The sequence below is a fragment of the Apodemus sylvaticus genome, chromosome 15, assembly GCF_947179515.1.
Source record: "Apodemus sylvaticus chromosome 15, mApoSyl1.1, whole genome shotgun sequence".
NCBI classification, from domain to species: Eukaryota; Metazoa; Chordata; class Mammalia; order Rodentia; family Muridae; genus Apodemus; species Apodemus sylvaticus.
In genome coordinates, this window is record NC_067486.1 from 58,819,364 (window position 1) to 58,963,542 (window position 144,179).

Here is a 144,179-nt window from a genome sequence, read left to right on the forward strand (position 1 = left end):
TCTGTGTTTCAAATATTGGAAAAATTATTACACATAATTACCTTGCCATTTCTAGAGCATACTTTGAACTTGAAAGAAGGGTTTTCTTTGTTCCTTCCCATGTCAGATCTCGTATTTCAACAATAAAATTCAAGCAGGTTTCAGTAGATATAAGCAATGAAGACAATTGTAAAGGTGTGAAAAATTATCACATTTGTGTTAGCTAGTAACCCTGAGACTCAAGCCCAGGCCCCCTGATAGCCTGGCATGACTTTACTCTCTTTACACTCCTTCATTCCCCTGTTAGAAGAATTGACTGACATGGCATGGCTTCTGTGGGTGTTACTGTAAGCTTAAATCTTGACCAAGGCTACAGTCAATCAGAAAATGTATGATAAGCTATCTTCATAGGTTGTAACCAAATGACCATGTGGACATAGTATGCATCTTTCCTCAAAGACCTGACTATAAAGGGGAAATGGTATAAAGTTTCATTTTTAAAGAGGCTCTCAATAACCATCTTCAATCACATCATGTGTCTTCCCATGATCCTACTGACCCCTAACTAGGAAGGACAAACATTGCTCCTAGATGAAAATGGACAACAACCAACACACCAAGAGGCTGTTCTTTGCTTTTAGGGACTACTTGTGGGTCAAAAGTACCCACAGTCTAGTCTTTGGACCAGAAAAATCTCTATCTATGAGTTTCTATCTTACAACTTTCAGGCAAAGTTCACCAGTCTTTGTGTTTTATTTCATTTTCCCTCTCTAGGTCACTGACGGATTGTAGCTTCTACTGCTTCCTAGTTAATTCCCTGTCCCTCCATGCCCCACCACCAAATGAATTCTTCTGACATGTGATGGCTAATTCTCATTGTCAACCTGGAAAGAAGAGCCTCAACTAAGTCAGGATGGCCTGTGGGCTTGTCTGTGGAGGACATTTTCTTGGTTTCTAGTTGATGTAGGAAGGAACACAGCCCAAGAGTGTGTGTTGTTATCTCAGGTGGGGATGATGTGTATAAGAAATGTAAACCTGGCTTCAAGGTAAGCCTTGGAGAAAGCCATTAGGCGATATTTCTCCATGGTCTTTACTTTAAGCTCTTGTCTTGAGTTCTTGGCTTGGTTTCACTTGTACCAGTAATTTGCAACCAGTAAGATTTTAAATAAACCCTTCCTCTCCACATTGCTTTTTCTGCCATCGTGTTTATTCCATCAGTAGAAAAGCAAACAAGGCCAATACCTTCTCTACAAGTCCCCTCCCATTCTCAAGCATGATTTCAATTAAGTTTAAAATATATAGAGATTTCAGATCTGTGGAAGGAACAGATGCGAAAGAAAAGCCCTCAGGCCCCAAGTGTTCTTGTCAATAAGATCTGGAGACTGTCAGAAAGAAAAGAAAAATGCCTATGAGAAACAGATTGTTCTCTTCTCCCCCTTAACCTGTGATTCAAAATATGAGAAAATGGGTTACATTTAATAGCAGAAGAAATTTCCCTAGTCACTGATGAGGTAGATTTTGGAATGGAGTTTGCAGTTAAAATTCAACAGAACTGTTTGGGGAGAGGAATAGTAGGGAGGAGGGAACAACAATCTTTGTTTTGTTGTCTTTATTAGTAAGAGGAAAGAGGGTGTTTGCATCTGAGTGTGTATTTACCGGTATGGCAGGTATGTGCTACATCTGATATACAGAGAGGGGAATGGATAGTGTTGACTTCAACACACACACAGGGCAAGCAAATTACTGAGTGATGTGGAGATCCCTGTCAACAGATGTTTGCTTGCTGCCATCAGCATCTTTGTGGTCTCTGTTTCTGAAAGGGTTTTAGAATTTTGCAGTAAATCTTTCTCCTTTCATTGCTCCAAGTTCTAAAGAGGCGTCCTTCTCCCCCTCGTGCTTGCCAGAGATCGTGCTTCAGCTTCTAAATCAGCCCAGGCTGTTCCTGACCGTGGAGAAAGCTAGAGTTTTGGAACGGTGCATTGCAATTTGCCTTTCGCTGTTTCTGGTGTGATGCCTCTGGTTTCCAAGACATTGGTTCAATAAACTGTGAACCGGAGTTCCCAGAAAAAGAAAAAAGCATCACCTATGTGCAAGATTGACAGATTAGTTCTTTGTGATTGTGGAGAGAAGCTATATAGCCAAAGTCAAATTATCTGAATCTATATTTAGATTCCTAATGGTAAGTCTATTCCTTGACCACTTCTTTGTGCTACTTAATATCCTTGTGATTAGCAAGAGAACACTTAAGAATGGGGCAACCTGAATCTATATATTTGGGTAACTCCTATGTAGATAGAGTAAATGATCCCTCCTCTCTGAGGTGAGAACTAGGTTCTATTTTGGAAAAACAAAGATTGATCATAAAGTATAAAATACACCAAGGCAATATGACATTTCTAGAGTTGTTTAAAAAGACAATGCCGTTCTTTCCACCTACCAAGAACATGAGAATTTCAGAGAAGAGATTTTGAATCTACTAAACAACAGCTACAGTCCAGACAAGTCGAATTGGATGCAGTCAAACAGGCCAGGAATACGCCGTGACTTGCTGGGAAGTGCAAAATTAGTAATTTGCAAATTTTGCAGGTTATCGCTGAGATCTGATGCCTTGTTCAAGTAAAGTGCTTTAAAATGCACAAGTTTAATGGGTTCACAGTCCACTGCACTTCCTGACATTGCCTGTTGACACATCCTAGTATATTTTAATGCTTTTTCACACTTGACATGGCACTACTATACAGTAATTAACTCCCCATAAGTACATTTAGTAATGATTGCTGTTTAAACTGATTAACCATTGATTTGTTAGCATCAATTCAGTGACAATTCAGCTTCTGCAATTAAACAAGCCAAACACAATTATGACAGTCTTAACCTACACCATTTAATTTCCTGTAGAAGATTAAGAACACAATCAGACAAAATGCTTACCAATGGTCACTGTAAAACATCTTTTAATAATGTGACTTTTACATAATGTGCATACTCAATTTCTCAGAAGAATGAAAACTCCAGATTCATATGAACAGTGCTCTATTCACAAAGTGTCAGTAATGATGCAGAAATAAATTGTAAAATAAATCTGGAGAGTGTATCTCAGGATGTTTTCCTGTGGCTAACTAAATCAGATGAATATGTACTCTTTTAAATGTATGTATAATTTTTAAGATAGAAAATAAAGTAATTATTCTGGCAGGAGGCCTCTCATAATGTCTACTCTTCACTCTCTAATTTCTCCTGAACCTCTTACTGTCTTTGTGGTTCTACATATTGCGTGACAGTATTCCAACTATCTTTTCTGACATTTGGAAACCATCTATTTGATTTGTCCAAATTCTCATCTTTCATATTTTAACCTATGCCCCTTTTATGAGGATCTGTTTGACTAATATTGTTTTTAAAAAAAATCAGACAAATCTAGTTCCTGATTGCCTCTGCTCCATCTTTCTATAAGATAACTACTTTGAGCTTTGCTCATGGTTTAGCCTTTGTAATCCATTCACTCCTCATGTATTCTGGAGTAAATAATTCAGACACGATTCCTTTCTGCTGCCACGGAGAATCTGACACATTGTGTGCTATGTAGCTCTAGGGACCCCATTCACAGTAATCACAAAGATACAGTGAGTCTTGGCAATCTGCTGTGTTTCATCCCAACAAATGGTCACTTGAGTAAACAATGGGCACATATCTATCAGTTGGAAATATAACAAGCCATATGAAATGACACAAAAAGTGTCCGTGGTGAAGGAAAGAAATGTTTACTCTATCTATAGTTGCTTGAGTCAAGGGATGTTGTTTTCATCTTTGTTTTCAAATGTTTGATTGGTTTGCTGCAAGGGAGGCTGAGGTGAAAGCCACCAGAGAGCCGAGCTACAGAGTGCTCCATGGATGACTCCGAGCCGAGCTACAGAGTGCTCCATGGATGACTCTTCCTCTTGACTCAGGTGGTGTGGCAACAGGAATTTTTCAAAGTCAATCCTTCCTGTTGCAGTTGTTACTGTTATTCAAGCGTCTTTCCAGGCTGCAGCTCAGCATGGCTGACGACCTTATGCCTGCCTCATTTGTTTCCTTCCTGTAAAGCATTGCAATTTAATTTTTCATTTCAAATGCTCTTGATTTAAATAAAACCTGAGAAAGCACTTGGAACTTGCCCGTTCCGTCTAACATGATATGGATCTGTCTCCTTGCGGTCTCCTGATGCCAGGATCACCCACCAGAATGCTCTGTGTTTATCTTTTGTGGTGAACTTTACCTTTGGTTTCTCCAATGATCTTCAAGGCTGACATGTCTGTTCTTTACTTATCTCTCAGAAAATTAATCATTTGTATTGCTAATCATTCGTATGTAGATTATATTTGAGAATACCTGATATATGTCTAATATAAATTATATAATATATATTTATATATAGATGAGAATATCACACACACACACACACACACACACACACACACACATTTCCAATCCTATATACTTCCAGTGCCACCCTAAACATAATTAATGGGATATGCTGCATTTTATGCAGATTTCATATGATATGCTCAAACATTACCTTAGCCAAGAGCAGTTTCTTCTTTCACTCTCTTTGTCTTTTGATATATAACTAACTGCTCTCCTCTTATAAAAGACTGAACTTTTCAGTCTATTTTATTTCCTCTTATTTATTACTGCTGAACCCCAAATCCATCTGTAATCAAACACTTGCTTCTGACTAATTGTAAGTTGCTTTCATGCTTGGCATTATTCTTCACATTTGTACCATGTTCTGGATTCATAGTAAGATAAAAAGCACAGGAAGCATTGGTGAGCAGATGCTGGGTGCCAGACAGGGGCAGCTGCTTTCTAAAATGTGAAATGATTCCCTAGGATTCCTTCTTTTCCCAGTGTTCTGCAACTCAGTCTTTAGATTCATAATACACATGGCATGGTGATGCAGCCCTTGCTTCTTTCCCCTAGGAGAACTCCTCAGTGACTCACTCAAGGGCACCCAACAACCCGCTCCCTTTCCTTTCATCATTCACTTTATTCCATTCAACCTGAACATTGGTCCACTGTGCTATACATGTAAAATGACCAAAATCTTGTCTACCCTTATGTCTACACTGCTTTGCAAAGCAAATCTCTATTTCCTCTAGTTGAAATGTGTCATCCATGTTTCCCCCTGCTCATGGGTTAATATCAGGCATGCCAAAGCCAGGAACTTGTACAGGAGTTTTACAATAGGACCGAACATACTTATTTTTACTGGAGTCTTTTTCTTGTATGTATGTGCACTGTGCATGCTTACTCATGTGTGCCCCAGTGAATGCAAAAGCCATAGGACATCGGTGGATGTTGCTTTTCAGCAGACATCCACCTTGTCTTTGAGACAAGGTCTCTTACCGGCTTGGACCTCATGAGTGGGTAACTAGCAAGTTCCAGGGATCTAAATGTTTCTCTCTCTCTCCTGCTGGTATTACAAATGTATCACTGAACTTGCCGTTTTTACATGTGTTCTGGGGATCAACCTCAGGTCTTCATGCTTGCAGCAAGCCCTTTAATGACCATTTCATCTTTCTAGCCCCTGCCACCCTTAGTGTTTGAAGAGCTCTGTGCTTGTCAGCCCAAGTTGGAATTATGCAACATTGTTCTAGCTGAGAATGGAAAAGCATCGAGGGCTACTAATTAGATACCATCCTGATTTTCAGGTGCAGAAAACTATCACCTGAGCAATCATGTGTGAGATGCTACAAAAGCAGCCTGTACCAGCCAACTAGTGACTCAGCTGGCCACAAACAATGATGGAAATTAAGGAGCTGGTGAAAACCACCAATTTCCATGTGGTTTGATATGTAGGAAAAGTTAATTGGTGTCTAAGGTCTAGTTGCCTGTCCTTTGTACCTTTGACAAATTGATAGTTCTCCCACTATACTTTTATGTCTTTGGCTGGCATCTTATGGTATATAATGTTGATATCAGTAACTGGTGGAATTGTTACAAATTTATCATAAAATACAGTGAAATCACTTCTCATTATACATATATACCAAGCATCAGGCACTTAATCTTATACTGTTTTATTAATATCTTTCTTGTTTGTTGTATCCAAAGAAGCAAAATATCTAATGTAACTACTCAGAGTTTGGATCTCATCAGAATTTATTAGTACTCTATAGATGAAGCAGTAACACTATTTTTCATTAAAGGATAAATCCGTTTATAATTAAACTTTTAAAATGCAAAGAAATGTCCATAGTTTCTCTCATGGGATACACACATACTCAACTATGAGGTAAGTCTGCGGATACAACCCCCTCTTTCCTCTCCTCCAGAACTTCCTTTGCAGAGAGATATACAAAGAAAGCTGGAGAAAGAATAAGAATCCAACTTACCATGGACTTATTTTTCTGTTCTTTTATAATATGTAGTAGGACAAAAGAGGTTTCTCTTATTTATCATTCAGCTTTATGTCAAATGCACATCCTGATATGTACAGAATACACAATGAAGCAAAGATTTTCCTCCTGCAGGATCATTAACTTAGAAATTCCCAGCTCTTATTTTTCTGAGTGCCTATAGCATTTTTTACTTCATTGCTGCATTAAAGTAATTTTTGCATTTAATATAGAATAAAGGGAAAACTGCCTCACAATGCTCTAACCACAGGTACGTGGGTGAACAGTTGTCTACAGATTATAGCTTCGAAAAGGATTCAAAGGAAAGCTGAGAATGGCAAAACAACTTAATTTGGAATGGTAATGAGCTTTGGAAGGAGCAGGCCTCACTGAGGATCTTGTAGTTCCTTTCCTACTATAGAGCTGATGCCCCAGTACAAATTCTGCTCCTTCAATTAAAGAGGAGTTATATTCCAATCAAAAAAGACTCTGGGATTCTTTGAGGATAGATATTTTTCTTTTATAAAAATAAAGCACACCGTATATATTACTGTTAAGGGAAAACATTTGCATATTATTAATATAATCTATTATATTATTTCTATCTACCTTTAAACTTTAATTTCACAAAATATGAATCTAGAAAATAAGGAATTTGAACTTTAAGAAGGAAAATATGAGACTAGGAGCATTGGCTGCTCTTCCAGAGGTCTTGAAGTTAACTCTCAGCATTCAAATGGCAACTCACACTGTCTATAAGGGAATTTCATGCCCTCTTCTGCTGTCTAGCATACATGTAGACAAAGCATGCATACACATAAAATACATTTAAAAAAGATATGTTTAAAAGTGAGGTTGTCTTTTAATAATAAAAAAGAAAAGAAAAATATTTTAAATGCAAATTTGGATACAGAAAATGTGGTATATATACACAATGGAGTACTATTCAGCAATTAAAAACAATGAATTCACGAATTTTTTTAGGCAAATAATGGAACTGGAAAATATCATCCTAAGTGAGGTAACACTATCATAAAAGAATACACATGGAATGCAATTATTGATAAGTGGATATTAATTAGCCCTGAAACTCTGAATACTGAAGATACAATTAGCATATCAAATGATTCCCATGAAGAAGGAAGAAGAGGGCCCTAATCCTGGAAAGGCTTGATCCAGCATTGTAGGGAGTACCAGGACAGAGAAAAGGGAGGGGCAAAGATAGGAGAATGGATGGAGAGAAGAGGACTTATGGGACACATGGGGGGGGGGGACTGGTAAAGGGGAAAGCTTTTGGATTGTAAACAAAGAATATAGAAAATAAAAATATAAGAAAAGAAAATTTGGATGTTAAATTTGTAAACAAAAACCAAACTAAAATATGAGACATAAAATTTTTGAACTTCAACTTATGTATATTAGTTCTCTACATTTTTTATTTGTCTCTAAATGTATAGATAATTTCATGTTACATATAAAAGATTGATATGGTATGAACTGTTATGTATATTATATATTGTTGTGTGGACTTATTTGGTACAAATTTCATATTTTCCTCCTCGATTTTATTTGAAGTTTTCAAAATGTTACCAAAAAGAACCCTCTTCTGTTCAGTGCAGGTAGAAAACCTTGAGCTGTCAGCAATTCTTGATCATCATCCTTCTTCGTGACTCCCCTTCAAGTGCTCATAATAAGATTTTCCTGAACTCTTTCCTGGGACTATCGTTTGAATCATTTCAATAGCCATTATGTCTCCTTTCTTCTCTTGCAATCCCTGCTGTTCTATGTTGTCAGTACTGCAACCTCTAATCTTTCTGACAGCTAATGTGTATGGGGTCACAAATACTAAATCAATGCAATAGGAAAGACAACATGTTTTTCACCTCTACATATCTATGAAGAACCAAATTCACAATGTTGAACTAATATAAAATTGTGTCAACATCAGAAACTTGGGAGCCGAGGAATAGCTCAGTCAGTGAAGTGTTCAACAAATAAACTGAAGTATCTATGTTTAGGTATCCAGCCCCACATAAAGAGCCAAGCTTGCTACAATTCTAATTCTGGGAAAGTGAACATAGGCAGATTCTTTGGACTTGAGGGCCGAACAGCCTAGTACACTCAGTAAGATCCAGGTCAATGAGAGATGCTCTCTCAAAAGAAAAGGTAAATGAAAGTCCTGGTGAAAAAATCTTTGTGGTATTGGGTATCTATATGCTCATCCGTATACAAGCATATGCATCTGAAAATCCATGTGCACACAGAATAATAATGACTTACACATACCCAACACACACACACACACACACACACACACACATTCACCAAAAAATTTTCCAATGCTAATGAAAGGTTATTATAAGAACTCAATAGAAAGTAGAAAATAATTTTGCCAACTTATAGAAATATATTAAACATAGCAAAATATTTACCTAGAAAGAGTACGAATGGTCAAATGAGTTTTGTATAAGGTAAGTATACTTTCTTACAATAAGACACTATTTTAACAAGTCAAGAAAGAAAGGAAAGGAGAAAGTGCTTGTTGAACATGAATAGCCACAGAAGCTCATACATCTGGATGCTTAGTCACCAGAGGCTGGAATTTGTTGAAAGGTTTGGAAGAGAATCACCGCGGGTATGCTTGGAGGTTTCAGAAGCTCATGTCAGACCAGCAAGTCTCTCCTGCTTCCTGTGGATCAGTATGTATAATTCTAAGCTACTGCTTCAGTACAGTGTCTGGAGAAACTGTATTGTGTTGAATCTGTTGATTGTTTTTGGCAAAATTAACATTTTTCCTATAATAATTCTACCAGTCCAAAAGAATGTGAGATATTTCCATCTTCTCCTATTTTCTTCAATGAATGTGAGATATTTCCATCTTCTCCTATTCTCACCACCATGATAATTACGGGCTAGCCTCTGACACTGAAGGCAGGTTCCTAATTAAGTGCTTTGTTTTATATGAGTTTGTCATGTTCATGGTGTTTATTCACAGAAACAGAATAAAGATAGAAAGGAAAGGAAAGAGAAAGAGATGGCAAGAGATAAGTACTTAAGAGAAGGTAGAATTGAAACTATATTAATTCAACTCTAATTCTACAACTCCAGAGTGTTTCTGGCAGTGCTGTCTTGTGTAGTATGACATGACTTCACTTGTAGCCTTAGTTATGAATGGACAGCAGGCAACGTTGTGTGGTCCCACCAGGGAGTATCTGAAAATATGTCTCATCTCAGAAACCAGAATTTTTTATGATAAGAATTGTGGCACATAGAGTTCTGTGCTCTTATAGAAAATGGAGGTTGAAGTATAGAAAACAAGTTTTAATATTTTATACCGTCTTTAATATTTATAAGTATCTGAATATCAAAGATGCAAAATTATGATGTATTAGAACATTTGATTTTAAAGTTTGTTATTTGAGTTAGTATAAAGAATCATAAAATATTTGGTTCTGTCATTTTATTTTGAGTATTTGTGTAAAGAATTCTCATATTTGATGATTATAAAATTAATGCTGATCAAGTCTGAAAAGCACTAAATTTTGATCATCTTAATAGATGCTTATTATATACATTATAAAGAAATGACAAATGGACTGAGAAAGAAATTTAGCAAACAACAAATAACAGCCACAAAAATATTTTTGGGCTGAAAGATATGTATGAGAGTAACTTTAATTCATTGAAGAAAATAGGAGAAGATGGAAATATCTCACATTCTTTTGGACTGGTAGAATTATTATAGGAAAAATGTTAATTTTGCCAAAAACAATCAACAGATTCAACACAATCCCCATCAAAATTCTTACATAATTCTTTATAGACCTTGAATAAACAATATTTCACTCCTTATGAAAAAACAAACAAACAAACAAAAACAAGATAGAGAAAGAGATCCTGCACAATAAAAGAACTCCTGGACATATATCACTCTCCCCATTTTCAAGATCTACTACAGAGCAATAGTAAAAAAAAAAAAAAACAAAAAACAAAACAAACAAAAAAAAACACATGGTATTGACAAAAAAACAGACAAGTGGATCAACTTAATTGAAGGTCCAGCTATAAGTTCACACATTTATGAATCCTGATTTTTTATATTTTACTAAAAAGCTGAAAGTATACAATTGAATAAGAAGACTGCATGTACCAGAATGCAAATTGATGTCCAAGTGCATCAAAGATCTCACCATAAAACCAGATACACTGAACCTAATAGGACAGAAAGTAGGGACTAGGCTTTGGCACAGGCACTACTTCCCAAGCAGAATATGAGTAACATAGGCACTAAGATAGATATTAATAAACGGGATTTCCTAAAACTGAAAAGCTTCTGTAAGGCAGCTACACCATCAATAGGGCAAACCATCAGCCTATAGAATGGCAAAAGACTTTTGCCAACTCACCATCTGATAGATGGCTAAGAACTCAAGAAATTAGACGCCAACAAGCTAGATAGTCTAATTAAAAATGGGTCACAGATCTAAACTGAGAATTCTCAACAGGGGAATTTTAAATGTCTGAGAAACACTTATAGAAATGTTTAACATCCTTAACCACCAGGGAAATACAACGAGGATGTGGAGTAAGAGGGAATACTCCTGGGTTGTTGGTGGAAGTGAAAACATGTATACCTCCTTGGAAAATCAATATAGTGGTTTCTCAGAAAATTGAAAATTGATCTACCTCAAGACCCAGCTATACCACTCTAGGACATATTCCTAAATGATGAATAATCCTACCACAAGGACACTTGCTTAATTGTGTTCATAGAAGCTTTATTTGGGCTAACCATTAGCTGAAACAACCTAGATGTCCTTCAATTGAAGAATGGATAAAGAATATGTAGTACATGTAAACAATGGAGTATTACTCAGCTGTTAAAAAACGTCATGTCTTGAAAATTGCAAGTAAATGGAAGGAACTAGAAGATACCATTCTGAGTGAGGTACCCCAGAGAGATAAACATTGCATGCTTTCATTTATAAGAGGATATTAGCTGTAATATAAAGGATAGTCATGCTAAAATCAATCCATAGACCCAGAAAGGGTAAGTAACAAGAAGAGCTCAAGGGTGGGGTGTAGTGAGTTCTGTCTAATGTTGCATGTGTTGTGTTAGTTGTGTCCCTAAAACTTCTCACATGAGTGTTGACACTTAACACTCAGTGACCCTACACCCATTTGGTTCTGACTGGTAAATAAAGATGCTGACGGCCAGTGGCTGGGCAGGGCAGAGGTGGGACTTTCAGGAGTCCAGGGCTAGGGACAGAGAGAAAAGAGAAAAAGGAGTTCTGCCTTGCTGGAAGAAGAAAGACAGATGCTACGACTGAGAAGGTGCAGGACAGAGAGCATACCCGCCATGCAGGAACTGGGGGAGAGCGGCCCCAAGAAGGCTGCCTGAGCGAGCATGGGACAGCAAAGATAAAATATAGAAGTTAGTAACTAATAAATAAGGAATCTTGGAGGGAGGGGGATTAGCAACATGGAGGTTAGGGAGTGACTTAGCTACTGAGCTGTTTTAGGCAAATCAAAATATAAAGGCTGTGTTTGTGTTGTGTGTGTGTGTGTGTGTGTGTGTGTGTGTGTGTGTGTGTATTTCATTCGGGAACCCAGAAGACTGGGGCATGTAGTAATGAATGTCATTGCCTCTGTTGGAATCAATTTGATTGCACTGAGTACTGCTACAATGGGACATATGTATATTCCTGGGAAGGCGAAATAGAATAGATTTTGTTGGTGGACTGAGGGTAGGTGGGGCTGGGAACAGGAGGGAACAGGTCAGGGGAGATGGAAGCAGAGAGTCAAGGGAGAGAAAGCTGGAGTTGCAAGGCATTTAGATGACAAGGTAAAAACACAGTGCAATGAAAAATCCCAGTAGTCTATGAGGGTGAACCTAGTGAAAACTCCTAGTAATGGAGGACAAGGAACCTGAACAGGCCATTTTGTATAACAAGGCCAGGCTTTCAGTAGAGGAACTAGGACACCAACCTAGCCAAAAAATTTTTAACCTACAATTAATTCTGCCTGTAAGGAGTGCTGGGGTAATGGGGATGCAGAACTTATGGCAGTAGCCAAACATTTACTGGTCTAACTTAAGACCCATGCATGCTATGAGAGGGAACTCAGGCCTGACAATTGCCTAGGGGTGGGTAGGTATTTGGAATGACTTAGACACCTGGGAGAGAGCCAGACATGACTGGTTAAAAAAGTAAAAAGAAAAAGTTTTTTTTCTTTTATTTTATGTGAAAGTATATGATCAAACTCATATCATTAGTATGAAATGTGTCTTAATCTTTATTTAATAGATGGTAAAATCTATTAAAATGCTGTCAAATTAAATCTCTTTACAGTTTCTTATCAACAAGTAAAGAGAAGAAATTGAATAAGCTCTGCATTACCAAAGGATTTGTACTATACACATACAGAGATTGTATGACTAACATTGTTAAAACATAGGAATCAAAATTGTACTCAAACTGTTCAACATCGTACAAAAAATGTACTGAAAATTCATATCTTGGAGCAAATGCAGAAACCAGTACGGACAGAGGAAGCATGGTGGGATATGAGGGAGTACGAGAGAGTCCTGATGGTAGGATAGAAATGTTGTCAAGGTAGAAACGGGAAAATCTGACGCTTGCTCGGTTTGGGTTTAACAGGAAGAGGGCAAGGAGATCAGTACAGGAGAGCAAGGGGAAGGGGTAAGCAACACTATGTATGTTTCAACTATCATAAAGTATCATATTATTCCATATGTGACTAAACATACATACAAAGCATATCCATGTGTATGTGTACATAGGTATATGTTTTAAATAATGTTTGTTACTCAGAGTGATAGTGCTCTCCCAAAGAACCACAGCCTATCTAATAAAACACCCAGGACCAGGACTGAGAAACCTCCTTTCAGGTTGCTGTGTAGGGGAGCTCACATAACAGCAGGGACATTATTCCTGGCAGGATAAAAATAGCCAACTCCCATGGCTAGTGAGGTCATCAGTCATAGAGGACGACCTTCCAGTATCTCATTACCATACCAGTATAATGTATACTTAGTGAACATATACCAGTAAAAGCACACTTAGCTAAATTCTAAGTACTTATCCCTATACCCATGTACAAATGTATCTTTGCCAAACAAGCTAAGCATTGCAGAAGATAGAGACTACCACAGAAAGCCACAAGTGATCAAAACACAGGGAACATGGATTGTGGAATGCTTAGCCCCAGCTGCCCTACAACAGAACCCCTACATCTACACCTACCACTCAGGGGAGAGTGGAAAGATTGTATGAGTCATGGGACCAGGAAGTCAGCTGAATGATGATGTCTTTAGAAATGTGAGACAAGGTATACACATGAAAAGACAAAAATATGGTTGCTTAAACAATCACAACACCAATATTTATGTTAACATTGAAGAAGAAGAAGAAGAAGAAGAAGAAGAAGAAGAAGAAGAAGAAGAAGAAGAAGAAGAAGAAGAAGAAGAAGAAGAAGAAGAAGAAGAAGAAAGAGAGAGAGAGAGAGAGAGAGAGAGAGAGAGAGAGAGAGAGAGAGAGAATACAAATTAGTATTTACAAAGGTTAGCCACCAAATGGTCAGACCTGAAAACATACATACAAGAAGTCTGAATAGATTCACCATGCTGCATTTATGTATTTGTGTATTTATTTATATGCACATATACTAAATATTTTCTTAAAATAGGTCACTAGCTTGACAAAGAATGAGGAGAGAAACAATGTATATTTTACATTAAAATAAATTTTTTTTGTCTTTTTTTTTATTTGATATAATTTATTTACATTTCAAATGATTTCCCCTTTTCTAGCCCCCCCCACTCCCCGAAAGTCCCGTAAGCCCCCTTCTCTTCCCCTGTCCTCCCTCCCACCCCTTCCCAGTTCCCCGTTCTGGTTTTGCCAAATACTGTTTCACTGAGTCTTTCCAGAACCAGGGACCACTCCTGCTTTCTTCTTGTATCTCATTTGATGTGTGGATTATGTTTTGGGTATTCCAGTTTTCTAGGTTAATAACCACTTATTAGTGAGTGCATACCATGATTCACCTTTTGAGTCTGGGTTACCTCACTTAGTATGATGTTCTCTAGCTCCATCCATTTGCCTAAGAATTTCATGAATTCATTGTTTCTAATGGCTGAATAGTACTCCATTGTGTAGATATACCACATTTTTTGTATCCACTCTTCTGTTGAGGGATACCTGGGTTCTTTCCAGCATCTGGCAATTATAAATAGGGCTGCTATGAACATAGTAGAGCATGTATCCTTATTACATGGTGGGGAATCCTCTGGGTATATGCCCAGGAGTGGTATAGCAGGATCTTCTGGAAGTGAGGTGCCCAGTTTTCGGAGGAACCGCCAGACTGCTTTCCAGAGTGGTTGTACCAATTTGCAACCCCACCAGCAGTGGAGGAGTGTTCCTCTTTCTCCGCACCCTCTCCAACACCTGCTGTCTCCTGAATTTTTAATCTTAGCCATTCTGACTGGTGTAAGATGAAATCTTAGGGTTGTTTTGATTTGCATTTCCCTAATGACTAATGAAGTGGAGCATTTTTTAAGATGCTTCTCCGCCATCCGAAGTTCTTCAGGTGAGAATTCTTTGTTTAACTCTGTACCCCATTTTTTAATAGGGTTGTTCGGTTTTCTGGAGTCTAACTTCTTGAGTTCTTTATATATATTGGATATTAGCCCTCTATCTGATGTAGGATTGGTGAAGATCTTTTCCCAATTTGTTGGTTGCCGATCTGTCCTCTTGACGGTGTCCTTTGCATTACAGAAACTCTGTAACCTTATGAGGTCCCATTTGTCAATTCTTGCTCTTAGAGCATACGCTATTGGTGTTCTGTTCAGAAACTTTCTCCCTGTACCGATGTCCTCAAGGGTCTTCCCCAGTTTCTTTTCTATTAGCTTCAGAGTGTCTGGCTTTATGTGGAGGTCCTTGATCCATTTGGATTTGAGCTTAGTACAAGGAGACAAGGATGGATCAATTCGCATTCTTCTGCATGCTGACCTCCAGTTGAACCAGCACCATTTGTTGAAAAGGCTATCTTTTTTCCATTGGATGTTTTCAGCCTCTTTGTCGAGGATCAAGTGGCCATAGGTGTGTCGGTTCATTTCTGGATCTTCAATCCTGTTCCATTGATCCTCCTGCCTGTCACTGTACCAATACCATGCAGTTTTTAACACTATTGCTCTGTAGTATTGCTTGAGGTCAGGGATACTGATTCCCCCAGATTTTCTTTTGTTGCTGATAATAGTTTTAGCTATCCTGGGTTTTTTGTTGTTCCAGATGAATTTGATAATTGCTCTTTCTAACTCTGTGAAGAATTGAGTTGGGATTTTGATGGGTATTGCATTGAATCTGTATAGTGCTTTAGGCAAAATGGCCATTTTAACTATATTGATTCTACCGATCCATGAGCATGGGAGGTTTTCCCATTTTTTGAGGTCTTCTTCCATTTCCTTCTTCAGAGTCTTGAAGTTCTTGCCATACAGATCTTTCGCATGTTTGGTAAGAGTCACCCCAAGATACTTTATACTGTTTGTGGCTATTGTGAAGGGGGTCATTTCCCTAATTTCTTTCTCAGCCTGCTTATCCTTTGAGTATAGGAAGGCCACTGATTTGCTTGAGTTGATTTTGTAACCTGCCACTTTGCTGAAGTTGTTTATCAGCTGTAGGAGCTCTCTAGTGGAGTTCTTTGGGTCACTTAGGTAGACGATCATGTCGTCTGCAAATAATGATAGTTTGACTTCCTCCTTTCCAATTTGTATCCCTTTGACCTCCTTATGTTGTCGAATTGCCCGAGCTAGTACCTCAAGTACAATATTGAAAAGATAAGGAGAAAGGGGGCAGCCTTGTCTGGTCCCTGATTTCAGTGGGATTGCTTCAAGTTTCTCTCCGTTTAGTTTGATGCTGGCTACCGGTTTGCTGTATATTGCTTTTACTATGTTTAGGTATGGGCCTTGAATTCCTGTTCTCTCCAAGACTTTAAGCATGAAAGGATGCTGAATTTTGTCAAATGCTTTTTCAGCATCCAATGAAATGACCATGTGGTTTTGTTCTTTGAGTTTGTTTATGTAGTGGATTGTATTGATGGATTTCCGTATATTGAACCAACCCTGCATTCCCGGGATAAAGCCTACTTGATCATGGTGGATGATCGTTTTGATGTGTTCTTGGATTCGGTTGGCAAGAATTTTGTTGAGTATTTTTGCATCGATGTTCATAAGGGAAATTGGTCTGAAGTTCTCTTTCTTTGTTGGATCTTTGTGTGGCTTTGGTATCAGCGTAATTGTGGCTTCATAGAAGGAATTGGGTAGTGTTCCTTCTGTTTCTATTTTGTGGAATAGTTTGAAGAGTATTGGTGTTAACTCTTCTTTGAAGGTCTGGTAGAATTCTGCACTGAAACCATCTGGTCCTGTGCTTTTTTTGGTTGGAAGACTTTCTATGACTCCTTCTATTTCTTTAGGCTTTATGGGACTGTTTAGATGGTCTAGTTGGTCCTGATTTAATTTTGGTATTTGGTATCTGTCAAGGAAATTGTCCATTTCCTCCAGATTCTCCAGTTGTGTTGAGTACAGGCTCTTGTAGTAGGATCTGATGATTTTTTGGATTTCCTCAGTTTCCGTTGTTATGTCTCCCTTTTCATTTCTAAGTTTGTTAATTTGGATACTTTCTCTGTGCCCTTTGGTCAGTCTGGCTAAGGGTTTATCTATCTTGTTGATTTTCTCAAAGAACCAGCTCCTAGTTTTGTTGATTTTTTGTATGGTTCTCTTAAAACTTTTTACACCATCCATAATTGGAAATAACCTAAAACCCAACAAGACAATGACTAGATGAACGAATTAAAACAATAAAATGCAATACAACTATAAAAATTGACCAATAATTTATAGAAGAAAGATGACCCTCATTAACATATATTGAGAGACACATGTCTGACTCATACAGGCACAGAAAGTAGCACATAGTGCAGTTTACATAGTGTCCAGTTTACAAACTGGAAAAATGGTGAAATCAAAAGAAAAAGTGCTTGAGAAATCCCATGGTGTGACAAAAGAGCACATGTGTGCTTGTGCCTGGTTGTTCTATGGATGTATATAAATATTTAATTGTCAAGGCACTCAAGAGTTGCTTACTTAATACTAGTATGTTGTATTATTAAGTTTTTATAAGTTATGCTGGAAAACAGAGTGAAGTAGGTCATATAAGTTCCATTATGAAGTTAACATGTGCAGATGACTTTAAACAGCATTCGACTTTCTTTTCCTTGCTTCATTGCGTTGTTTTGATGTGTTACTTAGAGACCCCACCGCATACAAGCTCTCTCTTTCTTTCTGTTCCAGCCACAATGCCTTCCTTTCGCATACCAGGCATAGGCCTGGGACATCCTTTATGAATTTTATCTTTTTACTCTCTTTCCCAGAAAGCCTTTCCCTACCTATACCATCATAAATATGTGCCCGCCATAATTACACACACACACACACACACACACACACACACACACACACACACACATTACGTTCTGCCCTAAAGATGTATTATAATGAAATCTTTCCACCTGACCCTATTAAAAAAATAACCCTGTGGGATTAGGGAGATATCTCAGTTGGGAACAAGCTTGCCTTACAAGCACAAGTACTGGATTCATCCCTTAGAACTCATTAAAAGAAAGTGGGCATGGTGGCACTCTTTTTAATCCTAACGCTGGAGGTAGGGATGGGTGGATCCTTGAGGCTCACTATCCAGCCAGCTTAGTGAATCATAGTTAACATCACACAGCTTGTCTCAAAACAAACAACAAACAAACACACCTGAAAATGCCCAAGGAACTGAAGTTGCCCTTTATCTCTGCATATGTGGACACATAAGTGAATGCATAGACTTCTACCCTTAGGAATACGCACCCATATGAACACATATACCCTTAAAAAGGAATGCACACACTTTCACTCAGGCTTAGACCCCTACCATGTCACAATGGAGCCCTACATCCCTCTGAATTGCTTTGTTCATCTCCAGGGATATCATATTTAACTTGAAAATTTATCTCTCTCTCTTTAAAAAACAAATATTACCTCCAAATACAGTGAGTGTTTTTAGGGCAGGACTTTTAAATTTATAATTCTTATTTTGCAATGACTATATCAATAATGTAATTTGATAGGATATTTATGCCCTTCTAATATCCTTGTGTTGAAATCACTATGCCTAAATGTTCAAACAGGGCAATGCCATGGAAGCCAGTTTACCAAAAGAGAGAGCCCTCGGGAATCCTTAGAAAAAGACACACAGAACTTCCCCCTGCTTCTGCCACATCTGGACAACTCAGAGAACCCTTACCTCTAAAGCAAGGTGGAACTCAGCCACCCACCAGGTTTCCTAAAACCTTGACTTTAGAGGATTTTTTTTACCTCTAAAATCTTATGATATGGTTGGTATTGATTACAAGCTACTTAGTCCAAAATTATTGTTGTAACAGTCCAACCCAAGTTATGGATATAGCAAATTCTTGATAAACACTTATTGAATGAGCATCATGTAAATACAATTATTTTATTTTTTATATTATTATACAAATAATAATGTAGAAAGTTAATAATATGATAGTGAAGTCTACAAAAATATGTAACTCATGTCGTGGTCACAAATATGTTTAAGTAAACTAAGCCATATAGTTTGTCCAGTTATTCTAGTTGGCAAAGCACATTGCTTCACTGTTTCTGTGTATCTGACAGTATTATTAAGACTCTTGACTTTGTCTAAATAAGTGGAGAAATAGTAAAATAGGGGCTCCTAAAAGGAGATATTTTGTGTTCTAATTCAGGATTTCCTTCTGTTGGTAAAATGATACCATAATAATGATCACATTAGCGAAATAAATTCTTTTGGCTCCATACTGGAAGTAGAGGTAGGACTATGCTATAAATAAGTGAGCATTATTTTAATAATCTAAATTCAGTTATAACCATAAGACAAGAGATTATTCTATTTACTTTATAACTATTTAAGCAGTGCTCTCTTTTTACCTATATGAAATTCATTCAGAGCAAAATGGAGAGCTGGACAAAGATAGAACATGAGAAGGCTCTCAAGGACTTGATACACATGGAAGCAGTATTACATGCTAATCATAGATGGACACAAAAGCAGTCCTTGAGAAAAGGGGTGAAGAACGTTTCTAAAATATTTTCTAGACCTGTAAAAATATTTTAGCAATGTAATTCTTTCTGACCCTTCTAAGTTACTCATCCACAGGAAAAAAAGAGCTAGCCCAGAAACTTTAATTGGTAGATTCAGAAACCTCGTAGATACTTTAGGAGGCAGATGTCATCACGGGAATACTATGTCAAGCAATTCAAAGTCGAGGAACATTTACCTTGTAGGAATATGTGTGCTGCAATGTGATGTGCAAAAAGGTGATGCTGTGGTACATTTTCACTCTACTATCAGAGAAATGTTGGGTTAAGACTGAAAGCTATGACTGCTTAAGGAAGCATCATTACTGTAAATTATTCTGCCCAATAGGACTTCAGCAGGTAGGACTCATTCTTCACCAGCTTTCCCAGGCCATTGAACCAAATGTGTTGACTCCCACTTCTATCTTTAATATTCAAGAGCAGTGATGACTCATTAAATGCTCTTAGGTACTAAACAGAAATAATTGTGATAACATACATACAAATATACAAGTAAGTTTAAAGCACATAGAGAGGGGAGACATATGTTTTTAAAAGAAGAGTAATAATACTCTGCACAGCAGACCCTGTCAGCTCGAAGTCAGCTGTCTCACTTGATGAGCATAAAGATGAACCTCTGGCTACTTAGGATTTGGCTATGGAGAGTCTTGAAAATACAATATTTTTTTTCTCGAATTGCTGTTGATGAGTTTATAATTAATCTATTTTGTCTAGAGATATAGATTAATTCTGAATTCCATCACACCATATAATTTGCATTGTAAAGTTTGATAGGAAAAAAAATCTAGTTAGTCTAATCATGGTAAACATGTCAAGAAGACATTCTGTGTTTCTGGAAAAATGGCTGATGTTAAAAATGTCAAGAAGACATGCTGTGGTCCTGGAAAGATGGCTCAATAGATCAACATCCTGATCTTGTGGAGAAGCTGAATATGATTCCCAGAATCCATTAAAGACAGGTTATAAATGTCTGTAACTCTACCTGCAGATCTGACGCCCTCTTCTGGTCTTTGTGGGCACCTGAAGTCAAGTGAATGTATCCTTATATAAACATATGCATATATACATGATTAAAAATAACACAAACATTAAAAAATAAGGACAGGTTTGGGACATTTTCCAATGTGACATAAGTCTTCTAAGAAAATCACATTCTGTATGAGCCTTTGTCCTCGGGCACAGTTCTATTAAATTCTTTATACAGGAATCATACTTATTCACTCAGTAAGAGACAAGTACTAGTTAAGTGTTCTGGTGAGGATCTTTTGCTTTGTCAGAATCACTGAACTGACAAGTGCCTCCTGGCTTACGAAGCTTTGAGAAGGGGTTGACTTAGGGATGTAGGAAGCACTGGATATCTGCTACAGTCTACAACTGCCATTGTAAATAAAAGAAAGTAGAACTGCCAGTCTAAGAGAAGGGAATGGGGAGATGTGGAATGTGAATGTTGACTTCATAGGCTTCTAAGTCTTAAGGGTAGGTGTCACTGGGAAAAGAAGAGCGATCTGGGGGAACTAGCAAGAAAAGCTGAAAGTGAGTACAAGGAGATGTCATGTTTAATATAAAGTCAATAAAATGATACTGAGGTCACGGGGAGGTGAAGTGCAGAGATGTCCCGTAGTCATGTGATACAGTTTAGTGTGTGCTGGAAGCACCAAGGACTGCAGTTTACTGAACTGGGTGAAGGGAAGCCTTAAGGACAAACGACTGGAGAGCCTGGGTCACAAGCCACCTCTGTATAATTACCTGGAAATTTTCAAGTCTGTTCAGTGCTTTCAGCATATCCATGTTAGGATTGCAACAGCATGAAAAACCAGTAACAATACTACTTTTAAAAATTATATATATTATATATGTGCATTTAATTAATTAATTTATTTCTAACATTAATACCTAAAATCCTTCTGGTCGTATAAATTTAGCTGAGCTAGAGTGATTGCTTAGCAAGTATGAGATACTGGATTTGACCCCCACCATTACAGCAAAACTCAAACAGCAAAGAGGAATTGCTTCATAGATCACCTTTCTCCTTTATTTAGGCCATTATTACAGAATACAGAATGAATAGTCTTCAGGACTCGCCAACATCAAGCTGGTTAAAAACACGAGGTCACAATTCACATATCAAATGACTCCCAAGACAAAGGAAGGAGAGTTCCCTGGTCCTAGAAAGGCTTGATCCAGCATTGTAGGGGAGTACTAGGACAGAGAAGTAGGAGGGGGTAGAGAAGAGAATGGGCAGAGGGAAGAGGGCTTATGGGACTTTTTGGGAGAGGGGAAACAGGAAAAGGAAAAATCATTTGGAATGTAAGCAAAGAATATAGAAAAATTGAGGTATTCCTATAACTAGTGCATACATGTGCATTTGATAATCAGGAAATACCTGTCATTTCAGATATAGGCTAAAGAAGATGTTTTGTAATAGAGCAAACTGTTTTATAGTAATAATTGAAATAACTTGTTTCATAGTCTTGTAGGACATATTAAATCATCTGAACAGGAAAAAAAGCAAACAAAAAACAAAGCAGGACAGTCTCTGCCGGTTGAGGAAATGTCAAATACTAGCAGTGGATCTAAAGATCTCAGAAGTCAATCCCGCTCCATTTGACTCTGTCATTTGAGAGTTCTACATACGTTCTCTGAGACAGAAAGGAAAGATTATCTGTCATGTAGAATACAAATCATGCTTACTCAGGAATGCTGTCTTAATAGTAAATCAGTAGAAATTACTGCCTCCAAGAAGATATTACTCATTTTCAACAAGCTATCAATTTCGGGCAAGAACGTATTTATCTTATTAATATGTACAGTACAGATGTAATTCACCTTACTGAAGTGTTTATGTGCTGCCCTCCAAAAACTGGGTGCTCATCACTTCCTTTTCTGATTCAACCATTGTTTTCTTGATCTTTATTCGACAGGTCTCTAAGTCCATCCTTCCTCCCTTTTAAATCAACCAAGCTTGCGTTTGCACAGCCCAGCTTGCTTCCACAACCAAAACCTTGGCCTGTTTGGCCTAAATATCTGGCTTTAGCCTATATTTTTAGATGAAAAACAATTAAAGTTTATGTCTCTGTTCTCCTGTGGTAGGAAACCTCAGGATATAATAAATACATGTAGACTCCACCTACAGGCACAATTATAACTGTGTTAATCTTCTGTAGAAAGGTTTTTCTTGTAGAGCCTAGAAAGAAAGAATGGAGTCATTTTTTTTAAAACAGGACACATTGGGATCTATACATATCTTAAAGGAAGGAGAGGTCAATTATAAGTGTGGGGAATACAATATTTTTTGAAGTGTGCTGAGACACACTTCATTTGAATGTGAAGCTATATTTAATATTAATTTCATTTGAATGTGAAGCTATAGTTGATATCCATCATAAGTGAAAATTTAATTATATTTCACAACTGAACCATTTTCATCCAGAAGAGTCTCCCTGCCCCAATACCCCACAGTAGAGTACTTGCTGTACATAATTCAGTCCCTTCAGAGACAGTATACACCTTCAAAACATTAGTTTTGTTTTGGTGGAGATGTCCACGTTTTAACATTGGGACATGATGTTCTTTGAAAAGTTGAGAACCATGTAATCAAGTTGCTAAAATATTACAAAATGAATCCCCAAAATCTTATAAGGTTTTATTATGTAAGTTTATAATTTGGGGTTTTATTTATAGACCTCTTTAGCAGTATGCAGCTTGGGGATCCCAGAATAATCCCTCTCCATAGGTTAAGAAAAAAGGCAGTAAGAGAAATGGGAAATAATGCTAGGTGGTTGTTTTCTATTTTTTTCTTTTTTTCATTTTTTGGATTTGTTTTTGTTTTTGTTTTTGTTTTGTTTTGTTTTTCTGAGACAGGGTTTCTCTCTAAGGCCCTGTCTGTCCTGGAACTCACTCTGTAGACCAGGCTGGCCTCAAACTCAGAAATCCACCTTCCTCTGCCTCCCAGAGTGCTGGGATTACAGGCATGCGGCCCAGCTTAATAATGCTAGTTTTACACAATCATCTATATGCCATCCCCAGGTATGAACTTCTCACTCATTCATTCACTTGTTTTTCTTTCAGTGATTACGAAGATATCATATATATCATATGTCTAACACATAGTTTGGGAATGAGAGTTGGAAACTTTTTCCCTACTAGAGCTAAATCAAAGAAGATTGTCTCATTCCAGGGTGAAGGTGCATGTGGGCACTCACAGTGTCACATATGAGATCTAATAAATGATCGTCACTATGAGATATAGAGAATATATCGATATTATCAGTGTGTATTAAAAATTTCAAATCTTAGAACAAGAAAACACTCCTAAAGGGTGGCTTTCACGAGTCATCAGCCCCAGAAGCGTGGGCACTCAGTGAGGTACCTCCCAAAACTAAGGTCAAACCTATACATCTATGTCCCTGTAAGTAATCTCATGAAACACGCTGGTTCACCAAGCTGGACTTGGATGTAATGGATGATCTAGACTCTTGTTGTCCTGGCAGCAATAAAGAGCTGCTTTTTTAGTACAAGGAGACAAGGATGGATCAATTCGCATTCTTCTGCATGCTGACCTCCAGTTGAACCAGCACCATTTGTTGAAAAGGCTATCTTTTTTCCATTGGATGTTTTCAGCCTCTTTGTCGAGGATCAAGTGGCCATAGGTGTGTCGGTTCATTTCTGGATCTTCAATCCTGTTCCATTGATCCTCCTGCCTGTCACTGTACCAATACCATGCAGTTTTTAACACTATTGCTCTGTAGTATTGCTTGAGGTCAGGGATACTGATTCCCCCAGATTTTCTTTTGTTGCTGAGAATAGTTTTAGCTATCCTGGGTTTTTTGTTGTTCCAGATGAATTTGGTAATTGCTCTTTCTAACTCTGTGAAGAATTGAGTTGGGATTTTGATGGGTATTGCATTGAATCTGTATATTGCTTTTGGCAAAATGGCCATTTTAACTATATTGATTCTACCGATCCATGAGCATGGGAGGTTTTCCCATTTTTTGAGGTCTTCTTCCATTTCCTTCTTCAGAGTCTTGAAGTTCTTGTCATACAGATCTTTCACATGTTTGGTAAGAGTCACCCCAAGGTACTTTATACTGTTTGTGGCTATTGTGAAGGGGGTCATTTCCCTAATTTCTTTCTCAGCCGGCTTATCCTTTGAGTATAGGAAGGCCACTGATTTGCTTGAGTTGGTTTTATAACCTGCCACTTTGCTGAAGTTGTTTATCAGCTGTAGGAGCTCTCTAGTGGAGTTTTTTGGGTCACTTAGGTAGACTATCATGTCATCTGCAAATAATGATAGTTTGACATCTTCCTTCCCAATTTGTATCCCTTTGACCTCCTTATGTTGTCAAATTGCCTGAGCTAGTACCTCAAGTACAATATTGAAAAGATAAGGAGAAAGGGGGCAGCCTTGTCTGGTCCCTGATTTTAGTGGGATTGCTTCAAGTTTCTCTCCATTTAGTTTGATGCTGGCTATCGGTTTGCTGTATATTGCTTTTACTATGTTTAGGTATGGGCCTTGAATTCCTGTTCTCTCCAAGACTTTAAGCATGAAAGGATGCTGAATTTTGTCAAATGCTTTTTCAGCATCCAATGAAATGACCATGTGGTTTTGTTCTTTGAGTTTGTTTATGTAGTGGATTGCATTGATGGATTTCCGTATATTGAACCAACCCTGCATTCCCGGGATAAAGCCTACTCGATCATGGTGGATGAACGTTTTGATGTGTTCTTGGATTCGGTTGGCAAGAATTTTATTGAGTATTTTTGCATCGATGTTCATAAGGGAAATTGGTCTGAAGTTCTCTTTCTTTGTTGGATCTTTGTGTGGCTTTGGTATCAGCGTAATTGTGGCTTCATAGAAGGAATTGGGTAGTGTTCCTTCTGTTTCTATTTTGTGGAATAGTTTGAAGAGTATTGGTGTTAACTCTTCTTTGAAGGTCTGATAGAATTCTGCACTGAAACCATCTGGTCCTGTGTTTTTTTTTGGTTGGAAGACTTTCTATGACTCCTTCTATTTCTTTAGGCATTATGGGACTGTTTAGATGGTCTAGTTGGTCCTGATTTAATTTTGGTATTTGGTATCTGTGAAGGAAATTGTCCAGTTCCCCCAGATTCTCCAGTTGTGTTGAGTACAGTCTCTTGTAGTAGGATCTGATGATTTTTTGGATTTCCTCAGTTTCCGTTGTTATATCTCCCTTTTCATTTCTAAGTTTGTTAATTTGAATACTTTCTCTGTGCCCTTTGGTCAGTCTGGCTAAGGGTTTATCTATCTTGTTGATTTTCTCAAAGAACCAGCTCCTGGTTTTGTTGATTTTTTGTATGGTTCTCTTTGTTTCTACTTGATTGATTTCGGCCCTGAGTTTGATGATTTCCTGCCTTCTACTCCTCCTGGGTGAAATAGCTTCTTTTTGTTCCAGGGCTTTCAGGTGTGTCATGAAGCTGGTAATGTATGCTCTCTCCATTTTCTTTTTGGAGGCACTCAGGGCTATGAGTTTTCCTCTTAGCACTGCTTTCATGGTGTCCCATAGATTTGGGTATGTTGTGTTTTCATTTTCATTGTGTTCTAAAAAGTCTTTAATTTCTTTCTTTATTTATTCCTTGACCAAGGTATCATTGAGTAGAATATTGTTCAGTTTCCACGTGTATGTGGGTTTTCTGTTGTTTTTGTTGCTATTGAAGACCACTTTTACTCCATAGTGATCTGAAAGGAGGCATGGGATTAGTTCTATCTTCTTATATTTGTTGAGGTCTGTCTTGTGACCAATTATATGGTCGATTTTGGAGAAGGTACCATGAGGTGCTGAGAAAAAGTTATATTCTTTTGTTTTAGGATCGAATGTTGTATATATATCTGTTAAATCTAATTGGTCCAAAGCTTCAATTAGTTTCATTGTGTCCCTGTTTAGTTTCTGTTTTCCTGATCGGTCCATTGAGGAAAGTGCAGTGTTGAAGTTACCCACAATTATTGTGTTAGGTGCAATGTGTGCTTTGAGTTTTAATAAAGTTTCTTTTACGAAAGAGGGTGCCCTTGCATTTGGAGCATAGATGTTCAGGATTGAGAGTTCTTCTTGTTGTATTTTTCCTTTGACCAGCATCCTTGTCTCCTTGTACTAAGCTCAAATCCAAAGGGATCAAGGACCTCCACATAAAGCCAGACACTCTGAAGCTAATAGAAAAGAAACTGGGGAAGACCCTTGAGGACATCGGTACAGGGAGAAAGTTTCTGAACAGAACACCAATAGTGTATGCTCTAAGAGCAAGAATTGACAAATGGGACCTCATAAAATTACAAAGTTTCTGTAAGGCAAAGGACACCATCAAGAGGAAAAATGGGCAACCAACAAATTGGGAAAAGATCTTCACCAATCCTACATCAGATAGAGGGCTAATATCCAATATATATAAAGAACTCAAGAAGTTATACTCCAGAAAACCAAACAACCCTATTAAAAATGGGGTACAGAGTTAAACAAAGAATTCTCACCTGAAGAACTTCGGATGGTGGAGAAGCATCTTAAAAAATGCTCAACTTCATTAGTCATTAGCGAAATGCAAATCAAAACAACCCTGAGATTCCATCTTACACCAGTCAGAATGGCTAAGATTAAAAATTCAGGAGACAGCAGGTGTTGGAGAGGGTGTGGAGAAAGAGGAACACTCCTCCACTGCTGGTGGGGTTGCAAATTGGTACAACCACTGTGGAAATCAGTCTGGCGGTTCCTCCGAAACCTGGGCACCTCACTTCCAGAAGATCCTGCTATACCACTCCTGGGCATATACCCAGAGGATTCCCCACCATGTAATAAGGATACATGCTCTACTATGTTCATAGCAGCCCTATTTATAATTGCCAGATGCTGGAAAGAACCCAGGTATCCCTCAACAGAAGAGTGGATGCAAAAAATGTGGTATATCTACACAATGGAGTACTATTCAGCCATTAGAAACAATGAATTCATGAAATTCTTAGGCAAATGGATGGAGCTAGAGAACATCATACTAAGTGAGGTAACCCAGACTCAAAAGGTGAATCATGGTATGCACTCACTATTAAGTGGATATTAACCTAGAAAACTGGAATACCCAAAACATAATCCACACATCAAATGAGGTACAAGAAGAAAGGAGGAGTGGCCCCTGGTTCTGGAAAGACTCAGTGAAGCAGTATAGGGCAAAACCAGAACGGGGAAGTGGGAAGGGGTGGGTGGGAGGACAGGGGAAGAGAAGGGGGCTTACGGGACTTTCGGGGAGTGGGGGGCTAGAAAAGGGGAAATAATTTGAAATGTAAATAAATTATATCGAATAAAAAAAATTTAAAAAAAAGAGCTGCTTTTTTGGGACCCACAGGAAAATTCAAGGCAAGTGCTTGGAACTGAGTTACAGAAGAGCTGGGGTAAATCAGTAGGTGAGTATTTCTAAAGTACACATGAGGTTGAAGCTGACTGAAGGAAGATGACAAGTGGGACTTGCATTAAACAATAGGTGATTAAGTGGTTACCCTAAGGCTGTCCTGGAATGGGCCATGCTAATTCTATCCTCAAAATCTACCCCCGGCTGTACTGGCTCTACCAGTACTTATAGAAGGCTATGCCATTTTGCTGCTGTTTTTTGTTTTGTTTTACTTCTTTTATTTTTGATATTATATAATTTCCCTCTTCCTTTTTCTCCTCCTAAACCCTTACATATATGACTATATGTATTTGCATATGCATGTACATTCTCAAATGTAACCTATTTAATCCTTATACGATTACTTGTATGTAGCTTTCATGACTAGCCATTTGGTATTGGAAAAACAGCTGATATGGTCTTCCCCAGGGAGGACCGTTTCTCCTGCTCTCAGCATTCCTATTTACTTGTAGTTCTTTGTGCAGGTGTGAGGCCTTGTGATCTTCTCTGTATATTTTAGCTAGTTTGTGTGTGTGTGTGTATGTGTGTGTGTGTATTAGTGTGTGTATGTTTTCCTTTGTGACTGTGTGACTGGATGTCTGTGAATGTGTGTGTATCTGTGTGTGCATGTGTCTATGTGTGTATATGTGTCTCTTCAACTGTTTGTGTATGAATGTGTGTGCTTCCCTGTGTCTGTCAGTGTCTATGTGTTTGTCTGTTTGTTCACGCAATTACATTTTTTGTGTGTGTTTGAGTTTCTGTGTCTCTTTTTGCATGTGAAAATGTGTGTGTATGTCTGTCTATGTGAGTGTGGTGTGTGTGTATATATATTTTTTGTGTGTACATATGCTGATGCATTGTCGGGATTAAAGCATCAGAACAACTCTTGGTAAATTATGTTTGTTATTTTTATTAAGTTATTCACTAGATGTAGATAGACCTCTGTGTCTCTGGGACTACTGAATGTCAGAGAATATCCAAAGGGACTGGAAGAACCTATCATATGCTTCTGACCTCTACTCATGTGTTAAGGCATGCACATGCCAATGCAAACACACACAATACATGAATAAAGAAACATAAAATCAATTAATTCCTGGCACTATCTTTTTAAAAATGAATCTTGATAAAACTTCATCAGTGCTTCTTTTCTTTTCATCCTGATTTCCTTCTAGTCTCATCAGGTCATCCATTATTTTACAGTCATCCCAAAGAGCCAAGAGAAGGAAGGAGGAATATCTAGAAGGACTGGAGAATGAAAAGTAGGATAAGAAAACAAATATTTGCCATAGCTGAGATTTCCAGATCATCTATTCTCAAATATAATAAATATTTTTATCTTATCTAGTCAGTTGTGAACTATTCAGCATATAAGCTATTCAGTCCTATAAATGTCATTGCTTTTATCCCTGACAGAAACCCTCTAAACTTAGTTCATGCTATCACCATTCTATGAACCATAAAGGGAAGACTTAAAGTGATAATATCTCTATCTAATGTTGTCCAACAAGCAACTTAAAGACAGGGATTATCTCAGATGTATGATCTGAGTAGTTATGCAAGCTAGGCATGGTGACACATGCCTATGGTCCTAGATCTTTAGAACACTGTAGCAGCGTTATCACAAGTTCAAGGTTTACCTAAACTGTAGAAAGAATCTGAAGGCTAGCCTAGGCAAATAAATAAATAAATAAATAAATAATCAAAGAGAACAAGGATGAAAGAGAGGAAGGAAGAAAAGATAAGGAGGAAGGGAAGAAAAGAGGGAGTGAGGAAAGGAGGGAGGAAGAACAAAAGGAAGGAGAAGGAAGAATAAGTGGCCAACTATGTGTGGAGTAGACAAATGTGCCAGATGTAATCTGAGAGTCAGAAGGACATGCACATACTCCTAGGATAGATGGTAATATCATCATTAGGAGAAGCTGTCTCAAATGGAAATTGCAAAGATGCACCTCAGTGATGAAGTGTCAGAAAAGGAAGGGTTGAGCCAGAAACCAGATGCTGAGGAGTGTCTAGCCAAAGGTGTGATACAAGGTAAGTTTTATTTTAAGGTGTATGACTCAGAATTTGTCCTAGAAAAAGCTTTATTTCCAAATCACACATAATTCTACATTCTCTTCATACCAATCAGAACATTGGATAAATCCAAAACTAGCCTTTTGTTGTGTCTATCAAGAACTTTAAGTGCCCGTTTTGGAGTTTGCTTTGTGTCTTAGTGAACCAAAATATAGTTCCAGAGAAATACAATGATACTATTTGTAGCGTTCTCTATGAATCCTGATAATTATTTCTCAAAATTTATATTCCACAGATGTCTCCTATTCATAGATCATTCACAGAGTCCATGATGTCCTTTAAGACTGTCTTTAAGTCCTTCTCAGCATCAGAAGACAGCATCAGAAATGGAGCTATCCAAAGGAGCCCTTTGTGGAAGGAAAATGCTAGTCCTTGAAGGGAGGGGCATGTGCTTAACACACCACTCTGGTTGGTAGTCAGTAAGGATATCTTTTGGTGTGCAATGAACCAGTCTTTGTGTTTGTGATCATACAGATTCTAATGTTGCTTAAATCATCTATTGTTCAGAAGGTGATTATGTCATACAACCAGTAAAACAAATCAATAAATGAAGCAATAGCGACAGCAGCATTGCTACCTAAATCTTGCAGAGTAGTTATATTGGCCAGGAACTTTCATAGTAGGCTTCTCTTGTCCATAATATGCTTTCTAAGATAACATCCTCATATATGCTAACTTTCTACACACATATAGCTATAAAAAGGCTTACTTTATAAATCAGGTACATAAAATATTAATAATGATAATGAAAAATAAAATCAAATAATTATAACAATACGCTGCAATGAAAATATGAATGTGACTCCTCTGTTTCCCAAAGTATCTCACTGGAATGTGATGACTCAGCCTACAATTTCTGTGTTGAGATGAGGCAAAGTGAACAGCACAGCCTTAGACTAAGTGACTAATAATGCATCAGGGGGAGGGTGGACCTGTTTCAGGTGATATTTGATCATGGAACCACCAAAATGTCAATTATTTCATTTATTATGTGAATAATCTAGGTGGTTAAATAACTGAAGCTACGCCTTATTTTCTCAAGACTTTCAGGAATGATAATGTGGTTGATTTGCTGCCTCTTTCCTTTTAACATATCAAAGTAATGCCATAGGAGTCACTTCACAGACTACACGAGGAGTTAAAAACTGTGGTGTATTTAAAAATTGTATTTCACTATCAGGACCTAAAACACGCAATTTGAGACACATCTACAAACTTTAGTAATTCCATTGCTGTTTCCCATTCTATCTTTCCCTCCTCCATAGAGGACACACAAATATTTCCAATTACTTGTTTGTTAATAGATTTTTTGTAGCATTCAATGTGTTTCCTCATTTCCATGTTGAACACATTAGGACATCCTTCTCCACCAGAGGGTCCGCCCATGTGCACGAGTTTTCTACACTGTCATTCCATACCCGGAAAGCCTTATTCACAACTCACTTCAGCCATTTTTCCAACAAGTGTGAATGTCTGGATTCTGACTTTATCTCATCTACTGCATACTTGAGTGCTACTGTCTTAGTTGAGCAATAGGGAATCATTTCCAGTACCACACTCTGTCTTAGTTAAGGTCTTCCTTAACTGTTGAAAAATATGTGATCAAATATCAGGTTGATGTATATGTCCTCATATAGATAATGCCCACCAAAGCAAAGAAACACTGTAGAAATTGGAGGTGAAAATAAAACATCAACACTTCCATTCCCACTGCAGACATACTCATGATTTTGAGGTGCTTTGTCATTCATGGATAAGGTCCTTGGAGAAAACAATTCCATAAAGAGTATAGCTGCTGCTCAAACACATTTTTTTTTTATTTTTGCCTATGGCAAAAAACACAGGCAGATAATTAGTGTTCTTGTCTTTAGAATGTATGTAAACTTCTCTATGTACAGCATGTCTGTCTTCATACATTGCTGCGTTATCACATGGCTATAGGTTGAGTCTTTCCTTCCATGCTTTCGCCTCAAATTGTAGCTCAATAGCACAGTGCATGCCTAATATAGCTTGCGTTTTGCTGACTAATTCATACTTTAATTTTTTGTAAATACTTCCAGGCATTGTTTTTCCAAAAGAACAATTATGTAGTAACTGAAGATTTATTATATATACTATCCTTTCCTTTTAATCAATTTCCTTATTTATGACAGAAAAAAATCATAACAATTTCTTGAAAATAGCAGGCACAGCCTCTCCAATTATCTCTGTATTTCAGAGTCCAAAACTGTCCAAGGGTGTCTGTCGTCATCCTTATCCTGCAGTAAGTGGCTTGGCTTCAGTTCTTTTAAGGGCTTATTTGTTGAAGCCTATATGCTTTCTGGGACAATATATCACTGTCAGTAGAACATGGTTTCTGTTCATGTCTTCCACCTACAACTCAGTGTTTCTTTCATCCTAACTAAACACTTATTGTGTTTTGCGTCTGTGGCTCTAATACTTTGAGGTATAACAACAAAGCTATTATGCTTTTTTTCTTTAGAAGTTCATGGATTGAAGTCTTTTGTTTTTGTTTTAGTTGTTTTTTTTTTAAAGTGTGGGTCTTAGACACCCATGTATGTAATATTTTCTTTTTCCTTTTAACTTAAGGAAAGCATCCCACTTTTCCTTATTGGTACATCCAAATTGCCACCATCACTAGCTTTATACTCTGGGTCTTTTGTGGGGGTAAATTGACAAGTCTAGAAACCCAGTGTACAACACTGGTTGAATTGAAACTCACACTGTAAATCAGGCTTATCTTGAACTCACAGAGATCAACCTGTCTGTGATTCTCAGTCTTGATTCTGGGATTAAAAACATATGCCTCTGTGCCTTGTTTGGGTATATATTGTTTAGGAGGGATTATGAACCATTAATACCAATCTCATGACTTGATAGTTGAGGCAGCTACTAGAGACCAACGGGGCAACACATGCATCATGATTTGTTAGGGAAAAGCAGATCTCACTTGCTAAGCACAACAGAATGGAGATGCAGAAGATTTCAGCATGCAAATCAGAATGGCATGCAATTTAAAGTGCATGAATTGTTTATTTCTAAAGTTTTTTCATCAATATTTTTTCACCAAGGTTGATAATAGGAAGCTCAGACAGTAATTATGACATTTCATAAGGGGTCTTCTGTGTATGTTTTATATCAATCGACAAATAGAGTAGAGATTACTATATAGAGGTACAAAAATAAAAATTCAGATACAAGCCATAGATAATTCAAACACATTATATATATATATATATATATATATATATATGTGTGTGTGTGTGTGTGTGTGTGTGTGTATGTATGTATCTATGTTCAACTTGTTCAATTCTCAGGCAAAAGTCAAAGAAATCTAAAGCTACGAGACTACAGGATTGGTTATATTTGTGTCTATAACCATGTGATTAACCTTATTGAAGAACTAGGACACACATTTTAGCATTTTCCTAATGTAGAAGAAGAATATGAATCAGTTCAATTTAGAGACTGGCATTCGCACATAAAGTCTGAGATCATAAAATTCAAAATCTCCTCTTAACCAAAAATGAATCTTAAGGGAAGTTATTATTAGCAAAGAGATATTAGGCTTAAATTCATCACATTATGCAGAAAGGATACTTAGAAGGATATAAAAATTAGGAAAAATTGTAATAAATCAGGTTTGTGAATAGGAAGTAAATTGCTACAAGCAATTTTCAAGTAGGAAGAATGTTCTGGCAGCTAAATGAAATACTTTATTGGTGTTTCACCCATTCATCAGCCAATATCTCCATCACCTGCATTCCCGACTTCCAAAGGCACTGTACACAAACATTGTTTAATTTACATTCAGCTAGGAAAACATATCCCTTGGATTCAGACAAAAGGTTCCAATGTTCATGCTTAGCTCAGGAAGAAATGAGACAACAATTGCATGCTGTATTGGCAAGGTCTCTTTGCAACCTCAATTCAAATTCATTTATGCCAAAAGCTGTCTTTCATTTCCCCACACACAACAGAACAGGTTTTCACCTTCCAGATCTACTCTGACATGTCTGGGGGTTAGATGCTTACATCATGCCTGAGAAAATCCTGATAAAATTCTTACCACCAGTTTAAGATCAGGGTTGTTTTTTTTTTTTTTTTTTTTGACCCACTCTATAATCTATACATGCCTATCCTCAGGTTGATGCTAGAAATACCTGTAGCTCAGAGCCTTATTTAGCTGTCTTCTGATAGGTCTACCAATAACCGACAAATACAGAGGTGGGTGCTTCCGGCCAACCATTGGACTGAGCACAAGGTCCCCAATGGAGGATTTAGAGAAGGACCCAAGGAGCTGTCAGCCCCATAGGAGGAACAATATTCTGAACCAACCAGTACACTCAGAGCTCCCAGGGACTAAACTAAAAACCAAAAAGAATATACATGGAGGGACCGATGGCTCCAGCTGTATATGTAGCAGAGGATGGCCTTGTTGGACATCAAAGGGAGAAGAGGCCCTTTGCCCTCAGAAAGCTCGGTGCCACAGTATAGGGGAATACCAGGACAGGGTAGCGGGAGTGGGTGAGTTGGTGAGCAGGGGGAAGGGAAGGCTGGGATAAAGTGTTTTCGGAAGGGAAAACAGAAAGGGGATAACATTTAAGAAAATTGTTAATAAAAAAAGAAATACTTGTAGCCCAATAGCTTTTGAACACAAAATATCATAATACTAAAATGAGGTTCAAATATGAGTGTGTGTGTATATATGTATATATACATGTATATATACTCATATGTACATAGATACATTTACATATATGTCATTTCTGTTGCTTATAACAAAACTATAAAAAGAGAAACACTTCTATAAGTAAGGGCATAATAGAAATATATTAATATAAATTGGCAAAGCACATGGGTAATCTTACCAACTTGTTTCTCACTTCAAAGCCAAAAGGGGGAATTATATTCACTCTCATGTATATCTATATAAGTATATGATATAATTTACTTACAGATGTGTTATATAAACTCTCATACACATTAATATGATAGATAAGAGTCTTTGTCTAATTCATTAAAAAAGAATTTGGTGCGTAGGTAGAAATTTCTGAAAAATTTGGTGGAAGTAATTATTCTGTGACTGTAATTTTCCATTTTAAAGAATGACTTTTATAAGAAAACATGTCTTAAAATTTGACCTGAAAAGATATCACCATTCCAGAGTGATATTTTTAGGCATTATATATTATTTGGAGGAAAGGAGATCTTCAGTGCTTGAATTTACAATGGTATCTTGTCTTTATACATGTATAATAATTCAAGAATTGTAGAATGTTACCTGAATTCAAGGACTTCAGGGTTGGGCTGACAGCTGTCATTTCCAGTTCTTTCAACCCGAGCCCTATTTGAATGTCCAAATGCAGCTTTAGTCTTTCCACATTCTAATTTTCCATTTGTAACTGGGAATTTAAAGTTTTTAACCTCGTTTGGGTGCATTTAAGAAAATTCAGTGGTATTATACCGCATTAATTATTATTTGTATAGTGATCTATTATTCTGAAAGAGTGTAGTTAAGGACATGCAAAATGCTAGTTCATTTATGTATCAGGAATCAGCCTGAAATACAACAAAGAGGGCATATATAAACAGAATCAAAGAATAAACAGAATCAAAGAATCTAAGACATAAAGCTTTTGCCTCAACACAACAATACTGTGGGGGTTTTATCCTGTTTTTAAAGTTTATCCTGTAAAGTTTGCTTTAGCAGATACACATATATGAAATGTCAAGCATATTAAGTCAACATTTTCAGAGATAGATACATGTCGGCTTTCTCTTTTCTTCACAGAAAGATGGGATTATGCTGAGCGGCAGGCTCAAGCTCCCTGCCTCCCAGAATGGGTACTTGTAATTAAAAGCTTAACTCACCTTATCCTTCCAGTTTCCCAGGCGAAAAGTCAAAGCCTGCATTTAATTGCATATATATGTGTGCATGTTTCTAAAACCAAAGCTCCAAAGGCGGCTGGGGCTTGGAAGGCACAAGGGCAATACACAGACTGGTATTTGACACAGAATCAGAAATAAAGGAAAACAGAGACAGAAAAGATGAGACAATAGAAATATGACATTTCATCCCCCTTCCGCTTGTTCTTAACTAGAATAGGGAGGAATTTCTGTTTAGCATTTCTTGTTGATAAGCAGAAAAAATAAACCAACCCAAGAATGCTGAATTTACCTGCAGCTATGCAATAAGCATATTCCCATTCTGATCATGCATTTAATCATAGTTCTGCAAAAATCTGGGGTTAAACATGCATCAGAATTATTAAGCATGCCCAGTGGAGTGTCTTTGGTGACTGGAGGTCAGATTGATTATATTCATGGATCAAGACCCTGATCGGCCTACAGGAAAGGCAGTGTTCATCACCCAAGAATCAAGGCAGAGGCCAAGCCAAAAATAATTTTTGTTATATGGATAGAAAACAAAGAATTATTTCTTTATTATTTTTATTATTTGCTTTATTATTTATTATTTATATTTGCTTTATTTACAGTTCAAATGGTATCCCCTTTCTGCATTACCCCTCAGAAACCCCCTATTCCATGCTCCCTACCCCTGCTTCCCCCAGTTTCTTGACTTGTATTCCACTATTCTGGGAAGAGTACCTAGGGTGACAATGTGGAAACCCAGTGCTAATGATTGTCACATGACTGATGAAAATATAGAGAAAAAGCTGGTCTCTCTGAGCATGACATGCAGAACCCATAACCAACACTGGGAAACAGAATTTTTTCAAGTAGACACAGAAACCTTGGCATGAAAATGGCCTGTAATAAACCTGTGAAAGCCAGAGTAGAATTGATAACATCCAGAATTCAGAGCAATCTAGAATTGCCATATAAGTAAGTTGCACAGGAAATTCTAAGAAAACAAGTAGTTGATAATGAATGGATCCTCCTGTACAGAGGGAGGAATTTAATCACTAAATGAGAGGTGGCAAGAGTGTAACAATCACTTTTTTTTTCTTTTTGAGATTAATGATACTAATCTGCTCTCTGGTTCTGAAAAGTGCAAAAATACAGGGAGATAGAGGCTGAAGGTAGACAGGCTTGGGTACTGAGATCACCAGAAGCCATCCAATCAAATTTTTATAAACTGAAACTGAGTGTGTAACAAAGTTATCATTTATATATCTAGATAACCAAGTCAAACCAACATAACAACAGCAACACAACAAATTAAATCACTTTGGTCATCACTATGTGTATGGCTGTGGAATTTTCTATGGTATGGAGCTGGAAAAATTTTCGTTCAAGAGAATGAATGCTTAAAAAAAATATAGAATCAGAACCCCCCTTCCCCAAGCTCCCAGGGACTAAACCACCAACCAAAGAGTACACATGGAGGGACCCATGACTCCAGCTGTATATGTATTAGAGGTTTGCCTTATCTACCATCAATGGGAAGGGGAGCCCTTGGTCCTGTGGAGGCTTGACACCCCAGTGTAGGGGAATACTAGGGTAGGGCAGTAGTAGTGGATGGGTGGGGTGGAGCACCCTCATAGAAGCAGGAGGAGGGGAAACTGGAAAAGGAGATAACATTTGAAATGTAAATAAATAAAATCTCCAATAAAATGTATGGAAATTGGAAAACAGAGGGACAGGCGTCATTAAAATGGATATGCCAGTGTAGACAGTAGAGAAAAAAAAAATCTATACAAGTAGCAAAATGGGAACAGAGAAAATATCCTTCCAAGATGGAAATTTCAATATCCTGTTTTGCCTTTCTGAAGTCGTGACCTCATCCACATGTCACAAAATTGCTGAATTAAGAAACCCTTTTCCATCTCAAATTCACAACACTTTCACAAACATCTACCATGCCCAAACTTCTGTTCACATAAGTGCCAATAATTTCAACTATGTATTTGTTTGTAAGACAATGAAATTTCCCTTAACAGGATGGCTCCTTCCTTCCTTCCTTCCTTCTTTTCTTCCACCCTCCCTCTCTTCCTCCCTCCCTGTGTCCCTCCTTCCTTTCCCTTCTCTTCCTTTATTCCTTCCAGACGCCCTGTACTTAACATGCCACTTTTATTCAGTAGACAAGGAAACACATATATAATTCAAGAAAATGAGCCACAGACAGAATGAAGACGAAATAAATGAGGCATATATTTCTTTTATTGATTCTTCAATCACACAAAGAAGATGAGAGTGAATTTTTTACTTATCTCTAGAATTATGTATCATGGAAGGAGGAGCATATATTGTAAGCTTCAATGTGTATCTGGCTTATTTATTTGGTAGGGTTACAAAGGCAAACTTTTATTAGGTTTAAGAGCGAGAGAGTTGGGGAAAATGGTGTATTGAATTACTAAGTGGTACTAGAGTATCTGTATCATTTTACGGACTATAAAGCATCTTACTAAAATGTCAAGAACCAAAATACTCATTAATCCCATTTATTAGATTTACCTGGTATTACATAAAACCATTTTGTCTTATGATATCAACTCTTGTTTTAGATCCAACATCCAACTCCAGGTTTCAATATTATCTCAGAATAGTATCTTTTATTTTATTCTGTACTCTTGTGCTTGGCTAAGAACTACCAAATCTTGCCTGTGAGTGGATTGCCCAGCCTCTCTCAGAGACTCTCTACTGCAAAGGGACATGTTATCCCCTCCACTTTCAGAGAACATAAGGGCACAGGTTTTTTGATTCATGATTGTTTAGCCAGCGTCTCCTAGCAACTGATTTAAGATACACAGAGAGACTTTTTCATGTTATAGAGCCTTGGAGAACATAATATAATCTAGAACTTTACATTTTTTCTTTCAGTAACCCCCCCCCAAAAGAAAAGAAACAGTAGCATATATTGTACAAGGACCAAAAGAACCAGAACAGGGATGGAAGGTCTTCTTCACCTAAGAGCTCAAGGGGTTTGTTGCTTTTTGTTGGTTGTGTCATGACCTCTGTGTTAAATATAAATGTATTGTGTTTTCTCCAATATTAGTATAGCACCAGGACATTGAATGATAGGTGATATCTAGAAAGATGTTATCTAAAGCTAGTTATAATACTTTTAGTTCTTTCTTTTTCTATACTGTACAAAATCTAAGCCAATTTAAATATGATCTAGGTGTTAACTATCTTGTAAGATCAAAAAAGATTCAAGAAAGATAAGTATTTTTAACAATGTGACAATAACTTTAGAGTATAGATTACAGTGTTAAAACTATATTTAAAGCTTGTCTCTATTATTAGTAGGCATATTACAGAAGGCTAGTTTCTCAGGCCACAATCAGTATCTTAAAAAGCACAACTCTCATGATTATTGTTGAAATGGCAGAATTGCTAATGAGAAAATCCATAGGGGACATAGTGCTTTCTATAAACACAGGGATACTTATAACTCATGATCATCCATTCTCAAAATGTCTTACTAGAGCTATCTATTAAGATCTTGCTATTACTTTCAAAAGAAAATGTAACATTTATAAGTAAGTTGTGGAACAGATTTCTGGACATACTAACATAACAAGAGGTCAACTAGTAAATATTATTGTCTTTTAGTACAGTCCATAGATTTTTAAACAAAAAAATCTGTACTGTATGTATGATAAAATATTGCCATGCTATAATTTGAATGTGTCACTGAGGTAGCATGTTACAGAAGCATTCTCCCCCCTAATAATAATGTTCAATGATAGATGGTCAGTTCTTGAGGGTATGTAGAAGGGTTCAGTGTCATCATTTTAATGATGTGCTCATTGTTGCAACAGTAGGTTTTTTTACAAAAGATATTGATCCCATACCTCTATCCTGTCTTACCCTCTCTTTTACCCTCTGTATTAAACACATTTTCTATGAGATAACATGGGAAGAAGACACACACCAAGTGCCATCCCTCCAATAGTACATTCCTCAGCCTCTAGAACGGTATGAAATTAATTTGCTTTCTTTATAAACTACCTAGTCTTAGATATACATTTATAGAAACATAGAATAAGTTAAGATGCTCTGTGAAGACAAAACTGCAAATGACATGTGTTGGACCATCAAGGGGGTGCATATAACATTTGTTTTCCTTGCCTTCTCTCTAAATACTGGGTATGATATATATTCTACCTACATCACAGGATGCTTACAAACACTAAATGAAGGTAAAGCATTTTTCCAACACCTTACATCAAACAGTGTCTGTTTATTGCAATAATCACTATGATAGTTGAAGGAGAACTATTTCCCCAAAGCTCAGACATTTGAATGTTGGTTCCTAGTTAGTGGTACTCTTTGGAGCCTTGATGGAGGAACTATGTCATTTGGGGAAGGCTTTGAGATTATACAGCTTCAACCTGTTCCCAGTTGACTCATTCTGTGCCATGAATATGGTTGAAGATGTTATCTCTCAGCCATTCTCCTCTGCCAAGATAGGCTTCATCTAGAACTATTAGCTAAAATAAGCTCCTTCTTCTGAAATATGTTTCTGCTTATGGCATATTATCAGGGTAATACAAAAGTAATGAACACAGTCATTTATATCTCCCTATCACATCTATCCATTTGTCTATCTATTATCTATCTATCTATCTATCTATCTATCTATCTATCTATCTATCCTATGTTTTTACTTATTTTGGCTTTTTGAGAGAGGGCTTCTCTGTGTAGCCTTGGGTCTATTAGGTCTTAACTCATTGATATCCACCCATCTCTGCCACAAGTGCTGGGCTTAAAGGTGTGAGCTACCTACCTCCTTCAGGCATTTTTATTTTGATCAGCTCTTCATACTTGATAAAATAAAGTTAAAGGAGAATACTTTATCTAGTATCTAGATGTCAGAAGTTCCAGTTTATAGATCTATGGAGTCTTTGTTTTTGGGTCTATCTTGAAGGTGGAATCTCATGATAGAGAATGCACAGTATAGCAAAAATGCTTATAATTTATAGGCAAGGTAAAAACAGAATGAAAATGGCCAGATACCCAATCTACTATTTAAGGCCATGCCTTCCTACCTTAGCATTGTCTTTGAATCAGTACATAACTTTTAAAATGTTTAACACATTCCACACTGCCATTACTAATATTTCAATATATAAAGCTTTAGGAAGTAGTTCAGAAACATACACACATATATGCACATATACCTGTCTGCCCACAGTCCAGTGATGTTTCTCAAATTTCAAAGAAAATATGACACAATTTCTGAAAGGCCAATCTGCTAAAAGCCATTATTACTCTAGATAATTACAACTAGAGATACAATAAAATTATACACCAGAGTATAATCGGATTGATAGATTTAATTTTTAAGAAGCTTTCCCTATTGCTTCTCAGCCTTTTGGCTAAGATCAAGTGTAGAAGCTTTCTCTACAGGGCATGATGGCACACAACTTTAATCCCAGTATTATAGAGGCAGAGGCAGGACAATCTCTCTGAGTTAGAGGTCACCCTAATTTATCTACATAGCAAGGTCCAGGTCAGTCAATGCTATATTCTGTGATCTTATATTAAGAAACAAACAAACAAAAAATAGAAAAGAAACTTTACACATTGTTAGAAAAGCTGCCAGTAAACACAATAGTAAATAATAAGGAAATTTTAAGGAAATGGTTAGAGAAACTGATAATCTTGGGCACTATGGCTTAAATAGTTAACCCATCAAAGTCACATTTTAGAAGCTCAACACTCAATAGGATCACATAACTCTAATCTTTTCCTATAATGTGAAGACTCTACAATGTGATCGCTCTGATGAACCAGAAACATGAGTTCACCACTTCTTTGATCCAAAATATGGAAAAAATAAACTTTTTCTGTTAGAAGCTATGAAGTTCACAAAAACTTTATTAGCACTCAGAGTAAGAAAACATGCATGTGTTCACTTATTATCTAGCCCTATCTTTATTGCCATACAAGTAGGAATATAACACATTAACTGAATAAAAAGAGTAAAACTCTCACATGACCCTATTTTCTTTTATATTAAAAATCAAAATGCTGAAAAAAATATACACTTCATATTACTAAGGGTGAATAGGGTGGTTTAAAGACATTCTTTTACTTTTTTTCTATACATAGCCTGTATCAGTTTAAGATATGCTTATTGCTTTATACACTACTAAATTTGCTGTTTTGTTAATACAGAAAGTGACAGAAATTTAATTCAATACAATTGTTATCTGTCTAAAAACCCTAGCAGAGGTGAATTCATCTGGTTACCAAAGGAAAGAAAGTGGATTGAATAAGTGGATCGTTCACAGCAGTTTTCAAAGAAAATAGAATGAAGAAAGGACTGAGGAAATCTCCCAGTAGGGCTGCTAGAAATAATCCTTTCATAAAGCCACGAACTGGGTACTCAAATAGAGTAATCTAGATTGACTAATGGATGGCCCAGGGCATGCACATTATAGGCAACATTGCTTCTTTCTTCCCTGATTATTTACGTAAATACTCCCAAGAAAATCCTCTCTGTCTCTCTATCTCATTCTCTGTTTCTCTCTGTTTCTGTTTCTGTCTCTTTCCCTCTCCCTCCCCTCCCTCCTGTGTGTGTGTGTGTGTGTGTGTGTGTGTGTGTGTGTGTGTGTGTGCGTGTGTGTGTTTGTCTGTCTTTCTGTTTGCCTGTCTCTTCCCTTCCTCTGGCTCTCTATGTCTTTTCACATGGTGTCACTCTGCAGGCCAAAGGGCTCAAACTTCAAAGAGTTTTGCTGCCTCAGATTATCCAGTGCTATGGTTATAGGTATGAGTCTCCATGTTCACCTCTCCTGATATTTTACACAGAAGTAAAGATTGGTAGTAAAAATTTGTAGAGATATTTTCTACATAAACATAGATTAGTAATTTTCTCCAAAACTTGAGCTTCAGTGCACATTTTGATAATGTACAGGGCGAGGAATAGGGAAAGAAACCACATGCATAAAGTCTGGAGAATATGCCAGCCTCTTCCGTGCAAAGTACTTACCCTTAAAATCTACAATTACTGTCAAACAGCTTTTTCCTTTCTCTTTCCTTCCATTTGTTCTTTCTCTTCCTCTTGTCTTTATTTTTTTCCTTAATTTCTTTTCCTTTCCTATATTTTTATTGAGGTCAATATTCAAGATTATCTGAATCATATTTAGCCCATCTTAGTGTCTGATATTAGGGCCATATGATGATAAAATCCAGACACTTTATTTCATTGATTCAATGATTTTTATCTTCAACAGTTTGACTGTATGCCAGTCACCATGCTAGGTATAGGTACCAAACGCGACTATGTTATATTTGTCTTTAGAAATCTCCCAAACAAGTGGCAAAGTGACAGGAGCAAAATAAAACATTTGGAGTGGTCTCTTTATGAGTTTCATCATAGAGATTCCCAGTAATTCAGGTGCAGTAGCATTGGTCCTATTATCTCTTGTTAGTTTTCTATTTCTGTTCATCTTGGCCAGACAGAATGAACCAGGTGACTTACTTATAGAAGAAGGAGGTTATTAGGGGTTACAGTTTCAGGGGATTAGAGTCCCATAATGTGGAGGTAGGCAGGCATAGTACTAGAGCAGTAGTTGAGATTACATATTTATCCATGGATAGGAGGGGGAGGGAGTTAACTGATAATGTTACAGTCTTTTTAAATCTCAACTTACCAGTAACACCCCTCCTCCAACAAATCCATATCTTATAATCCTCTTCAAGTGGTTCTGCCAACTGTGAACCAAAGCATTCAAATCTATAGCCTATGTGAGTCCATTCTCATTGAAACCATGACATCATACATCAATTGTGATGTTATTAATTTCTGATTTTAGTCAGGAAAGTGTGTTTGTGAAATCACAGACTTAGTCCTGAGATGAGAAAATCTAAATTGCAACCCTTATATTCTGTGTTTTTCCTGGCTCATATTTTGTTGCTGTCTATTTGTAAGTAACACATGAATTGATAAGTATATGAAATCTATATTATCTAAAGTTTTATATTTACATATTCAAATTAGTTTATGCCAGATTGTTTATTAATATTTTATTTATTATTAGGTTATTAGGATAGATATGTGTCTGTGAGTATACGTGTGTGTGTGTTTGTGTTTGTGTCAGTTTGAATGTGCTTGTGCACACACGTGTTCCATGGTGTGCATGTAAGGTAAGAGCACAACTTTTGAGAACTGGTTGATCCTTCCACATTAATGTTGGTTTCAGAGATTGAGCTCATCTAGTAAGGTTTTCAGGACAAGCTCTTTCCCTGCTGAGCTACCCCTCTAGTCCCATAATTATTTTTTTTAAGATAGATTTTGGTATAAGTTAACATGTGTTCCTTTAAGTGTAAAACTTTAATGACATGTGAGGGAAAAGGGTTTAGTTTGAAAAATAAAAATAAAAAGTCCAAGGAATATCTTTTAAATAAAAAACAAGCCTTCATTTGGCAATTAAAATATGTATATGATTTTCATTTAGGGGGTATAATTGTTTGCATTATAGTGAATTGTAGGTTAATCAGACTATGCCTTCATTCATGATCATGCTGCTTGCAATTCACAATATTACATAAATAATGCCACAGTCAAGTATGGACGGCATCCTGAAGCAGTAGAGTAAGATGAACAATTGGACATGAGGGTCACATCTAACAGCCTTTTATCTTGGGGACAATGCATTTCTTTCAGTGGTTTCATTGTTTTTTATTTATTATTCTAGAGTCTCTGAGCAGAGGATGTCAGATCTCCACACTGGAGAAGAACATCTTTCCCACACACGTATAAAGGGACAAGTAAATGGAGATGAGGAAGGAAACAAAAGCCTAGAGGTTCTCACCACTTACTCCTACAAGAGCTAAGGTAGAGAGACAAAATATAAATGAGGGGAGGTGAGTGCATGGAGCCCCAGCTCCTGAAGTTACAGAGTTCTGCATACTTGTCTGTCATGTTAGCCAGAGGTCTCCAGTGTGAACACTCTGGAGTGAATATTAATGACCCAAAACCCAAGTCTATTTTCTTTCATTTTCCTTTTAAATTGTGAATTCATTATCACCTTGGGTGGACTTGATACCTGTCAGTGAATGCACAATGTAGCCAAAGTACAAATTAAAATTAAAACGATGCCTTTGAAGAGCTCATCAATAATATGGTCCAATATGTGGTCTCTTAGAAATGGCATCTAAAATCATATTACAGTATTTTACATCCTCCTTAAATGTACCATGTACTAGGACTTGTCTTTGCCTTCTTACCATGCACAATGTTAAGTATGAAAACTCTATAGAAACCACTAATGGATTCAGGAAAGACCAGAAAGGGCAGAAGACTTTCTCAGAAGCTATAGATAAACTCTTCACTTATTAAGAGTATTTCCAAAACTTAAACATTAGTGTGATGTCTCTAACTGCTTGGTGTCAATGCACTGTCAAGATGACTGTTACTGCTTGATAGCTTTCTAATTTGCAGTTTTCTAGGGCTATTTGGGAATTGGAATGCTTTTTAAAATTATGTAGCCATCTCCCCATAACAAATGACTTCTAATTACCTGCAAGGTGTGTGTATGGTCTGAACATGGAAAATGTGCAGTTTGGTGCTTGCAGGCAGGATACAGGAACATTCTCCAAGAATGACTACCACACTCCAAGCCAAGATTTTTTTTTTAATCAGGCTTGTGACTTTCTGAGTTCTAGCCATCTATAATGCTGAAAAGTTTTTAAAAGCAGAGAGGGAAAGGGGGGTGCATGCTGCTGGATGATTTATTAGAATTGTTATGCTAGGATGGCACAAAACAGCCCATAAATATTCTTCTTAATGTTTTACTTTATATGACAGCCTTCGAGTGATATATTGTCTGACAATTTGCAAGATGGCTATATAAACACATTTTTTTTGCTGCAGTTAAGTATATGACAGTGTCTCTGAAGGCTAATATATGAAGTCTGGGTATGTTCTAGTGTACATAGTTTTGATAATAGAGATTTCTATATCTCAAAAATCTTTCTGGACTTTGCACAGTGGATTTCTTCTTGGCACTGGAGAAGTGAAAAAATAAGTTCAGAAAAACAGTCTGCTATACTATTCTATACATGACCATTCTTACTGGAGAAACTCAAGCATCAATGCTTTTCTGAATAAAAAAAAAAATCAACAGCACTAAAACCTCATCACTCATTCCCTAATATATCCAAAGTTCTAATAATGCCTTTCAAACTGGATCTTTAAAATAAGATATGTATTAAATTATGCTTCATAAGGCAGCAGTCAATGATAATAAAAGTCTAGTAACTTTGTGTAATTACTCCCAGGGACCTTTGAAAAAGATGCAAGTATTATAGCACAAAGCAAAGCTGTTTAACATGATTCTGAAACATACCCATATCTGGTAGTCATCACACTTTGGAGGACACTGTGCCAGGAAGAAGGCTACAAAGGAGGAAGCTAATTGGAAAATGCCGGCATCAATGTTGTTGGGAATATTACAAGAGAAGCTGAGATAGCACTAGGGAAAATGTCTAAGTCCAATTGTCAGGAGGAGCACAGGAAATCCCCATAGCTTGGACATGCTATCTAAAATTCATGGTTTAAAGGAGGAAAAAAAAAAAGAGCCAGGAATAGCAGGGATCACTGTGGCTCCAGAACTGAATGACAAGACTGGGTCGCATGGTCATGACATTCTTCTGAAGTTTCAGCAGGCAGCAGCTAGTAGCCTACCTTAAGGGGCAAAAAAGTTGTGGGTCCCAGAGAAAGAAATCAGAAGAAGGGTCAGAGCCCTACACAACAACTAGGCTTGGGTTAAAGTTGTATGAAATGAGCCCAAGAAGTCAGGAAAATCAGTAGCATGAAAAAAAAAAAAAAAAAAAAAAAAAAAAAGAGCAGAAGGATGGGGGAGGGGAGAGTCATTAGAGAAAGGAAGCTCATCCTGCTGCTGATGCAGTCCTTGGGAGAAAAGGGACACCTGGCATAGGGCTACAGACTCATTTTGTTATTCCTGCTGGTGGAAATTAGTTTCTAATATACCACCAGGCCTGAATCTTAATGATTCAGGAATTAGACAGAGCAGAGCAATCTGTTGGGAGCTCTTCAGTAGCCGCAGCTGGGAGTACAGTGGCAGAGGTTTCAAAGACGACCATACATAGCAGGGATATTCTTATTTTAAGAAATTTAAAATAAATGGGAGAATCCATTTAAAGGGACATAGCCGATGCCTCAAGAATGCATAAAGCTTAACCATTTGGAGGAAGAATGTCTGTCTGTGCAGAATGACTTTTTATTAAACATATAAAGCGCATGTGCTCCAATTATTCTACAGGGAAAAACTCTTATTGAACCTGATCTTATTAAATCTGATGTTAAAGAAAATATCTCCTAGCACAAGATTTGTACCAGGTCTGAATTCTGCTTTTAATATGAGAGATATGAAATACCATAGCTACTACCTCAGTTGTAAAATATGAATTTGAAGACAGAAGACTGTAGTAATAGTAATAAGGCAGTCTTTGAGGCCCCTCCCACCTTTATTAGTCTTTGTTTTGCATACTTGCTGATATGTAGCATATTGACATTTCCAAGGGACAGACATGTCTCCAAGCAGAAACTATTATCTGGATGACCCTCTTCAGAGAATTTTCCGATGTTTATATGCCAACGGTGACTTCTCTACAATCTTCTTGCCTTCCAGTGTGCTTAGCAAACACTATATTTCTATGACAAAATACCTGACAGAGACAAAGTGGATTGAGAGGTAGGAGGCCATTGGCTTTGTTGATGCTCACTTTGCACAGAAGAACATCATAGTGATGAATCCAATGGCTGAAACCACTCAACTCATGTGGTGAGAAAAGAGAAAATGCACAAGGCTGGCATTCCCCTTATTCAGTCTGTGATATGAAGTAGATCAGTAATTTTTAGTTAATCCTCTCTGAAAACTCCCTTACAGACACACCCAGAGGCATGAACTTTATTAATTTCCTAGGCATTGTTCAAGCCAGTTAAGTTGATAATTAAGGTTGAACGCCTATCCATTAATCTATACCATGAATACATCACAGCAATGGTGGGGTTTACAGAAATGAAGATCAAGTTCTCTTACATCCATCAGATAGATTCTGTATTAATTCATACTCCCTGAGTCATATGCTCTTCTGAAAAGGCAAAGGAGTGAGGGTAACTGACTACCTCTCAGTGAGGATGCAACTTTCTCCTGTTTGGGCAGCTTATGTTAACAGAGTGTCAGTTTCATCTCTGAAAATGAGCTCAGTTTCCCGAAGGTCTTAATTAAGAGAAAGGTTACTCCTTTTCCATCCCCAAAGCCGAAAAAATGCAGCTATAGCTAATTTTAATTTGGTGAATCAATTTTATGAACTTTCAGAAATTACTGAATGTCCTATGACTACCTTTGGAGATTCTTTCATTGTGTGAGATTTCACATCAATACCTGTCGAATGAGCAAGAGGGATTAACGGTGAAGGAGAGTATAATATCTGTTCTTTCCTTTGCTCTCCAATATAGTAGTCTCCAACCACATGTGGCTAGCAGGCACTTGAAATAGGACTGGTCTATATTGGGTGTACACAGTAGTAAATACATTCTACGTTTCAAAGATTCCATATAAATGTGAAATATATTTAGAATATTTTATGATAGCATGGCAAAATTTTGTGTGCTGGTACTATTAGATTTTCCCTTTTGTGTCTTCTATAGTGCAGTCACTATAACATTTCATGCTATTTACTTACACTTATAATAAATTTAATTCATTAGTGGTGTGTGTGTGTGTGTGTATGTGTGTGTGTGTGTGTGTGTGTGTGTGTGTGTGTGTGCAGGGATACTTGTGCTACAGTATACCAGTAGGTGTCCTATAGACTGTAGAAAGATGTAGAGGACAACTTTCAGAAGTTATTTCTCTCCTCCGCTGTGAGATATGGACATCAAACTCAGACCTTTAAGTTTAAGCTAAGCCACTTTTCCAGTCTCAGGACTTTAAACACATATAGAATATGCACCTGTGCTTTCTGTCATATTTCTCAATGGACCATACTAACCTTGTCTAGTTGTGCTGTGGTTTGAAATAAAACTGTCCCCCATAGTCTCTGGTATTTGTACACTTTGTCTCCAGTGGTGGCATTGTCTCAGAATTTTAGATGAGGCAACCTTGCCGGAATTAGGCCACTAGGGGCAGGCTTTGAGATTGAAAGTCCCACAGGACTACAGTTCACTCTCTCTGCTTCCTGCTTGTCTTTTCAGGTGTGAGCTCTCAGCTCTCTGCAGAAGCCCCACCATGTCTCCTTCCCACAATGAATCCTTATCCTTCTAGAGCTGCAAGCCAAAATAAATTCTTCTTCCTATAAATTGTCTTAGTCATAGCATTTTATCAGAGGAAAAAAATGTCACTACTACAGGTTAAGTGAGAAAAAACAAAACAAATACTTGATAAGACAGAAGGAGAGGTTCTAAATTTTAGATTCTTTAACATTGTTTTAGAATCGAAAATAAGATACATGTGAAGTATAATGACAGTTTGGACAGAGAATCACTCATGGAACAAGAGATAAGAAAATCCAGTCTGTAGTTTTTCGAGTATTTATACCTAAGTCTCTCAATCATGTTGCTGTGAATACAAGCAGTTGGGCTTTGTTTGGTACTAATTATTCTAGGGGGTCTGCTTTACTTCGACAAATTTGCTCAATAAAACATTTTCTTTTCTATAACTTTCTTTTTACTGTATCCTTTCCTGTATTACAGTTTATCATTTTCATAACTTAAAACAACCTTCTGGGAATCTATCTCTTTGGAATAATGTTCAAATATAGTGTCACTGCCTTACAGTACACCACCAACACCTGGGCCCAAGGAATTCATGACAGGGGCTTCATGCTGGCTCTCTTAAATTGACATATCTTATTCTTGGTCTCAGAGACTTTCTCCAGAGTTCTCAAATCAACTTAAGAACCTTTCTTGTTAATGTACTGCCAGTCTTTTAGTTTCTTTCTCTCTTTCCTCTGGTCATTCATTTTTAGACTATTTAGGTATTCCTTAAATACTAGTGTTCTCTTCAGGGTGATTTTACCTTCTCACTTCAGTATTCTTTTTCATGATATCACAGTCCAGTATTGAAAATCCTCAAATCTAAAGACTTAATGGAATCTCTCTTTTTCATGAACCCCTTCCCGATTTAAGTGTTAGAACTTGATTCTATAGTCTTGTGAATGTTAGATAAGCATTATATCATTTGATGTATGTCCCCAGTTCCTTTCTTGATCTGTAAGTCTGAATTTCTATTTGATGAACTTCCTTCATTTAGTTTAGTAGCAACTGAAACAAGTTCTTGACTTCATCAGATTTTAGCATTTATTTGGCCTTTTCCATGATAAGATCATGTAAAAAGTTTTTGTATTCCTGAAGTATTCTGTAGGTTTTTTCTTACCTTTGAGCCTTAGCACTGAGTTAAACTGATTCCTCATATTGCAGTTTATTCTTATTCTAGTGTGCCTTTTTTTCTTGGATGCTTTCATTGTTGTGATTAGGCCATCTTCCTTTCTATGTGCCCCTGTAGAATTTTGTACTTCATGTATTACAATACCTTTATGCTTAGATATACTTCTATATCTACCCCCAAGCTTTATGATTTTTGAGGCCTAGAAGCTCATATTGCTACTGTCTTCACGATTCAAGTTGCAGTAAGTAATGTTTTGCCTAACATGTTATCATCAGAAATCTATTGCATGCACAAAAAAGAAAGGAAGGTCAGATGGACAGAATGAGTGGTTTTCTCGAAGATGCAGCGTTTGAACTAGTTGTGGAAGATGACAATTTTTATAATTAAGGAAACATTATTTTAGAAAGTAGAAATGTTAAAGTCAATTATCAAGACATTGAAAGACCACAGAAAATACCTTATATCAACACTTCTCAACCTATGTTCATGACTCCTTTCAAGGAGTCTTGCATCAGATATCCTGCATATTTACATTGTGATTCATGACAAGGGGCAAAATTAGAGTTATGAAATAACAATGAAGTGATTTTATGGCTAGAGTCACAGGTAGGTTCCAGGACATGAGCAACTTCATTGAAGGGTTATAGCATTCAGAAGGGTAAGAACCACTGCTTTATAGGTTTGTTTTGAAGTAGATTCAACATATGAAGAGAATAACATAATGTATACCTGAAAAAAAGGACTTTTATGATGAACCTTGAATTTCAGATTAAATGTACATTCTTTTGACTTAATGGAGTAGTACAATGGGAGAGCATAAATGATTTTTTTGATAATAGATCACATGATGTAACATTTATGAAAAAAAATAAATGACTGATGAGTAGCAGAATTCTTTCACTGTTCTTTAAATATCTGGGTTGATGGAAGAGAGAAAAAAAGGGAGAAACACATGGGCAATGAAGAGACGCAAGAAAGCTTACTTTCAGAGACAGGCCAAGCTGGTAGAAACAATTGAAATCAAGCCAAAATAGGCCTTGAATAGAAGCCACAATTAACTGCAAGCGCAAAGACCAGAAGGACTTTATAATTCCACCACTGTGTGATGATGGCCAAATGTGTATGGGAAAGCTGACAGCGTCATAGGCCTCTCCTAAAGATATGACAGCAGACAGAACAAGACTTATTTTTTCTTATTTATTTGGAACTAGAGTGTGAAGTCTAGCTAGGGTAAGCTGAGTGCCATCTCCAACTACACTTTTGCCTGGAGAAGGATGAATTCTCAAACAACATAAACCATTGGTCTGGGCTGGAGAGATGGCTCAGCGGTTAGGAGCACTGACTGCTCTTCCAAAGGTCCCGAGTTCACATTCTAGCAATCACATGGTGACTCCCAACCATCCATAATGAGATCTCATACCCTCTTCTGGAGTGTCTGAACACAGCTACAGTGTACTTACATATAATAAATAAATCTTTTAAAAAAAAGAAACCATTGGTCTTTTTCCCTCAAAGCATGAAAATAAAGAAATGGCTATGAAAAGCGCATCTTCCAAGGCTGGACTCTTTCTATAGTTCCTCATGAAATCCATCAAACCCATCATGAGGGGTTTGCACCTAGGAGTGATGGGTTTGAAAATGAGAAGCATGTAATCGGAAATGGCAAATGCTGCTGAAGATGAACAGAAATGTTAACTTTCCAGACTTAAAGATGGTATAGTTGAGAAAATGCTTGCTGTGCAACAGGGAAGACCTGAGTTTTATCTCTGGCACCCATGCAAAACAAACAAAAAAAACAAAAAAAACAAAAAAACAAAAAAACAAAACAACCACAAAAAAAAAAAAAAAAACAGGCATGAGGGCAAATTCTTATAAGTGAGGAGAAGGTGAAGATAGTTGGTTATCTGGGGTTTCCTGGCCAGCCAGCCAACCCAATCAGCATACTTCAGGCCAATAATAGATTCTATCTCCAAATTCAAGGTGAAGGACACCTAAGATTTTCCTCTGTCCTCCAAACACATGCCTACACATGCACTCACACAAACATGTAACATGCACTTGTATTTTTGCCACTTAAATATTTGCCCACCCCTACTCCCATACAGATAGAGAGACACACACTTTTCTCAATAAAAAGTTGGAGAAACCCTTTGTAACAAAATGCGTGCAATATAAATACGGATTTCAAAATCTCTACTCCCATGAAAATGTTACTCTTGAAAAATTCTATCAGCTATTCTGATGACTTAAACCAGTGTTGAATTACCTCGTATTTTACTTCACATTTAAGCTCTAAAATTACACAAGACAGAGCCTACTGAAAAAGGGACACATTATAGGAAAGTATAGTGATAAACAAAGGTACAGGGGCACAGCAGGCAGCCATGCAGCCTGTGCTAACATACCTGCTTTGCGGGCTTGGTAAGCTAGAGACAGTGGAGTAGGATCCTATCCATTTCTCCTTTCAAACAATAATGTTACTGTAGCTATAGAACATTATAATTCCTTTAGATACAACATGGAAGTATTAAAGGCAGGAGGGATAGGGACACAGTTCTGCTGTATTGACTGTGGTTCAGAGATAACTGGATGCTTAGCTTAAGTAGAGAAATGAACTTCTGCACTACTCAGTATGAAGAAAGTTGGAGCATATTAAAATATTTTTGATATATGTTTAAAATATAGATATCAAGCACCAGACTAAAGACAAGGAAAGAGATGCTTTTGGGGAAAGGATGTCAAACATGTGTATGGGTTGTTAGCATCAGGAATTAAGGTCCTCCCTCACTGTCTTACAGCAGTGAAATACAGGGTTTGAGTGGATTTTGAAGCTGCTCTCTTCAAAGGGTTGCTAAGGAACCCAAATGACTGCAGGGTGGCTCCCCAAGGGGAACCAATTAAAATCCATAAGGTGGATGCCTAGCTCTCAAGGAAGCTAGAAGGGAGACTACCTTTATGTGCAGGAAAGTAATGAGGCAGTATCCATAGTCATTTGCATTAAGACCTTAAGCATTGATTATTGCTACTTTAACACAAAGGTCTAATATAAAAGTAATATTATCGCTATGTCTGGAGTTTTCAGAACAAATCCTAATTGTGCTGGAGGTCTTGCTTCCCAGTTGGCAGAAAGCATCAACCAGACTGCACAATGAAGGGCTTATTTCCCTTCATATACCACTGGATCTTTTTTGGTTCTTCTAGTCCTGCTTAAGTTAATGGAGCTTTTATCCAGGCTGTCTGGAAGGCAATTAAGAAAAAGACTAGGTGGAGAACTAGCACCCTACATTACCCAAAACATGGAAGAGTTAATTCAACTGAGCTGGTTAATCTCCTGACTAAGGGAAGCCCTTAGCCACCTTGAAATCATATATACCAAAGAGATAGGAACCATGTTTTCCTTTAACTAAATAGTGCACTTCATCTTCCCCAGGGTTCCAATCTCTTAGTGCTTTGGTTCCAGGGACACTGTGATGTTTTATTGAGTCAGCCTGGCTCATAAATTCATAACCTTTTTTCTTTTCTTCTGTCTTTCTCTTGCAGATGATGATTTTTCTTAACACTTTGGGCTTCGCTGAATCATCTCCAAAGCTCACCCACTTAAAGCGTAGTGACCTGTTCTTCATGAGTAGCATGCCTGTCACTTTCACGCCAGCTTAACTCACACAATAGGGATCTTTCTACTTCTCTTTTCTGACTTGCACTCCCTAACTATCTACCCAGTTTCAAAGATTGCCCTAGGTTTTATTTATTTTCTTAACTCTAATAAAATTCTTCTTGAGCTTTTATTTTGGGTCCATTCTTAAATTCTTTTATGAAACAGACTAAGGAGCAAAAGAGCAGGCTCTGATTCCCTGATAACAACAGAATAATAGAACATTAGTTTTTGCCCTGGGTTCCTGGCATAGACTTTATAAAATGTGTTAACCACCCAAGTGGCAGAAATGTTGATATTCGTGAACCTTTTGCTTTGGTCTTAAGAGAGTGTATTAGTGATATTCTTGGTTGGAACTCCATAAATATTCAGATTAACAAAGAATAATGTTGGGACTTTGGGCTGGCCTGAGCTCTGCACACAGGAAAGGGCTGGAGGCTGAATCCAATTCACCAAGTTCACATAATGATTCAACACTATGGAATCCAGACTCAGAGACTTGATGGAGCTTCATTAGTGACAAGCATTCCAGTATGTGCAGAAGGTGCTGTTCCATGACTCCTCAAGGAAAGGACACAGAGCCAAGCCACTTGATTCCCTACCTGTCTCTTCACCTGGCAGTCTTGACTTACATCCTTCATCATTTAACTCCAATTATAAACATAACACTTTTGAACATCTCCATTTTATTTGAAGGAATTGTCAAATTTGAGAAAAGTCATAGGACGCCTGGTATTTGTTGTTAGTTAGAAGGAGCAGTGGTCTTAATGGACACCTAGCATCTAAAATGAAGGCAGTTCTGGTCTCAAATATGTCCTTCAACATATACAGTCTGTTAATAACACTAAGTGTCTTGTGCCAGAACTAAATTGCAGCGTAGCAGTTGTCAGAATAAGCATTATTTGCTGTGCTAAGTGAGAACTAATTATGGCCAAGGAGGGGACAGGGAGAACCTTCTTTCACTTACCCTTTAGCACATACATAGTTGGAATGAGGTCCCTAGCTCTTAGCAAGTTTAGTTTCAGAGATGTTTTCCCACAAATAGCGAGGGTGTGCTGAATTCACATGCATTCTAAAGGAATGCAACATCTTAGCAGCCCTAAGAGCCAGTTATTATTAAAGCCCTCAGCTGACTGTCTGCCATTAGGACTTCCAATAGAATTTAATTGAGTGGATTCTTGATCAGAGCCTATTCTCTGTAACTTTATATCAGTGTCTTGCAGAGAAGCTAAGCCCTATGACACAAACCTATACTTCTAACCCAGTGCTTGCTTCTGTTTTCTCTTACACACAAAGCCTACTAAATTATACTGTCACATCACATGGTCCAATTCGCATTCCTCTCAGTGAGGATAGTGGGAGGGGTGTAGGTTGAAAGGGAAAGGGAGGATGCTGTGATGGAATGGCATCCTGGTTTGACTTCCTCTCAAAAGGCTCACAGATCAAACAATAACGTGTGATGAGACACTGAAAGAAAAAAAAAAGCCACCAGGTCGCTCTCTTACTAAAGGAGTTTAGATTTTCAACATGATGAATTCTCTTTGATAAAAGAATAAAGAGACATGTTGTCTCTAGAGGAAGCTCCTGGGGTTCCCATGGTCTTCACAATAGGCATGGTGCCAGCTATCCATATAGCCTGTCTCCTCCTTGTTCTATCTCTCCCATGGGCTAAAATGAAAGACAGGGGTGACCAATGCTACTCAAATATTTTCTTTTAAACTGCAGAGGTAGATTGCTATGTCTCTCCAGTTGAAGGACTGAACAAAGCAAGAGCAAGGAGATCACAAAAAGACAGTGTCATCCGACTTTGTGACATAATTAAGCCATGAAGTTTATATGGCAATGTGGCCCTTTAAGTACCATCAGAGGTAGCAGTGTTATGGGTTTACAGCCATGTGCAACAGTATACCACATCCTTAATCTACTCTATATTCTCTTTTCTACTGTCTTCCCTAGAGTTTTCATTATTTAATCTAAAACAGATACTATAAGCTTTAGAAAACTAGATCCTACAATGGAATAACACTTGTGTGAAATACTTGGGACCAGATTGTTTTCAATACTAATTTTTCAAATTTGTGTCTATTTGCATATGTGTTTGTGAGTATTTACAGACAATAAGCTATCTTATTAAATAGATCTACATCTAAACACAAAATTTGCTTATGCTTCATATTTACATTATAATCCAAGTAATTTTATATGCTGTCTTTAGTTCACCTGTATTTTGGCACGTGAGCCATCACATTGGGTTAGATATAGAACTGATTTTTCTGCTTGTAATGCATCATGGTGTTTAAGAGTTTTGGGTTTTGGTGAAGGGGATAGGACCTCCACCGGAAAACCAACAGACTCAATTAACCTGGACCCTTAGGGCTCTCAGAGTCTGAACCACCAACCAAAAAGCATACACAGGCTGGACCTAGACCTCCCCACTCATATGTAGCAGATGTACAGCATGGCCTTCTTATGGGTCCCAGACAACTGGAGCAGAGGCTATCCTAAAAACTGCTGCCTACACATGGGTTATGTTCTACTAGCCCGGCTGCTTGATCTGGCTTCAGTGGAGAAGAAGCTTGTAGCCTTGCAGAGACTTGATGTGCCAGGGTGGGGAGAATATCCAGGGCCCCAACCCTCTCAGAGGAGAAGGGGGAAAGATGGGAGAAGATTGTGGAAGTGAGTGACTCAGAAGGGGCAATGAGCTGAAAGTAAAGTGAGTAAGTTAAAAAATATTAAATTAGAAGTCTTATGTTTTGGAACACTTTAGGTGCAGAAGGGCAATCTGGACTCATTCCTAGAGAAGAACAGTTTCTTATGCTCCTCTGCTTCTTCATCCTTCCAGGGTAATGTGTGGTTCCCCTGGAATCTGGTTGATGATCCTCTAGAGCTGAAGTTTTCTTGGCATTGAAGTCAGTATCACTTCAGCCAAAAATTTATGCTTAAATAGAAACTTAGAATTTGAATCATCCAGTTGCCTGTCATTAAACAAATATGGATATTATTGGGTTTTTTTTATTTTCTATATTCTTTGTTTACATTCCAAATGATTTCCCCTTTCCCGTTTCCCCCTTCCCCATAAGTCCCATAAGCCCTCTTCCCTCTGCCTGTTCCCCAATCAACCCCTTCCAATTCTCTGTCCTGGTACTCCCCTACATTGCTGCATCAAGCCTTTCCAGGACCAGGGCCCTCTCCTTCTTTCTTCTTGGTGATCATTTGATATGTGAATTATGTCTGTTCAAGTTTTCCAGTGCTTCCTTCAGCTGTGTTTGGTGGAAGAAAAACACAGTTCTAGATACACACAGAAAAATTCGCATTCCACATCCAGCCATGGTCCATACTCAAGTGCACTCACTGCTTTACTCCTTTATTTAATAGTTTCAAAACATTCACACCATTTATGAAGTCACAGTTCTTAGATCTTATTTATGTCAGAAAACCCCAGTTCTTATTTTATCATCGATCATCTGTCTGTCTGTCTGTCTAGCAATTATCCACTAATCATCTTAAATTTCAGGATGCATCAATTTATTGGGTTTCACGTTAAATTGGCTGTAAATCCAAGGACAGTAGAGGGTAGTGAGAGTGTAAAGTTATGACTCATATTTACAGTATGGTAAAGGTGTTTCTGTGCATGTCAGGTCATGTTTCTGTGCATGTCTGCTTCCTATTCCCTTTGTTTTCTGCTGTTTTAACACACACAAATGTGGTTACTGACAGTCACTAAAACAGCCCTGACAACTTCAGCTGTGCTTAGACACCAGCTCACATATAAAAATGATGGCCACTCTTTAGATTCCTCCCTGGGCACATCTGGATCTTGTTGGGAACAGTCATACATAATTCAAAATCAAACCAATCCAGCCAGCCGTGCCACTCTGCATTCTAGTGTAGGACATTGAAAGCCATCTAACACCATATTTCAGTTGCACAATTTATCTATAGAAAGCTAACTCATTGGAAGATTACTCCTTGATGGATTAAAGATATTTATAAGCTTAATATCAAGGTTGGGTCTTGGCAAATATCAAAAACATATGTGAGTCTCCATCCTTGGACTGTGGAGAAAAGCCACAAAGTTTAGTGCACCATCTGAACAAAGAAAAGCAATTGAGAATGCTTGAACCTAGGGCAAAAATGTTTTCCTTCCAAGGAGGATTAGTGCAGGCCAGGTATGTGTGAATTTTCCTTTATCTTCAGTTCCTCCACCACAGTTATAAAATATTCCCCAGGTATCCAAGAAAAAGAAAAAGAGTAGGAGGAAAAGAGAATAAATATGTAGCTCCCTCTTCCACTACACTGTCAATTTAAATATCATCATTTGCATATTTTTTATCTGAGCTGAGAAAGGCCACCCTCTCACACCTAATCACCAGGAAACAGCAGGCAGCAGCCTTGGAAGCTTTTATCAATATGCCAATTTTTATTTTAGTTTATAATTTAAAAGTGAGAGCAAAGTGACAGAGATGTATCATTTCAAAGGATTTTTTTTTTATCATGTTAAAAGCTCTCTGGGTTGGGTTTTTTTTTTCTTTTGACACTGAGTAGGAAGACATAAAAACATGAAAATGAAGTGGGAAAATCAAATGAGAAGTAATCAGTTCCCATAGAAAGGAAAGGTAGGAATACCTAGCATGCTCTCCTCCTGTGAATGCACAGAGCATCAGAATGGTTAGAGCACACAAGGTGAGAAGAAGCAAAATAGAAAGTAAGGACAGCATCAATGGAGGAAAATAGCAGTGCAAACCACTATTGTGTAAAAGGCTTGCAAAGTGGAGTGCTGGAAAGAATGATACAGGAAGTCGGAGCAATCTGACTTTCAGAAGCAAAACTTTCAAAACAAACAATAATATATTTCTTTTTATGTAAATATAATATAGGTTTAGCATCCCTTTGAAGGTGATGAAGCATGTGAGTGGATATCAAATGAAACTGGGTAGATTGTAATAACACTTGTGAGCTCTGTCACAAACATATGTATAAAAGGAGATACTCTGGGGAAGGAGAGATGGCTCAACTATTACGGAGATTTGTTGCTTTTCTGGGGGATCCAGGTTCAGTTCCCAGAACCAACATGGTGGTAGGCAATTGTCAATTGTTTGTAACAGCAGAACCAGTAGATCACAGGCCCTCTTCTGAACTACACAGCACTCATGTGCTACACAGACACACATGAATACAAAACACCCATAAACATAAAATGGAAATAAAAAACAATTGAAAAATGAATAAATATAAAGAGAAACCTAACTGCCATGTCTATTCACTCTACAGTCTTTATATAAGTAGAATGACAAAAGAACTTCATCTTCTATTTATTTATTTATTTATTTATTTATTTATTTATTTATTCTCTCTGCCTTATTCCTGGGAGGGAAGGCATCTCTGGCAAGGTAGAGGAAAAAGCCCCAAAATTTCTCATTTGTTTGGTTTTCCAGGCCATTTTGCTTAGTTACTCATCAGAGACATTCGATGTGATTTGGCCAATATTAACAAATGAAATGCAGGTGCACTGTTCTGGCGATTGCCCTCTGCAGAAATACATATCATAGATGTGAAACAAAGAACTGCCCCTCCCACTGCCTTTAGAATGATCTAGAGGCAGGATGAGTTCAAAGCAGTGACTATGGAGGACAAGAAGTGTGAACAAGGAATGGAGATCAAAGTGTAGGCTGTGAATTACCCATGACTCAATGGAAAGGAAAATTTTCAACTTCTTGGGTCCTTTCAGCAATTTCAATAGTACTCTGCCTTCTCGCTTGGGTTTGGGTCTGAGATTAACCATGTATTATGTCGTTCTTACTTAAAGTCTTCTGAATTCTCTGCTTCCTGTGCTTTTCCCTTAAATATTCTCATGTACTTGATTTTAATCACATGATAAATTAACCCCAAATATATCATAAAATATAAGGAGTTTCCAGAGACTTTCCAAACAATATGGGCAAATAATATTGCCCTTGGTTGAATGTCAGAACTTGAAGGTAAGTCTATATTGATTAAGACACTGTGTACTTTTGGACTAATCAAGTTGGAACTGACCTGGAAGACTCTTCCCTAAAGACTAGCACTTATACATTGGAAGGTGCAATGTAAGCTTCCAAAGGGAAAAAAAGCAATCAATAGTCCTACCTAGATATAAAGCCTTTGAACTTCAACAATAAAAATCTCTGCAAAGATGTCTCTAATGATGCAACAGTACCACTTTTATTTTGTATGTAACTATCTAAGTTACTGTTCTATTGCTATGAGAAGACACCATGACCATGGCAACTTATAAAAGAAAGCCTTTTCTTGGGGGTTTGCTAATCCCCCAGATGGTGAGTCCACGGGTTATTATGGTGGAAAGCATGGCTGTAGACAGGCATACACAGAGCCTTAGCTGAGAGCTTACAACACAAATGGAAGATTCAAATAATGTAGACACAGAGACTGGCCTTGGTGTGAACTTTTGAAAGATAAAAAGCCCACCACTAATGGAACAGCTATTCTAAACAAGGCCTCACCCCCTAATCCTTCCTAAATACTCTACCAGACAACCATAAATTCATGTGACACTATAGGAGTATTCTATTTCAAACCACTGCGTTAAATAATAGCTGTCATTAAAGTGGGACTTCATAACTGGGAATGTCATTTTTGGTACCTGCCAGTAGATGAAGAAGCCATCGGCCCTAGAGGAGAATTATTGCTGCCATTTTTCCAAATCACTATATTTTTTAATTGTTTCTTTTTTTATCCTGTGCCCAGAGATAAGTGTAGCCCCCACTTCCCCTCAACAAGCTTCCTTTGTAGCAAAGGTAGCTATGATGTAGATCTAACACTGGCCAAATATACAGATTGACTGTGGGATGCTTAAGGCCAATTTATAAATCTATAAGTAACATACTATACATAAAGTTTAGATACACGGCAGAAGATGGAGTGGGAAGATTTTAAGACCCAGTAGAATGGGGATACCTGCTGTGAAATAGTGTCTTTTAAACAGGATAACACAGTTGCATCCAAGAAATAACAAGGACACTGTTGCCTAAAAAATACATAATGAAAACACCAGATGATATGCGAATGTGTATGGGGAGAATGTTATAAGGTCCCCCCTTTAGACAAATGGTAACAGACAATCAATGGCCACTTAGAAAGGGAGAATCAGTTTTCTCCAGGTTAAACTCGCTGATGATCAGGCAATCCATATGGCCTAGTAAATTTGTGTAAATATTACTAGTAACACTTAATGGTTTAATTGTGTGTATATGGTTGTATGTATGTGCGTGTGTATGTGTGTGTGCATATCTCTCTTTTTATGTGTATGTATGACTCTCTCTCTCTCTCTCTGTGTGTGTGTGTGCGCGCGCGTGTGTGTATGTATATCTCTATGTATGTGTATGTAATAGTTACAGTTAAGGCCATAAATTGGAGAGTCAGGGTGGGGTTTACAAGGAAGAAATTAAACCGGGGAGAAGAATCTGTTGAAATGATGTACATGTACTCATGGATAACATTCTCAAAACATTGTTAAAAATACCAGTGCTCACTGTTCTAAATGATTACAGTATTTTAATCGACAGTCAAATAGTCATGCCAATTTAACATACGGAGCCTAAATGGCATACCTGTCAACACTTCTCTATCTTTGCTTCCCTCTACCCCAGGTCTAATTTACTTTGTATCTTGAGGCAAATGATGAAGGATCACACTTCTATAACATCCTCAAACTGAATGGTTCAAATGTCTTTCATTTTAAATTTCTTTTCAAATTATGAAAAAAAGTAAGTTTCTTAGAGCCCAGACATGGTGAGTAGTTATGAAAATTCTTCCTTTATCCTCAACTAGGCCTCAGCAAGGCTGAACCCCCAGTGGCAGTCAGCACTGAGGAGGACGTTAAAACACAGCTTAGATGGAGTATAGGTGAGAATTTACAGAAACTAAGAGTTAATTTTTATTGGCATCACAAATTAAGACCTAAAAGTTATATAGAAATTTACTTAGCTCTATGTACTACCCTAAAAATCAATGCATGCTGAGTAGACAAAATATCCTTTCAGTGAGTCAGTCTTCAGTGTGCTTACAGAAAAAAATATGAATAGATGAAAATAATAGATGAGCAGTGACACCAATTACTGGGAAATCCATTATACAATCATCTTCCAGACAACTTTGGAAGAAATGCCAATTTAGTATGACCATGAACCAAGTCAATTATTATATGTGCCTGCATAGACACAGACAGAGGCACATACATATATGCACATGTGTGTGTCACACACACACACACACACACACACACACACACACACACACACACACTTTCCAGGACTCAACCAAAGCAAACATACTAAGGAGATATATTAATAAACTTCAGTTTTCCTTTCTTCTTCCCCCCCTTCATTCTTTCTATCTGCTGGACACAAAGATTAAGCATGTGAACTAGATCAAGCTATACATCAGTTCTTTGTAAAAACAAATTGCAAAAGAATTTCTTAAATGAACATTTTTAAGAGAAACTTGACTTCACCCTTCCTTGTGGAGATTTTAGTTGAAATTCACATTAATTATGGCCTGCATGGAGGTTCTTACTACCTCTTCTAGCTTAGCCTTAACTGTCTCATAATAATTAGAAAATAAATGTTTGATTTCCACCCCCTCAAATCATCAAGGCAACCTGACTCAAGCAATTAAATGGCTTTCAAAATAGTCACAAGATCGATGAAAATGTCCCCTCCAAACACCACGCACTTTAGCACTTGGTTCTTAGTTGGTGATGCTGTTTAGAAACCTTTAAGAGGTAGAGCCATGTGACAAATAATTGGGAGAGGGCGTTGACAAATCATTGCTTTTGATATTTGAGCTTCTTGAATACAGCCCAGATGTATTCAGAGAGTTTCCTCCTCCTTCTGACAAGCTGTTGTTAGTTTAAACCTGTTGCCTATTATAGACTCTAGATCCTGGGAAATTTAAGCAAAAATAAAGGATCCAAGGAGCTGAAAGGTTTTGCAGGCCCATAGGAGGAACAATAAGAACCAGCCGATACCCCCAGAGCTCCCAGGGACTAAACCACAAACCAAAGAGTACACATGGAGGGACCCAGGGCTCCAGGCACATATGTAGCAGAGGATAACCTTGTTGGACATCAATGAAAGAAGAGGCCCCTGGTCCTGAGGAGGCTCAATGCCTCAATGTAGGGGAATGGCAGGACAGGGAAGGAGTGGGTGGGACAGTGAGCAGGGGGAGGGGAGATGGGATACGAGGTTTCCTGAGGGGAAACTAGGAAAGGGGATAACATTTGAAATGTAAATAAAGAAAATATCCAATAAAAAATAAGGATTTCCATCCTTAAATTGTTTTGTTCATGGTATAGTTTATCAGAACTATAGGAAAGTTACTAATATACTATTTATCTCAAAACTTACTGCTTTTGTAGTGTCCTGGAAATATAGAAACTTCGTAGGACTAGGGGAGCCCGAGGATATCATACCGTCTAAAACTGCTGCAGGGAATCTACTCCAGTTATTTTTGACTCCTGATCTCCCTCTAGCAAGGGGGTCAGTTTTATTGAAAACATAAAAGTGAGAGGCTTCTTGGGAACAGAAGGCAGTTGTTATGGCCTCTAGGATCTCACAAGTGACACCTTCCCTTCATTAGTTCAAATATGCTGTTTTGACATCAGAGAGAAACTATTTTAAATCCTTTCTCATTCGGATTCCACAGCAAGAGAATCCTAGGGAGTTAGAAAGAGGTTTTGCATTAAACAGATTGCTTGGATTATAAAAAGAAAGAAATTACCTTACTGTACTTTAGGGAGAATACCTTTAGCTCAAGTCTTTTGAGTGGGTTGCTCAGGAAACACAGAACTATAAGAAGCCCCTGGGATTTGACTTGAAGACACTTACAGATATATATTCGCCTCAAGGTCAATCAAATTGCCCATGGGTCCCAGAAGAATGCACTTATGAGAAGATATTCTGCTCTTTCCACATCCCTAAAATGCTACACATACATTTACCTAAACCTACTAACCAATTATGTTAGAAGTATACTAAAAATCCAGTTTTTGCAATGTCTGTTTAATGTCTTTGTCATTCTGTATTGTTTTTATGGAAATTGATGGTAAGACACTGAAGAGATTATTGTTCAAGTGATTTTTTTTCTTCATAAAAAGATTTTATTTTTATACTGGGAAAGTCAGTGTAAGATTGAAAAGAATGTGGCAACATTCTTGGCTTTACTAAGAGGCAATAGCAGCTATAACCAAGCGTGACCCATGGAAGCCTAAAATCTCAAGCTGTATCTTAGACTTTCTGTCCTAGTACTTGCATGGCCTTGAACACTCTTCTTATATGGATATGAGTAGAAATACAGAATTGAAAGAATGAATCAAGATGATATAAGTAGACTCTCCTCTCCAGTGATCCTATATGACTTTAAACAGGAAGAAAGAGAAGTTGAAGATAATTAGCAACTAGTAAGAGAAGGAGAGAAATAGGGGGCATTCCTTCAGTAAAAGAAGGAGTCCATTTAGAGACTAGATACCACAAAGCAGAGGCTGCAGCTGTGGGAAGATGTGACACACTGGAGAGCATCAACTGGTCTCCGAAGACTGGACCATATTCTGATTGTGATTCAGAGCCGAGAATACACGACTTGAGACAATCTTAGGAAGTATGAGATAGCTAATGGCAGATTCAGCACTGTGATTATTCACCAAGGAGATGAGATTACATGCTATGCCAGCGATGGAAATATCACCTTAACAAGCATGGACAGCCCCCGATCGACTATAAAATTCATTTGGTATCTGCAATAATTCAAAGGAGCCAGGTGATACACCAGTAACAAGCAGAGACATAAATTTTAATTCAGAAGGCTCATCAGTGTCTTGGTCTGCAAGGGACAAAAATCTACACTCTCTGGCTCAGTAATCTAATCTAATGGAAAGAGAAAGCATTTTGAAGCGACACTCATCACTTCTAGGGAACATCTCTAAAAAATTAGTACATGTGTTTATGTGCATGTGTGTGCACATATATATTCAATTCCAGGCTAAATTCCTTAAGAAGTAGAGCAGGTAGGAAACAATCAGTAAATGTTTGAATTATATATAAGCTCACACTTCTTATTCTCAAGGCAATTGTTTCTCTACTGGCAGTCTGATGGCTTTATTAATGCCTTCAGTAAAAGTAGGGCTGGCCACACTTTGTGGCCAGCAGGGAAAAGAAAACTAACTTGTGTAATACAAACATGACTCTAAAATGAAACCACATTTTCCTTTGCTAACACCCTCTAAAAGGTAATTATCTTTTTGAGAAGAAATAGAAAACGTGGCAGGCATGATTCAGGAATTTGCTAGTCTCTCCAGAAAAGCCAGGCCAAGCCAAGATGCTTCCTGTACAACAGACATTCCTGGGTGGACACTAATGACAGCCACTGTGTCAGTGTCCAGCTTATTACCTGCATAAACAAACTGCCAATATACCTTTAAAGGACAACTGCGTTCTAGCCTTTCATTATACTTTTAGAAAGCATGGCTCATATCTCTCTTCCTCTAACCTTCACTCTTTTCTCCTTCTTTGTGTTTTTGCTTCTTTCTCTCCTTTCTCCAATTCTCTTCTTCTTAATAGCTTTCCTTTCAGTCTTTCTTCTCTTTTCTTCCTCTCTCTCTCTTCTTTTTATTCCTTACTTTATCTCTCTCACATTCATGTATTGTATATGGATATATTTGGGCAGGGTATGATACATTTACATAGCATACATTATGTAATATACACAAACATATGCATGTTATCTTTATGTATGTTCTTTCTTTAGAAGACCTAAGCATATGTGTTTATGTATGCACATGAATAGATAAACACACACAAAGACACACAGACATATCACATACATACATATGCACACACACACACACATACACATGAACTCTTGACTGTCTTAAAGCTATCACCTTAGCTTGATATTATCATTACTATATGATCTCTTTGTGTAACTTCAATGAGACTTGGCCATCAGGACTTGTTTTACTTCTATTCCTTTAGTTCAGGTTTTCAAGCTAAATGAAGGCCATCTCATCAGAATCATCTCTGGATCCTTGCTTCCTGGTCCATTTACACTGATTGATGTTTGTTTTCCTTTATACTACTCCAAAGTATCTGAATATATGTCTTAGCCTGCCTGCATTGATTTCATTCATATGCTCTATCATCACCCTTCATTTCATAGAATACTAGTAGGTACTTTGATGTCTCATATCTCCATCATAAATGCTTGGAATGGGGCCTGGAACTGGTAAGAGAATAGTGCAAGTCTTTTTCAGAAGTGAACCAACTCTCTGTCGCTCAGGTGGGACACAATACCTGCATGAAATAAGCAATTAAAACTGTCCATTGCACAAGTCAAATGAAGCCCATTAGTAGGAACGTCTACCACAGAATGCAGACAACACACTCTACAATTAGAAAGCATCTTATTGGGATTACTAACAACATATTCCTGTTAGCTCTTAATCTGTATAACTTATTCATAAAACATGCAACTTCATAGTGTAGCATGTAGGTTTTAATTTTTGTTTTGTTTCCTGTTTTCTTTGAGACTGGCCTTGAACTCACAATCCTCCTGCCTCAGCTTCTTGGGTGATAAGTAAATACCACCATAAGAAGAGTTTTCTGATCAATTAGTTAAAAAATATATCCTATAATAGCTTAATTAGTAGAGTAGGGATGGCAATATAGTACAAATAAATGTTAATAAATTATCTGCTATTTGTTTCGTTAAATCCAAAAGATTAATAAGAATGATAACATTCGTTTTATACAGTTTATCATGCTTTTATTTTATTGTATTTTTGTGTGGTATTTTTAAAATATTTCTTTTGTTTTTGAATTTTCAATATAATAATTGCATCATTTTCACTCTCCCTTTTCTCTCTAATGACCTCCATATGTTTTTCCTTATCTTTTAAATTTGTTGCCTCTTTTAAAATAATTTTTGTAATGCACGTGTAAGTATATGAATAGCTACACATATGTATACACATATTCTTAAACACAGATGTATAAACTGCTCTGACAGTTTTTAGGACTGAATATTTGGTACTAGACAACAAATTGATGTTCCCTTCTCTGGAGAAGATAATTTCTTCCACTCTTAGCATTCATTAAATGCCTCTAGATCTTTGGGTCAGTTTTTTCCCACCTTCTTTGGCATGTCTTATTTTACCCCCTTGTTCAGCTCATGTTTAGGGAATCAAATTGTCGCAATGACATTAGGGTTATAACTTCTTATATTATTAGAAGTCATAATCCCATAGCAAACTCATTGATCCTCTAACTCTTGGGTCTTAGGGCCCTCTCTTCCACAATGCCTCTGAGTCTGCATGGACACGTATTTAGAGCTGTACCTATGGGAGCTAGACTCCACAAGTTTGAAATTTCATTTGTTGATCTTTTGTGTAATGGGTTTTCTCTGTTAAAAAAGAAGTATTCTTAATGTCCGGTAAGTAGTACACGTATCTGTAGGAATATGAGCAAAGATGTAGGCTGTTGTTTAGGATTTGGCTGGTTTAGTAAAATGGTGGTTATAGACTCACCTACAAGTTTCATGACTTTATACTTTATCAGCATTGGGTATTGGTTAGATTTCCAATATCAGGCATGCTTTTTTCCCTCTGGAAGAACAGGTTTTAAGTTGAATTAAAAATTGTTGTTTACTGCTAAGCTATTGAGGATATTGTGCCATGCCAATCACTGTTGTAGTTCATAGGTATCACAACGGGGCGAGACTGTTGTTTGCTTCCATCCTTGGAAACTTGAGTTGTGCCTTCTATTAACAGGAAATCCAATCCTCCTCAGTGAGGAGGCATTCAGGTTAATTCCAGCTCAAGGGACCATTAGGTCCTGAGCCTGAAATTCATGCTGTCTTAAGCAATAGGGATTCACCCTTTGGGGATTAACAAAGGGCAGTCGTAATTCTCTGTAATGTTTGTGTAGTCTTTTGGACAAACCTGACCACCAACTTAAAAGGGGCTTCTTATCCCTAATTTGCCATTATTGTTAGATTGTCTTTGGTCTTGGACTGAGCACTCCTAGTCTAGTTGACAAAATTTTACTCAAATATGTATCTGTCTGCCTGCCTATCTATCTATCCACTCATTGATCTATCTATCTATCTATCTATCTATCTATCTATCTATCTATCTATCTATCTATCCACATACTTATATGTATTATAGGGCTTTTATATACTTTTTAGGTAGATAGTTAATAGTATGATTCCTTATGCCTTTTTTAGACATCCTTACTGTTATGTTAGTCTTTCTCTCTTTCTTCTATATCTGTTAACCACCTCCACTAATAAAAGCTCCTCTTTCCATTTCCCAAATCAAATCCCTTGAATATTTGTTCTTCTGTCATTTTTTTTTAAAAGTCTGCTGTGTAGGTGAATGAACACATGAATATGTTAAAATTGAAAGTATGTCTCACAGTTTTCAGGTTTGTTAAGAAATCTAAGCTAGTCTTTGAATCCCTAAATTTCCACTCTCTTCTCTCTTCTCCCTTTACTGTGCATACAATTTTCAATTAATGGTACAGTGGGATGCATAAGTATTAAGATTCAGAGACTAGTAGTGAGATGAAGAGGGGCTGGGTAGCATATTCTGCATGGCAATTGTATCCTGATTGTAGCCTTTCTTTATCTCTCACTCCATAAAAATATGACATGTAACAAATTAATAAGTCAACATTTTTACTTACATATGCACTCAATTAATGATGCTGCATAATTTATTGTTTTCTGGGCTGCTTCCAAAAGTCTTGAAACTATCAGATTATGATAAACAACTTTGAAAGCACTACCCAACCAAAGAGACTGAGCATCAAAATCTTTGAAAACCAGGAGGAAATACTTAGCAGATTTTCCTTCTCATTTATTGTCATTTAATGTGCATTGTTTTGGCTTAATTCAAAAAGAACTTAAATAGAAAACCTGAACTAGAAAGAAATAATTTATAAAATCTTTTCAAAGCCAAGAATTATAAAGAGTTAGTTTAAATTCATACCATTAAACAGTTGTATGTGTATGTTTGTGTGTGTCTGTTTGTGTGCACACATATGTAAGTGGCCGCTGTATGTATTAAGAAGTACCGGTGGAGAAACTATAGTTCAACTATATACCTATTTCTCAAAATCTTGGTTAGTGTACTAGTATTTCTTATCATATTTTTTACTCAATATTTTTGCTACATCTTTAAGAGTATAATATTTTGTGAACATCAATTTCTTTTTTTTTTATTTGATATATTCTTTATTTTCATTTCAAGTGAATTTCCCTTTCCTGGATCCCCCCTCCCTGAAAGTCCCACAAGCCCCTTTTACCCCCCACCCCTGTACCCCAATCCACCCCTTCCCACTTCCCAGTCCTGGAATTCCCCGACACTGCTGCACTGAGCCTTTCCAGAACCAGGGGCCTCTCCTTCCTTCTTGGGCATCATTTGATATGTGCATTGTGTCTTGGGCATTCCAAGCTTCTAGGCTAATATCTATTTATCAGTGAGTGCATACCATAAGTGTTCTTTTGAGAGTGGGTTGTGATGGCACACGCCGGAAGGATTTGCTGAAGGAGGCAGAAGCAGGAGGATCACAAGCTCAAGGCCAGGCTGAACATCAATTTCTAAGAATAAGTTGTAACATACAGAAAAGCTCCAAGGCAATCAACCACCGGCTTCAGCAATGTGTGTATTAACTGCACACTGACAGGCACTGTGTGCTCATGGGCGTTTTAGGGATGTAGATATGATTTTGTTTTACACTGCATGTATCAGTATTATTTAGTATTCATCTAACTTTTATAATCCATGATATTTACATAGACATGTAGGTAAGGCCTATACACATACGCACACACACACACACACACACACACACACACATACACACACACATACACACACACACACACATGTTGATTTAGAAAGCATAATACAAATTCCCTGTTATAAATAATGCTTTAATGAAATTAAGTGCTATCAAGTTGAATAAGCTAAGGAAGGAGCATATACTGAAAGTGATGAATTATAGCTAGAACAATTTTAAATAAACTGATGAAACTTATTAAAATATTGTATAAATAAAATCAACAAAGTACATTATAGAAAAGAGAGTTAGACACTACTCCACAATTTACATACAATCCATGAGGGTTCCTGTGCAAACTGCTATTGATTTGGGGAAAGAATATGTTTTCTCCTTTGAGATAGAGTTCTCTTTATGTTGCCCACACAAGTATCAAACTATTGGAATGATGTGATCTTCATGATAGAGTGCTTCTCTGGAATTGTGAAGTGACATTTTTTTAACAACACCTTATGTTGTATATCTCTGCTCCAACTTGTCCTCTAATTCCTTTGTTTTTAGATGGTTTGCTTTCTAGATTTTATCACTATTACTCCTTTTTTTAAATAAAAAAAAATGGAAAACTATATTCATAGCAGCACTATTTATAATAGCCAGAAGCTGGAAAGAACCCAGATGTCCCTCAATGGAGGAATGAATACAGAAAATGTGGTATATTTGCACAATGGAATACTACTCAGCTATTAAAACAATGAATTGATCAAATTCTTAGGCAAATGGTTGGATCTAGAAAATATCATCCTAAGTTAGGTAACCCAATCACAAAAGAACACACATGGAATACAGTCACTGATAAGTGGATATTAGCTCAGAAACTCTGAATATCTAAGACACAATTCACATATCAAATGACTCCCAAGAAGGAGGAAAGAGAGGTTCCTCATCCTGAAAATACTTGCTCCAGCATTGTAGGGGAGCACCAGGACATAGAAGTAGGAGGGGGTAATAGGAGAATGGGCAGAGGGAAGAGGGTTTAGGGAACTTATGGGGAGGGGAGAACCAGGAAAGGGAAAATCATTTTGCATGTAAACAAAGAATATTGAAAATAAAAAATTATAAATAAAAAATGGAAAACTACAATCTTTGAACGGTTCTGCTCTAAGGTTGTTTTCCTTGTGTAATAATCAAGGCATATTTGCATAGTTGTTAGAAAATCATCAGTATCAGCATATTTGGAAGTAATCAGAACCCAGAAATACATCCCAAAGGCTGATCAAAAGCTTCTGTGCCCTACACCTCCCAGAAAAGCTCACTAGATTTAGGGGAAATACATAGGTTAAATTCATAATTAGTTATGAGCACCTGGCTAAGGTTTAAATAGCCTAATGTAAGATCTCTCCCCAAAAAAATCAATGTGAAAGCATGCAAAATATTAATGGAGCAAGTAGAGTTATTTACAAACAAGATCAGATATTGTTAATTAGCAGTGTCTGCCCTCAAGTTGTAGAGGATTGCTGGAGTTGGCAGAGACACAGATGATCTTTAATGACAAAATGTAGCCTTGTAACATGGAAGAGATGATAGGATATAAACAGTAGGTATCATGCACATAACAAGGATAGAGGTAAATGCAGCAAAACATGTTTAAGGAACAGGTTGTCATGGTGAAGCCAAGCATTAACAGTAGAGCAGAGAAAGAAGAAACCCCTTAGAGGGGCTTGTTCAAACAAAAACACTGTGATGTTTAAGTGCATTCCCACTGTGCCTCCAGTTCCTCCTCTCATCTCCTTTGCAAGTGCCACTTTTTAGTATTTCTTCTCTTGCTAAGGTTATTTCATCCACTCAGTTGCCCAAACAGGAAGCTAAAACCAACTTAAGCTCAACTTCTTCCTCTCCCTGGCATCCAACATTTTCACACAGCCAGCTTTGGATTGCTGCCTACCTCTGGGATTAAAACAAAAACAAAACAAAATTAAAACAAACAAACAAACAAAAAACCCAGTTACTTATTCCAATCCTTTCCAACAGTTTCCCAAGGTCAGTCTACTTTCTCTAATGTCAGCATCATTGTTCCAAGCTCAGATGACACCAAGTGCCACCCATATTTAAAATTGGTTTGCACATAGATACTAAACACATAATGTAGAATGGTATACTTTCCTTGGTTGTCTTGCACTGTCCCTTAAAAACTAGCTTTCATCATGCCTATTCTGTACTGTAAAATGAGCACTCCATTGCTAAGTTTTCTCCCTTTTCAGAGCTGTCATCCCGACCCACCAGCTCCTGCTTTCAAAGCTCAGTTCAAGAGTCCTCTCTTCTAGGAGATCTTCTGTCATTCATCATGGGATGAAGAGCTACTTAATGAAGTAACTATCCTTTATTTATTGATTCACAGCACTTACTGCATGTCTCTTCTTTAGAGAGGGAGCTGTGATATTTTTGTTGTTGTTAGGGTTTTTTTTTTTTAAATCTCAGAATATGTTCATGAGCATAACAAGCATAAATTTATATTTGTTGAATGAAAAACAAATTCATGACAGGAAGACAGTCAACTGGGTAAAGAAGAGTAAAATGCAGGGTCTATCTACTCTCTTCAAAGTACGAGCAGTTTCATTATAATTTGTTGTGAGGGTCTATTTATAAAATAATGTATGCTTTCTGAAAGTAGATGATTTTGACCGCTCCCCTGGGTTTGATTTGTACCCAGATTCTTTTTAATATTTGGGTATTTCTGAGTTGAATTTGAACTCTGTTTTATCCTTTTCCAGATTCAAACTGTCTAACTCCTTTCAATTAAGGGAGAGTAGCAATGACTTAGAGGACCTATAAATGTATTTAAAATGTCACAATGGCTTTATTTATAGAGCAACATAAAAATGTAATTCAGCTACCTTTAAAAAATTGACATGGACTAGGCAGAGAAGATGAGGCAAAGGGGATTACTTAGTGATCAGAAACATGGCTCTGTAGTATCTTGAACTACAGTTTCATACCCAGCCTGGGTCAAGACAACCTGTCATTCTCAGGAGATAGAGCACTGCCTATCTTGCCGCTCACTGTGTGTGTGTGTTTCATATTTTTCGAGGACTCCATGTACTTAAAAATAGCTTCTTAGAATTTTCTTATAAATGATAATGCTGTCCTTAATAAGCTCAGCCAGATTCAGAGAACTCCCTGATTTATAACTGTCAGCTCTGGATAATGCCCTTGGGTTCTTAGCCATTCTACAAAAATCAAATTCAGCCAACAGTTCAGAATTTGAGTTTTCCAGAAAGTTAAATCATGCTACTTTCTTCCTCTTATCCTGTGTCCCATAATGAACTGAGTATCTAATTTCTCTTAACAGATTTTGTTTTTTGCTAATGTCTCAAATGAATGACCAAAAAGAACTGAAGAAAATATCCAATGTCTGCTAACAGGGGACATGGGAGAAGTGACATCATGTTTTCCTCTTTCTGCTAGAACTTTTGTTTGTCTCCATCCACATGTGCCAAGAGAAATAGAATAGGAGGCATATGCATAACTTAAAAAATTATGAGTTATAACATTTTATCTTTTCTTTTGGAGTCATTTGCATAGCAAATACTTATGAGAGAAGGAGAATTCCTTTTACAGAGATGAAAGGAGATAGGATTGGGTCTCATGGAGAAGTTTCAGGATTCCTAACAATATTCCCTTCAGGACAAGAGGAACACTGCTGATATTTCAAAATACTGCTGCATTCGAAGTGCAGCTATGCAGTGGGAGAGGCACCTCCACCCATACCCACTTCTCCATACATATACACTTTAAACACACCCTTGGAGAAAAGTCCCAATATGGATACCAAGAACTGTTGGTGAATAGGTATACAGTAGGATATTAGCTCTCAAGAAAACAGAAACAGAAAAATATTCAGTAATGGTTGGCTTGATTCACGAGTATCTATCATTCATAAAGGCCTGCTTTAGCCTTGGGGGAGATTTCACGTACAAACAGCACTGTATTTAAGATGATGGCAAATGGCATGTGACCTTAGAAGGGAGATGAAAAATCTGAAAATGAGGCAATATCAATGGGAAAATTGAATTTCAGGTCAGGAGGGTGCTTAGAATCAATCTGACAGGGATCCTGAAGCATTTCAAAGGGATATCAATGTGAACAACATTATAAAATCGTGACTTAGCCAAGGAGACTCACATTCTTTCTTAAGTGCTGGGACTAATGTCAGAAGGTGCCTTTCCATTGAGGAGATCTTAGCATCTCTCAATCTCTTATCATGGAACAGAGCTGCTTCCAACCAGAGTGGGCTTAGGCATAAAGTTGCTGAATCAAAGTACTGTGCCTTCCTAGGATCTGATAGCACATGAACACAAGATATGCTTTTTTCTCCAGAATAAAGTGCATTTTGCTTGTTTTGTTTTAATAAAACACAAGAGCAATGTAAAGCCGAGAAACATGGCAAGATGCCGGGACCTAGTGATGCACCAGGAAAGATTACATGTTCATGCAGGAAGCCAAAAGCTCTCTGCTAGCTAACTTTCAATCTTCCTTTTAATGTAGGGGGCTTGGACAGGGTGTCAGAAAGAACTTGATTCTAAGGGAGGAGAAAACAGTGTTTCAGAGATATTCACACAGCAACCTGAGACCTGTAAAAATGCTCCTATACATGTCAACAGAAACTTTCCAATAAGTAAAGATGCAAATAAATTCAGTTGTAATAGCATATCCTAAGTTACATTAGTGTGATCAACTTATCACAATGTTCCAAAAAGATGGAAGAGGATAGGTGCAGAGGTGGAAGAGGCATTATGACAAGTAATGTAGAGGTCGCTTTCCAACTAGAAAGTGATAAAGCAAAGAAATAGATTTACAGGAAAACCTTCGGAAGGAGCATAATTTTATGGACTACTTTAAGATGCTTTGCCTGGAATGTGATATTTTAATTTTTTATATTATTTGAAGGTACAAAGTTTATACCAATTTGTTATAAGACCATGGAAAATTAGCATACTGGCTGTGCCTCACTTCATCTTAGATATTGCTTTATAGGGGGAATCATTCTTTGATCATTCATTGTCTTTAGATTCCTTTATTTCATTCATTTCCTCATTTGCCTTGTAGTTACCATCTGGTATGTTCTATTCCTGCTGTGTAAAGCTGGAGAACATTCCTGCTTAGATCATGACTTCAACAAGATGACAATACAATGTGGGTAGATAAAATACCAAATCATATGAATAGACAAAAGCCAGGTTTCTATATTGATATCCAAGGAAGGGGGGCAATCAGATTCAGGAAGATGAATGTCAGACACTTATTTAAGTGGATACTGAAGGGTGTTTTCCTTATATTCAAGAAACCAGCAAGAGAGAATGACAAAGAAAAAATAAAAACAAACAAACAAAAAACCCAAACAAAACCATCCAAACTGAAAGATCTTGATGTGTACAGGTATGGTTGTAGAACACAATCATATTTCCAGACAGAATCAAAATCAGAGATCTAGTTCTAGAAGATAACGTTTGATTTTTCTATTGTGAGTCCATGAGAAAATTAACTGTTTTTAAAAGCTGGCTGGTTCAAATTTGGAATCAGAGACACAAATAAAAAGCCAGAATGATATTGCAGTATCTGAGCTTTTAAAAGAGGCCTGTTGGAAAGAAGCACAGGAGCACAAAGGACTTTATTGTCAGCTCTTTGACTTATTTTGCATCTCTCCACTAACTGCAGCCCACTGCAAGAAGAAGCTTCCTTGACTAAGAATGAGAGGTCCCCAGGTATATGTGTATAATAAGCACACATCTTTAGCAGGCAATTTTATAACACGACCATTTAGCCAACTAGTACTAGCTGGTTCTAACTTAACACCTATCACTTCCCCAACAATGGGGCTTTTGAGCATGATTACTGGTCAAACATGAAATTTGCTCTTATAGAAGTGATGTCAAATTAACTCAATGCTCAGTTCTAAACAGGGCTCCTATATAACCCTGTCTACATCTTGCTGCCCTCACCATTGCTTAGAAAACTTTGCAGAAGAGGGGGCAGAAAAATAGTTATATATGAGATGAGGGTGTGAGATGCTATATTCTGGGTACAGTATAACTTTGACATCCTGGACACATAGCTCTCCCCAAGACCAAGCTACTCAAATTTATGATATAGAATAGTTAGGGAATATCTTGGTCCTTCTTTATTGAGAAGCTATTGGGTGTTGACAATTTTTAGATAACAGAAAATCATTCATATTCAATGATTTAGCAACTGATAGGATTCCAATATTCAGTAGGTGACGCTCTACCCATGCACATACAGGCAGCATAACTGGACTTTGTGGGTCATTGGGGGAAATCATGATATTATTTGGGGTTCATATTATAGGAGTACATTAGAGCAACTAAAGGATGGAGTGATGGGCATGTGCTATATTTTATGATATGTATGTGGGAAACTCTCAAGAGTAATGAAAAAAAAGGTAAAGAATGAAACATAGGAGAGAGACACCTGAAGTTGACTGTTGATTGGCTATAATAGGAAGAAGAAACAGAAGAGTAAGAGTGAATCTGAGCTGAGGCATGGGTGGCTAGAATGCTACATCGTAGAAGAGAAAATATAAGAAGAGATCAGGCTTGGTGAACACAAGTATTTTGAGCACGTTTATATTTCTCAGTTTTCATAGTTGTTGAGTCTATTTCCTGAAGGTAGGGACTACATTTTCTATAATTTTAGCATTTCTCTTAACTATAATCATCTTGGGCATATGATAAATTCTTGTTGAGATGAAAAGAATATTGTGTTCAGCAAGAATGATGTGTATTTGGATTTCAATTCAAAGTAGTGCTTGGGGTATAAAATTACCCTGAGGGTCAATCAACATAGCTCTAGGCAAAGGCATATCTCTTAGAAATGGATTAAAGAATCATTGATGTTGGGAATTTTTTTCTTCAAGCATGATGTATTATCTTCAATAATAGAGAAAAGAAACAAGTCCCCCTGTGTTATATTTCTTTGATTTTAGGCACAAAAGCTAAGCAGGGCAGAATTTCTATATCTTTGTTGATAATCTAAGAAACAGAACAAATATTTTTGATTACCTACTATGTTTCTGGAGTTTCTCTGTACAGAGATGAAGAGTTTTGTTGTTGTCATTGTTGTTGTTTTGTTTTGTTTTATCTTATTCTGTTAACATCAAAATAGGCTTGGGGTTATAGCTCAGTAATATAATACCTGCCTAGCCTATGAAACTTTGATCCCTAGCATTGTAAAACCAACATAAATAAAACTGATTAAAGTTTCTACAAAATTGATCAATTGGTATACTATAATAGAATTCATGACTAAATATTAAGAGTACCGAATTAATTTAGACATGGTGGTAGCCTTTGCAAAATGAACAAAATCTCTTAGCGCCTGAGTTGAATCTACTCAGACACGATACATTTTTGTTTTGACTTTCATCATATATTCCTCTAAATCACCAGTTAAAATCCATGATTCTGTCCGTGGCCACTCAGAAGAATAAGCCTATGAATATTTCTCCTAGTTTAAGGTCAAATGAGTATAAGACCTTCAGTGAACAAATCCTTGTCTCTGTATACTGCTTCTGATGAATAGACAGACCTTGCCCTCACAGTGAAATCCTTGGGGGCCAAGCAGATTTGAGTCTTAGTTACATGGTAACATAGACAACAAACAAGTGTCATGGCACTTGAGAACAGATGGTGGATATTTTTCTGGATGAGTTCATGGACCTTTCTCAGCATAAAGCAAGAACAATAGGTCACAATGCTGCAATGCATTATTAACCCGTGGTAACTGGAAAGAAAATGGTGATCTTTTCAGCAAACACCATTTCCAGGGTTTAATCTGGTATCCAGGGTTGGTAATTGCTTCATTAATGCTTGCATATGAAGAACTCAGAAAGGAAATTATTTCTTGTGCTGACAGTATAGAAAAACTTTTAATATTTTGAACAGAGAAGGAAGGGATGGGCAGGGAGAGGAAGAGAGGGTGGGGGAAAGGAAAGAGAGGAGAGCTGTTACTCTTAACATGCATTACTCTTAACACTGAGGGAATAAAGAAACGTTGGTTTAATTTCTGACTTGCAAAAATAAAATTGTGCATTAACCACAGAGAACTCTGCAGGACTCATAGCCTGTTCACATACAAAATCCACCCCTTACCCCAAGAGATAGTCAGCCTGACACCAGGATTGTGTTTTGTTAGCTAAATATAAATCACCTCTATGGAGTTAGGCAATTCATTACAAACAGGAGGGTTTCACCCAGTGGTTGAGAAATCAGATCAAAATTTTTGTAAAGACATGCTAAAATAAAAGGGCAGGCAAGACAAAGGGGGCAGGTATAGAAAAAGGCAGAGACAGTCATAAAGGAAGAGACAGCACCATTGCCTTTGAAAGTGCCAGGTAGTCACTTGGGAACTTGTCAAGAGCAGATTGTGATTCAGTAGGTCCACATGGGGCTGAAGAGTCTGCATCCCTAACAAGCTCTCAGGGGGCACTTTGCATCCCAGAAAATAAGAGTTCCAAGGACTACTAGGAAAAACTGATGTAGCACTTCTTTGTGTTTAAGAAAGTTCTGTGTACCAATCTGGACCTTACAGGGTACATGTGCTCCAGCTTCTTCGTGTTCTCTTATGGGACCCAGGTTTGCTTCTGTCGAGTGTCTTTTCCTTTGTTCTAGTTTTAGGATCTGTGTTACATCAGTGTTGTAACACAGGGATCTGGTTTTGAGCAAAGTGTGATCTCTCTGACTTGAGAAAATCAGTTTCTTTAACATCAGTTCCTCCCCAGACTGTGGGGGAATATATTTCATCTTTGTGTCACAGTTTATATTCAAAGACAGTTTGTATAGTAATGTAGGAAAAGCCTCTAGAAAAAAACCAACCAGGAGAAAATTATGGACATTTGAGAGAGAGGGGGGGAGAGAGAGACAATCAGACACATACACACACACACACACACACACACACACAGAGAGAGAGAGAGAGAGAGAGAGAGAGAGACAGAGACAGAGACAGAGACAGAGACAGACAGAGACAGAGACAGACAGAGACAGAAACAGAGAGAGATCCTAAACTGCTAGTCACCAAAGAAGAGAGTAAGAGAGTACTATGATTATTAAAAATAACTGAAAAACTTTTTAAAACACTCTTCATGCTTCAGTTGTCTCCATGTGAAAAAACCGAATCAGACCAGAAGGTCTGGTGTGGGTGGAATTCAAGTCTGTCTCTGCTGCTGTCTAAATATTTCTTTAGTCAAGGAAGAAACATTTCCTGTAAATCGTTTGCATAAAAGCCAGCCTCTGTTGCCAGCTAGAAACAGGAGAAAGATGAGGGGTAGGACAAAAGATGAGGGAGGGAAGCCACTCTTTAACACCTGCGTCCCCCCTTTAGGGGTACTCTTCCTACTAGGACAAGCACACACAAGCAAGGGCTTTTTCTTTCTGGAGAAACTCAGAAGATTAAAACCAGAATAAAGCGATTATTAAAATCTATCATATTGCACAGAAGGCAGAGTGGCGTGAGATGACAGCAGTGAGCTGCCAGTGTTGTAAGAGATGAGCATTGGACTTCAGTTTCAAAAATTTAATTTTCTCTTGCATAAATAATGAGATGGATGACACAGCTCAGTCACATCTGAAAACTTGAGATGGTGGGATGCATTCTACAGGGCTTAGAAGTCATGGTATTGTTTTCAATAAGGCTGATACTAACATCTCAAAATGGACTCTTAACAGTAATCATAGCTGTAGACTTATAGACCATATATAGGAAATGTGGCGATGGCATGTATGGACTCAAAATTCTATCATCAACATGAATAAAACTAGGATTTACATCAATAAATCTGTTGGCATTTTCAGACATGGAAATATTAATGGAAATAGTTGGTATGTTTTTTTTAAACTTATTTTGTTGAAGTTTTGTTTTTTTACTAAGTACATCAAAAGATTCTAGCTAACATGTACATGACAAGAGCATTAGGAAACTCAGGGAGAATCAGACAAGTGTAAGTCTTTTCATGTCCACATCCAAAATTATGTTGGACTGAATAAACTAATATATATGAAATAATTTTTAAGTAAGATTAAAATAATTATGGATAGTAAGAATATAATGAAAAACTAAATTACAGATTCAGTTATAAGAAATGACATCTTCTAGTGAGGACAAAGATAATCACAGGATGAAAAGGAGGGAATGTGGCTGAGCAGAGAGTATACATCACTTAGAATAAGAATATTACATAGTTCCATATTGTGCTGGCCTTGATGTTTCTAACTATGAAATGGGAATGGCCAAAAATGTTGACTTTACAGGTTGGTGCCAGAACTGTATAAACTGTGACCATGAAAAGCAAATGTTATCCTTTAAGAAACATTTTTGTTTGTTTTATTGTACAGATAAGTAGCATCCTTTTATGAAAGTAGCAAGATTCATATAGTTCCTCGGAGAAGAACAAAGCAGGTTGGCTACACAGGAAAGAAGGGTGTAAGAGAAAACATGGCCAGTGAGGTCTAATTACCACAAAGAAAGAGAAGGGCAGTTAAACTACAGGCAAAGGTCTATATCTCTGAGTGAGAAACAAGTAAATGATCCAAAGGGAAGAGCACCAGTTGCTTACAGGAAGGCTGTGGTTCTCATCTAATCTCACCGCTCACCCTTGTGATCAGACTTTCTCATCACCACAAGGCTGATTCTCAGCCTTCCACAAGCTGACACAGAGCAACACAAAACAAGCCAAGGCAGGAGAAAGAGCATGATGAAAAGAAATATTTCCAGACTTACTCCTTTGATATGACAGAAAACACAAGGGCCTGGGGAGACAGATTTAGAAAATGCATTAAATCCTCCTCTTGCCTTGCCTCAGGTAGGGTGCTCTGCACACTGCTAAGCTTACTCTCTAGCCAGAGAATGTAGTTTTCCCATGGCCACAAGCAAGGTGGGCTGGATAATGAGGGAATTAAAGGATGCCAATTCTGTGGATGTAAAAGGGACAAAGCCAAAGGAAGAAATGAGGAAAAATAGCAAAATGAAGAATAAACTAAGGAAAAGCCAAGATCCACAGAATTATAAAAAGACTCATGTGGACATCAAATACATTAGAGAGCTCAAAACCTCAAAGGGATTTGGAAAGAGACCATCTTTTACAGACATCTGAGTAGAAGGGTGAATTGTGAACTAAGCATGATAAAATATAATTTATTAGACTCCTTCTAAGTGTCAGGCATCTATGTGGCTTATTGTTAATTAAATAGTCTTAATTCTTAGTCATCATTAGGGGTCAAGTGTCTCTGAAAGCTTGAAGTCTCTGAAACTAGTTCCTCTTCCTACCCATAAAATTTAACTTCTCTAATCTTCGATCTATTGAGTGTTCTAAGAATATGAAATAAAACACAATGTTACTGAGAAATGGTCTATTGCGGTTAGTAACCTGTTGATGTCACAGAGGAAGGAGAAGGAAAGAAAGAGGGAACAGTTGACAGGAAGTGAGCAGCATGCCAGTAGGGCAAGGCAGAGTGGAGCCTTTCCCTTGTAATCAGTCAGACTTCCAGTATTACAAAAGTAAATTCAACAAAACCAAAGACACACACACACACACACACACACAAACCTACCTTGAGAATTCCGGGATTTTCAACTACAAAGATGTTACTTAGCATATATTTCAACATCAATTCATTTCATACGTGAAGAAAACAAAGCCATGAAAGACAAGAGGGATTTGGCCAACTGAGGGCCCTGTGAGTAGCACACTTGAATATATATATATATATATATATATAATGACTTGCCCCTGTATCCTCTTCATAACACCATGATGCTATCTTAAGGATGTGTCACCAGACCAAATAGTGCCATATGATACCAAAAAAAATACTTTGCATTCAAACAAAGCATTTCTGGAACTCTTTCAGCTTTTAGGAAATGCCAGTTATAATCCAGTTAGAAAGCATGGGAGAAGTAGGCAGATCTGAAGATATAAGGGCAAATATAAATATATACATAGTCTACTGCAAAATATGCAGAGCCCAAAACTGTTCTTAGGCTCTTTTTGCTACTTTTCCATTATTTATTTTCTATTATTGGTTTTTATGTTGTAAGAAATAAAGCAAACCACAGGTTTAAGGAACCCAGAAAACTTGATTCTCATTACATCACATCCTCTAACTACCAACAGATCTTTCTTTTTTGGGAGAAAGAAAAAGAAATGATTCTCTTGCCAATCATGAATGCCTTCAAGGTTCTTTCATAGCAGCCGAAATCCTGCTTAAACTTTCTTCTTCCCATCAGAGCTGATGATCAAAAGAAGATGCAAAAACTTTTCTTAATTAATTGCCCAGTGAAAGCTTCACTGCCAGGAAGCAGAAGCTTAAGTAAGTGTGACTCTTATTTAAGTGAGAAAGCAAAGACAAGGAAAAATGTTTGGATTCTGTTCCAAGAGTCAAAAAAAAAAAAAAAAAAAGAAATCTCCAGTCCATATAACAATACAAGTTGGATATTTTGTTTTACAGAGAATGTGCAGTGTTTGTACAAGAAAAGCAGCATGTGACAAAGGGTTGACCCCTTTAAAAAACAAAGCTTGAGTATTCTGGTTGGGTAATATGGAAAATAATATTTCCTCTATGCAATAATTATTTTTAAAATATCACATATCTCTGCTTTCAACTATTCATATTTATCTGGTATCTTATGCTGAAAATTGGTACAAGTGTTTTCTTGAGTGTTCTTTGCATGTGGAGTATGCATGTTTATGTATGAGTGTGTGCATATGAGGGTAAGTGTGCATTCACAGGTATGTGCATGTGTGTAAAGAAAGGTGGATGTGTTCTTTGTTCTCTATTTGCTGAGGGACGGGTCTCTTTTCAAATTGTAGTTCATCAATTTGGCTACTCCAAGCAAGCTTGCCATAGATATCCCCACTCTCTGCCTTCACCAGAGCTTTGATTATAACCTGGCTACCAAAACAGGTCAGATTTTGTTTTCAGATACTGGAGACACATACTCAAGGCCTCATGCTTGTGTGCCAAACAATTTACCCACAATCTTCTTATAAGTATCGTCACCTGAATTTAAGGCTCAGTTTGGAAAAGAATTAAAATTGAAAATGAAATATAAAAGAGAGAGAGGGGGGAATTCTGTGTTAGGAACTACCAGAGAGATTTATTTATTTACTCAATTTATACAGCTATCTTTCCTTTGATAAAGTAGACATGGTTTTCTCAATTGCTACCAAGAACCATGAATAGCACATAATAGGAGTTTCATTGGATTTTTTAAATAAAGGACAAATGAATAGTTCCCTAGTTGCATAGCATTAACTTTATTGTTCTGCTAGGAAAGCTGAGGTTCAGAAAGATTAAACTTTTTGGTCATGGTACTCAAATTAACTATCAGGCAGAGACTAAATATAAGTTAGCGGTGTCTACATTTACCACTGGGAATCTATTTTCTCTACTCTGTTGGCTTGGAGAAAACAATGAGGAATTAAATACAATTCATAAATTCTTATGCTCTAGAGGTGAGGAGGTGAAGCATTCTATAGAAATGAAAATAATGTTAATTAGATTATCCTTAGTCCATGACATGATTATACACAGTGCATTGACCACCTTAGGATTTATTACAAAATAATATGAGCATATATTGCAGAGAGAGAACATAAAAGACCAAATCTAATTCCAAGCTCTGAGTTGATTTCAAGGCAATAGGACTAGAGCATCTCTTGGCTGACAGTCTGGGATTCTAGCCTCACAGTTGTCTAGCAGTATATGATTCTTCAGCCATTCAGCACTAGTGGTCCTTGGTTTCTTCTCGTGCTTATGATGAATGGGAAGTTAAAGGTTGGGAGGAACTACACCATCTTTCATAGCCTCTTCTTTCCCCTCCAAGCACAGTTAGCTAACACTTTCAGAATTGATAAATACAACAATTTTCCCTGTATTTTCTTCAATAATTCCATTATGCTTTCATATCTTCTTTGTGGTTAGTTGCTTATTTGTTTAGTTCAAGTATAACGGATGTTAAGAATGGGGTATGCTTTGTTCTTATTGTGGGACATGGAAAATGAAGGTTGATATTGGTGTTGACCATCTATCAGAAATATATCTTCCTCCATCTTTGCCCTTTGTTCATAATGGGCATTTTGATCAGATATCTTTTCAAAGTTTTACTTTAGAATTTATAGATTATGATCTCCAAAGACTTGTGGTAAGAACAGGGTAAATAATAACATGAACTGTATTTATTACTAGTGGTGGCTTCTAGAATAAGTGAGAGCATTTATTCACAGAGCACTTTCCTGTGCTTTATTATGAATTTACATCAGGTTCTACAAAGGAGGGCAGAAAAGAAAACTATGTGAGCAAAAATTAAGGAGGACAATGAGTTGATGACCAACTACAGTCTCATCCCCATGTTGAGAGAACAACAGGGAGAGGTGGACACTTTGTCCTAGTAAAATCTTGGCCTCACTATAAATGAGGTCTCTTCTATTAACTCTAGTCACATTGTGCAGTGAAGTACATTATATCTAGAAGAATATGTACCACACTTTTGAAAATAGTCCAATTTGAATTTTCACAGGAAATGTGCTGTTTCATGTTGTCTCAATTTCTCAAAAACAAAAACTTTATGGGCCAAATAAAATATGTTTGTGGGCTGAATTTGGCTAGGGGCTTACTTGCTTGAGATCATCAGTTTAGGAATGCCTGCCTCTGACAATTAATGTTTCTTTCTTGAGCAATCAGAATGTATATCTCCTTGGACATGTTTCTATGCATGTGATATAGTAATTAACTACTAGACACTAAAGCAGAAGAAAACAAAGCAGTAGATATATATTTTCAAATTAACTATGATATCCTGGGGATTAAAAAAAGGTGCTGTGATATATAGACAACAACAACAACAGCAACAGCAACAATAACAATAACAACAAAAGCACCATAATACAATCTTTTTTGCCAAGGAAATAAAACTTAGAATTACTTGAAAGACTTGGCAAGTTATTTTGCTAGTAGTTGGAAAATCATATATCTAACTTATGTACATATGATGTGACCTGAAATATGAATGAGTTTGACATTGCTTTAGAGTAGAAAGCCTCCCTCTATGTAGAGATAAAAGAATATGGAAACAATGATTAAAAAAAATCAATCTGTATCCAAAAATTATGGCCAAGGAAAGGAAATCTCAATTAAATAGTAAGCGTTTTATAATTTTAAGCTAAAAATAGTTTTCTAAATGATATTCTAGACAATCATACTTCTTTTCTTTTCAAGTTATTTTTATTTATGCATATGTCTGTGTCTGTGTTCAGGTGCACATGCATGCTGGTAGCCAGAGACCTGAAGAGGATGCCAGATCCCCTGGCACTGGAGCTGATAAAGCTTAAAAGCCACCATGTGGGTGATATGAACCAGACTTGATTCCTCTGAAAGACTAGTACATGGTCTTAACCTCTGAGCCATTTCTTGACCTCTAGCCATATGGTTTCCCCAAGGTTGAATTGAAGGAAGATCTATCTTGAAGACTTCCTGGGAGGTCCATTTAAAAGTTCTCAGCTTTATTGATACATATTGGGCACCAAAGTCTAGTGACATCATGCCAGTAAGTGTGCAGAGCCAAAAAAATAACAAGAAGGGAAGATACTATGTAGAAGGGAATCAAAATGAACACTTGTGAATGACAGTAGACCAAACCACTTCATTGTCACCATATTGTAAAAGAACAATCACATTCTAGCATGTAACCTTAATACAACATCCCAGCTCAAGCTAAAATAGCATTCTGTTTACTATTTTTTCTACTAAAATTTGAACATCGCAAAATCTGATATTTAACATGAAAGGAAATTCTAAAGTAAGCAATCCATTTTATGTATAAATCATTTTCTTCTTCTTTCTTTTGAAAGATATTAGTAAAAATGACCTGCTCTTAGGGATGTGCCTTTACTAAGCATAGTTCAGAAAGGAGCCATGCAGTGAAGTGGATACAAAGCTATGTGATGGCCTTAAATCCACAGTGGATACCTGAGAAAGAAGCTTCTAGTCTTTTCTCTACTGTCATCCATTCAGGTTTCATAGGCCCTTGTCTCAGAGATTTCCATCTTTCTGGGAGTGAGAAGGGCACACTTCTTCCATTTTGAGATTTAAACATTGCTCTACTCTCACATGCTGGTGAGCAATGAACCTTCAGTTCAAGAATTCAATTATATAGCATTACTGAGTGTACCTATAAATCTTGCCTCTACATTTTTATCTTGAGAATGTATGTTTGATGATAAGTAACAAAGAGAAGATATGAATGCATAATTAAAAATAGCTCTATGACTAAGCATATATTCAAGATTTACCACCGAGGTAAGTATGGGAAGGATAGGCAACAGACATGGCACATTCTCACAGTTTTATGAAATAAAGACCTTGTACTTATTGTCTTTGGCAGCCTTAACACTAGAAAATATAGGCATGGTAGTGACTATCTCCTTTTCTTCTTATTACAGCACAGAGTAACAGATGGGCGATCTGAACTAAAAATGTCAGCGGTTTATTGACTGAGCTTTTACTGGATTCCATAATAGCAATACATTGAATTATTATGTCTCCTTTCAGGGACTAAGGGATATGATTGTTATTCAGGAAATCCTAGCATGTTTGTTTGTTTCCTTCTTCTCTCATTTCAAGTGTTATTTCATTTTTAAAATACTTAGATTCGTCTCATTCCACAATGCAATCCCATGTAAGAAATATTTTCTTTCTCACTCATAACTCAATGCTCAGACTCTTAGTCTGTACCACCTGCTGGAGGGTGACATACATCTCATTAAAGATAGCTGCTGTTATTAATGATCGAGCACAGTTCAATGAGTACAGTAAAACTTTAAACATAAGCATAAAGCAAAATGCTAAAGATAAATTAGGGCTGCAATGAAACTCAGCTTCAGTAAAGCATCTGGGTGAAATATCTATATTCAGTCTCACTCTACTACACTAGAAAATGCTGGCTTCTCAGTAGTCACCACGGGCATACTACATAACAAATAGGCAGACTTTGATCTCTCATTCCTCGTACAAGTACACAGAAACCTAAATCTTAAACTACAACCTAAAAACCTTTAGGGGAACCCTTCCATAAATATAAATTCACACAGCATCTTTTTTCAGCAGGGTACATTTGCTTGAGTAGTATGTGCGATATCAGGGTACTCAAAATGGGCTAAGTGTTTTAAATGATTTCATTCAAAATTTCCTTCTGTTTTCATACTGACTGAATAACTGAAATCATTTCTCAGGATAATTTTTCTCATAGTTACAATTGCTTTTCCCACCTGTGAATAAGGTTCCAATCTACAACTTTGTGCTAATGTTTCCTTATCTTATTAAGTAATGCCATTTTCTGCCTTTCTTGCACAAGTAGCATCTGCTTGCTAACAAGAAAGCTAGAAATCCATCTTTTAATTAAATGCTTACTTTATTTTCCCTGGGGACAATTAATTGTAGAATTCTTTTCTTGAGATTTACCATTTCTTTTCCCTCTATGACTGCCCCCAATATACATCGCAAGTATCTTCTGAAGTAGCAACCATCCCATCTGGCTGAGAAGTGATGGACACAGCTCTTTAATCACACTGTACACTCTGTTCTTGGCACCCCCCCCACGAGGAAGATATCAACAAATTGGATGAATTTCAGAGAACAGCCAGAAAAAAAATGATTAAAGAGATGGAGGCAATGACTTATATATATAAAAAAAAATGATGTAAAGGGCCAAATCTGAATAGCTTGGCAATGCAGCCCTTTTGGTGGCATATGATAACTGTCTATCAGTGTCTGAAGAATGTAAACCCGCAGTGAAGACAGGGGCTTTTGAGAAGGATGTGAGAAGTAAGCATTGCCAGAGCCTGGGTTTGAAGAAAGGGGTGTAAAGAGAAGTCTGCTCATCAGTTCAGATTCTGCTGGGAAACAGAAGACTTGCAACTATGGTGTTCAAAAGGAAGACTTGGAACTATGCGATTATGAGATGGGCTTGGCCTACATTGAGAACTGGTATGCGAAGGAATACATTATTCTGTGTGCATGTAGATGTGTCATGTGTGAGCCATTCCTTTTCAGCTCACCAAATGTATCCTATCATCAGATTATTAAGATGACCTTGTGTCATTCTTGCTCCATTTGAAATAGGTTTGACACAAGACAACTCTAAAGAGCTGAGGGAAGCAGAGAAGCTTCAAATAAACACCCCTCATTTGGATTTGTAACCTTGTATTCTTATAATCATCTATACTCCAGAACTTTATGGACTGTTAGACTTCATAGGCCACAGCAGTAAAGTACATGCAGAAGTTCTGATTTAAGCAATGCCGTGCTTGCTTTCTGTCCATTTTCTTTCTGGGGCAGTTTAGATAATGAAATACTCTCTGGAAAAAAATTCTAGATGTGGTCCAGAGTTGAAGTAAATCTTCCTCCTCTTCTTTGATTAGCACTTTCCTTTTTTTGTGATAGGTTGCATCACATCCTCATTCTTTAACCTATATGAACAGCTGCCCTCAGATTCCTCTCTGATGCAAGGTGTCCCAATTCACTTGATAAGATACTCTGTCATTTACAAGAATATTCATTATACAAACTAAATCAAAGTGTGAAGATATGGAGCTTTTATATGCTTAGAGAAATCATTTGTTCTTGCCAGCTTTGGGGCCTCTAAATCTCTCTGCCCATTTACCCAACACTATGTATCCAGTTAATGACTACATGGGAAATGAACCAGGTATGGACAGTATTTTTCCCTCATTGGAAATTTCAGCCAAAATTCAGTGAAGATTTAGAATATTGGTTATCTTCTGTGTAGAAAACTGTTTTCTAATTAGTATTTTTACTTTGCCATGTGCATTTAAGATTCTCAGCACTTTTCATGGTTTCATAGTTGATTTAATTTTGACCCTGACAAAACATTATCTAATGTATCTCAAAGTCTTTTTATACATGCACCAATTGAAGGACAATTTACTGGGTACTAAGTACTGGAAATAATGAATATAACTACCATCAAATCATTTTGTACAGGTTTTGAGTGAATGTAAACTTTCCATTCTTTTGAGTCAACACAAGAGGCATAAGCATCATATGAATGCTCTGAGAATCATGGTAATGTGGTAAAATATGTATGTGAATTTATAAGAAAATGCCAGCTGTCTTCCAAAGAAGCTATATTGTTACACAATGTCTTTCTGCTGTAATTATGTAAAGTCAATTCTATGCTCTCCAGGGTACATGTGTATGACTCTGCCCTTACCCAAGATGTCTAGATTCCTGAATGATAGACATACACAATCAACCTTTATATTTCAATATGCCTTAACTAGCTTAATGTCTGGGTACTTCCAAACAGTCCTGAGTCTAGCCCACACACCCTCCAGTATTCTCAAGTTAATTCTTTCTAAATCTATATTTTTTCTTTGCTGCTCTGTTTCCTTCTGGGCAGCCCTGCCATGGGAAAGCTTTACCTTTGCACCTACGTTTCAACTGTCTCAATCTCCTGCTTCTTCATGGTGTGGTCTGTCTTTTTTCATTCTCCTGGTAGACTCTCTTCTCTCCCACTTGATTCTCTTGCCAGGTAATCATAAAAGGCCTGCCTCTGTCTCTCTGCCCAACCATTGGCTATTGGTAACTTTATTTCCCAATCAGATCCAATTGGAGGCAGGCACCTTTGATCCTATGTTCTGAACACTGTAAATAGGTTTTTGGGTAACATAATTATCATAAGAACAAAGCCACTACAGGGGAGGAGCACCCTCTCAGAGGTAAAGGGAATAGGGGATGGAGTGAAGAACTCTGGGAAGGTAGACAAGGAGGGTAATATTTAGAGTATAAATAAATAAAATAATTAATCTAAAAAATAATTTTAAAAATTGAATTTTAAGCGTACTCCCTATATTTTGTAATATATGGTCTTTTGCCAGAAGTTAAGTTACAAAAATTTTCTCCCAGTCCTTGCTTTGTGCTGTATTTTTGAACATACAAACACATTGCAGGAAAAATTTACATTTGATTGAGATTCCCCATTTCCCATGATAATTGTAGAATATATTTAGATGATAAAAAGTCAGATATATTTATAATTTTATTTACAGTGATATTATATAACATTTTCTTTTACTCAACTTGAGTATGAGTTTTAGAAGTGTATTTCAAAGTACAGTAAAGTGTAGGCCTTTAGAATAATTCTTTTTTGATAAGAGCCCTATAAAGTTATAGACGGCAAGAATCATCAATTTGTCATAACCCTCAAATGGTAAAGGTTGTACATGTAAGTATTAATGACTGTACAAACTGAAGTTAATATAAAAATAAATAACAACACTATTGCTTTTCAATATGTATTTATATAAATACAAAGGAAGGAAGGTAAGAAATGAAGGGAGCTCTAGTCTGTTTTAAAATCAAACAAATATCATTTCCAATAAATATTTAAGTTTGGGGCCTCAAAGTGGTCTTTTGTCCTTTGTAGAGGGCAGAATGCAAAGAGGATGCAGAGAGCATGCAGACTGTCTGCAGAGTTGGAGGAGGGACTGCTCAGATTCAGAGAATCACCAAGGAAACAAGAAGCCTCTTTCTCTGTGAAGCTAAACTTCAAAAACCACAAGCTAAGAGATACAAAAGGAAAAGTAAGTCTGCTCTGACAGCAAAAGCAAGCAAATATCTCCAGAGGGGATTAATCCCTCTGCTTCAAAGTGTCCAAGCAAGGCAAGTGGGGCCAGCTTCTCTAGTAGCAGCACCTGTCCATCAGACAAGGATGAGCTAATCGCAGAGACTAGTGGTGCATATGTACAACTGTGTGCCTGGACAGCTGATGCTGAGAAACAAGGGTTTTGCCCTCAAGCTTCAACTTTCCAATTCCATCCTCCCTGTGGTGACACAGGCTAGAAAGACCTGGGCATCATGAGTTCCAGCCATGCTGAACATCAAGGTGCTCTGGGATATCCTAGACCACTGTCCTCCAGGACATGTTTCTGGGACATCCTAGTCCACTGTCTTTCAGGACATGTATCTGGGACATCCTAGACCACTGTCCTCCAGGACATGTATACTTCCTAATGCACAAAGCATCATTCACTCTTTAACAACTTTAAGGTTGTTGTTTTGGGGATGTTGTGGGTATTTATTTTATTTTATTCATATGAGTATTTTGCTTACATGTATTTTGTGCACTGCATGGCTGCCTGGTGCTATCAAGAGATCAGAAGAGGACCAGTTTATTGGGTGTGATATTAGGGAGTAATAACTGATAGTGTGGGTATTGGGAACTATATCTCGGCCATCTTCAAGAGTAATGGGTTTTCTTAACTCACCCATCTTTCCACTCCCTCTAATGTTGAATATATTTCCTTCACTTTGACCCTGTATTTAAGCGTGACTTGTGAAAGAAGTACCGACTTATGGATAACAAGGTGAAATTTCCCAAAATTTGCAAAAAAAAATATCAGAATGAGAGTAGTTGCTTGTAACCCATGAATCCCTTTCCATCTTAACTGTAACTTTAAAGGTTACAGTTGTTTTTGTCAATTGATAAATGATTATCAATTGCTTTTCATTGGATCTTGTAAAATAGCTTATTCACTAACTCTGAACATATGAATCCAGATGCAATCTAATAACTAATGTGCATATATTAGAATTTTGCTCTCCCCAAAATGAAGGCTACTTTTCTATCATTACTCTGTTACCAAAATAAGTATAACTATAATCAGTCTGGTTTTCCATGAATACAATTTGCATTTTTTCCCAACTCACCTTGCACAATGACTGCTTCAAGTTAAGGCTTTGAGCTTTCTTCTCATTGGATTCAACTTAATATTTTGTGCCTATGCAACCTCACAATCTTGAAGCCCTAATTTGCTATTCCGAATATTAGCTACCATTGACAGACAGATGCCCCCCCCCCAAATTTTGGTATATGAGACCTCTACTTTGTGATCTGAGTCACTGCTAAAAATACTGAATAGAACATAGCCCAAAGCAAATATAAATGCTACTTTAAATGAGGCTGTGCATGTCTTTCATCAGCTAAATATAGATTTGCTTAAATGCTCAGTCTTTTCCCCCACTCTTCCATTTATGGGGCTACACTGAGCCTCATGTGTCTGGGAAAATGCACCAGAATTAAAAGTACCCCATCCTCTGACTACGGTCTCCTTCCTTTTCCTTCTAGCTAGATAAAATTGTATTCTGGACACAAGACTGGACTCAGATAAACCCTTGGCTATATGAGACTCCCTCTCAAGCCCCAGGTCTCAAGGACCACACTCTTCTGCTTCGTTGGATCTTGATGTTTCTCCTGGAAATGAAGGTCACAGTACAGAACTCAAGGACTCACATTCTGGGAGGTTAAAAAAAAAGATTCAAAACCAGCTATTACTGCAAAATGACCCTTCTGGATAGACTTCTAGTCCAGTCCTTACCAAACTAGAAATCACATCAAATCAAACTTTCGGAGCTTGTAACTGAAGAGAAAATATTGTCTCACAGTAACTCAGCAGTTTAATCTTCCAGTGTGCCCACAGAGCTAGACTCTGCGCAAGGCAAGATGCCTAGCGTAGTAAGCAATCAGCACTCCCCAAACATTTCAGCCTTTATTTTCAGTTGCTTGTTACTTGAATTTACACCGATTTATCCCCTCTCACAACTCAACCAACAACTTTCTCATTGCCTGACCTGAGGCCTGGATAGCAATTTTCTGTGTAATCAGCCAGAGGATGTAATCAGTGCAATTAACAGATGGATTGGGAATACTACATGGATCCCAATTTAAGATCCCACTAAAATTACTTTACTGGATCTGTAAATACTCACACTAGACAAATATTTCTTAGGATTAGTTTATGCCAGTACAATGGTAATTTTAATGCAAAATTTGTGAGGGAGTTCAGCTTCCATAATCACCTCCAGTTCACTTACTTGGTATGATTATCAATCACCTTCAGTATTCTTAATATGAAATGCCAACTGATTAATAAAAACAGTCATATCTAGGTTGAAGATACTATTAGCTTAGTTTGTGATTATGGAGATTTAATATGTGACAAATTCATAGCCAAATTATTATGGGTTTTATTTTGAATCGTTATTTTTCTCATTGGTGCTATTAAATGCCTGTAAATCAAACAAAAACAAAAACAAAAAACAAAAGACAAAAACAAAAAAAATCCCAAAATGGTAAAATGTGCTTATTTTGGCCTACAGTTTTGAGAGTATAGTTCTTAATAGCAAAGAAATCACATGACAAGGGTTTGGAACAACTGTCACACTGGATCTACAGTCAGGAGGGAAATGGTAAAAATGCTTATGCACAGCTAGCTTTCCCTTTCTTTATTTGGTCCAGGGTAGCACTTCCCATAGTTAAGATATTCCTCCTTCAATAAAGTAATGCAGATAATCCCTATAGGCATTCCCAGAGGCTTCCTGCCTAGGTCATTCTGCCAAAGTAACAAATTAACCATCATATCAACTGTCACTAGCCCCTTCGATAGTCATTCCATCCTGTTCTCTATATTTGACTTAGCAACCTTATGACTATCACAGAATGCATTTGGGATGTATTGACTTTTACCAACACAAAAGCTAAGGGTGATATTGAATCACATCTAATATCCTTAGCTGATTTTTCCCTGTTTTTTTGATCACTCATCTATCTAATGTTTGCATGGTATGTTTGAAAACTACCTTGATGTATGACTTATTTTTGTTCTGATAAAACAAAAACCCCAAAATTCCCCCAAACCCAAAAAATCACAAAACTACTATTACATAGGACATGGTATTTAGGCTATAGAATCTGCAAGGATTGCGAGGACTAAGAAAATCACACAACCAGCATGCTTGATTTCACTTTAATTCGTGGCCCTAATTTGTGACATGGGCTCTCATCTATGTAGATCGACATACATTAAAAGTAGATTAATTTTCTTCAATCTATTTTTCTTCCTGGATCTCTTTATATTTCAGACTTTAGCTTTATCTCATTCTCCTATCCTCTCATCATTATATGCCTCAGAGAAAGAACACTATCCTGCCAAACTAGGAAAGCCAAAGTTCTGGGTTGGCTTTGGCACATGAAGTCCAATGAATGATGATAGGGTTTGCAATACTGCTGTAGAAAAGAAGTGAAGGGATCCTCAGTAATAGGATTTATTTTGGTTTGCTTCTTTCGGAAATAAGAACATCAGTCTAGATCAAAGCATAGTGACCAGGAAAAATCTGTTCAAAATGACTGTATCCTACTTCTTTCTGGGCTTTCTCACATTTTCCTAAAATAAGTCATTTTCAATGAAAATAAAGAGTAGACAAGAGTTGTAGTATGTGAGAGATAAAGTATCATTGGTCATATAGTCAAAAATCTACAAAGCCTTAAAAACTTGATAGTGATACCATAGGTGATCAGGTGAGAGGATTTAGATCAGCAGAGGAGAAATGATTCATGTGGAGAGGAACACATGACCAGGGACTTGAGCATCCACAGCCAAAGATGTTAAACACACAATTCAAAAAGCAAAGATTTACATAGAGTTTACAAACAAAACTATAGAGTTACTGTGTTGTTTGAGTAGAGACCTTTCGAATTTCTTTTGCCTGAAACTCTAATGTGATCAAAGAAAATCATAATGTCACTCTAATATCTTGTTTAATATTACAAACAATTTTAAACAATGCAAACTTAATGAATTTTTGGGTTGTAGTCTAAGCTTTTCTTACTTTTTTCCCCCTTTTCTCCTTTCTTTCATTTAACATGGTCTATCTTCTGGTTTCTGAAAATAGTTTATAGACTCATGGAAAAAATCACACACACAAACACACACATACACACACACACACACACACACACACACATATATATATATATGTGTCATACTTTATTCATTAACAATAATCCAGAGTATCTTTCAAGCTAATTTAATAATGAGAATAAATGTTTCAGAACATACTTTTTTCTAGTCCTAAATTGTTTGCCTTTAAATAATTGGTATAAAAACACAGTTAAGCATTCCTGAGTACAGATGATGTGGAATATATGAAATATACTTTTATTTTTTAATTAAGTATTTTAGAACTTATTTTTGAACAGCATTGTGTGGGTTTTATAGATGGAACGATTCTAAAGTCACATAAGGTCAATACTCTCTGAAATGAGATAAAAGAGACAACATATGCTTATAAAAAGTAAAGGCACTGTCATCCATTTTTCACAATTCCTTACTGGATGTCATGACTTAATTAAAACTCTGTCTCTCAAATAGACAAACCACATGAGGTTCATAGTCAGGTGTCTATATCATTTTCCTGTCCTCCTATTTCTTAGCCCTTTCCCCATATTAAGAATATCAGAAGATGGAGCTCTATATAGATTTTTCTAAACCGGTAGCCAGCATCAAACTAAATGGAGAGAAACTTGAAGCAATCCCACTGAAATCAGGGACCAGACAAGGCTGCCCCCTTTCTCCTTATCTTTTCAATATTGTACTTGAGGTACTAGCTTGGGCAATTCGACAACATAAGGAGGTCAAAGGGATACAAATTGGAAAGGAGGAAGTCAAACTATCATTATTTGCAGACGACATGATAGTCTACCTAAGTGACCCAAAAAACTCCACTAGAGAGCTCCTACAGCTGATAAACAACTTCAGCAAAGTGGCAGGTTATAAAATCAACTCAAGCAAATCAGTGGCCTTCCTATACTCAAAGGATAAGCAGGCTGAGAAAGAAATTAGGGAAATGACCCCCTTCACAATAGCCTCAAACAGTATAAAGTATCTTGGGGTGACTCTTACCAAACATGTGAAAGATCTGTATGACAAGAACTTCAAGACTCTGAAGAAGGAAATGGAAGAAGACCTCAAAAAATGGGAAAACCTCCCATGCTCATGGATCGGTAGAATCAATATAGTTAAAATGGCCATTTTGCCTAAAGCACTATACAGATTCAATGCAATACCTATCAAAATCCCAATTCAATTCTTCACAGAGTTAGAAAGAGCAATTATCAAATTCATCTGGAACAACAAAAAACCCAGGATAGCTAAAACTATTCTCAGCAACAAAAGAAAATCTGGGGGTATCAGTATCCCTGACCTCAAGCAATACTACAGAGCAATAGTGTTAAAAACTGCATGGTATTGGTACAGTGACAGGCAGGAGGATCTATGGAACAGGATTGAAGATCCAGAAATGAACCCACACACCTATGGCCACTTGATCCTCGACAAAGAGGCTGAAAACATCCAATGGAAAAAAGATAGCCTTTTCAACAAATGGTGCTGGTTCAACTGGAGGTCAACATGCAGAAGAATGGGAATTGATCGATCCTTGTCTTCTTGTACTAAGCTCAAATCCAAATGGATCAAGGACCTCCACATAAAGCCAGACACTCTGAAGCTAATAGAAAAGAAACTGGGGAAGACCCTTGAGGACATCGGTACAGGGAGAAAGTTTCTGAACAGAACACCAATAGCGTATGCTCTAAACTTCTCTTTTGTAATTTCATACATTAATTTTGTTTCATTTCTTTTAACATTATATAAATAAACCATACAGATTTGGAGCATATTATGGAGCAGTTATTTATACCTGTGCTGGAAACGTCAATTAGGAATATGAAGACACTCTAGCCAAATTTTACTAGGAAAAGTGCCAAAGTCCATTATTATTCCTGCAATAACAATTTCCTTTCAACTTAAAACTGATACCAACAATTTTGGAGAATATTATAATCATCATGGGCAGGCAAACTAATATAACTAACATGCAAAAGAGCTACACTGACATAAAACAGAATATTGTCTTTCTACATAAAAGTCCTGAGAGGATATTTGAGTATGACTGTTTGGATGTTTGGTTGAAGCAAGTCTTCTTACCTTTCCACATTTTTCTCTTTTTTAATTGTTTTTATTAAATTTTTACTTTGTTTACATTTCAAATGTTATCCCCTTTCCTTGTTACCTCTCTGAAAAAACCCCTACCCTATCCTCCTTTCCCCTGCTTACCAACTTTCCCCTCCCACTTTCCTGGCCTGAGATTCCTCTACACGGAGACATTGGGACATCGAGCATTCACAGGACCAATGGCCTCCCCTCTCACTAATGTCTAAAAAAGCCATCCTCTGCTACATATGTAGCTGGAGCCATGGGTCCCTCCATGTGTGCTCTTTTGTTGGTGGTTTAGTCCCTGGGAGCTCTGGAGATACTGGTTGGTACATATTATTGTTCCTCCTATGGGGCTGTAAACCTCTTAAGCACCTTGGGTCCTGTCTCTATGGGGACTTTATGCTCATTCTATTGGATGGCTGTGAGCCTTGGATATTTTGATCCACTTTTCAATAGGATCAAAGTATCCACACTTTGGTCTTCCTTCTTGAGCTTCATGTGGTCTTTGAGTTGTAGCTTGGGTATTCCAAACTTGTGGGCTAATATGCACTTTTCAGTGAGTACATACCTTGTGTGTTCTTTTGTGATTGGGTTACCTCACTCAGGTTGATATTTTCTAGTTCCACCTATTTGTTGAAGAATTTCACGAATTCATTGTTTTTAATAGCTGAGTAGTACTCCATTGTGTAAATGAACCATATTTTCTGTATTCGTTCCTCTGTTGACCGACACCCACTTTCTTTCCAGCTTCTGGCTATTATAAATAAGACTGCTATGACCTAAACCCATACTAAGCAATAGTGATAAAAACTGCATGGTATTGGAACAATTATAGATCAATGTAATAAAACTGAATTTCCAGAAACAAACTCCCACATCTATGGTCACTTGATTTTCGACAAAGGAGCTGAAACCATCCAGGGAAAAAAGACAGCATTTTCAACAAATGGTTCTGGTTCAACTGGCAGTCAGCATGTAGAAGAATGCAAATTCTCCCTGTACAAAGCTCAAGTCCAAGTGAATCAAGGACCATAAAATCAGATACACTGAATCTAATAAAAGAGAAAGTTGGGAAGAGCCTGGAGCACATGGGCACAGGGGAAAATTTCCTGAACAGAATACTAATCACTTATGCTCAAGACCAAGAACTGACAAATGGGACCTCTTAAAATTGCAAAGCACACTGTAAGGCAAAGGGCACTGTCAATAGTACAAAATTGCAACCAACAGATTGGGAAAGATCTTTACCAATCCTACATCAGATAGAAGGCTAATATGAATATTATTATTCATATTACTCAAAGAACTCAAGAAGTTAGACTCCAGACAAACAGATAACCATATTAAAAAATGGGATAATGCTGGGCAGTGGTGACCCATGCCTTTAATTGCAGTACTTGGGAGATAGAAGCCAGTGGATTTCTGAGTTCGAGACCAGCCTGGTCTACAGAGTGAGTTCCAGAACAGCCAGGGCTACACAGAGAAACCCTGTCTCATAAAAAAATGGGGTACAGAGCTAAACAAAGAATTCTCAACTGAGGAATACTGGATAGGTGAGAAACACCCAAAGATTAACATTCTTAATCACCAGGGAAATGCAAATCAAAACCACCCTGAGATTCCATCTCACACCAGTGAAAATGGTTAAGATCAAAAACTCCGGGGATTGCAGATGCTGAGTTTAGTCTTACTGCAACTTGTTATGCCACATTCAGTTGATATCTCAGGCAGGCATGATCTTTTCTGATGAGAAACAGAAGAGCAGATCTTGGGGAGAAAGGAGGTAGGGGAGTTAGGGAGGGCTGGGAGTAGTGGTGAGGGAATACTGAAATGGAATGGGATGTATGAGAGAGAGAAGGGGGTGGAGAAGGAAACAGCTCCAGACTTGAGCCCAAAGTTCCTGTTCATGTAAGCCAGAACTTTCTCACTGGTTCATAATTTTCTGCAAGAGATGTTTGGGAAATCATTTTGTAATTGGCCAGCCATGTGCCAGTAGAAATCTCCCTTGGAAAAGCCAACTAAAATGAAAGAAGATTATCAGATATTACTGCATATATATGTTTTGCTCTAAAGAACAATAGACTAGAAGTTTTCTACAGTACCTTAAAATCATAGTATTGAGCAACTGTTGCATATTCATGATGCGTGAAGCTACTGATCTCGTTGCATATTTAAGTGTTGACTGGCACATATCTATTTCTTCTAGTAATCTTAGCACTGAGCAGGTAAGGCTCACTTGTCTCTAAACTAATTTGTAACTCTCTTCCTAAACCAAATAGTCATTGGTTGAATATGTGCAAGCAGAAAGGACTCTGCCTTGAATAGGTTGTTAATCCCTCACTTTATAGACATTCATAGATTCCAAAGTCATTGTTTACTAAAAGGAACCAACCAGTGAAGTTCTTGTTATAAGAAGACTTTACTTTTATAATCCTGTGACTAACCAAGATCTTTAAGCCCTTAAGCCACTTATAGGAACAGCTAGTTACAACTTTTCTTGTAGGAGTTGTTCAAGGTAGAAAATAACTGACAATTTTGTATACATTGTAAATTCTTATAACACCTGAACACCTATGTTCTGGGGTTATGTTTGTAAAATGTTTTTCATGATTTTTAAGATATTTATCTTGGAATACCCAATACACAATTCACATATCAAATGATGTCCAAGAAGAAGGAAGGAGTGGCCCCTGGTTCTGGAAAGGCTCAGTGAAGCAGTGTAGGGGAATACCAGGACAGGGAAGTTGGAAAGGATGGATGGTTGAACAGGGGGAGGGAAGAGGGCTTATGGGACTTTTGGGGAGAGGGGATCCAGGAAATGGGAAATCATTTGAAATGTAAATAAAGAATATATCGAACAAAAAAATGCATCCTCAATTCAATAGGACTAAGCCTTTGGGGAAAAAACTTGAGGGAAAGGACATATCATTTATTCTTCTTTTTAAGTGTAAACTTTGTGGGTTTATTCTCTTCTTTCTTTTTTATTAAACTAATAAAATTTATTTTAAAATATATAAAAAATACATTTATCATTTGTTCATTGCATCAGTGGGGAAAATGGCAGGAGATAGGGGTCTAGTGACTTCTTGTCACAGAGTAATCTGATTTTGTCTGGAAACAAGTCTGGGATGCCAAGCAAGAGGTGGTGGAAACACTGGTGCTAAAAGAAGGGAGAATGGTTAGACAATGCCTCATTGCAACTCAGACCAGCCCATTTATTTACCAGGACCCATACCTGCTCATCAGCCTTCAGTGTTATTATACACAGAAAGCTTTGCTAGCAAGATTGTAAACACAGGGAGTGGGGTTTCACTACACTTTCTTTGACCCCCTTAATATGCATTAATTGCTACTGTTATTCTTATCATTGTTCCTATTCCTTTTCAGTAAGACTGAGGGTTAGGGTACTCACCCATTCACAGCATATACTTGGAGCCTTCTCTCAGGGCCCAGGTAAGATCACAGAAGCATTTCACATCTCTAGCTGCAGCTGGCAGCTTGGTTTCTGGACCCATAATCATGCCAATCAGCACTTTCTACATAAAACCTTTTCAACCACCCTAGAGTCAAAGGCCCCAGTTGATGGCACCAGATTTCTCTTTCAATTCAAATCTTACAATTAGTCAGCTTTGTGTTTTGTTCACATTTATGCATTATGACGGTTATTTAGGCTGTGCACAATAGTCTCCAAGAATATGCTTCCTTAATCCATGCCTTCCTCCTACTCAGCAATATTGCTAAAAAATGCAGAGGCATTCAGTGAAGGTCATGGGAACACTGGTTGTTAAGGCAACAGGCATCTGTTTATTTTCCCTCAGCTTGCCAATGCAAGAGGCACCATACAGAAATCTCATGACACTCCCTATATTCTCTGATTTTGGAGCCTGTATCCCATCCTGATAGACCAAAAATCTGCACAGGTTATTGATATAGCACCTCATGGAAGTCATGTGACTCAAACCACTAATATAAGACATACTGCCTAGATACCATATATGGTTAAATAAATGTTTTCTCAAAAGATACGGCCATTTTTGTCGTAACTGTGAAAATCATCTCATTACATCATCTCAAATCTATATGACAAAAAATAAGAATATTTTTAAAAACATAACTGAAATGTCATCATCCACTACACAAGTCAGTTCTTGAAAGCACCACCAACCAAACAGTCAAGAGTCACAGTAAAGTTAAAAACCCAAAAATTCAGTATTAAATTATAAATCACTTATTCTTTGCTGTTCTTTATTTTTGGTATTGTAATTGAGTTGCATTATCCCTCTCCTTTCTTCCCTGTAAACTCTACTACACACCCCCCTCTTCTCTCCTTCAAATTCATGACCTCATTTTCATTTCTTGCTATTGAATACATACATGTATATGCATATTTATTTTTGCATTACCCCAATATATGTTACATGTATGTATGTTTTCAGGTCTGATGATTGTGCAATGGGCAGCAAAGTGGTGTGCTTTTCCCTGGTGAGGACCACTTCTGCTTCCCCTTGCTCTCTTCAGTTGACAGTATTTCTTTGTGTAGGGTTGAGGCTTCAAACCACGAACTCTTATTGGAGGAATGATTTAAGTCAGGAAATATAGTTATCCTCATGTCTGCTATTGTTGGATAGGATTACCTGAACATATTTTGAAGTTCAAAGCATTTTACTTTGCCTTTTTTTATTTTTTAAATTAACTTTTTTTTTCCTGTATGGAGGTAGGCCTTAAGAAAAGACAAACTCAGATACAAAATCAAAATAAAGGTTGCTGGGAATCTCTACAGAGAAGCAGACAAAAATGAGGCTCTCTATGGACTTAAATAATGCAAAAAAAATCAATATTTAGGAGATTAGACAATACAACTAACTAAAATATAAAAAGAAAATACATATATTTAGAATAAACTGAAGTTTTGAAGACATGATGGCTAAGAATTTTCTTTATAACACAGGAAAAAATCCCATTCACAATGGCCTACAAGTAAATTAAAATGAAATAATGTAATACCTTGGGGCAAAATTATCAACACAAAAGAAAGATCAGTTCAGTGAAAATTCAAAACACTGAGGAAAATGATTTGAGAAGACACAAGAAGATGAAAAATCTCTTATGCTCTTGGTCAACAGCATTAATATTGTGAAAATGCCTGTATTACAAAAAGTGATGTACAGATTCAATGCAATCCACTGGAAAATACCAATGAAACAGCTAACGGTATACATGAAGTAAACCTTGGGTTTTACTCTAGTACTGCATAAATTCACTCTGTTGTAAAACTTTATTCCTTGCATTCAGATGGTATATGCAGGAAGATTTGAGGTTCAAGGGTATTTGTAGCTGTATATTGAGCTTCAGAAAAACATGGGCAATAGAAAATCCTGGTTTTTAAAATGTCTAACCATACTCTTATACTCTACACAGAAATAAAGGGGAAAAACAAATCTATTATATGGGAATAATATGAAAATAAGTGTGCATATACAAACATATGTATATATTCAATAGCAAGAAATGAATCATAAAAAGATTCTGGGTTGCCCAAACAATCCGAAGCTGCAACAATAATGCTTGAAATGCTATAGTACCTGATTTATAGTTACAGATCAGAACCAGAGTGACCAAGCACAGAATATTACTCAAATGAAAACAGACATGTAAATCAACATAATAGAAAAAAACAGAACCAGATCCTAACCAATAAAGCTACAACTACCTGATTTTTGACAAAGAAAGTCAACAAATGGTGATGGAAATGTGGGTTATCTACATGGAGAAAAAAAAATTAGTTCCAAGTAGATCAATGACCTTAAGGGATGGTCTGCCATTCTCAAGCAGGCATATGAAAGCTTACACAAAAGCATTTTGAGATGGAGATAGGCAAGAGGAACCATTTTCTTAAAAGAACTCCATTTGCTCAGAAGATAATGGGAAAAAATTGACAAGGGCCTGGAGGAAAGTATACTGGAGGAATGGCTCCGTGGCTAAGAAAACTGGTTGCTCTTTCAGAAGATCCAGGTTTAATTCCTAGCTTCAGTATGAGGATTTTGGTAAAAAAGCATTTCAGAATATTAATTTTATTCTGGAAGCATAGGAGGTCTCAGAGCATAGGAGGTCTTTCATCTTCTTTTGTCTTCTCAAGTTGTTTTCCCTCATTGTTTTGAATTCTCATTGAAGTGATCTTTGCTTTCTGTTCTTAAGTTTACCATCTGTAACTTCAAGGACAGAGAATCTGATGCCCTCTTCTGAACTTCTCAAGTACCAAGCATTAATGTGGTACAAAAACATATCTGCAGGCAAAATACTCATATCCCTAAAATGAAACAAATATAAGAAGTACAAAAATTAAAACAACAAGGTATTTGCAAAGGGTGTTCTGAAGGGAAAAACTTTCATATACTAAAGTAAATGAAGTAATAAGACAGCCTACACATTGGGAAAAAAGTACATTGCTAGCTATTCATTTGTCAATGGGTATATATATAGACAATGTAAAGAATTAAAAAACAAACAAACTACAAAACCAAAGAAATGAAGCAACCTAGTTGATGCTGATGAATCCAAACATTTCTAAGAGAAAACTCAAGGTTGGTAAGGAGGTAAATAGGATATCAGATTTGGGAAAGGAGAAAACACAAATGGCTAATAACCAGAAAAACTTGTGAATATTACTATCCATCAGAGAAATACAAATGGAAAATACAATGATATTTCTTCTCATTGCAGTCAGAATAGCAATCACTAGGAAAACAATGATCTACAACATAACCTGGCAACAAGGTTACAATAGTAGAAAGCATACATACTGTGGGTTGTAAAGTAAGGAAGTCTAAGTATTATAGAAATTAGCATGGGGGTTTTTGGAAGATCTGAAATTACAATGACCATATGACCTAGCTGTACCATTCTTGGGTATTTACCCAAAAGACTCTAAGTTAACATAGCACGAAGATACTTCTCTCTTAATATATGTTGTAGCATTACCTATAATGGATACATTATAGTATCACCCTAGCTGTCTACTAAAAGAGAGGCACTCAAAGAAATCATGATTATGAATATGGAAAAGTAAAATAGATGCAGATGGGGATTGTTATATTAAGTCTGACTTAGACAAATATTGCATCTTTTTTCTTTTCTGTGTCATTATATATATATATATATATATATATATATGTGTGTGTGTGTGTGTGTGTGTGTATGTGTATGTGTGTGTGTGTGTGTATAATCATATACACTAAAAGTGGCAAGGTGAGGTAAGAAAATGGAAATAATGTTAAAGCACATTAAACACATGTATGAGTATGGTCATACATAACCCAGGTTCATGTGTAATAGATAAATTCTAAGTATTGTTAAAAAATATATGTAATATACAATACTAAAGAAAAAAACATATCCATTTCATCTGAATATAAATCCAGTGGTAGCAGGGCCCTGGTTAATATGTGATTTATATTAAATGAAGCATGAAATGGTCTGTTTAAACTAATTTTCTCTATAATATTAAATTGAATCATAAATAGAATCAGCACATATCAATATGTAGATATAGGCAAAAAGAATGATGTAGGCTACATTAGCTCTCCATAATGCAGTAGCACTCAGTACTTAATTTGTGATCTATGCTTTTATTTAGAAATATAAGTACACTGAAAAAATTATTCACACAATCACATAGACTACTTATTTCTATGCTCAGAACTTCCTTGTTCCTACATCTTTCTGGCACTGGCTCCTGCTCATTTTGCATCCTTTGATTCATCCTTCCCCTCTGTTACTTCACAAACTAAATGTGAAAAATAGTTTTTTCCTATGATAAGCTAAACACCACTTTCATGAAACAAGAAAAATACTATTTCCACGAGAAGCAAAGGAAGTGAAAGATGTGATTTTTCTGCAGGTTGTGGTAAAACAAATTTTCTCAAAATGCTTCTGATGAAAATCTTGACATTTAACTTCTCACTGACCAACCTTGACTCATAAGAAGCATGACTCGCAAGGTTTAATTCTTAATCTGTTAGTTAAACAGCAAGGACTATAGACCTTTCTTTGTGCAGAAGTTGCCATTTGATATCTGGTACTCTGGTCCTCATTGTCAGCCACCCTTGTGTAAAGCTGGAAGTATGGTCAGAAATCTCTCCTAGAGGAACTCACAGAAACACCGGCATGATAAGTTGTCTTGTCTTAGAAAAGTGCCACTAAGAATTCAAAGTATCCGTGAACTCGCAAGACAATCCTTGCCCTTTCTTTCTTGGGTTGATTATAAAAGAATAATTCTGACTATGCTGGTGTGCATGCTTATGGGCTCAGAGTGGTCTCACAACTGTCTAGTCAAGAGGAAAAAATAATATAAATGTCTTTAAGAACATGGAAATCAGTTTACTCAATGGGAGAGTAATTAGGAAGAAGCAGCAAAGAATGTAGAAGATTGATCTTCTGTAGATATTCCGAGGTTTTACAAATTGTGATGCTAAGGAGATTAGAGAATATCTATGTTTGTATAAGATGATTCGAACAAAGCTTATAGATGTAGGACTGGCCAATGGAAACTGGAATGTGGTCATGTTATTCTGACTGATTTCAAGAAAGTGGAGAAAGGTTTATGAGCACCAAAATGAAGCCAATGGAACAGGTGATGGCAGCAATGCATGCTCAGCAGAAACTAAATTAGTGGATTCTGCATAAACCCGGATCTTCTGCTTCCAAATTTATGTTTTACAGAATAGAGTACTGATTATATCATTATTTTTAAATATATTTCATTACCAATAATGTCTACCCACAATGCTTTGTTCTTGCTCCATGCTTGGATTTTGGCTTTCTGAAGATGAAAAATTCATACCAATGCAGATTTTCTACCAAAAGAGATATAGGGATAGAGGACTGCTGCAAAAATTTGGCTTTGCATGGACTTCCATTAATTACTTTTGATTTTGGTTATCATATCTAGGAAATGGAGCTAATGAAGTGTGTGAGGAGATTAAATAAATGAATACATGCTAACTACAATAATGCTTGAAAAACTTCAAATTGAAAATTACGTGGTAAATATTATCACTATTGCACCTGACAACGCTGGCAAGAAGCTGAGGTGGAGAAGTGTGTGTTACTCCTGAAGCTCTATCATTTCCTACCATAAAGGCAAAGACAGGGCAACTACATTTATAGAGGCAGGTTGTAATGTGTATTTGGTCAGTGGGCTTAGTGTTTCTTGATGTCTGCCACCAATAAAAAGACAATGAAAAGGTATTGAGTCAGTTGTAATTAATGTTGGAATGATTTAGATTTTGAATGATGTTAATTGATACTTATATCCATACTTATCTGTCTATATAAGAATTCTGGGAATGTGAATAATGATTGAGTATCTGATTTTGAATTATTATTTTCAGTTTTGGAATGATACGGTACCATGGTTATATTTTAAGACAGTCCTATTTTTTAGGAACATGAAATAATATTTTCAATAAAATGATTCAGTGCTTGAGATTTATTTTTAAATTGTTGAAAGAGTTATAAGATAGGAATATTGATGAACCTAAGTTAGCAATAAGTTGGCAATTACTAATACTTCATGAATAGTTTTCATTTTGACTGCACCTATTTTAATATGTTTGGTTTTTTAATAATAGAATGTCTACATCCCTTTTTTCTCTCTTCTCTCCCACTGTATCACTTATTAACATGATATAACAGGCAGATCCAAGGAAAATATCAAAATATTGATCAGGATTCAGATGAATGGATTGCATATGACTTTTATATTAAACAAAAATTGTAACTTAATCAGAGGTGAAGCAGAATGAAATTTTAATAAATAATGAAGACTTTTGTCATATACTCACTGGATTTGAAGCCACATTTCAAATGGTTAAAAGAATCCCAGAGATGACAAGAGCAATAAGTGTATTTTTCTCTCAGAGTCCTTGAAGTTACGAACCAGCTTGTTTTAAAGACAACCAGATATTGGCATTGGTTATTGGTTGAATGATATACATGAAATCATAGTTTACAAAGTATATCACAACTTTCAGTTTATGTTTTTCATGATATCATTCTTACCTTGGAGGACTGGACTTCAGTGGTCAAATATATGCTTAACAATTTAAGCCTTGTTAAAACATCAATACCTCTAGCTGAAATGTGTTCTCACACAATGCATGAACTACCTCTAGTATAATGTACGTGTACTAGTCTAATACTTTACTTAGCTGTGCTTAGAACCTCTTGAATTGTACTACTCTCTTCTTTTCTCATTGTCTAGAGGAGAGTTCCCAACCACTAGTGTTGTAACCCCTTAATTCTTCATTTCATGTTGTGGTTATCCCTGACCATAAAATTATTTTTCTTACTACTTATTAATTGTAATTTTGTTACTGCTATGAATCATAAACAGCAGCTATGCAGGATATCTGATCTGCTACTCCTGGTAATGGCTCATTTGATTATGAAGGGTACAAACCCACAAATTCAAACCACAAATACAAAGCTGTGGTCTAGAGCATCTCATAGAGAGCCTAGTTCACTATCCCTCATCTAAAGCATCTTAAATCACTACATTGCTTTAGCTGAAGGACTAGAAGGAGAAGTGTACTTGTACTTATCCATGTGATTAGACAAGCTCTTTAATTGGTCACATAAAAATTTCTCCTATTCTTTGAAGAATCAAGAACATAAAGTTTTAATCTAATGTATACAAAGCACTTCGTCTTTCCACACCCCCTCTGTGTGCGGTAGATGAATTCTCCTTTTCCTTCCTGGCCTGGTTTGAAGCAAGCTCCTTCAGTATCTTTCCCTGTTTAAAACATCTGAAATTGATCAGCTTTGGGCAACTGTTTTTTTCTCAGTGGTGCCTCAACAAAATCAACAAAATGAAATAATATTTCATTATCCAGGTTTCAAATTCTTCCTGTCACATCTTTCTGATAGACTAATTGGTTTTATACTTCTCAGTGTCTCTGTCTCTGTTTTCCTCTTTGTTTCTGTTTGTATGCCTGTCTCTGTCTGTCTGTCTGTCTGTCTGTCTGTCTCTCTCTCTCTCTCTCTCTCTCTCTCTCTCTCTCTCTCTCTCTCTCACTTTTTCTGGGCATTGATCAGGACTGCAGCTCTGATAAAACCAGTCCACTGTGACTCACTGGATAAAATTATGCTCCTGAAATTGAAAATGATATGTTAGAACATTTGCTAAGAGCAAAATTGTAAGAGCAAGTTCAATTTGAAGAACAATGTTTTTATTTTCCTAGTACAGATGGAATTTTAAAAAAACCCAAAAGCCACAAGGACCCCACATTTATTTCTAGTCTCTACCTTCTCACAATCTGGCTTTATTTTCTCCATTAGTTATTTTGCTTTTCTAGGATTTCTGCATTATTTCTATACAAAATGTATTTTCAAGCTTTTCAAAGTAATTTTCTACTTTTCAAGTTTAAGATTGTGGCAGATGAAAATTCCTAATGGCTAGAGTTCAATTCTTTAGTTTTTAAATTGCTTAAGGTTAATGCTTTTTACTTTGTCTTATTTTTTTTTTAAAAGATGCAAAAGAGAAAGATAAAATGTCAAATGAAAATTCAGGACATTGGCAGAGCCCAATGTAGAAAGCCAAACTCCCTGTAATTCACCTGGATATGAAAATTCCATGACAATACACTGGCAGCTATTCCAGCCCTGCTCCGCCATGATGTAAGACTTAAAGGAGCTCATAGAAGGGAGCTACTGTGCTATCAAATCTGGAAGCTCACTGCCTCTCTTGCTCAATTTTTACAAATGAAGATTGTGCAAAATATTTAGCAGAAACAATGGCTTCAGAGAATTAATGCAGTGGAAATATAGCAGGCAATCAAGAGCAGCAATTCCTTAGAATGTAATAGGAGGTTTCTGTCATGTTGGGTAGAGCCATCTGGCTTGAGAAGCCAGCTTCCTGACTTCGTAACTATGAGGCAGTTACTTCCAAGTTCTGTGCTCCCTTCCTTCATCTTCTTCTATAAGATGGAGTGAGAAATGAGGTAGCACACAAGATAATGACCAGAAGCTAGTCTCTGTAAAATACTTAGAATAGGGCTCACCTTGCAGTAACATCTTAGAAAATATTCAGAATTCTGAATATGAGTTCCTGCGGATCCACCTATTTGTAGCATGCACAAACATAGGGGATTGGATAATATACTGCCTGAGGTGGTTTCCATCTGAGGCATGGAGGGGTGCCGGCTACAGTCAGTAATTATTGTGCTTTCATGTCTTATTATTAAATTATTTCTACCAAGGCAAGACACTGTATAATTTATTGTAATTCAGTTGCATGACATTCTCTCCCTAGCCAGCTATTGTTCTCAAATTATTCTCATATTGGTTTAGAATAATCCGATTTGACCCATATTTACTGTTGCCAGGAAGATTAAACTGAAGTCTTTGGCAGCCAAGGGGGGAAAAAAAGCAAGAGCTCAGCCCAGTAGTCTTGGACTAATCCTTGTCATTCACAGGCCCAGGGTGATTTACACCCTACCCCAGGAACACCTTTGGAGGCATTTGGCCCAATTCCCTGACTGCTCTGGGATGATGCTCTTAAAGGTCTTATTCTGAAAGACAGAAGCTCAATGTGTCACTGAAGTCTCACTCCAAACAAACCCTTGGCAAGATGAGTTTATTTCTCTTTTACCCCCCGGGAGTATGCGCATGCTAGGACTCAGTAAATCATAGTTATTGAAACTGCTACTTTTTAACCATTAAAATAATTGTGGAATTTCCAATGGAATTACAAAGGATGATAGTTCAAGAAAAACATAGCATCACGGAAGGCTGTATATTAGTGTAGACTACAGGGGAAAGAAAATGCCAGCAAGTTTGCCATTTGTTACTTTAGGGTAATCGTTTGAGAAACAGGCACACCTGTGAACTCTGAAGCATTCTATACCACACAGAATGTTTGATTAATCATCAAAGTGATTACACTAAGTGGCATCCACAGTAATTTAAACAGATACATAAATGGTTTGTAATTACAGGATATTGGGTTCTATAATTCATTGCTTAGCAAAGAGGTATTTGTTGTGTAATTACAGCATCTTTGTGACATATTTGCTCTGCATTTATGGTGTACTTTATACTAAGCTTGCAGGGCAGCAACTATCATTGGTACCCTCTTGTCTAAACTCAAGATATCTTGAGTAAAGGAGAAAGCAACTGTTACCTTGTCAGATGATTCACTCTATCACATTTCCAAAGGCCAAGACTATGGGAAGATTTGTGGTAATAATATTCAAAAGCAAACACAGTTAACATTTGATTTTTCCACACCATTGAAGAGCTGCACTGGTGTGACTAACAATGCAGTTCAAGAATTATGGGTGCTATAACTTAAATCATAGCCCACAATAGACTTGATCTGTGGATCCCAGGAGTGCATATCTAACATAGATTGGTAGCAAGATACCATGCATATGTTAAAAGAAGGAAGAACAGATGAACTCCCATTTATATACTAAGGTAGAAAGCAAAACATGCTAAAATTGAAAAATGACAATTTTTTTCATATACCTTATAAACATAATGATGTATTTAGTTAAACCTATAAAACTGTTATGTAATTGTGTCCAATTGTCAATTTCACTAAAATAGACATTAAAAATTAGAATTCTATGTTGACAGATTCAGAAAAAGATAGGAAGAACAGACTTGAGTTTACATTAATTGTTATATCAGTTTAAGATGACTAAAGTTGCTTTGTTTTAAAATAATGACCAATTATATTTAAGATGCACATCCCGAGAGTCAGTTCATGGAAATAAATAGAAATAAAAATATAAAGTTATTAAATATGATGCCAAATGGGAAATTTGAGATTTTGCTTATTCTTTGTAAAGGTAGCATTATAAATGACAAAAATGTGGCTTCAGGTACCACAGTTGTCAGGCAGCACTTTGGAAATATTTGGTATTGTCTTGAGGATAAACAAATACCAAGAAATTAATCTCTTTGAGATTTAAAGATGAAGGATATATACCCATATGTCATGCATTGCTTACATTGAATACTATGACAAAAGCTTGACCCACAAGGGATATAATACTCTAAATACTAGAAAGAAAGAAATGGAGTTAATGAGACTAAGTAACCTATAATGAGGGTACAGGAAGAAAGACACACATATCTGGACACTTTTCTCTCACACTGAGAATATGTTTATATGGTTATGATACGAAGACATATCTGAACTTCTAAAAACAATAGCATTTTACTTAGTTGGATTCATGAGAGACAGAGAAAGAGAGAGAGAGAGAAAGAGAGAGAGGGAGAAAAGAGGAGGAGGAAGAGAAGGACGAAGAGGAGGAGGAGGATGAAGGAGGAGGAGTAGGAAAAGGAGGAGGAGGAGGAGGAAGATGAGGAGGAGGAGGAGGAAGAGGAGGAGGAGGAAGAGGAGGAGGAGGAGGAGGAGGAGGAGGAGGAGGAGGAGGAGGAGGAGGAGAAGGAGAAGGAGAAGGAGAAGGAGAAGGAGAAGGAGAAGGAGAAGGAGAAGGAGAAGGAGAAGGAGAAGGAGAAGGAAGGAGAAGGAGAAGGAGAAGGAGAAGGAGAAGGAGAAGGAGAAGGAGAAGGAGAAGGAGAAGGAGAAGGAGAAGGAGAAGGAGAAGGAGAAGGAGAAGGAGAAGAAGAAGAAGAAGAAGAAGAAGAAGAAGAAGAAGAAGAAGAAGAAGAAGAAGAAGAAGAAGAAGAAGAAGAAGAAGAAGGAGAAGAAGAAGAAGAAGAAGAAGAAGAAAGAAGGAAGGAAAAAGGAAGAAAGAACACTAATGTAGAAGATACATCTGCTGGACATGAAATGGGTATGGTAGGTACTATGGCCATTTGTGAAAGACCTACAAAATACTGGGACTGACAACAGTTCATCATAGATTGAAGTGAGATCCCTGAGGCTTTACTGTTCCCTGGTAACATTTGGTAAGAAGCAGACTCAAAAGGTGAATCATGGTATGCACTCACTAATAAGTGGATATTAACCTAGAAAACTGGAATACCCAAAACATAATCCACACATCAAATGAGGTACAAGAAGAAAGGAGGAGTGGCCCCTGGTTCTGGAAAGACTCAGTGAAACAGTATTCAGCAAAACCAGAATGGGGAAGTGGGAAGGGGTGGGTGGGAGGACAGGGGAAGAGAAGGGGGCTTGCGGGACTTTCGGGGAGTGGGGGGGCTAGAAAAGGGGAAATCATTTGAAATGTAAATAAATTATATCGAATAATAAAAAAAATGTAGATAGACACTGATCATTTATAAAGTTCTAATAAATTAAAAAAAAAAAGAAGAAGCAATAATTTAGGGAGAGAAACATTTCTTCTTAGTGGTATAGGCACACATAAGTCACTCTTGGCTAGTAATCTTCCAGTCAAGCATGGTAAAGGCATTCTAACTAAACTCACTAGATCATCCACAAAAAGGAGTGGTGAGAGTAGAGTGAGGATTTATTGGAAAGAATGGTTTCTGTATGACAGAGGGGAGGAGGAGAGAAAATGAAAACCTACTAAAATCCATTGGGTAAATGTCTCAAACTGTCAATAACTTTAAATGAAAAAGGACATAGACACTTCATACTAGCAATATAAGAAGCAGTTGTAGGAAACTAAATATTTGTTCCTTTTTCTTTGTTACTGGAAGAAAATATTGAACCGTGATTGAGATTTCTAGTAAATATAAATATATAAAAATCAGTGAATGTCTGGATAAGCCACACTGAGCTAAATAAGAAATGGAGAAGAATGATTTTGAACTCTGTAGCTAACACTTTAAAGATCTCTCTGCCTCAGCTTGTATTATGTGGAGTTAAGCATGGTGCAGCAAAGAGTTACTGTACATTTCTTTTGAAATAGCTATTATGAACCTCGAGACATTATTCAGAGCTTAGATTATAACTCAATGGTATGAGGGTAGTCTAAAATGGTTGAAACCAGGATTCAAAACTCAGCATAACAGAAGATACAAAAGCAATTATTCAGTTATTTGAAGTACACAAACATAGGATCACCCATTTACACATATCATTAGCAACCACATTCTGGAATGATGTTCTAAAACACCTCAAATTCAGGGATTTGTCATTGTGAGGTCAATATACTTATTTCCAGCTAAATCCATTTCTGTAGCTATTGATCTATATTTTGCACTAAAACTATAAAAATGTCATACAAATTCAAAATAAAAATGGCCAAACATATAGTTACTTTAAATTTTCTGAAACTAACCCCCACTTTTTTTTTTTAACAAAACAGATGTGAAAGCTTACAGGATCATTAAAAAAAAGTCATACTGCCAACCTAACCCATTATATCCCTGACTGCAATAATAACCCCCTTCACCTTTGATTAAGCTCTGGCCACTTAAGAGGCCCCCTTTAACTTCTATTTTAAAAGTTGCAAACATTGCATCTTATACCCAGTATCCCATCAGCAAGTGATGTTCTTGGACACCGTGCCATAAATTTCCATATACTGCGATACCTTGAAATTCTGATTGGCAAGCAGTATTTCGCATTCTGTTCACTTCTAAGTCTTTAGCATCTAGGAGACTATGATGTTACTCAGCGTCCACTAGATATTTGCTGAATAAAAGCATCTTTTCTTCTAATTTTGACTGACGTTTTAATATAAATTAGAAACTTATTTCATAGTCCAGATTTCTCTCCCTGGTTTGAAATTGGAATTTTCAGCTGAGTTTGAACCATACCAAGCTATCTCTATGTTAGATATGGGAGACCGAGCTAAGGATTTTGTTCTCTAGTGTCTTTGTGACCCTTCATTCCATTCTGTAACCTCTGTGGTGAATACTAAGAAGTTATTCAGGCATTCAACAAAAGATCTTAGACTTGTGTCACAAATTCTTTTGCTGGTGCCTTTTCTTTACTCCCTTCCTGAGTATAACTTAACTTGATGGCATTGAGGTAGGTATCTTTGTCCAAATGAAGACTATGTCATCTTAATTCCTGGCTGATCCTATTACATATTGTTACATTTCCAAATCTTGCTAGGTCGGTCTTTCTCCTCAAAATGTCAGTGGAGTCATTGGTTTCAAACTACGATTGCTAATGAAAAAAATTATGCCATGACTTAGCATCTAGAACTTTTTGGGACCTAATTTGTTATGCATTTTTACCTTAGTCTCAATTTCATGTCTTTTTTCTATCCATGGGGGCTTTATATTTTGCAGTATCCTCAATAGCACTCATCAATTACTCAGAAAATTCTTCAACATTAATCATCAGGCTGCATATAGAGAGGTAGCTTACCCTCTCTCATCTAACAGGTTTGTTTCTCTTTGCATGCATACATGTCATTTTTCTCCATTTATATTGTATTCTATTTGCATATCATTTACATTAATACACATCCAATAAATTCTGACTGAATTGTATTCTGAAGTCAGACTTTTAACAGCACTCTTCTAGCTAATCAGTCCAAAAACATATCCTTAAAATTCAGTGAGTTCTTCATGATATCATGGTCATGTGCAATTTTTCTTGCAGCTTGCCTCTGAGCCAAAGTTTTGCAGCCTTGTTGAGAGAAGCACTGGCTACCATGTCTTCTTTTATTCATGTTATTCATCAACACTGAGGCTCTTTGGAGTTTCTCTCTCTTACAGCTCTTGTAGAAATGTAGCTTATTGTGAAAATACTTTAATATATGACCAAGGAAACCCTAACTGTTTCTTTTGGGAAGAATCTCCTACTTAAGTCCACATAGCTGCTACAAGGTGGTGAGAAGAGAAAACTAGAGTGTTCAGTCATGAAAGCTTTCCCTTCACCTCACCAGTCTGAAATAGTTCTAATGTGCTCCAATTCCAGCAAAGAAACTGAATGAGGCCATGCCACATATTTTTATGTACATATGTTAACATATGATTAGTTTGAAGGTATACTATGTTTTTATGTTCATGAATGTAGCAGTAGGAAGAAAAGAAACAGCAGAAAATGTGGAAGAAGTAAAATTAATATAGTTAGAAATTTTATTAAGAGCAAATTATTTTCAACATTTTATAGACATTTTTAAAAACCTATTTTCCAAGTCAAAATACACATTCAAACATGTACATATTATAGGTATACAGAAATCTATGGTTTTTGCTATTTAAAATTTTAAACTTTACAGTATTTTATATAATTATGTGTCTCATGACTGTTAAGTGCTTCTTCTTCTTCTCTGTGTAGCCCTGGCTGTCCTGGAACTCACTCTGTAGACCAGGCTGGCCTCAAACTCAGAAATTCACCTGCATCTGCCTCCAAAGTGCTGGGATTACAGGCATGTGCAACCACCACCAGGCTTTATTTATTCTTTTCAAGATTTATTTATTTATTATATGTAAGTACACAGATACCCCAAAAGAGGGCATCAGATCTCATTACAGATGGTTGTGAGCCACCATATAGTTGCTAGGCATTGAACTCAGGACCTTCAGAAGAGCAGTCAGTGCTCTTAACCGCTGAGCCATCTCTCCGTCCCCTGTTAAGTGCTTCTTAAAATGAAGTTATATCAGCATTTAGTTCATTAGTGCCTAATAACTTAGCAGGTTGTTTATTTCTCTTACCCACTCAGTACAGGTTCATATATCTTGGTACATTTGCCTGATATTTAATACTAAAATATTATTTAATAAAAAAAAATTTACTTTTATCTGTCTTGTTTAAGGAAATATGTAAATTGCAGCAGAGCATAGACTAATGTTATTTTCTTTGGTTTTGGTAGTACCTGAGCATTGGACTTCATGCAAAGTAGACAAGTATTCTTCCTCTGAGCTACTGAATCTTCCTCTCTTTCTTGTTCACTTGTTTTCTCTCTCTTTCTCTTATACACACACACACACACACACACCTTCTGCCTTGGCCTCTAGATGGAATTACATGAACTGGAATATTAACGATAGGAAATTTGCTATCATTAAAAAATAGCTAAACTCAGTCTTGACACTCAAGCATCTGGGCCAATTAGGAGACAGCAAACTAAAGGACCATAGCACTTGATATAATTCTTCAATTATTCCAGTATTGAAACGAGTTTTATAAATACACATCCACATGCTCAGAAGGAAATAATCACTATAACCATTCTGAGACATCTATTTCATCATAAACAGAAAGATTAGGCTGAAAGCAGGAACATTTGCAGTGTTTCAAAACAGAGTTCTAGAAGCAAATATACACTCCAAGGAGAAAAGAAAGGAACCATGGAAACGTAAATTCTCTAGTATACAAATGTCAACAATTTTGAAATTCCGGCGCCCTTGTTGGCTGTAATTTGGGCCCAGTGTGAATATGTAATAATCAAGAGCTGAGTGTGTATTTGGTAATGGGAAATGGTAGCCATGCTCAAGGAGACAAGAGTCACACTTGGTTTGGGAAACAGAACTCTGAATTTTGTGCTACTTTTGTTGTGAAATCCTGGCCATCATGTTGCATTAACATCATTTTCTGCATTTAATAAAGGATTGCTACATTGTTGCTTTCCAGGGAGAGAGGCTCATTCTTCTCCTAATATATTTAAAGTGATATGATATATTTTAAATTAAATTAACTAGAAAACACAGGTTCTTCATCAGATATAAGTGACAAGCAATAAGCCCACATTCTGCCTTCAATTAAACAATTTAATCGACATAGTAGTTAGGAGGTTCTTAATTTTTAAATGTGATACATTTATTAAGAGGATTGACAGACATACCCCCTATAAATTACCATATTCCAAATATATTTTAAGCACATTATTTTAATATTATCTCATCAAAACCATTACCTACAAAGGCTTCCTATAACATTACAACATCTGCAGTATAAGCAATCATTACCAGATTTTTTTCAGCATTAGTTACTTAGTATAATTGTGACAAAGTTTCTAATATCCATCATATGCTTCTGTATTTTCATTACAAATTTATAATTTGGAGAAATGGGAGCATCAAGGTTATGCAAATTGCTCTTGCTCGCAGAGGGAAAAAAAAAGCTGACTACAACTCTTAGCCATTTTATTTTATCCTGTAGCTCCTGCCTGCCTTGCAAGGTAATGCCTTATACAAGTTAGTCCACAAATGATAGATACTGTCAGTTATGGTCTTTCTTGCCATCATGTGTGGTAGCATTAGGATCACAGATGAGGGTGAATTAGTGACAGCATCCCTCTGCAGGAGTGAGGATGATACCTGCACTAGACTAAGGAAGAATTAGCCTCACTTAAAAAGCATATGGTTCACAAAGAGTGTGCGCAGCTCATCGCACAAAGAACTTAACGTGTTCAGGTGCCAAGTGGCACTGCAACTAATTTCTATTATTGAAGCATCTGTTTCACATGGCCACATATTGCTGCACTTTCCCAAATTATTTTGACTTAACAGATCAGAATTTGGAGGTACAAGAGGTGAAACTCTATGCCTCAATCCTCATGGATTTTTCTTGGTAGAACCAGGACATGATTCAGGTTTCTTGGCTCAAGTTATCACCTGAACCACTGTAAAGGAATGTAGGCACCATGTGAATGTCAGAGACAGGGTGATTCATAAACAAATGTCTGATGTTACTCTTTGTTTGCACAGTCACACTTGGATCTTCTTTGCCCTAAAGTTTGTTCCTTCTCATAATAATAAAATCACACAGGCACACAGACACACACACACACACACACACATACATACACACAAGCAAAGACGGTTTTGATTACTATGCCTATTTTTACCAGCTAGCCTTTACAATGATTCTTTTTTTAAAAAGTCTTTCCATGGATGGGATGGTAACTCTATACATTGTTCCTGAGCCACTTAAAATCCAAATTTGTTTTCATAGTGTCATCTGACCATTGACCTATTTATCTCATAGTGAACCTGTCTATTCTCTTCTTTTACTTTCGTATTGATTATGACCATCTGGATTGTTTCACTTTAAAATAACTTAACCATGCCTTAACAGGAGTATTTAATTGGCCTTCTTTTCTGCAAGTTTAAATGCCTACAGGGATATTATGCCCCATTCCAGCCTCCCACCAACTATCCTAACATAACAAGTTTGAGAAAGACAAAAGAAAAGATTAAGGCTCGATTTATGAAAACATTGACAGTTTTAAAAATCATTCATGATAATTGTGTGCTGGAGGAGGCCATAGTGGCTATTTTAGTTTTACCAAATGATCATATTGTCATAATTCCTTAGAAATACTCACAGATATGTGCATGGATTAGTGCTGTTTCAGCGCTCATCAGCAGAGCTTCTGACAATATAAAAGACAATAACTGGCCACAGTGCCTAGGATAAGTGATGGTGGGATACTCAGCCCTCAGCAGTGAGGTATCTCATCCCTTTCAATACTCATGGAACATTGAGGAAGACAGGTAGGAGATGCAGAGAAGGAAAGGATGTGCAGAAAAATATATGTGTGGGACACAAGCTGACTATTGCACTCATGAACTTCCTGCAGCTGAGGCTATCCACAAAAGCCTTCAATGTACATGGTGGAGAGGCCCATGATTCTACGCCACTCCCTGAAGGATTATTAACAATTAATGGTGGATGCTGGAGGGGATGTCATTTGAATCCCTGGCCTAGCCACTAATTAGTTTCTAGTAAATTATCTGCTACCAAAGTTCAGGCAAGTAACCCTAATTATTCAGGGGGCCACACAGAGAAAGAGGATATGGAAGGAGGGAGGACAGAGTTATTAAAAACAGTTATGTTGCAAAGAAGATGAGACAGTATAGGAGGCATTTGAGCTCAACAGATAAGCACTAGACAGACATGGGATGTTAAACTCAGGCTTGTTAATGGCCATCTTGCCAAAAGCAATCTACAGATTCAATGCAATCCCCCTCAAAATCCCAACTCAGTTCTTCACAGAGTTAGAAAAAGCAATTCTCAAATTTATCTAGAATAAAAAGAAACCCAGGATAGCTAAAACTATTCTCAACAGTAAAAGAACTTCTGGGGGAATCAGTATTCCAGACCTCAAGCAATACTGCAGAGCAATAGTGTTAAAAACTGCATACTATTGGCACAGTGACAGGCAAGTGGACCAATGGAATAGAATTGAAGACCCAGAAATGAATCCACACACCTATGATCACTTGATCTTTAACAAAGGAGCTGAAAACATCCAGTGGAAAAAAGATAGCCTTTTCAACAAATTGTTCTGGCTCAACTGGAGGTCAGCATGCAGAAGAATGCAAATTGATCCATTCTTATCTCCTTGTACTAAACTCAACTCCAAGTGGGTGGATTAAGGACCTCCAGGTAAAACCAGACACACTGAAACTAATAGAAAAGAAACTGGGGGGGGAAGGGGGGCAGTGGTGGCAGCAGCTGGTCCAGCGGAAGGGTTATCAGCAGTGGAACCAAGGGGACAGGGTCCAGGCAGGTCTTGTGCCTGCTACCACTGACCTTCACTGGCCAGCCAGGCTGCAAGTGTTGGCATATTTATAGTGCCTTTTACCACACAGAAGCTACAACAGAACTCTGCCTCCCACCAGTCAGTTACGAGAGTCTCTCCACCATATTGGATCTCGGGCACCAGAGAAATCAGACAGACTGAGGTACGAAAATATAACCCAAGGCCAACATCGCAGGTGTCTAAGCCCGACGGGCGTTGGCCTGCTGTTCGGGGGGGGGGGGGGGGAGCATCGGTGTATCGGTGTGCAAACCTGGCCAGGAGGTTGTTTGGTGGGCTCACACATGCCGCCATTTTGACTACTGGAAGCCAGAGAGTTCTAGCAGGCAAAGTCAACTAAGAGTCATAGCCCGAGGCTAACAAAGTGGGGGGCTAAGCCTGACAGGCCTTGGACTGACCCCAGGCCCTGGGCTGCTCAGTGGACCATCTGTGTGACAACCCGGCCAGGAGGTTGTTAGCCTAGCAGACTCTCCCAGCACTTTCAGGGAGCGCAGCACACTCTGCCATCCTGGCCACCTGACAGAACCAATTAACAGTCATAGCTTGAGGGGAACTTTGCTCAGGCCTTAGCCTGCCAGGCTTTTTCCTAGACTCAGGGCCTCAGCAGCTAGGCTAGCTTTGTATGCACAAACCAGGTTGGGAGATCAGCTGCCCAGCAGAGTGACCAGCACTTGGAAAAGGTCCTGCAGCATAGACACTGAAGGAGCAAATAGGCACCGCCTGGTTCACACAGACAACCTGGGGCAAGGCACACTAGGGCTCCAAGGGCACCCAAGAGGAGGACAGCACATCAGCAATCTGTAACAGGGGAAACCCAGCCATCCAGTGTTGCAGAAATAGCCCTACAGCCTCACAGGAGGCAAAAATACCAGCCAGAGACAAGATGAACTAACAACAGAAATAACAAGATGGCAAAGGACAAACACAGGAACGCTACTAACAGAAATCTAGGCAATATGGCAGTGTCTGAACCAAACTCTCCAACATCAGCAAGTCCTGGTTTCACAAACACACCAGAAAAACAAGATTTAGATTTAAAATCACTGTTCATGATGCTGCTAGAAGAACACAAAAAGGACATAAATGAATCTCTTAAAGAAATACAGGGGAACATGAATAAGGTAGAAACCTGTATAATGGAAACACAAAAATCACTTAAAGAAATTCAGGAGAATAAGGCTCACGAGATAGAAGCCAATAAAGAAGAAACACACACACAAAAAAAATTTAAAGAAATGCAAGAGAAAGTGAGTCAAATAGCGGGAAGTCATGAAAGAGGAAACACAAAAAATCTCTTAAAGAATTACAGGAAAACCCAAACAAGCAAGTGAAGGAGCTAAGCAAAACCATCCAGGATCTAAAATCAGAAGTAGAAACAACTAAGAAATCACAAAGGGAGACAACTTTGGAGATAGAAAACCTTGAGAAGAAATCAGGGGCCATAGATGCAAATATCAACAACAGAATACAAGAGATGGAAGAAAAATCTCAGATACCAAAGATACCATAGAAACCATTGACTCAACAGTCAAAGAAAATGCACAAAGTTTGTATCTCAGAACATCCAGGAAATCCAGCACACAATGAGAAGACCAAACCTAAGGATAATAGGTATAGATGAGAGTGAAGATTTACAGCTGAAAGGGCCAGCAAATATCTTCAACAAAATTATGGAAGAAAACCTACCCAATTTAAAGAGAGAGATGCCCATGAATATACAAGAAGCCTACAGAACTCCAAACAGACTGGACCTGAGCAGAAATACCTATCGTCACATAATAATCAAAACCCCAAATGTACTAACCAAAGAAAGAATATTAAAGGCAGTAAGAGAAAAAGGCCACGTAACATATAACGGAAGACCTATCATAATCACATCAGACTTCTCAACAGAGACCATGAAAGCTAGAAGATCCTGGGCAGATCTCATGCAGACTCTAAGAGAACACAAATGTCAGCCAAGACTACTATACCCAGCAAAACTCTCAATCACTATAGATGGAGAAACCAAGACATTCCATGACAAAAACCAAATTTATACAAATTCTTTCTACAAAACCAGCTCTACAAAGAATAATAGGAGGAAAATTCCAATACAAGGAGGGAAACGACACCCTGGAAAAAGCAAGATAGTTACCTTCTTTCATTAAACCCAAAAGAAGATAACCACTCAAATATAAAAATAACATCGAAAATGACAGGAAGTAATAATCACTATTCCTTAATATCTCTGAACGTCAATGGACTCAACTCCCCAATAAAAAGACATAGACTAACAAACTGGATAAGGAAACAGGACCCTACATTTTGCTGCATACAGGAAACACACCTCAGTATCAAAGACAAAATCTTCCTTAGAGTAAAAGGCTGGAAGACAATTTTACAAGCCAATGGTCTCAGGAAATGAGCTGGAGTAGCCATTCTAATATCAGATAAAATTGACTTTCAACCTAAAGTCATCAAAAGAGATACAGAAGGACACTTCTTGCTGGTCAAAGGAAAAATCCACCAAGAAGAACGTTCTGAACATCTATGTGCCAAATGCAAGGGCACCCTCATTCGTAAAAGAAACTTTACTAAAGCTCAAAGCACACATTGCACCTAACACAATAATTGTGGGTGACTTCAACACTCCACTCTCCTCAATGGACCGATCAGGAAAACAGAAACTAAACAGGGACACAATAAAACTAATTGAAGCTTTGGACCAATTGGACTTGACTGATATTTGTAGAACATTTCACCCTAAAACAAAAGAATACACCTTTTTCTTAGCACTTCATGGTACCTTCTCCAAAATCGACCATATAATTGGTCACAAGACAGACCTCAACAAATATAAAAAGATCGAAATAATCCCTTGCCTCTCTATCAGATCACTATGGAGTAAGAGTGGTCTTCAATGGCAGCAAAAACAACAAAAAGCCCACATACACATGGAGGCTGAACAATACTCTCCTCAATGACACCTTGGCCAAAGAAGAAATAAAGAAAGAAATCAGAGACTTTTTAGAATTTAATGAAAATGAAGGTACAACATACCCAAATCTTTGGGACACAATGAAAGCAGTGCTAAGAGGAAAACTCATAGCCCTGAGTGCCTCCAAAAAGAAAATGGAGAGTGCACACACTAGCAGGTTAATGACACACCTGAAAGCCCTGGAACTAAAAGAAGCCAATTCTCCCAGGAGTAGTAGAAGACAGGAAATCATCGAACTCAGGGCTGAAATCAGTCAAGTGGAAACAAAGAGAACCATACAAAGAATCAATGAATCCAGGAGTTGTGTTTTTTAGAAAATCAACAAGATAGATAAACCCTTAGCCAGACAGAACAAAGGGCAGAAAGAAAGTATCCAAATTAACAAAATTAGAAATGAAAAGGGGGATATAACAACAGAAACTGAGGAAATTCAAAAAATCATCAGATCCTACTACAAAAGCCTATACTCAACACAACTGGAGAATCTGGGGGAAATGGACAATTTCCTAGACAGATACCAAACACAAAAATTAAATCAGGACCAAATAGATCATCTAAACAGTCCCATAATCCCTAAAGAAATAGAAGTGGTCATAGAAAGCCTTACAACCAAAAAAAGCACATGACCAGATGGCTTCAGTGCAGAATTCTATCAGACCTTCAAAGAAGACCTAACACCAATACTCTTCAAACTATTCCACAAAATAGAAACAGAAGTAACACTACCCAATTCCTTCTATCAAGCCACAATTATGCTGATACCAAAACCACACAAAGACCCAACAAAGAAACAGAACTTCATTTCCCTTATGAACATCGATGCAAAAATACTCAATAAAATTCTTGCCAACTGAATCCAAGAACACATAAAAATGTTTATTTACCATGATCAAGTAGGCTTTATTCCAGGGATGCAGGGTTGGTTCAATATACAGAAATCCATCAATGTAATCCACTACATAAACAAACTCAAAGAAAAAAACCACATGGTCATTTCATTGGATGCTGAAAAGCATTTGACAAAATCCAGCATCCTTTCATGCTTAAAGTTTTGGAAAGAATAGGAATTCAAGGCCCATACCTAAACATAGTAAAAGCAATATACAGCAAACCGGTAGCCAGCATCAAACTAAATGGAGAGAAACTTGAAGCAATCCCACTAAAATCACAGACTAGACAGGGCTGCCCCCTTTCTCCTTATCTTTTCAATATTGTACTTGAGGTAGTAGCTCAGGCAATTAGACAACATAAGGAGGTCAAAGGATACAAATTGGAAAGGAAGAAATCAAACTATCATTATTTGCAGGTGATATGATAGTCTACCTAAGTGACCCAAAAAAACTCCACTAGAGAACTCCTACAGCTGATATACAACTTCAGCAAAGTGGCTGGTTATAAAATCAATTCAAGCAAATCAGTAGCCTTCCTATACTCAAAGGATAAGCAGGCTGAGAAAGAAATTAGGGAAATGACCCCCTTCACAATAGCCACAAACAGTATAAAGTACCTTGGGGTGACTCTTACCAAACATGTGAAAGATCTGTATGACAAGAACTTCAAGACACTTAAGAAGGAAATGGAAGAAGACTTCAAAAAATGGAAAAACCTCCCATGCTCATGGATCGGCTAGTATAGTTAAATGGCCATTTTTGCCAAAAGTAATCTACAGATTCAGTGCAATACCCATCAAAATCTCAACTCAATTCTTCATAGAGTTAGAAAGAGCAATTCTCAAATTCATCTGGAATAACCAAAAATCCAGGATAGCTAAAACTATTCTCAACAACAAAAGAAATTCTGGGGGGATCAGTATCCCTGACCTCAAGCAATACTACAGAGCAATAGTGTTAAAAACTGCATGGTATTGTTACAGTGACAGGCAGGCAGATCAATGGAACAGGATTGAAGATTCAGAAATGAACCCACAAACCTCTGGCCACTTGATCCTCGTCAAAGGGGCTGAAAACATCCAATGGAAAAAGAAAGTTCCTGAACAAAACACCAATAGCTTATGCTCTAAGATCAAGAATTGACAAATGGCACCTCATAATATTACAAAGTTTTTGTAAGGCAAAGGACACCATCAAAAAAGCAAATCAGCAACCAACAAATTCGGAAAAGATCTTCACCAACCCTACATCAGATAGAGGGCTAATATCCAAGATATATAAAGAACTCAAGAAGTTAGACTCCAGAAAACCAAATAACCCTATTAAAAAATGGAGTATAGAGTTAAACAAAGATTTTTCACCTGAAGAACTTCAGATGGCAGAGAAGCATCTTAAAAAATGCTCAACTTCGTTAGTCATTAGGGAAATGCAAATCAAAACAACCCTGAGATTTCACCTTACACCAGTCAGAATGGCTAAGATTAAAAATTCAGGAGACAGTAGGTGTTGGTGATGATGTGGAGAAAGAGGAACACTCCTCCACTGCTGGTGGGGTTGCAAATTGGTACAACCACTCTGGAAATCAGTCTCGCGGTTCCTCAGAAAACTGGGCATGTCACTTCTGAAAGATCCTGCTATACCACACCTGGGCATATACCCAGAGGATTCCCCAGCATGTAATAAGGATATATGCTCCACTATGTTCATAGCTGCCCTATTTATAATAGCCAGAAGCTGGAAAGAACCCAGGTATCCCTCAACAGAAGAATGGTTGCAAAAAACTTGGTATATATACACAATGGAGTACTTTTCAGCCATTAGAAACAATGAATTCATGAAATTCTTAGGCAAATGGATGGAGATGGAGAACATCATACTAAGTGAGGTAACCCAGTCTCAAAAGATCAGTCATGGTATGCACTCTCTAATAAGTGGATATTAGCCTGGAAAACTTGAATATCAAAAATATAATCCACACATCAAATGAGGTACAAGAAGAACAGAGGAGTGGCCTCTGGTTCTGGAAAGACTCAGTGTAGCAGTATAAGGCAAAACCAAAACAGGGAAGTGGGAAGGGGTGGGTGGGAGAATAGGGGGAGGGAAGGTGGCTTATGTGACTTTGGGAGAGTGGGGGGCCAGAAAAGGGGAAATCATTTGAAATGTAAATAAAAAATATATCAAATAAAAAAAAGTCAGGAAAAAAAAAAGAAACTGGGGAAAACCCTTGAGGACATGGGCACAGGGGAAAATTTCCTGAACAGAACACCAATAGCTTATGCTCTAAGATCAAGAATAGACAAATGGGACCTCATAAAATTACAAAGTTTCTGTAAGGCAAAGGACACTGTCAAAAGGACAAAACGGCAACCAACAAATTGGGAAAAGATTTTCACTAACCTTACATCTGATAGAGGGCTAATATTTAATATATACAAAGAACTCAAGAAGTTAGACTCCAGGGAACCAAATAACCCTATTAAAAAATGGGATACAGATCTAAACAAAGAATTTTCACCTGAAGAAATTTGGATGGCTGAGAAGCATATTAAGAAATGCTCAACATCATTAGTCATTAGGGAAAGGCAAATCAAAACAACCCTGAGATTTCACCTCACAGCAGTCAGAATGTCTAAGGTTAAAATCTCAGGAGACAGCAGGTGTTGGCAAGGATGTGGAGAAAAAAATGTCATACCTATTACCTACCAAGAAGCCTGGGAGCAGACATACTTATTAGCCTGCTGACCATTGTACTATCTGGGCTGCCAAAGATTTTTTTTTAACACTAGATCCTCTTCCAGATATTTACTATGAATTTGCTTTTCTCAGTCAAGTTCTAGGACCTATCTTTCTGGACTTAACAAAGAATACCAACGTAGTCACATTGGATATGTATTTCACTTTTTGTTCCTGAAGGGGATTTATGCATGCTTTAGTGTACATGCAGGATTGAATTATCTCCAGAATATTTTTCACTAAATTATGTTGTATTTAAATATGTTTAGAAGAAAATGCTTGGTGCCAAACTCCAGAAGTTTGAACTAACCCATGCTACTGAGTTGTGAACTAGACTGATTTGTTTCCCCCACACCCTGTGTATCATCACTCTGTCGGCTGTGAATTAGGACAAAAAATGATTATATATGAAAATATCCAGTAATAAAATACATTTAAAAATCCACCAAACAGTCCTTATTTCTAAGCCCCTCTTCCAAGTTTTTTTTTTAATTTATCACTTGAATTAACCTCCTAAGCACTGAAGCCATCAGATAGCTGAGACTGTATCTGATCCATCAGTGGAGCCTAGCTGCTCTGAAGAAGCTGGGCCAAGCTGCACACACAGGGCTTCAGCTGTGTGGGCTTTGATAAGCCTAGCCAGCCAGCCAGCCAGCCAGCCAGCCAGACACACACACACACACACACACACACACACACACACACACTGCAAAGCAATTAAAACTGCAAAAAGGCTTTCTCCCCTACATTTTCTATTTCTTCCTCCAAAGCTGAATAAAAATGATTTGATAAGTTATTTTCAAAACTAACCACACTAGGGAAGGAGAGGGAGGGATGGAGGGAGGGAGGGATGGAGGGAGGGAGGGAGGGAGGGAGGGAGGGAGGGAGGGAGGGAGGGAAAGTGGGAGAAAGAGAGAGAGAATGTGTGTGTGTGTGTGTGAGAGAGAGAGAGAGAGAGAGAGAGAGAGAGAGAGAGAGAGAAAGAGAGAGAGAGACAGAGAGGAGTCAACCCTGAGAACATGCTATTAGCTTATTAACATGAATTTCTAGCACTCTGACAATAATTTCAGATCAACACAAAAGAGAAAGCAATAGACTAGTTGAGGGGGCTTTATCTCAAGTCATGCAGAAAAGAGCAATTCTATTTTCCCCCTGTAGGCTCGGGGGTTAGGACTTATATCCTTTAAAGCCAAACCTTCAATTCTACTAGTTAATGCAAATCAAGAATGAAAAGAGGGGGTCTCTCTATTCTGGCACAAGGAGTGTGTCTTATATACCAAAGAGGGTAGTAGCATTATAGGTGATCAGTACTACAGGCAACAAGTCAAATAATCTACACCTGCTGTGAGAATGATAAGGTATCTAGAGTCTTTCGTGTGATCTCTAAGGATAACTCTGGACAGATAGACAAAGATGCAGGAATGCACAGATCAGTTGGCAAGTCAGTGTAGAAAAGCATTACTACCAAAATTTATGACTTGAGTTTGATCCTTGGGGCAGAATTCTTGAATGAATCCCTCTGATTTCTTCTGGAGCATTGTGGCACTTACTAGTATAACACATACAATAACAGAAAATATTAAGTGTAAGAAATTCACTGCCTCAAATGAGGAAGAATATAAATAACTTAAATGTAAACACAAAGAATGCTCAAGACACATATAGGCTGTACAAATATAACTTTTTTATTGACAGTAACACAATAGATAGTTAAAATTTTGCAGTCTCCTTTATGTGAAGATTGAATAGAAATGCCACAGATTTCAAACTACTGAAGTGAACATAGAAACCATCTAACTTGCACAATGAGTATCTGAAAAACTCAGGACTCAAGTCTACTGTCTGTAGTGAAGAATAGGAATTGGACTTTAGACTCTGATCTTATCTTATTGAAAAGACTGTTAGAATACTAACCAAATGAATCATTTAGTTATCCAGAATGATATTAAATGTTTTATATAAAAATAAATGACATTTTCATTTGACGATTTTACATGACATTTTAGCATTGTGTGATATAGAAAAATAAACTTCCTCTAACCCCCTTCTCTTTTATCTCCAACTACACTTGACCTGACCAATTATATCACCCCTATTACTCCTCTATATTGAATAAAATAATGCTTAGTAAGATGCTTTCTTCGCTGGTCCAATGGGATGATGAAATTTCGTGATAGAGTGATGAGGAACTACATCTGTTATAAAAGAAAAATATTTAAGTGGGGTGGCTTACAGTTTCAGGGATTTAGTTCATTATTATCATTTTTGCAAGCATGGCAGCACCCAGGCAGACATACTGCTGAATAATGAACTGAGAGTTTTAAATCATGATCCACGGGAAGCAGATGGAGATTTTGTACCACACTGGGTATAGTTTGAGCCTTGGAGACCTTAAAGACCACCCCCACAGTGACACACTTCCTCCAACAAGGCCATACCTATTCCACGAGTCTATAACTCCTAATGGTGCCACACCCTATGGGCCAAGCATTCAAACACTATGTGGTCTATGGGATCTGTTCCTATTCAAACCAATATAATCTGTATATTTATTTCAAGCCAATATAAGAAACTATTATGATTAGCATGGAACAAGTACCAAACTACTCGCTGAGCATTAAAGTTCTAAGTGCCAGTGTAGAACATGAACATCTTGGGAAACATTCTGATTATCTATCTGATTATTATCTGATAAACTACATATATGAGTATGTAATTTAAATATACCTGTTATGGTGAAATGTTAGCAGGATGGCATCCAATCCGTACTAACATAAAAGTAGAAAATGAGGACAGAGAAGTCTCAGAGGGGAAGTTACAAATATTGGAGATGAGGTATGACATATTTCATTGTAGATGATTAATAAGTATAAGTGAATGAGGATATAGTGACATAATAACAGGCCAAACTACTTGATTTTATTTGAGAATAAAGGTTTAGAACTGCAATGTATAGTAGAGACATAAATGCCATGGCCTTGATGAGAGAACCAGCTGGTAAGGTGTCTGAAGAATATACTCTGCAATTAAGCAAGCAACAGTCTGGGAAAAGACTGCTAGGTAATAGGGAAAAATAGAAAGCAACAACATATTGTACTATTGACAGTAGGTAACTATCAAAGAATATGAAACAGAGAATGTTGGTTGCAATTATGCTAGAAACCCAGTGAAAATGCTTCTGTAGAAATATACATAATTTTGAGGTGTAGAATGTACTGTGGGTATGAGCTAGTAACATAACTGAAGTGTTGACGGGGCTCTGGTCCACTTGGAAGGTGAGGGTCATTCAAGTGTAAAAATATAATCATTCTTTGTATAGTTTATTGGTAAAAGTTTACTCTGGTTGTGTATGTTTCTATTAGTTCAAATTCTTTTTACCAAAGCAATCACCCTCCATACTATCTACATGAGTTCCAGGGAAAGGGACAGCTTTAACACAACCTTGGATAAAAACACAGAGGGTGGCTGCTACTGAGTCCTGGAGATCCTAGAGTGTGTTCTTGATATTGGTGAGACAGGAGCAGAAAGCAGAAGAGAGGTCACAGATTGACATATCTTATGCTAAAATCTTGGGATGCTGCCAGATAACATAAAGTACCACAGCAGGAAAACAGGACAATTGTACCATCATCGTACCATCAACATTGTTGTAGAAAGATCATTTGAAGTCTAGATTCTAGACAAAGGGCTTAAGTTGGATTGAATGTTAAGAAAGGTAGTAAGTAATAGTAGCTGACCAGGAAGCATTCTATCAGACCTAAAGCTGATGATACAAACACTGAGTACAAATGATACAGTGATCTGCATAAAGTGCACAAACTGGAAACTTGGCAAAAATAAAAGGCCCTGTGTGTAATTTGTAATCCAGGTGGGAAGGAGGGTAAAGGTTTATAGAAGAAAGCAGATGCTGCCAACTGACACAGAGCCAGCTGAGGGATGGTCATCAGAATACTGCACAAAGGGAAGAGTTAAGAAGGAGGGAGCCAATGGTGCTCTTCTAAAGACAGGCTCTGAGGACCATCTGTCAAAAGCATCTCATCTTTTCAGTCCCACTGCTAACAGGTGATGAAACCTGACCCATAAAACATTTTCAGATGCCATTGAATTGACACAGTGGAGGATTTTACTCACTCTGAATAAGAAATCACTTCTAGCACTTAGATTTTGGCAGGTTTTGTTCTCTTGTTTCTCACACATACACACAGACAGAGACTCACACATACACACACACACACACACAGACTCACACAACTTTTAGAGTACATTTATTAATTATAAGCAATGAGGAAAATTCAAGAGATAGCATTCATTCATGTTGGTTTAATCTATTTTAGCATTGATTAATGCATATATTACATTCTGAGTATTTATAGCACCAATTGAGGCAGACTTAGGCACTGCAATTTTAAGAAAAGTAAGATATGATCTTGTTTCAATCACCATTGAGTTTAAAAATGATAAAACTTCAAACCTGAGAATAGACCTGAATAATTGGTACCAGATTTAACTCTAGATCATGAATGAGATGGTGTTCTTCCTCCATATTAGGTCTTGTGGGTGGACTGGGCCCTGAACATTTTCTACCATTAAGTTGCTTGTTAGACTTTTTAAAAAGAAAGGAAATCAAAAGAAATTTAGTTTCTAAATTTTACAACACAAATTATTTTTACATTTAGAATCAAAAAGAATAAATATAAGTCTCATTTTGCATTGCTTCAAATGTTTGATGACTTACTGCTATCCCACATTTAAGTGTACCTCTCAGGTCCAATGATGAGATTTAATTTGAATATATTCTCATTAATCATGAATTCCTGACACCTTAACACTTTATGTACTTCTAACTGTGAGTATCATACGTTTGTTAAAGTCAGATTTAAATTACATAAACAAACCAGAATTCAGGTGCAGCCAGAATCAGTGAAATAGAGTAACTCTTTTTGTCTCTCAAGGGATTGCACTTCTAGGACTGTCATTTGGGCAGCATGATAAATTTGACACTTGGTTATACCATAAAGTGTAAAGAACGTGTCTTTGATATATAGTATAAGGATACTATTATAAATGTTAGCTCAGTGATCAGTTAAATGTTTTGGAAAATATGCCTGATAATCATGGGGATGGGGACTTGATTCAACTGTTCAAGGATCTTGTCCTGAGTTCAGATACCCTTCATGTCCCATCTTCTCTTCAGTTTGTGGTACATACCCAGAACCCCAGTTGTTATGGGACAAAGACAGGGAATGCTCCCTTAAGCTAACTGGCCCAAAAGTTTAGCCAATCAGGGAACAACAGAGGACAGAGAGAGTCTCAAAATCAAATTGAAGGGCATATAAAAAGTTACACAAAGCTGTCCTCTAGCTCCATCAAACATGGGGAAACACATCCACACACATAAACACACATACACACACACAAATGCACAGACACACACACACAGAAAGAAGATTCAATCTTATTCCTTAAAATTCTAAATAGTTCATTTAATATATTTTTAAAACAATGGTGCATATTATAAAAACATGACTTCATTATTTTTCTTCATAAGTGTGTCATCTTCTGGATAAGCCAGTCATGGTGGCTCAGATTTATAATCTCAGTACTCAGAGGATGCCCATGATCAGTTCTTCCTTGACTCTGGTGCAGTATACTTGGTGAAACCCTGCTTCATAAAAAACAAAGAACAAAATACATTGGAAATGTAACAAGTCTATTTAGTGAGCATTTAGAGACTCACATGTGGGGACCATTTTTGACTAGTGTCTCAGAACTACACTAGCAGAGAAATCGGGTCCACAGACATAAATAAGGGGCAGTACTTGTATAAGTGTGCCAAAGGAAATCTATTCCTTTTTGGCGTGGAATTGGATGTATTTTGTTGGAAAAATCTCTAGTTGGTGGTTAGTAGTTTCTAGGTAATATGCTTCAAGTTTGATTTAGTTTCCTTTTGGCTGTAGTTTGCTTGTTTATGGACCAAAGGCACTGGTGCCCTTTCAGCCTACTAGACTTTCAAGTAAAATAAAAATAAATAAATAAATAAATAAATAAATAAATAAATAAATAAATAAATAAATAAAATAACATCTGTACTGTGAGAAAAGAAAAGAATGAAAGAAAATGCTGTAAGTTTAACTGACGATCCTCATTGGCTTTTAAGTTGACATGAGTGAAACCACTGTCCTCTTTATAAAAGAAAAACATCAGTTGTTCAAGTCAGAGAGGTAGTGGTGCTTCCACCTCCAGAGCTTCTACATGGAGAGTCCTGCTGTCTTCTGTGATCTTCTTCTATGTATACTTGCTTTGAATAGTCAGCAAATGCTTCCAGACCTTGCCTTATACTTCCATGATTTATTCTTTCGCCATTATATCCCTGATAGCTGTCAGAGTTCTTATCTGGACTTTTACCACACCCTCCTTGTTGGTCTCTCTCTGTATTCCAACATCTGATTAACAGATGGGAAGCCAAGATTTCATGTTGCTTAATATACATTTCTCTAAACCAATTCAAATATTTTCTCATGGTCTTAGTTGCAGACCCTTGTGGATGAAGAGTCTCCCACCTGACCAGCAGCATCTGGCATTGGTCTTTTTCTTCAAACAAGTCATTTGGTTCCAGCAACAAGCTACAGTTTTCTTAGTGCTGTTGACTTGTCAGCTGCCACACCTTTGCCTTCCTTCTTCATGAAATCACCTTGTCTCTCTCCAACCATTATTATTTCAGTGGCTTGCCATGTGTATTCTTGCAGATATCGCTAGCTCAATTTGTGCTGGCTCAACCCATTTTGTGCCCCATGCCTTGTGAGAATGTGTGTATATATGCACATGCTAACTACTCTTTTTGTGCTGTATTGTTATTTCTGTATAGTCACTTCATTAAGTTCTGTCTTTTTTCCCCTCAAATTTTGTTTAAACGCAGTATTTAAGCACTATTAAGTAGAAAGTCTTTTATTAATATTTTTCTTAGTAATTTCATTCAGTGAAGCCTCAATACAAAGGTGGATAGTTGGTAATATAGACAATGGTACTCTGGATTGAATAGAATCCCAGAAAAATGGGAAAATGGCAAGGCTTTTAAGAGACAATATTTGTTGGTATCAATGAATGTACCAAAAAAAGGAGCCATATGTCATCAATATATATTACTTTGATAAGACTATTTAAGAGGACTTTGGGTTTCTATACCTGGGATGGAAAGAGATTAGACCAAGTGGTCCCTAATATTTTTCTCAACTCTAACTTTCTATGAGACAGAAAGTGATGATTTCTGGTAGGAAAGGATTGTGGTCCTTAGTGATATGCCATACTGTAATCTCCAAGATTGTGGCTACATTAGTCTAAATGACAATAAGAATTTAAGGAATTTAATTAGCATTAGTAACAAATTGATCTTAAATAGTAATGAAATCCTGCATTATTTGGAAGGCAGAGTACTATCTTATGGATTCTAAAACAAACAAACAAACAAACAGAAGTTAAAGAAATGGATAAGTTGAACAAAGCAAAGAGGCAGACAAGAGAACCAAAAAATGTAATAATAATAATAATAACAATAAAGAACATCAAGAACAACAACAAACCACAGCTCTTTCATAGTTGGAGATCTTGGGGCTCATGGCGAGCAACAGCTTAGCAGTGCTTTTATTATATTCTGGTATGCTTCTAAAGATAATACAAGTATACTGTGCAGCATTGCTTACATACTGAACTTTGAGGCAATAAATTTGCTTTGCTTTAAGCTCCTGAACTTGCTGTAGTGGCATTGGGAAAATAACACACTTTTAAAGAATATGGTAATTCAGTTACTGCTTCCTAAGCCATTCTGCAATCAACACGTGGAAAAATAAACATGTTTATAAAACAGTGAACATCTAAATGGGAGCTTATCAGATGCCAAAACTGGAGCCAAGGATTTCAGGACATTTGGGGAAAGTGATTTGAGGTATTAGAATGGGGGCCAAGGAGAAATTTTTTCAAATATCTTTAGGAATGTACATCTAAAAATCACAGAGAAGAAATGCCAGGTATTGGATTCAGAATTAAAAGGCAATCAAGGAGGATGTTCTATAAAACAGTCATACAAAATGGCTTCCATCATTTCAGTGGAATGAAATGACAAAAAATATTGATAAAGAATGGGGTCTATTCCCAGATAGAGGAGATCTGTTGCAGTCTTTGCAGTGAGAGTTCTGCAGCATTCCTTCCAGATAACTAGGGCTGGCTTGTTGGTACTAAGACAAGAAAGATAACCATGACAACTTATGCATCTTCTCCCAGATTATGTGAAAACTCAAAACCAAAAAGATTGACTATTATTGTTAATATTTATGTATTACACTTGTTAATATTATTTTGTGAATGCTAGTTCGCTTAAAGTTTGTGCACTGACAAAAATTCAACCAAGGGATAGAGACCTAATCTGTAGTTAGGATAAAAATGAGGTTTTGAAGTGCTCCTATCAAAATCAGGATTGGGATGAGCGTCTAGATGAATTTAGAGAGTTAAAAATATTGAATCCTAGAAGGTCTTGATGGCTATTAAAAAAGAGGAGAGAAAGCACCCTCCAAATACCATACCCAGGTGGGATGCATATCTGGGATGTGAAAACTTTTCATTATCAGTTGCACACTGTTGGAGGTCAGGTATCTGGAAGTGCCCTGGCATGAGTCAGAACTGATTTCAGAGCTAATGTTCTTACTACAAGAAGTACACAGTCGTATCACTTCAAGTCACACTTATGGGTGTTAATACTTCTCTGTATGCACTGATCATTTTACTCCCATGGAAATTCTCATGGGGTCAAACATCTTATTCCCATAAAAAGGTAAAGAAATTGAGGTTTAGGGTATATAGTAAAAGATAAATGCCTCTAACACAGCGAGTCAGAGTTACCAATCTTATATTAGCTTTATGCTTTCCATTAGCATTTTCTTCTTGTGAATATCACAATACCTTAATTATCTTGTCGTTGTAGTGGTTTTAATGTTCCTTCATGCCTTCATTCATCAGCACATGGCATATCAACATGTCTGTTTTCTGTTTTGTAACATCAGAAACAAGAACTCCACCAGCCATCCTTGTATTTGACCTGAGCCAAGGGCTCTGGATTTCTTGTTTTTTATTTTATTTTATTTTATTTTATTTTATTTTATTTTATTTTATTTTATTTTATTTTATTTTATTTTATTTTATTTTATTTTATTTTATTTTATTTTCTATATTCTTTGTTTACATTCCAAATGATTTTCCCTTTCCCAGTTCCCCCCTCTCCATAAGTTTCTTAAGCCCTCTTCCCTCTGACCATTCTGCAATCAACCCCCGCCTAGTTCTCTGTCCCAGTACTCTCCTACAATGCTGGATCAAGCCTTTCCAGGACCGGGGACCTCTCCTTCCTTCTTCTTGGGAATCATTTGATATGTGAAATGTCTTGGGTATTCAGAGCTTCTGGGCTAATATCCACTTATCAGTGACTGCATTCCATGTGTATTCTTTTGTGACTGGGTTACTCACTTAGGATGATATTTTCCAGTTCCAACCATCTGCCTAAGAATTTCATGAATTCATTGTTTTTAATTGCTGAGTAGTATTCCATTGGGTTAATATACCACATTTTCTGTATCCATTCCTCCATTGAAAGACATCTGGGTTCTTTCCAGCTTCTGGCTGTTACAAATAAGACGGCTATGAACAAAACCCAGGATAGCTAAAACTATTCTCAACAACAAAAGGAATTCTGGGGGAATCAGTATCCCTGACCTCAAGCAATACTACTGAGCAATAGTGTTAAAAAACTGCATGGTATTGGTACAGTAACAGGCAGGCAGATCAATGTAACAGGATTGAAGATCCAGAAATGAACCCGCACACCTATGGCCACTTGATCCTTGATAAAGGGGTTGAAAACATCCAATGGAAAAAGATAGCCTTTTCAACAAATAGTGCTGGTTCAATTGGAGGTCAGCATACAGAAGAATGCGAATTGATACATCCTTGTCTCCTTGTTCTAAGTTCAACTCCAGATGGATCAAGGACCTACACATAAAGCCAGAAACTCTGAAGCTAATAGAAAAGAAACTGGGGATGACCCTTGAGGACATCGGTACAGGGGGAAAGTTCCTGAACAGAACACCAATAGCGTATGCTCTAAGATCAAGAATTGACAAATGGAGTTTTTAACACTATTGCTCTGTAGTATTGCTTGAGGTCAGGGATACTGATTCCCCCAGATTTTCTTTTGTTGCTGATAATAGTTTTAGCTATCCTGGGTTTTTTGTTGTTCCAGATGAATTTGATAATTGCTCTTTCTAACTCTGTGAAGAATTGAGTTGGGATTTTGATGGGTATTGCATTGAATCTGTATAGTGCTTTAGGCAAAATGGCCATTTTAACTATATTGATTCTACCGATCCATGAGCATGGGAGGTTTTCCCATTTTTTGAGGTCTTCTTCCATTTCCTTCTTCAGAGTCTTGAAGTTCTTGCCATACAGATCTTTCGCATGTTTGGTAAGAGTCACCCCAAGATACTTTATACTGTTTGTGGCTATTGTGAAGGGGGTCATTTCCCTAATTTCTTTCTCAGCCTGCTTATCCTTTGAGTATAGGAAGGCCACTGATTTGCTTGAGTTGATTTTGTAACCTGCCACTTTGCTGAAGTTGTTTATCAGCTGTAGGAGCTCTCTGGGTCACTTAGGTAGACGATCATGTCGTCTGCAAATAATGATAGTTTGACTTCCTCCTTTCCAATTTGTATCCCTTTGACCTCCTTATGTTGTCGAATTGCCCGAGCTAGTACCTCAAGTACAATATTGAAAAGATAAGGAGAAAGGGGGCAGCCTTGTCTGGTCCCTGATTTCAGTGGGATTGCTTCAAGTTTCTCTCCGTTTAGTTTGATGCTGGCTACCGGTTTGCTGTATATTGCTTTTACTATGTTTAGGTATGGGCCTTGAATTCCTGTTCTCTCCAAGACTTTAAGCATGAAAGGATGCTGAATTTTGTCAAATGCTTTTTCAGCATCCAATGAAATGACCATGTGGTTTTGTTCTTTGAGTTTGTTTATGTAGTGGATTGTATTGATGGATTTCCGTATATTGAACCAACCCTGCATTCCCGGGATAAAGCCTACTTGATCATGGTGGATGATCGTTTTGATGTGTTCTTGGATTCGGTTGGCAAGAATTTTGTTGAGTATTTTTGCATCGATGTTCATAAGGGAAATTGGTCTGAAATTGAAGATCCAGAAATGAACCCACACACCTATGGCCACTTGATCCTCGACAAAGAGGCTGAAAACATCCAATGGAAAAAAGATAGCCTTTTCAACAAATGGTGCTGGTTCAACTGGAGGTCAGCATGCAGAAGAATGCGAATTGATCCATCCTTGTCTCCTTGTACTAAGCTCAAATCCAAATGGATCAAGGACCTCCACATAAAGCCAGACACTCTGAAGCTAATAGAAAAGAAACTGGGGAAGACCCTTGAGGACATCGGTACAGGGAGAAAGTTTCTGAACAGAACACCAATAGCGTATGCTCTAAGAGCAAGAATTGACAAATGGGACCTCATAAGGTTACAGAGTTTCTGTAAGGCAAAGGACACCATCAAGAGGACAGATCGGCAACCAACAAATTGGGAAAAGATCTTCACCAATCCTACATCAGATAGAGGGCTAATATCCAATATATATAAAGAACTCAAGAAGTTAGACTCCAGAAAACCGAACAACCCTATTAAAAAATGGGGTACAGAGTTAAACAAAGAATTCTCACCTGAAGAACTTCGGATGGCGGAGAAGCATCTTAAAAAATGCTCCACTTCATTAGTCATTAGGGAAATGCAAATCAAAACAACCCTAAGATTTCATCTTACACCAGTCAGAATGGCTAAGATTAAAAATTCAGGAGACAGCAGGTGTTGGAGAGGGTGCGGAGAAAGAGGAACACTCCTCCACTGCTGGTGGGGTTGCAAATTGGTACAACCACTCTGGAAAGCAGTCTGGCGGTTCCTCCGAAAACTGGGCACCTCACTTCCAGAAGATCCTGCTATACCACTCCTGGGCATATACCCAGAGGATTCCCCACCATGTAATAAGGATACATGCTCTACTATGTTCATAGCAGCCCTATTTATAATTGCCAGATGCTGGAAAGAACCCAGGTATCCCTCAACAGAAGAGTGGATACAAAAAATGTGGTATATCTACACAATGGAGTACTATTCAGCCATTAGAAACAATGAATTCATGAAATTCTTAGGCAAATGGATGGAGCTAGAGAACATCATACTAAGTGAGGTAACCCAGACTCAAAAGGTGAATCATGGTATGCACTCACTAATAAGTGGTTATTAACCTAGAAAACTGGAATACCCAAAACATAATCCACACATCAAATGAGATACAAGAAGAAAGCAGGAGTGGTCCCTGGTTCTGGAAAGACTCAGTGAAACAGTATTTGGCAAAACCAGAACGGGGAACTGGGAAGGGGTGGGAGGGAGGACAGGGGAAGAGAAGGGGGCTTACGGGACTTTCGGGGAGTGGGGGGGGGCTAGAAAAGGGGAAATCATTTGAAATGTAAATAAATTATATCAAATAAAAAAAAAGACAAAAAAAAAAAAGGAAACAAAACAAAACAGAAAAAAAAAAAAAAAAAGAATTGACAAATGGGACCTCATAAAATTACAAAGTTTCTGTAAAGCAAAGGACACCATCAAAAGGACAAATCGGCAACCAATAAATTGGGAAAAGATCTTCACCAATCCTACATCTGATAGAGGGCTAATATCCAATATATACAAAGAACTCAAGAAGTTAGACCGCAGAAAACCAAATAACCCAATTAAAAATAGGGTACAGAGTTAAACAAAGAATTCTCGCCTGAAGAACTTCGGATGGCGGAGAAACATCTTAAAAAATGCTCAACTTCATTAGTCATCAGGGAAATGCAAATCAAAACAACCCTGAGATTTCACGTTACACTAGTCAGAATGGCTAAGATTAAAAACTCAGGAGACAGCAGGTGTTGGTGAGAATGTGGAGAAAGAGGAACACTCCTCCATTGCTGGTGGGGTTGCAAATTGGTACAACCATTCTGGAAATCAGTCTGGCGGGTCCTCAGAAAACTAGGCACATCACTTCTGAAAGATCCTGCTATACCACTCCTGGGCATATACCCAGAGGATTCCCTAGCATATAATAAGGATATATGCTCCACTATGTTCATAGTAGCCCTATTTATAATAGCCAGAAGCTGGAAAGAACCCAGGTATCCCTCAACAGAAGAATGGTTGCAAAAAATGTGGTATATATTTAGTACAATGGAGTACTATTCAGCCATTAAAAACAATGAATTCATGAAATTCTTCGACAAATGGATGGAGTTGGAGGACATCATACTAAGTGAGGTAATCCAGTCTCAAAAGATCAATCATGGTATGCACTCTCTAATAAGTGGATATTAGCCTGGAAAACTGGAATACCCAAAACATAATCCACACATCAAATGAGGTACAAGAAGAACAGAGGAGTGGCCTCTGGTTCTGGAATGACTTAGTGTAGCAGTATAAGGCAAAACCAAAACAGGGACTTGGGAAGGGGTGGGTGGGAGAACAGGGGGAGGAAAGGGGTTTATGTGACTTTCGGAGAGTGGGGGGCCAGAAAAGGGGAAATCATTTGAAATGTAAATAAAAAATATATCGAATAAAAAAAAGACTGCTATGAATATAATAGAGCATGTGTCCTTATTGCATGCTGGGGAATCCTCTGGGTATATGCCCAGGAGTGGTATAGCACCGTCCTCTGGAAGTGTCATGCCCAGTTTTCTGAGGAACCTGATAGTCTTTAGAAGGCTCTGGATTTCTTATTCTCACAGGTCACTTGCTTTAGAAGGAGTTAAAGTATGAGGTTTCATCATGTCATGCCTGAATTGCTTCATACTATGGAGCTCAGGAACTGCACTGATACACTCATCAACTTTTACAAGAAAGTTAAAGAGGTTTCTTAGTGTGTGAAGATAGAGGATGCTCTGGGAGAATATGAAGCAGTGAGTAAAAGAAGACAAGAAATAATAGATGACTTAGATCAGAAAGAAATGGAAATGGGAGGGAAGAAAATGGAGGGTAAAGAATGAAGAGAAAAATATAAAACAAGGAGAGGAAAATGGGAGATTATAATGCAGAAATAGATTATGCAAGATTATGGGAGTAACTAAATATTTTCTCACTGGACTTAAAGCTTGCTCCAAAAGATAGAAGTCATAACTGACACCATTGTCAGGGCCAAGAATCTGTGCCTAAATGGGCTATAGGCCCAGGGGAGAACATATTATTTTTAGTATGTTAAATAGGCATCATATTAAACTCACTCCTAAGGACATCACTATGGGTACATAGGTTATTGTATCTCCTCACCGTCATCCATGTAGATTCACTTTTTCATTTTTCTTTTATTGAAAAGAACCTTTTTTACTTATTCAATATATTCTAATTATGTTTTTCCCTCCACCTACTTCTCCTAAATCCTTTCTATAGCCCACCTCCCATTGAATCCACACCCTTTATTTCTCTCCTTGGAAAACAAACAAGCATATAAACAGTCTATTTTATAGTAGATAGTGATAGATTCCAGAGAAACAATCAGCATAATAAGGGACATCACTATCACATGCTGCTACCAAGGCTCAGGCACCATCTTGAAAGAAGAAAAGAAAGACTGCAAGGACCAGGTAAAAGGCCTACATAAACACAGTGCAGACAAGCTTCCACAATAAAGGGAAGAGCTGAGCGTAAGGTCCTACTCTCAATTGAGAAAATACAGTTACTTGACAGCTGTGGGATAGAGAGGATCAGTTTTTCTTAAAATGTTAGGCATGGCAAGTTGTCCATACTCGAGCATATCATCCGTACCCAAGAATATTTGGGGAACACAAACTATTCTCTATTGGGGTAAAAAGATGACTGGATGTTGGTTGGGTAAAGACATGAGGACTGATCTTGATGGAATTGGGAGTCAATGTGATAGAGAAACATTCCATGAAATTCTTTAAGATTTAATAAATACATCATTTGAATGGAGAACCAATAAAAACAAAGCTATAGAAAAAGAGAAACTAAGAATATGCTGTCTAGAATAGTGTGCACATATCCCTATTTTTACTTAACAGAGAACTAGTTTGATGTTACTCATGTAAATATTAAAAATTGCTTCTATATGACCTTCAGACATTTATTTGATATGTCAAATTTTTGCAGAATGAAGCTGTAACTGTATAAGTATGCATGCCTGCTAGTTTCTTTCAGCCCCTAACCTGATCTCTTTCCCCCATCTTCAGAAGTCTGATGGAATAAGCAAAGGGAAGGAGGGTCCTGAGTGATGGTAAGAGGGTTCCATTGTTATTATTTCAGTGAGGCCAGAAGGTGAAGCAGCACTGTCTCCGGAATAAAACACTCCAATAGTATCCAGGACAACAATGGCCACGCCTGGTCTTTGAAAATAACAGAGAATCAAATGCAGTATCTAATGCCCCACAGGATTGTAATAGAGTGAATCAGAGGTAATATCTAATACTCCATGGGATTGTAATGCAGTGGATCAGAGGTGATATCTAATACTCTACAGGATTGTAATACCTGTAGTTTAAGTGACAACCAACTAATTCCATGCATCCTGCCTTGCAAATAAGCAGAGAAATTCATACACGAGCAGTTATTTTTCTATGTACTTCTCAGATTTTCAATGTTCACTTCAAAACCATCTTCAATCATGAGATGGAGGCTCCCTCTACTGGTCCAAAGTTTTGTTGCAGCAGGTGTGAGTTCTAATGCTTCGCCAATGTTTGATTATGGCTAATGAAATGAGTCCAAAGGATAATATCTGATTAACATACAGACACATGCTCGGCATGTCACACGTATATACATACAGTCAAACTAACTCTGTGGCATAGGCAAAACCATGCATACAACTATTCACACAGGGTTGAAACTTCTCTAAAAATTTATTTGCGTGATCTACAAAGAATGACAGGGGCTTTGGCTTAGCAGTTTATAGTCCTTGCTGTTCTTTCTGAGGACCCAGATTTGATTCCCAGTATGTACATGGAGGTTTACAACCATCTGTAAATCTAATCCCAGGAAATCTGACATCTTTGTTTGCCCTCTGCAAGGTACAGCATGCATATGGTACACAAACATACATCCAGGCAAAAACCCCTTTTACATAAAAAAAAAAAGCATAAGAGCTGAACATCTACCTTTTATTTTCTATGTGCGTACTCACTGCTCATGTGAGGGATCATTTGATTATTTCTGAAACTAAAATAAAAAATTAAGTCTAGCTTTTCATGTCACACCAACTCACATTTACAACATACTTCTCCAGTTATTGAAGCAAAAGAATGATTTTCCAATTTGTATTACTTTAGGTTAGTTAATTACCTTCTCTGAATTTTGGATTCTTGAATTTAGAGGGGAAAAAAAGGCTTCCAAGGCTTGTAGGTATGAACATGAGAAATATCTATGAATTACACACAATTCTTTCTGGCATAATATAGTGCAATTCTCTAGGTAGTGAATAAATGATAATTTTGTCTTTGTTTCTGACTTTCTTTAGTGTCCAGGTCAATAAATTCAGCTAGAAATGTGGGACTTTCAGTAACTAAAACAGGAAGACTCGATCTATTTTATTTAAATCAGCCTGTCCAAAGTAATAAATTAATAAGTATGTGTACAGCATGTTCTGTAACCAAACACTGGATTGGGGGATGGGCTAAAAAAGTGAATATGAAGACACTCTTGGTTGAGTCTTTCTATCACTGCAGGACATCTGGAGAACAGCAAATGCCCCTCTTCCTCTGTTCCTATGCTTTGGTACTCATATTTCTAATGACTGCCCAGCAGGCACATGCTCCAATACCTCTCATGCCTCATTCATCACTCATTCACTTCTGAGAGGAAGATGTATCTGCTCTGGTCTGGAGAGCTGTGACCAGGCCCAGGCTTCTTTACCCAGCTATCTTCCCCATAGTACTGTTAGTGTACTTTGGTGGCACTTCGCTGTTACTAGTTGTATTTATTTGTTGTTGTTGAGAACTCCATCACAAGAAGAATGAAACAAATATTGTGTTATGCAATTGACGTGACAATGTTGCTATTTCTTCTTCTTCTCAGAATCTATTCTTCTCTCATACAATACATCCAGAATTAAGCCTTCACTCACTCCCTCCCTCCCTCCACTCCACAAAGTCCCCCTCACCTTCCCTCTATCTCAGATCCACTATGCCTGCATTTCCCTTCAGAAAAGTGCAGGCCTCCCAGGGATTTCAATTGAATAAAGCACAACAGTATGCAACAAGACTAGGTAAAAACCTTTATATCAGGGCTAGATGAGGCAATCCCATAGAAGGAAATGTATCCCAAGAGTGTGCAGAGGAGTCAGAGACATGCCCACTCCCAGGGTTAGGAGTACGACAAAAATCCCAAACAAAACAACCAAGTATCAAATTTTGAAGGATCATAATGACTATAATCTATGACATTAAGAATCTATACCCACACAGAGAGAAATAAAATTATGCAATTGACTTAGTCAAACCAGGAGAATATATTTAATTCTCTAATATTGTAATTGTGTAATATTATATATGACATGATTAAATTCATGAGAAAGAGAGAGGAGTCTTAGTATCAGTGTGTTGTCTGATGGGCTCAACAATTTGTAATGACTGTCGGTACCCAAAGTGTGGTGTCAAAATCTTGTGCACATTCCATTGATAGGAACTCTTGTTAATCATAACAGTTGCCCCATAGAAATTATATTTACCATAATAACATTAACATAAGAATTGATTAACATGATAGAACACAAGTGGCAAGGTTGATTATCAAACACCAGAATTTCTCTCCAATAGAAGGCTTTGCCAAATGGACCAGTTCCTTTCCTAGAGATTCGAACATGGAGGTCCACAACAAGATTCTCCAGGCTGTGGCAAGCATTTTCAATCTCACATTTCATCTTACTGGAATTGAGTTTTTGCCCTTGTTAACTTAAATATCTATAGGAATTCTACCTTAAGTGCCACCTTATGGCTTGGACACTCTTTGAGGATTAGGATGACTGTTCTTGACCTCCAGAGGCACTTCCAGCACTGACTGTAAGTACCTATGACAGCAGACATGCAATCCACATTTGTTGAACTCAAACTAAATATCTCAGAATATTTTACTACTGTAATATTACTAATAGAAAGACTATGAACTAAATGAATGAAAGACCATAGTTTTCTCTGTTTTGAATCTATATAGTGTCCCAAAAATTTGGCTTAAATTAACAGCAGTGAAAGTAAGTTTGCATGGGTTTCACCATCCTAGTAAGCTTCTGTCGCTCCGTTCCTAAGGTCTCTCTCCTTGAGCCTTTTTGAGTG